Below are 141,520 nucleotides of genomic sequence, written 5' to 3' on the forward strand. Positions count from 1 at the left end.
TTTGCCCGCCAGGCTGCACCCCCGAACAACCCACCCACCGGTTCTGATCAAGACGTGGCGGTTCAATCAACGGTGGGCGTAGATGCAACGGGTGCCGCCGGCGCAGGCACGGTTTTGGATTCTGGGGCGACCCACCACGTGAGCGGATCTCTCCATAATTTTTCTTTCTTGACAGCTCTGCGCCCGCCCATGAGACTGAATCTTGCATCTTCGACGGGATACATGATGGCGACGCATAGTGGACACCTCAGGATAACCAGTGGGGCTGGTACCCTGGCAATTCCCAAGGTCCTGTACAGCCCGGAAATGACAGGCACTCTTCTTAGCCTCGGCCAACTCATTGATTCCGGTTTCACTCCGTCTTTCCTTCCGAATAACGACATCCAGTTGACGTTGTCCTTTTTAACATCCACGGCTTCTTACCAAAACCGATCTTGGCTAGTTTATCCCGACTCTTTCAATCCTTGTTCTGTTCTCGTTAGAAATGTTTCGACTCCTTTCCCTTTTTCACCTTCTTTTGACTGGCATTGTTGTCTCGGACATGTTTCGGATGCGGTCGTTAAGGATTTCCTCAAGCGCTTTGTTCCCACATTCAATCTCAAGACGTGGACACCGTTTATATGCGAATCTTGCAAACAATGCAAAAGCGAGAGGCGGCGGCATCACTTGCCAGAAGTCATTCCCATGGAGTCCAAGTTAGATCTTATGGTCACTGATGTCCTCGGCCCACTCGATGCTGACATACACAGTAATCGATTTCTACTGACGGTCAGGGATCACGCAACAACCTTTTCTTTTGTATTTGCCATGAAATCTCGAGCCGAGGTTCCAACTATCATCATCTCTCTTATAAAAAAGATCATCTCTCATTTTGATTTGGCCCCGAAATACATCCGATGCGATAATGCAAAGGAATACACGACTCAATCTTTCCACAACTATCTTTTGTCGGTCGGAACATCGATTGTCTTCACTTCGCCGTACACACCCGAGCAGAATGGCGAAGCAGAGCGCCTGAACCGTACACTAGGCAACATTGCTCAAACAACTCTCCGGCATTCACATATGCCTGAATCACTCTGGTCTTACGCGTACAGATGTGCGTGCTATCTAATCAACCGGTTACCCAACACTCAATGCAAAACAAGCCCTCTCGAGCTATGGTCAAACAGAAAACCATTGGCAGAATGTTTTTACCCCTTCGGCACCAAGGCATGTGTACATATACCCAAGGAACGCCGCCGGAAAATGGACATCCGTGGTTGGACTGGTTACTTGGTGGGATACCAAGACAATGAGAGGGGCTGGTTCTTTTGGAACCCGATGACAAAGAAGATTGTCAACTCAGAGTGTGCTGAGTTTCTCGACTATCAGGGAAAACCACTGATTAATGCGCCTGAGCAACCTTCTGACATCTCTTCCGTTTGTAGAACTCTTGTCCTTGGTCAAGAAAAGACAAAGGAAGTGTATGATGCTCAAGATGATCAACTCGACAAAATTCAGGCGATTTCCGATGCAGAGATCCCCGTCAACTTGCGGCAGGCACTGTGTGGTCCTGCAAGCAATCGCTGGCGATCTGCTTGCATATCTGAGTGGGATCAACTGGTGGAGATAGATACATTCAACATTGAAGACAAGGAGTGGAAGCACTCCATCGGCACACTTTTTGTCTTTGACATCAAACGCCAGTCGGATGGCGCTATTGAGAAATTGAAAGCACAGTTTGTGGTCAGGGGTTTCAAGCAGAAACTTGGTTGGGACGTCAAATCCACATTTGCACCTACGGCGTCACTCACGACACTCAGGATGCTTATCACTCTTGCAATCAGGAAGAAATGGATCATTAACTCATTTGACATCACAGGCGCTTTTGTCCATAGTCCTATTGATGAAACAATATACGTCAATCCACCGGTTGAACTTTTCCCCCATCTTGCCGGCAAGGTCTTGAAGCTCAAGAAGGCGCTCTACGGTACACAACAAGCCAGCAGGTGCTGGTGGAAACATTTCAAGGGGTTGTTACAGGGATGGGGATTTGATTGTGGTGAGGTGGAGGAATGTCTATACAGATATTGGAAAGGCGACTCAATCATCATTATCTGGATTCACGTCGATGACGGGATTGTTTTCAGTAATGATTTGTCAGCTCTGGGCCTATTACGCAGCAACATGGAGAAGAACTTGCGGGTGAAGTGGGACAACAAACCAGAGAAACTGGTTGGGATCAAATTGGATTACAAAGATGATGCTATTTTTCTGAGTCAACCACTTCTGACGGATCAAACGGTTGTGAAATTTCAAGAAATGGTGCAACCAATGATTGTTCCGACTTACACACCACTAGCAAATAAAAATCTGACAACTTCAACCAAGTAACCGGTGAACGCAACGCTGTATCAATCTCTCATTGGTTCTCTGAATTACATTGCACTCGGGTCGCGGCCAGACTTAAGTTATGCTGTGAACTACCTAGCGCGATTCAGCTCAAATCCAGATGAGTCTCATTGGAACGGCCTCAAACACTTGGTGCAATATTTGGCAACGACAAAGGACAAGCGACTCAAATTGGAATACACGGATGATCGATTGATTACTTGGTCAGATGCCAGCTGGGGAGGCAAATATCAACGTTTGACTTCAGGTTTCATAATCACATTTCTAGGCAGTCCAATTGCATGGGGTTCTAGGCGACAGAAGGTTGTGGCGACTTTGACATGTGCTGCGGAATTCATTTCAATCGGATTGTCAATGGATTTTCTTCTCTTTCTCATACCAATTGTTAGATCACTCGACATCAACCCGGAATTAATCTTCAAATGTGACAATCGTGCGGCGGTTTTGGTATCTGACGACAATGCCTCAAAAGGACGAATGAAGAGTTTAGAAAGAAACTTCTTTTTTGTCAACGATGTGGTATGCAAGCACAAGATCAAACTTGAATGGGTATCAACTTCCGACAACATCGCCGATTTTTTCACTAAACCTCTCTGAGCAAATCTCCATTCCATTTCCATGAAAAAGATTTTCAAATGATTTATTATCTCAATGTTATTGTTTTTTTTCTTGATTCTACTCTCATCACACCTATGGTTTCAATTTTTTTTCCTTTACTTTCATTGTCAGTTTGGTTGTATGTAGAGGTGTGGAGTTTGAGGGGGGGTGTTGTAGTGTGGGGTGGACAAACTCCACATTTGGAGTATCTGGAGACAAGAGGAGGTCAGGGAGGAGCAATAGAGAAACAAGGTTTTTAGCCACAACAAATAGCAACATCATTTTATTTACTCATTCCTCTTTATTTGAAGATACATCAACATATCACTGCTTCAGATAGCCAGATCCCTTCATATCAATGAATCACTGTCTAGATCTTCAAGCCTGAACTTCTCAAAACTTATCAATGGTTGGGTGTGAAGTCCTTGGATTCAATCAAAACCGTCTACAACTTGCAAGCCACTTGAAAATCCCAGTCAACTTCCATCAAGCAGATTTTAATCACTCCGGAGTAACCCACGGCTGACAGAAGAGCTAATGCAAAACTAAGCTCAAATTAAAAATCAGGACATCTTGTTGAGCCTGATTCTCCCTCCCCAGGACACAAGGAGACATCTACTCCAACAGAAAGGCCAAGCAACAACCCAGCTGCTACACAACCTGAAAGTGCAGTTGTGAGATATCCATGGCAAAAATGTGATTTCAAATCATTAAATAAAACAATAAATCCATGAACCACAAAAAAATGCAATGTACACCAAAATTTATGGTAAGACAATACATACTCATAATTGTTTTTAAGCAAACTTGGAAAATTTTCTGTTATTTGCTGTATTGTGAATTTTCAAAGATAAAATCATGTCTTACTGAGCAGGGGGAACCACTGGTAAAATTGATATGATTATAAGTGAATTTGGTTGTTGAAAATTATTTGGGGATACAACAACTGAGGGAACTAGGTGGCAGGTGACACAAAGCTAACAAAAGGGAGTAATGTTGGTGCCAATACCGGAATTTCAAGACATGTGACTGAATGTCACCTGAAGCCTATAAGTGCCCTGCAGGCTGCATTTTGCAGAGGCTCTGTTCCCCACTCAGGCACAACATACAGGGTAAGGTAGGGATCTAGTTGGCTTTGGGGAGGCCAAATTAAGCATTCAAGGACAGCAGGAAGGTAGCCTTGAACATAAATCTACACATCATCAACCCTCCTGAGTCCTATTACAAAAGTAACACATTCCAATTTCCATGCTCCAGAGATGGCCAATTTTTCCTTCTTCTTATCAAAAAATTGGACTATTAATTAACATTATGCCCTGTTTGGATGGCCATTTTCATACATTAGGGGGGTTCACAATTGAAATTTACTATCTTTAGGACCAATTTTAAGGTGTTTATGAACATTTTTTGAAAACTTTGATGAATTGCACTGATTGATCAGCATCACCTGCTGCTGTGTGTCTTACTAAAATTTCATAATACTGTTCATAAAGGTCTTACATTTAACTCATTAAGTTTTGTAAACTCCAATGGTGGACCCCCCTATTATATCCCTACTAATCAATGGTAGATTGTCAACACATCTTGCTGAGCCCACATTCACATTGGTTCTCACAGACATAATATACACACTGCAAGAAAAGCTCTAGAAACTGCTTGCAGTTGAGATGCAAGAGCTCAAGGCAAGCTGTGCCTCATGCAAGAATCAAGCACTGGTCGATTCCATGCACATTGTCTAATTTATGCAAGAGTGAGTCTAAGGCACAAAAAACTAAGTGCAGGAGTTGATACCTGTGCGAATTCCCCTTTCATGTGCACATACCCCTTTCATGTGCATTCATGTGCATATATCCCTTTTCTATGCATTCACCCCTTTCATAATGTGTACATAGCCCTTTATGTGCACATACCCCTTTCATGCATGTATATCCCTTTCATGTGCATGTATCCCTTTCACAATTTGTACATGCCCCTTTCATCATGTGTTCATGACCCTTTCATGCTTACATGTCCCCTTTGAGTTTTTTAGATCCCTTTTAATACCCCTTTTATCATTCAGGTTTACATACCCCTTTGATGTTTACATATCCCTTTCATGTGCAAATACCCCTTCTGCACAAACCCCTTTCATGCATAAATACCCCTTTCATGCATAAATACCCCTTTCATGCATAAATACCCCTTTCATGCATAAATACCCTTTTCATGCATAAATACCCCTTTCATGCATACATACCCCTTTCATCATGTGTACATATCCCTCTTATGTGTTAATACACCTCCTCACATTCCCCTTTCATGCATACATATTTCTTTTTTCTGTACATATCCCTTTCATGTGTACATACCCTTTTTATGTTATTCTGGCTGGATTCAATGGTGCATGGATTGTTTAATAAAAGAAAATGAAAGGGTGCTCAGGGGGATGCTCATTTGCCTCAGCCCACTGCATGAGCACTAGTAGCCAACGCTGAAACAAATACAATACATGGAGCATATCTGGTAAACGTTTTTCATTGAAGATACAGACCTGCAAGTCCTATTTTTTGTTTTTAGCCCTGATTATGTATAGGATGGCTGAAAACAAAAAACAGGACATGTAGGTCTCCATCTTCAATGAAAAATGTTTACCAGATGCGCTCCATGTATTGTGGTTGTTTCAGCGTTGGCACTACAGCATGTTCAACATTGAGATGCTGAACAAGGTACACACTCAAGTTGCACCAGCACGGAATTTGGGTGCTTGACCCCAGCTTGAGCTGAAGCTTGGTTGAAGCTTGCTGCATCTCAACTGCAAGCAGTTTCTAGAGTTTTTCTTGCAGTGTACAGCTTGCTGGCCATCCAAACAAGCACATCATCTATGTTTTTTTTTTTTTTTCTCTTTTCTATTTTTTTCCAAGGCAAAAGCAGGAGGAGCAGGCAAACAAAATTTGTACAAGACAAGTTGGTAACAAAACTGAGCTGATTTTTTATAGTTTATTTGAATTTTATATTGGAGATTATGTAATAATAAAACAAAAACAATCAATCAATAAGAATTAAACAAAATAGAAAGGCGAGGGAGAGATGAGGGAAGCAAAGGAATTGGGGACAGGGATTAATTATGTGTGGAGTAAGCAATATAAAGGAAGTTTTGGTTGCAAAGGGTGGAAGAGAGAAGAGGAACAAACAGATAATAAAAAAACCAACGCATTAACTAAAACTTACTAAACCAAACAAAGGAACAAAATTTGGAGAGAGGGTTTGGAGATTTTGTTGATTTAGGGGATGAAGGCAGAGAACAAAAGGCAGACTCCGGAACAAAAGACTGAAGACTAAAACCATAACACAACAACAAAAGGGGAGGAGGAGGAAAGAGAAAGAGAGAGTTCAGTTCACAGTTCACAGTTCACAGTTCAGAGCAAAAAAAAAAGCACGGCAAAGGGGAGGGTCGAGGAGGAGGAAGAGGAGGAATGAGCAGGGGAAGGAAGAGGGAAGACGGAAGAAGGAGATTGGATAGGGGAAAGAGAGGAGGCCGAGCAAGAGAAAGAGAATAGACCAGGAAGATTCGGTTGGATTCCTTTTATCGATGTGAAATAATCCCTTATATTTATATGTACGTGTGTGTGCACCTGAGAGAGAATAATAGGTGGGGTGAAGCGCGATGATAAAGTGGCCGGCTGACGGGTCGAGCTATGTGTACATGTTCTACTCTTTTGTGGGGGTGCACGGACCAATAACGACTTTGTTTTTTGTGTTTGTTTATTTTCAGGGTAGAGGAGTGCTGAGAACGCTTTTGTGCTTCTCTCGCTCTGGCTTATTTATATATGTGTGTGTGAGTGTAGATAGTGAGAATGGAGGAGGGAAAAAGACGAGCCACGAAGGGAGAAGAACCTTTACAATCTCGATCAATGTTCGTTGTTTGTGGCGCCATGACTAGCCTCCAGACACAGAACTACTCTCCCCGCGAAAAGAAAAAAAAACCCCGCACCAGTTAATTCGACATTTCTGTTAGATGTTTGGTGCGGACACACACACACCTAGTACGCTTCTTCTTCTGCATCTCTTTCTTCAATGCCGCTCCATCCAACGGCTTCAACAGCTCGAACGCGCAAAGCAAATCTTCAGATACGCTCATCACTGCCCCGAAATTATCAAACTCTGTGTTCCAAAGCAAAAATAGGAACCCTTGGTCAGTTTTTGATTGACAGCGGGAAAGGGGGTGGTTGGGACTTGCCTCCACAATAGTTGGGTGCCGAAAATATCGTCACTAATGTCCGTTCATTCCAAAACTCGTAGCCATCTTCGACGACCATATGAGCTCTACAAATAAGATCGAAGTCGTACCTGAAGAAGACAGACGAGTTCAGTTTTCGGCGAGGAAGAGAGAGAGAGGGGGGGGGGGGGGGTGGGGGTCGAGTGTACCTAGTCAAGAACTCAGCGATGACGCTTTTGCCGAAACAGTAGGACACGCCGCGTTCGTTATCTTCCCAATCGGTGGCGGTGTCCGAGGGATCGGACCAGAGGAGGTCGTTGAGCAGGCCGAAGTCGGGGACATCGGTCGGCCGTTGGATCCGGCGGATGTCGTCCATCGTCGACAGCGAGGGCGACAGCCCCCCATGGACACAGAATATCTTGGAGGCCACCACGGCCGAGATCGGCAGACAGTTGAAGACGTCGATAAACGTCTTCCAGATTTTGATGTTGCATCGTCTCTTGCATTCGTCATAGAATCCATATACTGTGGGACCGATAGAAGATGAGTCAGCTGGTTGAGTTTTTTTTACTCCTTGAAAAAGGTTGTAGAGATCGACAGACCCCTTGTGACGTTGGCACATTCGTGGTTGCCGCGTAAGAGGAAGAAGTTTTCGGGGTACTTGATCTTGTAGCAGAGGAGCAGGAGGATGGTCTCGAGGCTCTGTTTGCCGCGATCGACGTAGTCGCCTAGGAAGAGATAGTTGGCCATGGGCGGGAATCCGCACATCTCGAAGAGTCTGATGAGGTCGGAGTACTGTCCATGTACGTCGCCGACGATCTTGACGGGCGGGCTGAGTTCGATGAGCGTGGGTTGGCTGAGGAGCACTTCCCGTGCGGCGAGACTGATGGCAGTGATCTCGGAGTTTTTGAGACAGACAGACTTGGTGATCTTGGTCGAGTATCCGACGTCGAGCAGGCGGTTGATGATCTCATCGATGTCGAACGGCTGGTTTGAGGGCGTGGATGCTGAGCCGGCGAATCCGTTGGGCTGGTGGTTGCTGTTCCTGGCGACGGATGAGTTAGCGAGGATGGTGGGGGTGTTGTCGGTGTTGGGTTGCTGCTGCTGCTGCTGCTGCTGCTGCTGCTGGGGTTCGTTTGGATTTGGGTGTGGATGGTCGTTTGGAGTGTTTTCGGCTGCTGTTGGTGGCTGGTTTGATGATGAGGATGGGGTTGGCTGGTGGTGGTGGTTGGTGGTTGATTCGCTGACCGAGGTGTTCTTTCGATGCTGATGCTGATGCTGGTGGTGGTGGGGTGCTGGGTATTGCTCGTTGTTTTCCTGCTCGCTCTGCGGCTGCTGGTCGTCAGTTGTCGATGGTTCGCGTTCTCTGAGCTTCGTCCGGAGTTTCTTCGAAGGGTTGTTCCCCATCCTGAGCGAGTATGTGGGTGTGCGTGGGTGTTCTGCTGGGCCAGGGGAGGGAGGAGGGAGGTGGCGGCGAGGGAGAGGGAGGGGGAGGGAGTGCTGGGCGTGGGCGAACGTGGCCAGTGCAAGTTGGAATTGAAATGTTCATGGCCATTACATAATACAAACTACAGACTGGCGCATGATACATAAAAAAAAAAACCATCCCATCCCATCCCATGATAATAACAAACACTCATCAGCCAGAAACCATGTCTCTGTCGCAGTGATCGCTGATCAGGAGCCAGCATTTTTATAGACAGTCGCCTGGGGAGATTGCATCGTCCAATCATTCTAAGCTCAAAAAGACAGACATGAACTGCCATCAAATCCTGCTTCAACCCATGAATTGCTAATCCAACTAGAAAAGAAAATCCAATCCTATAATACTACTAACTGCACTCCCCAGACCTGACATTTTTTTACTTGGTGGTGATTTTTATCCGACATGAAAATTGGCAATTGGACAAGATAAGTTTCCTTTGAGCACCAATTCACATAAACATATACCAAAAGAGAAATCCAGGCTGTGAATAATAGAAAAGAAAATGTATGAATAGGGCTGGAAATGGTTGGATAAAGCATGCCATTTTTATAAACCACATGGAGAGATAATCAAGACAAGGGAACACACATCAGATAAGATTGAGGGCTAGAGGGTTGACCTAATACAGAGATTTGAAGAGACTTACAAAAAATGTAGAGCATGTGCTCCTAGCAAGTCATCCCAGCACCAAGCTTTAATACACAGCACCTGGTTGAGCATATGCTGGCTGTCCGGGTGCAGGTCCAGGATGATTGATCACAATGGTGGTTTGTCCTGGTCCGGGTGGCGGTGGCGGCGGTGGCGGCGGTGGCGGCGGTGGCGGCGGTGGCGGCGGTGGCGGCGGTGGCGGCGGTGGCGGCGGTGGCGGCGGTGGCGGCGGTGGTGGCGGCGGCGGAGCCTGTTGTACGACTACGATGGTATGGGTGGGTGGGGGCGGCGGCGGCGGGGTGTATCTCGGAGCGCATTGACAAGCAGGGCCCCAGTCTCCAGGAGCTCTAAAGTTGTAATACCTGGACAAGAATAACCATCAAGACCCAGATCTGTTGAGCGCCAAGAAGGAATTTTAATGCCCACTCACTCTGTGCAGCAATCTCGACAGCATGATTTCGATCCCCAAATAACACAGCCCTTGTATTTGTTAGGAACAATACAAACTGGATAGACAAACGAGGTGTTGGAGTACCCGGTGAGTATCAATGGGTGCCCCTCAGTTCCCTTGAGAATAGGGGAATAAGCCGAAGAAGAGCCTACCGCCAAATCGCTTCTCGAGCGTGTGCCGACGAACTGGACTGGTGCCTTGGTCTCCAAGCACCTGGAGTGCGGGCAGGCTCAAAGCTAGAAAGAGCAGCCAGATGCTTCGAGAAGACGGCATTTTGCTATCGAAACAGTGATGAACTCCTCAAGTGCAAGAAAGAAAAAAATCTATTGCTAAAAACCTATCGGGAATGAGAAAGCGAGCTGTATAAGTGTAGGAGTTGAAGAGATAAATATAAGCGGTGGCAATAAACCAACTGGAGGCCCATGAAGACGGCTATTTATGCGGATCCAAAGACCCATTTGCTTGAGCTTGACGGTGTCCACCAATCACGTCCCATGAGCTGTCCGCTTTGCGCACGACGTCGTCTGCACAGCAAGCGGCAAGAGGTCAAGCAAAGTCAATCAGATGTATTCAAACGTAACATGCCAGGCCACGATTGCTCACCCATGCCGTCGGCGAAACCGTGCCGTGGAAGCAGCTGCTCACATCGATGAAGCGAGGTCTCTCTCTCTTGGAAATAGGCGCCAATAGAGGACGCTCCCGGCGATACTAGTGAGAAGTGTGCTTATCTGGCCCTCGCACCGGTCCCGACAAGTAGACGAAGATGTATACAGGCATCATGTTGAACGGTCGGCCCGGTCCGCCATGTCCAAGACGGCTATGTATGCTGCTGTGTTCCTACAATCAGACGTGGACGAAACGGATTCGTATGGGGCTTGGCACTCTTTGCACACTTCAGCAGTCAGAAATAATGTAAAGTCTTGACTCCGTCGGAGTCTCATGGACCAGCTGAATCTCATGGAAGGGGGCGGATGGGACGCTGGAAACCCGGTGAAAACGTGGGTAGCATGATAGAATCGGTGACTTTGATTCCAAGTCGTGAGCGTTAAAGCAGCATTATTGATCGCAAGGTTCGTAGTTAGGTCCTTAAACTTATAAGCGCAAGAGTAGACCTATAACGTCGCACATGCCTTAAGCTTAATCCCAAGCAAGATGAATCCATAAAATCACGATGAGCTGTAGAGGTCTGCGGCCCCACTCATAGTTATAGGATTGGGAGCCCAAACTTGTCAATGCCGCGCACTCTTATCCTATGTACAAGCTAATCCGCCAGACTGTTTCAAATGATCTACGTCAGCTCTAAGCCGAAATCTCAAGATCAACTTCAAAACATTTATTTTCTAGTCATCAACTGCCACTCAATAGAGATGTCTGTTGAAGTAATTGCACAGGATCTGACAATTTTGACCAATTGTGCACAAGATAGACAGCGGACTGGTGAGATTGGTGATCAATGCCTTCTCCACCTTACTTCTAATTTCCAGTTCTAAAAACTCATGAGACCCACAGGGAATTGACTGCCCTGAAATCCTGTTTTAATTCAAAGAGCTGATGTATGCATTGCCACTAGAAGCAAAAACCAATCCTATCTTAATGAGTAAAGTATGTAAAAATAACATTTGCACTCCCCAGGCCTGTATACTTTTTACTCGGTTATGCTTTTTACCAAAAAAATGCGTAAAATGTTTACTTGGTTATGCTTTTTACCAAAAAAAATGTGTAAGATAAGGTATATAAAATCCAGGCTGCAAATAATAGATGGGATTGAGAAAAGGAGGTGTATTCATAAGGCCAGAAACAGTTGGCCAAAGCATGACAGTATTTTGTTTTGTTTTTGCAAATCAAATGTACTTAGATCATCAAGGAAGACGACAGCCATTATATAAGGTTAAGGGTTGGAAAATTGAAATGTCAGATTGAAATAACTTGCAAAAATTATATTGCGTGTGCTCCTAGCAAGTCATCCCAGCACCAAGCCTAAGGGTTCTATGGCTGCGGCTGGTACACATACACAGCACCTGGTTGAGAGCCATATGCAACAGCTGGCTGTCCGGGTGCAGGTCCAGGATGATTGACCACAATTGTGGTTTGTCCTTGGGCGGGTGGTGGTGGCGGGGGAGGAGGTGGTGGTGGAGGTGGTGGAGGTGGTGGAGGTGGTGGAGGTGGTGGAGGTGGTGGAGGTGGTGGAGGTGGTGGAGGTGGTGGAGGTGGTGGAGGTGGTGGAGGTGGTGGAGGTGGTGGAGGTGGTGGAGGTGGTGGAGGTGGTGGTGGAGATGCTGGTGGTGGAGGAGCCTGTTGTTGTACGACTACGACCGCAGGTGGGGACGGGGGCGGTGGGATGTATTTCGGAGTACAATCACAATCAGCGCCCCAGCTTGCAGGAGCTCTATCGTTATAATATCTGGACAAGGATAATCAAGACTCAGGTCTTTTGATCAAGATTACTCGGAAGAGTTTTTTGATGGCGACTCACTCTATGCAACAATCCCGACAGCATGCTTCCGATCCCCAAATCACACAGCCCTTGCGTTGGTTAGGGACCCTACAAACTAGAAGATAGATAAATGATTGTTTGGAATGTTTATCAATTAGTTTCCTTATCATCTCCACAGGTTGACGGAAAAAAGTCGAAGAACCTACCACCGAATCGCTTCTCGAGCGTGTACCGGCGAACTGGACTGATGCCTTGGTCTCTAAGCACCTGGAGTACAGGCAGGCCCAAAGCCAGAAAGAGCAGCCAGGCGCTTCGAGAAGACGGCATTGTGCTATCGAAACGGTGATCAACTTCTCACAGGCAAGAGAAAACTATTGCTAAAATGTATACAGTGAATGAGCAAGCAAGTGTTAGAGTATTGAAAGTTGAAGAGTTAAATATAAGCGGTGGTAAGAAAGCATCTGGAGGCCCATCAAGACGCCTATTTATGCGGATCCAAAGACCTATTTGCTTGAGCTTTACGGTGTCCACCGATCACATCCCACTTGAGCCGCCTTGTTTACCCACGACGTCGTCTGCACACAAAGCAGCGAAAGGCCAAGCGAGGTCAATCAGGTGTATTCAAGCACAGGTTTGATGTCTGTGATACATGCCAGGCCAAGACTGCTCAGCCATGTCGCCGGTGCCGTGGCTCGATGAACCGAGATTTATGATCTCGGTCACACCTGTGAGCCGCGTTCCATCCGGTTCTCGCCCGTTCCCGACAAGAACACAGATGAAGATGTATCAGCAAATTTGACCTCTCGGCCCGGGCCGCCAGTCCAAGAGGGCTATGCTGCTGTGTTCTTGAAATCGGACGTGGATAAAACTGATTCCTATGGGGCTTGGCACTCTATGCCAATAGCAACGGTCAGAAATAATGTAAAGTCTGCACTCCGTCGGAGTTTCAAGGACCCGCTGAACCTCAAGCAAGGCAAATCTGGCTACTTGGATTCCAAGTTTTAAGCCTTGAAGCGGGATTGTTGATGGCATGCTGGGTAGGGAGGTCTTTAGATAACCGGATTGGGCCGATTGCAACAGGTCGGCGTTGGGGTTGGGTGCCGCCCACGCCTTAAGCTTAATGTCAAGCAGGACAAATCCACATACTCACGACGGGCTCGAGCCTTGCTCCGAGCCATACGCTCCGAAAATTGGCAATGCCACGCACTCTCATCCTACAAGCTAGCTCTGGTCAGCTGTGGATGTATGTATCTTGACCGCTTACAGCCAGGCCACTTTTGATAGATGAGGGTAATTGGGAAAGTAGCGCAGCCGTTGGAATCTATGAAGTGATACACTATTCATGTGAGAAGTACAACGCGTTGAATAATTGAGGGTTGGCTGACATCGGATTTAATGGTGTCGATTTTCAGATTCCCTTTGTTTTTGGACAAGGACCGACCAGACCGAAGCTTTGAATAAAGTCAACACCAATCCCATCTTCCGCTCTAGTGGCAACAGGCCTTCCAACAAATACGGCGGCAGAGTCGAAAGCTCGTGTGCCGAATTAGACATCTGGCAGTGCAACAACATCGTTCAAGTTTGTCAGCATCAGGTCTTCTTTTGCAGAGTATGTACAGGGTCATCGCTCAGCCACATCATGGATAACGGGGACATACGCGATCTAGGAGCTCCACCATTCGAGCATATTCATCGAGAACCTCGGCCTCCACTTTGCTGGTCGTCTGTCGGATCTTGGTCGAACTGGCCATGATTCCTATTCAGTTGTCGGTTGGACGAGGCTAATCTGTGAGGAACTTCCGGGGATGTGGTTCGGATTTTACCGAGAACGGTTCGGGGGCTGAACATTATAAGTGAGGACACTTCGAGGTCTTGGAACTTCCGCTGGCTTGAACAATACCAACCACCGTCTTCTCGTCTCACCTTCGACCCACCCAGCCTCCCATGGAACATCGCAATCGCAGTAACACTCCCCAGGAGATACATCCCAAGTCGCAGGAATGGATTCTTGATTCTAATAGTGGACTTTACTGGAACAGCTCGGCCTCCCTTTCACTCCTCGTTTCCCCTCACCCCTTCTCCCGTCCTCCTACTCCCTTCTGCCGATGACCTTTATAGCGTTTACTTACAATACTCTCCATCCCTCTTCTATCTCTCATCCTCCCCCTCTCCCGTCTTGAAAATTCCGCCTCATAGGCTTTCATCGCGTCTGGGCCAAGTATGAGGACGAAAAATGGACGTACGCTGATCAAGACGGAAACCTGGTCGATAATCCTGACGGCGGGGATTCGAAACCCTCATCGTCTTCTCAAAGAACTTTCGCAAAATGCAGGACTGACATAAAACCATCCAACGGTCAAAGAGGAACGGTAGCCTACCAGGATATATACGAAGAAGAGGAAGGCGAACTGGCCAGCGAGCATCTCGATCGCCGTCCAAGGCGTGATGGGGTATCGAAAGTGGCTACCCAGCAAGAAGAACGAGATGATCAAGAAGAAGGTGAACTCGATAGCATCGAAGAGGCCCTACTTGATTTCCACGATTCTATACCGGCCCCTGAGCCACCTCGACCATTCCCGATCCGGCTCGTCGCCCTCCCTAAGGCGCGTACATCGGCAGTCGACCCAGCTCGCAACCTCTTAATCCTTCAACCCGGCGTGGACGAGCCAATGATTATTGGAAGAGATCGAACGTTCGAGCCTTCGCTCCGACTCAAAGAAATGGAAGTCTCAAAAACACATGCAACGCTCTTCTGGCGAGCCGACGGTGACCATGCCTCTCATGGCTGGCATATTGTCGATAATGCGAGTACCCACGGTACTTTCATATCCCCCTCGCACGCTCCTCCTCGTGTTACCCCGAATCGGTTATCAAAAGCCAGGAAAGCTAGTCTACCCCAGAAGCTCAATCACCTCGAGTAAGACCGGTGTCATTATCTTTTACTGGGTTGTCACATGCTCATTTTCTTTCCGGTGTGTGTTGATTCGATAGTACCATAATGGTCGCGTCAGCCGAGGATCCTGTGCTTTCATTTCAGGTTCATTTGCATCCAAGATTCCCTTCTTCCTGTCAAGCATGTGCCCTCTCTCCCGATGAATCCAACCGAATGAGTCTCGATTCACAACAGCTGGCTGCACAAGAGGTATCAAAGGTAGCTCAGCCACGCGAAGAGGAGCGATATGCGATGAACCCGGCCGAAGTAAAGGTCGAACGAGAACGAAAACGGAAGATCGAGATGGCCAAGCTGAGGAACCAATTCTTCGGCGGCGACGCCGAGTCAGCCCCGAAGAAATTGAAGAAGCCCGACTGTTCGGGCGCATTCGTGAATCAGGAAGCGGGTGACGAAGAGAGTCCTCCTCCCCAGGCGGAGCCGAAGCAGTATCTGGACAGGGCCAAGTTACGTCGACAGACTCACGGTCGATGTCAGCCAGCTCCGAAACAGAAGTCAAGCCAGTCACACGTGACAGCAGGACCCAGTCGAGTGTCCCATGAGACCCAGGAACCAGAGTCAATGAGACGCGGAGAAGCCATGCTGGCCAAACTCGGCGGAACCTCGGAGTCGCTTAAAACGATGGGCACACTCATCGAGGCCCGGACGCTCGGATCCTCTCAGGCTGGTTTGGGAAGCAGAGAACTCGTCATAGGGGTCGAGAATATCGCTCGTCCTAAGGACTGGAGACAGGAGGCTAAAGAAGCTAACTGGAAACGCTATGGAACTTCCAAATAATCACCCTCCTCTTCTTCTTATGTCTCCCTCTCCTTCTTTTCCTGTCAACTCCATTCATTTCTCTGCTGTACTTCTATACTCAGCCCTGCTCATATTCAAGCAGCCAATCATAGTCATCATCATAAATTCTTCCACACTAAAGAGATATGCTCCATGAGACCACGCGGCGGAAAATGGCGAAAACTGAGACGGTATCAACTCCCTATCAAAACCTCCCTGATCCTCAGCCTCATGACAAAATGCCAAAATGCCAAAATCCAACAATAGCATACAAGCCCCTCATTTGGAGACTTGCTTTTCAAGAGGCCCTTCGGTAATAGCAGGCCCAATAGATTGACAGGCTTATGTTTAGCTAGATGCAAAGTGGGGAAGAAACTCATGTATTGAGGGATTTTTCATGAACTTGTGTACATATGCAGTGTGATCACAACACGTTTATGTTAGCCCCTGCAATACTCAAACTACCAGAGGCATTGGTTAGAGATCCATACTGAGCTTGATAATCAGCACCAGCTGGTGGATCTCTTGTCCGGCCGAACATCACACCGGATCACTCTGAAGCTTTCCATCAAAAACTGATTACAAGCAAGAGGGCGGCTGCTGCATAGCCTTGGGTTGTTGGCTGTGGATGTTTGATCTAGTGTCAGCCAAGGAATTTTTTGAAGTACTTGTTCTGTCCAGGAGTGTACATGCGGTATTCCCCTCGGCCTCCAGTGTATTGCTTCTCGTTTATCCGAGGATGAACCCCGCTGGATGTGAGGCTGTTGCTGTGAAGATATCCGTGTCTGGGCTTGGCCGGATGGTTGGATGACTGCTTATTAAACAGTGTCCTGTTGACCGACCTTCAATTCCAATAACCTTGTTAACCACAAAATTACCCTTTGCCTTTCGCACAGTTGAGGATTCCACTTTCCCATCCAGCTTTCACATCCTCATCGTTCCATTCCAGTCTCTATTCCCACCAATTGGGCGAGCACCGCTGTGTATCCGTGCTCTAAAATCAAAAGTCGTGTTTCTTGTCCAAGTTTGAGCCATTGCATAAGATTTGACCGAAGTTGGATCGTTCAGGTTTCGAGATATACGTACCACCACGAGATGGACAAATTCTTGGATCGTTTTCACTCCCACACCCCGGTTTCCGGTAGGCTGAGACTCGTTTTACTTTGGGCTTGCCGATCGATCCGATGTGATGTTGTTGCTGACGTCGATTGTTACTCAAAAGATAAAATCGAAAGGCTTGGAGAAGGGATCAAAAAACTCTTCAATCCGAATTGTCAGTCGTGTCGCTATCGCTTGTATTGATCCCTCCCGCGATCTACAACTGAAGCCCGAGATTCATCCACCCACTCATCCGTTTTAGCTCGACATGATGATCCAGAGGAGAAAATCCACGATGAGAAACTTGAAGCGATTAGAGCCCGGCATCGCTTTCAGAGCTTCGCAAAAGAGAGAGATGGTAATCACGTCAAATGGTCAGTCATCCTTCATTTTGTCTCGATCGCACTCTCAGAGCCCAAGATCTTTTATGAATTACGTTTCCCGCACAGGTACGTCGACGCCCACGATTACTTCTATGCGGCATCTGAGCTGTTGGAATCAGCGCGATCTTGCATCTTTATCCAAGATTGGTGGTCAGTCCAGACCTAGTCATCCAACACATGGAATCGACCTGATGTCCTGAATGTATTCCATTTATCAGGTTGAGTCCGGAGCTTTACTTACGTCGTCCACCTAGCCAGAATGAGCTATGGAGATTAGATCGCATTTTGAAGCGCAAAGCCGAGGCCGGTGTCAAGATTTTCATTATTGTCTACAAAGGTAATAAATATCCCTCTACATCCAAGAGCTATATGTTGGTTATGAAATATCACTAGCTAACTGCCGTTCTGATCGTCATTTTCCCGTTTTTCCAATAGAGGTGAACGTCAGTAATACAATGAATTCTGAGCATACTAAGCATGCATTGGAAGCTTTGCATCCAAATATAGCCTGTATGAGGCACCCTGATGTGAGCTTCACTATTTTGGATTCGATTTTCCTAGAACTTTGAGATCAAATCTGCTACTTTTTACAGCATTTTGATGGGGAAGAGACCGTATTATTTTGGGTAAGCATTGGCTGGCTTGAGAGTAATCGTGGCTTGTAATGTGCACAACTGAAATTGACATGGAAACATTGTTCGATTTTTTTTTTCTTCCTGCAGTCCCATCATCAAAAAGTCATAGTCGTGGATGGTATGTCCCTTTGCTAGCCCGAACCAGTTCATTTTGGCAAACGCTCATACATGCTCTTTACTGCTTTTCAAGACAATACGGCATGCATAGGGGGTCTGGACTTGTGCTTTGGTCGTTGGGATACCCCTTCGCACTCTTTGGCCGATTGCCATGCTTCGGATTTGACCCAGACAGTTTGGCCGGGTAACAAGACCGTTATCTTAGTCTCTGCGATAACTGTCATGTCACCTGAAGCTCACTATGTCTTCTATTGTTCATCTGTATAGGCCAAGACTACAATAACGCGCGAGTTCAAGACTTCCAAGAGGTGGAGAATTGGGCTAGTAATCAGCAAAGTAGACTTGAAGTCCCGAGGATGCCTTGGCACGATGTATGTCGCATTCAAAATCAAAAAGTTTGGTTTTAAATTGATTTCAACGAGCGGTGGTTTCGTATTTACTTTCGTAGGTGCATATGATGATTCAAGGTCCCACTGTTTTCGATATCTGTCAGCACTTTGTGGAACGATGGAACTTCATCTACAACTTGAAATACGTGAAAAAGCGTGGCACCAATGGTCGATACGAGCTACTCGCTTTTCCCCAGATTCCTGGTCAGGGTATGCCTGATGATCCGTCACATCCAGATCATGAACCCGCGACTCAACACCCTCATTACGAGCAATGGGCCCAAGCTGGCCGCAGGTTTTTTGGCATGGAGGAAAATGTCAGGACGAGTACGAATTTACCAACAGTCGATTTGGGCCCCAAGGGAAACATGAAGGTTCAAGTCGTGAGAAGTTGTGGAGATTGGAGTAACGGAACGATTACTGAGGTAAGTAAAACGATTGCTTGGCTGACCGTGTTGACTTAATTAATGGTTGAATTTTTTGGGAGCCAGCATTCCATTCAAAATGCTTACATCCAGCTTATTGAACAAGCCCAAAGGTTTATATACATGTTAGTAGCTATTTCGGATAGCAACAATATCAACGTGTTTCCGTGTGCTGAATTAATGAGGTTTCTCGCTTTCGATCCTTCATCAGCGAAAATCAATTGTGAGTTCTTTGCAAGCAAGTATTTCACGATGAAACCTAGCAGTCCGGAGCATCCCAAAGTCACGAAGGCTGACTTGAATCTCCAACATTTTTATGACACAGCTTTATTACAACTTGTGGGACTGCCAAAGACAGTCAAATTCGCAATACCATTGGTTTGGCTTTGGCTAACCGTATCATTCAAGCCGCTCAAGCAAATCAACCCTTCAAAGTAGTCGTCGCAATCCCATGTATCCCTGGGTTCTCGGGCAATTTGGACAACCCAGAAGAATCTGGCGGGACGATGGCAATAATGGATTGGACTTACAAGTCGATTTGTCGTGGCCCAGATTCGATCTTTAGTCATGTCCAATCGAAGGGAGTAGATCCTCGAAAATACATCTCGTTTTACAATCTCAGGAGCTTCGATCGGATAGACTACGATCCCGCAACTTTGAAGGAGATCGAAAAATCGGCCGGTATTAGCTACTACGAAGCCGAGGCTGCGTTAGCCAGGGTTTACCTTGGTGAATCCGCTAGCTCTCAAGAGTTGGAGAAGAACAAAGAGGTCAAGTTTAAGCTCGCACAAAAAGGAGAAAGCATGGAAGCTGGCACACGTGATATGATGGCCCGGGACGGTGAAACGATCACAGTTCAATTGCCCAAGAACGTAGAGGAAGCACGCCAGAGTTTGAAGAGCTGGTCGGAGGCTGCATCTCGCTTCAACGGAGGAGCTCCCGCGTCAATCGCCACGCGAGATAATTCGAATGGATTAGAAAATCTACCATGGCTAGGTTGCGAGCAATCTGAGCGGGACGCATTCGTGACTGAAGAGTTATATATTCACACGAAGTGCATGATTGTCGATGACCAAAAGGTCATCATGGGGTCTGCTAACATCAATGATCGAAGCATGGTGGGCGATCGGGACAGTGAAATCGCGTTGGTGGTCGAAGATCAGGATATGATTGATAGTACTATGGCCGGCGAGAACGTGAGTCACTTGTATTCATGCCCACTCCCCCTCCGACATTGGAAAGCCACTCATCTTCGAGAACGACACTGATGCTTGTTTGACTTAATACATGCCTCAAAGTGGCAAGCAGGTCGTTTCGCAGCCACGTTACGAAGAAGATTATACAAGGAGCATCTTGGTTTGCTCCCACCCCAATCGAATTCACACCAGCCTAACGAGCCGACGAGGTCTATGCTGCCTGTCAACGTGCCGCAAGAAGATGAAATGGGTAGTCGCGAAGATCAACTAGTGACCGACCCGATGGGAAGTGAACTGGAAGAGATGTGGAACGGAAGAGCCAGTGTGAATACTCAGGCGTTCAACAAAGTGTTCCGTTGTGTTCCTGCGGCCGGTATCTTGAACTGGAAAGATTATGCGGGTAAGAAAAGTTTTCAATAACAAGACGTAAAACAATGTGCACAGACTGAAAGGGTTTTCCTGATGGATTATTACTTCCAGAATACGTACCAAGTGGTCCCAATGCGCCCAAGGTATGCCATGTCGCACCAACTGCTGGGGATGTGCATGAAGTCAAGGTAAGAGTCAAGTCGCTGAGATGCTAAATTATGGTAGGTATACACCGAGCTGACTGTTACCCACGGCTCATTCTAGCGTGAATTGAGTCGAATTCAGGGTCATTTGGTTGAAATGCCATTAGACTTCTTGGAGCAAGACAAGATGTACCGAGAGGGAAAAGCAGTAAGCACTCTCTCTTCCATACGCCATGATTTTTATCGATTATCGCTCAATATTCAATCCCATTGTTTCTCAACTATGTCTTATCTTTTTCGTTTGTAGGTCAACCTTGTGACAATGAGCATTTACACTTGAAGGCGGCGCGCAACTCTGCTTCCGGTAGAGCGAACGTTGCGATTGATATCATTTACTCTACGTTCCAGTCTGATCACTCCTATATAGGCACACGCATGCCCCTCGTCTGCGACTTTCCTTCCTTTTGTTTCAGGAAAAAAAATGTGTACAAATTGTATGCACTCGGTTACAGCCCAATTTCATTGCTTCGGTCGTGACTACGGAGGCTGTTCCTGTATATTGACAATCAAAATCTTATCATCTGTTATCCTCATCGTGCATTGTACGTGGTTTAGGGGTAGTACGAGTGTTTTTTCCATTGCGAAGCAGTAAAAGTACAGTTTTGGCATGGCCATGCGAAAAAAGACAAGCGCCCAACGTGGGGCTCGAACCCACGACAATTCGATAGCGTGAAAAATCGCGCGCAACCCATTATTATGTAAGAGTCGAATGCTCTACCGACTGAGCTAGCCGGGCTGCTATACGACCTCCTTCGCGCCCAACTGTATTTGATCAGATTTTCTACTGTTAGAGGAAAAGTAACCCTAAGCCTGAATTGTTAGAAGGTTCTCTTACAGAAAAATTGACAATTTCCCAGGATTTCCTAAGATTTTCTGTCATATAATGCTTCATCAACACCAGGGAGAGCAGGGCTAAGTCACTTATTTCTAGCTTGACCATCTCAATCAATAGCAGAGCTTATGATCATGGAGCCTCAAAAGAATTTTCAGGCCCTCACAGCCAAGCTTACTCAGTTTCTCCTGGATGCATAGCACCTGCTTCCAAAGGAGGCACTTATCAACTTGTGCTGCTTTAAAGGCCAAGAAGTATTCATGAAGTGTCATTTTTTACATATTTTATTGAAATAACTTTGGCTCATACCAATTGGCTCAAACCAATGCTGAAACTGTTCCAATACTGGGAACAGTATTGGACCAAAATCTGGGTACAATCCAAGGTTTTGATTTCTGGTGGATTGGCTGCGCTAGTCTGACACATTTTTTTGGGTTCAGGTGGAGTAGGATTTTGTTCTGATCCACATAAATTCAGGGGGCTATTCAATAATCCCCCTGTTATTGTATAATTGTTTTAGTTTTTATGCATTAGATTGTGCTGGTCCCTAAATCCAATCCACATTTGAAGATCAGAATGCATTGGTCTGACCAATCCAATCCCGTAGCCCAGACAGAATAGAATTTCACAGATTTGTTGCCAAGAGATTGACAGAGCCCTGCTAAATTGGCAACAGATCTGTGAAATTTTAGTCTGTCCGGGGTCCATAGATCCTGCAGGAAGTCATCCAGTATTGGACTAGTAGACTGTTCAGTTACCCAATTCTGAAAAATCTGGGAATCAAAAATAAATCAAATCCCCGGTATTGGTGGTAAAATCCATGTGTTGGAATGTTTGCAGTGTTGTGAGTCATGCCATCAGAATTTCTTGATTAAAAGAAGAAATTCACTAGCCAAACCCAAAAAACATGTCAAGCCTAAGTGTAAGAGCTGGAATCTCTTCACTGGGCTAGGCGCTGGCACTCAGGAGAGACAACGGTCTCAAGGGTTCTGATGCCAACGTGGGGTCTTTATTTCATCTAGCTCAGGGAGACATATCAGTAAGGAGTCGGTCTCTGCTGAATACAATAGAAGGAGAGAGAGAAAGGGAATAGGGGAGATGGTGTACCTAGCTCAGGGAGACATATCAGTAAGGAGTTGGTCTCTGCTGAGCTAGGAATGGAAGGAACAGTGGCTATATGGGTCTGAGTTGGGCTTGTGAAAGGCTTGTGAAGTGCGCCGTGAGGGCGGGCTTTACACTAAGTTCCAGCTTCACCTAAGTCCCTCCTTTGAGTTGGCTGCTTCATGCCAAGGAGGGAGGACTTGGCTAATTTTGGGGCAACCCTTGATTTTATCTCAAAATATGTACAACATGGGCGCACTTGTATATGGCCATGAGTGTATCAGTGTCAAAGGGAAGTACTCCACTGTGGAGGACTTCCTGTTGGCTAAAATGCTAAATCTAGAGGGACTGGCTGAACTTTACTTGCTGGTGAAAGTTGATTGAGTCAAGTTTTCACCAGCAAACAGGATTTAGCGGACCTCTCTAAAGCAAGACAATTAGGCAACAGGAAGTTGTCCAGTTGGTATGTATCAATGTGTATTCCTTCTTGGTGTGGCCCAGAGGGGATGGAAGTAGTCTCCTCCGGCTGGCTAAACCACACCAGAGTACAGACATGTGACCTAGGACAAACTTGTGGAAGTCCCTCTTCTGTGGGCGGGCAGGCAGCCCTGGTTGCGGAGAAACCCCTCTGAAGGAGGGACTTCTGTCTAAGACCGACTTATAACTGCGTCATGGTGGGCCAGTTTTGGTGTAGGCAACTTTCAGTACCAACCCATGGGCAAAAGTTGACATCCAGACGTGGGGCAAACCTGAGAGTGTAACATAGGCCCAAAACTCACATTGTCCACATTTTTGGGGTTTTTGGAGGTTGTACAGTGCCCCGCATCTCTTCCCAACTACCCCGCGCCCGCAAATTCTTTTGACCCCCCATAACTTTTTGACCATCAACCCTATAACTCCATACACCACATTTTTGAGCTCTATGGAGCTTGTAGAAAAGGATTTTATATAGCACATATGTCCCTCTGGGATGTCTCCTTCAAAAGTTATCATTTTCTGGGTGGTCAAATTTGGAACACTTGCCTTTAACCCCATATTATGGGTTTAAATGTATGTACTATGGGTTTATAAAGTTTTTTTTATGTACTTAACGGACTTATTATGTATATAAAACACTGTAAACCACATGATTATGCATATAAATTATGCTAGTTATTAATTACTGACAAATCCATCAACGCAGCCTTTGGAATGTGACAATGCAAAGAGTATTTCTTCATTGCTCTCTGTGCAGCAGGTTCAGTGAGGCCAAGAAGGTAGGCAGAGTGTTGCCGTTACCTAATTCACTGACTTGAGGATTGCTTTTGTCATCCTCTGCTTGAGCGGCAAGCTGATCCTTTCCTTGTTTGAGGAAGTTGGACATAATAGGGGGGTTCACAATAGGATAAAAATAAAACTTTAGAGTCAATTTTAAGGCCTTTATCAACAAATTTTCAAAATTCTGGCAAGATGTGCAGGACTGGGTGTCCCCTGAGAATCAGAGCAACTTCTTCACTTTTCAAAAACTTGTTCATAAAGGCCTTAAAATTAGCTTTAAAGTTTTATTTTGATCTTATTGTGAACCCCCCTAATATTGTTGTTCTTTCCCACTGCAGAAATAGCTTTCATCTTATTATATAATTGTGTTTTGTAGTTCTTGGAAGCTTGCGTGGCATAAGTTTGTTTGATTCAGGATTTGGATTACTTGCTGGTAAAAGATATCCTGATTTGCCCAATTTGAATTTTTGTTCTGGAGGCTCGCAGTGATTAGAGAAAGAGATTGGCCACAAGAACTGGACAACTTCCTCGGAATCTTTGTCCTTGTCATCAGAAAAATCAGAACCGTCGCACCACACCATGATTGCGTGTGCTTTGTCAACCAGAGCCACATCATTGTTGTAGATTTGGAATATCTCAAGAGGGATGGGGTCATCATTACGGCCTTTGGCGAGTGCAATTGGCTGAGTTCTTTCCGGTGGAAATTGATCTTTGTCGGGATTGCAAAAAAATTGTTCATCAGCGTGTTCACCCTCATCGGAAATCTCAATACATAGGACAGCTTTGATTGGAATTCAATTTTTGTTTTTTGATTGTGCAGCCAACCTTCTTCCTCAGCATTGATTCACATTCGCGGCAGGCTCTTTGTGCTTTAGAAGCTTTGCTAGCAGGCGCCATTGTGAGTTGTTTTTTTGAAAGTCTCTTGATTTGCCGAAGCCAGGATGCCAGGAGACCTCACAACGACCATAATTTGTACACTTCTGTAATACAAGGGGAAGCCCCCAATTTTGGGGTTCCAGGGGGTGTTCAAGTCATAGGGGTTTGTAAATCACAGCAAGGGCATAGCACCCAAATTTGGGATTACATGGGGTGTGAAAGTCGCAGGATGTGAAAGTCCCAAAAGGGAATGGGACAGAGCAAAGGAAATTACATAAAATCTTCAAACCTTTGATGATGCAATTTCAGGGTGACTGTGCATTCAGTCAAAGGAGAAACCAAATTTCAACTGAAAAATAGGTTGAAAAACAACATTTCAAGTGACAACTGGGTGAAATAAGGGCATTTTATTTTGGGAAAAGACACAAAATTTGTTACTGAAAAAGTAAATATTTGGAAAAACGGTGATGAGAGATACTCAAAAACTCTGAAAATGTGAGAGAAATTCCTTTTAAACAATTTTTGAAGTTTATTATGAAGGCTGGCCACTTTCAGGCTGTGGAATCCCTACCTTAGTAGTTTGGCTTGACTTGCTTCTTGACAATGCAAAACACAGGTTCATGAAGTACAATGCCAAAATTACCAATTTTTTGACCTTGAGATTTATTGATTGTGAGGGAGGAGGCCAGATTGACAGGGAAATTCTTGTGTATGAGCTTGAAAGGCATTCCAGACAGCTCCAGATTTATCTGGTTCAGATTGAAAGGAATGTGACTCTGAGGGATGGGCACAGAATCATTAAATCTGTTACCTGATACAACTCTTGCGTAAATCACATTTGGGCCCAACCTGGTTCCATTACAAAGTCCCATTGTCCAATCAAGGTTCCTGAGCATTATTATTAAGCAATTTGGTAACCTGTTGGGAGTTTGCAAACTCTTTGATCCACATTTGTAGCATTATCAGTAAGCCTTATTGAGTGATTTGGATTTATTTCAGATGGAACAAATCCAAACTGTTTCATGAGAGGATATTAATGGTGAAGGATTTTTTAGATTCTTGGCATAAGTCCTGGAAGTAGATCTTGACCATGAACTCTGTGGTTTTCAAACTCATTTTCTGTGTCATATATGTCCAGCTATAAGAATTTGGGGAATTCCTGTGAAAGTGGAAGCAAACTTCCAATGTTATGGTGAATTTTACCCTTCACCTTGAATGTATGGATACCTTCACCTTGATTGTTGAGTGTATCTCTGGTTGAGGCATTGACTCCAAGAGATGTAAATGTGAAGTTGCTATTTATCAAGCGGATGGATAGAATCAACCAAGGGTAGTTACGCTACACGTAATGCGTAGATAACGGTAACGTAACAGATTTTTTGTTGTTATCTACGCGTTACACGTAACGGCGGTGCAATTACGTTATTGTACCACATTAAGCCGTTTTTTTTTATGCTTGTTGCGTTATCCAGGCGCGCGGAGCCCCTGTCACTGAGAACGGGCAAAAAATGAGGCTAAAAAAGCCTTCAATGGTCCATTATTGCGTTATCCGGGGGATAACGCAATAACGGGCCTCTAAAATGAGGCCTGTTACGCTACGCGCGGGGCCTGAAATGACCCCGTTACTAGTAAAGTAACGGGGGGGGGCCGGATAACAGGGGTAGTTATGTTACCAAAATTGCGCGGATAACGCAACATAATGTAACTACCCTTTGTTGATATAATGAGTTGATTTCCCTCAGGTATATTGGGTTGATATGTAATTTTGAAGATCTGAAGCAATTCAGGGGGTGGGGGTGGTTTTTATAAAGTGATCCTGCCTTGGCGGCAGCAAAGTTAGGTTGTTTATCCTGTGAAGATTATGGCTTGACACTTCACACAACATCTCACTGCCCTCAAAGTTTCTGGCCTGAACCCAGGAGGCACAGTCCAACACCATGCATTTGGTCTGTTTACATGATTCTTGGAATATTTCCAAAGGAATGGTTACCTGTGAAATCATGTTCAACCTAATTTCCAGCGGGAGGATCATTTAAAAATCCTGCTCTTGAGATAAACTTGAATCAATTTGTTCCTGAATAAGGCCCAAATCAATTTCAGGTGGGTCATTCCAGTTTGCGGGTATTTGCACAGGAGATAGATTTGAAGAATATTCATAAGTTTGAAATGGACTCTGCATATTTCTTGGTGAAGCACTCTGGGAGTTGAGCAAGTTAAAAATAGACAACCTGGAGGTGTGGTTGCCATGATTGTTATTTCCATGCTGGGATGGAGATTTGTGTGATCTGTGTTCAGATTGGTTTTGTGGTTGAGGTTTGAAATTGTAAGAAGATTCATGATTTAGATGATACTGTGTTTAGATTGGTTTTGTGTTTGACAATTGAAATTGTCAGGAGATTCATGATTTTGATGATACTGTGTATGTGGGGGTCTGTTGTCAATGTTGATGGAAATTCGGGGATGAAGACCACTCTTGATTTGGATTATTTGATTGTTGAGTATGAGGAAAATCTTGAGGCTGATAATTAATAGAATGTTGGTGCTCCTGCCACAGAGAAAAAGAACATGGGAATGTGAATATTGCTGGTAATGATGGGAGGGCAAGAATTGATGATAATGGGATTGTTGAGAATGAAGAGAGTGTGAAAGTTGATGATGATGGGATTTTCAAGCATATATGATGAGGGGAATTATGTAGGTGTTATGATTGCTGAATTCATGCAGATCAATTATCAGTTTAACATTGCTTGAATGGAAATGGTGTCTTCATGAGTCTGTTCGAGCAATCTGCTTGAACAGGCTTGATTATTGATGTGTGATAAGAGTCCATTCAAGCAATATGGTTGAGCGGACTCGGTGAAATTTGATCACCAAGTCCGCTTGATGAGTCTGCTTGAACAGACTTGAGAACATGACTCTGGAGTCTGCTTTGAGTCGCTGGTCTGTTCAAGCAGAGGAGCAAACTCTCTTACCAAATCCTTTCAGAGAGTCGCACCAGGAGTCCATTCAAGCAGAGTCAATTCAGAGGGAACGGACTCTGCATTGAACGGACGCGGTTAATGCAAAAAAATATTGACGCCGGCGTTACTTGCATACCAACGCCAGTGTTACTTGCATGACAGGTATTTATACTGGTTTGTTTGGCCCCCAGAGGCCATTTCTTTAGTTATATGTAGATATTCAAATATGTATTACAATGTATGTATAACACTCATTTCTCAGGCTAAAATTTCTGACAGCTGTTGTACAGCATCATTTTCCCCCTAACTTAACACAAGTCCCCCACTTTGGAGGGCCCTGGTACAGCCTGGGCTGGCGCAAAGCGCCCTCGCGCAAAGCGCAACCTCTGAAGGAGGGACTTGAGACTAATGTCCACTTTTTGGCCTGAGGGTTTGAGGCCTTTTGGTGGGTGTTTTGTGCCATTAAAATTTTGACCCTGTTCCCAAAGGGCCCCAGGCATGCCCTTTGGATCATGAAACTTGTCTCACTCTTCCCTATCTTTTGCCGCTACACACGTCTCTGGAAGTCCAAGCGTTCTCCTCCCATGACCCTCCAAACTTATGGTTTTTGGGGTATTCTGGGCTGTTTAACATGTGTGGATTGAACTGACCTGAGAAAACAGTATGCTCATTCAATTCAATTCCACAGGATCCAAGCTCTCCAAGCTCTGCTCAATATGCCTCGGCCAATCCAGCTCATGCATCCAATCCTCATTATGAGGACATGGATATGAAGCCAAGATGGTCAGCTATATTGACCCTTCAGGGCTTCAGCAGGGGCTTGTCAGTTCATGCTGTGTGGAGAACGAAAGGAAAAAAGGGCATAAAAAGCCACAAAAGCCCCAAACTCTCAGGCAAAAAGTATGACACAAGTCATAATATTAAGCCTCTCCTACGGAGAGTCCCTTCGGGACGTGGGGGTCCCCCCCCCCCCCCCCTCCGTTTGAGAGGCTTAGTTAGGCTAGATTTTCCCCTACACCACGAGAGCAATTTCGGCTCCCTCGGACCGACAACCCAACGCCAAAGGGGCCCACGTCGGGCTACCGTGTGAAAACGGGGCAGCCCGTAGTTGGGGTGTCGAGACGGTCAGTCCGCCGTACCTCTTGACGTCAAGAGGTCCGGCGTGAAGAGCAAGGATATCAGGATTAGGCAAGATGAGATGGAAAAACTCCCCCAAGGGAAGAATAAGATTGCACCACGAATAGAGTATATATACAAGGTTGATTATGTAATTGGGTTGATGAGAAGAAACGTGTAAAACCATAATGAAACTATGTGGTAAAGTATGCGATGAAGTAATGAAAATATGTAAAAAAATGATAATAGTGTGATACCTAAAATGACGTGTCATAACACGGCGGACTGACTTCGGTCAATCCGCCGCCTGTCTGCCCGTGTGTTGCCGGCAGGACACTCGGTGACTTGACCTGGGTTGATCCCTCGTCCGTCTGCCGGTCTGATGCCAGGCGCACTGTTGCTGGCTTGACCCACGCTGGGCTGACTGTCAGCCTGACTGTTAGCCGCCCACTCCCGCACCCGTCAGACTGCCGACAGGTAGTTCCCTGGTGTTTGACGGTTACCCGCCGGGGCACCGACGCCCCAGATTGTCGGCAGCCCGACATCCTCACGCCCAGCATGTGATGTGAAGTGGGAGCCCGGCAGTAAGATTTCTGAGTTCTGACGGCGAACACTGGGGCTGAGTCTTTGTTGGTCACCTCTGAGGAACACTGAACCATGCAGAATTCCAGTCCCCCAGCTTACCAATCTCTGTTCCCAATTCGACATCATGAACAGTCACGAGCCGCTTTCTCAAGATAACCAAGATAGATCTTCTCAATCGGAGCCCCTCACCCTTGGCACCATGCCTGTTGGCGAGAGGTACCCGATTGTTCACATAGAGTACTACCTCTGGATTCAGCATCACCTTCTATGCCCCAAAGGCTCATCCACGACGGTGTTTTCCGACGATTATGAGGCTATTGATTTGGAAGACACCGAAGCCTTGCCCATTCCACCTTGCGAAGTGCCCTTCCAGTACATCTCGCTGCAATACTTCAAGCACCACATCATGGATGCTACTTTGCAGTTCCGCAAAGGCCATAAAATCTTGTGTAACGTCCATGTTTCGAGGTGGTGGTCCTCCCGGCCACACGCAGTATCCGCGCCACTGGAGCTCCCCAGCAGCTTCGGCCGACTTTAATACGCGCAAGAGAGGTATATCCGGACGGGTCGCGGAAATAGCATCCATGATGTGGTGCTTGAAGTATTGCAGCGGGATGTACTGGAAGGGCACTTCGCAAGGTGGAATGGGCAAGGCTTCAGTGTCTTCCAAACCGATAGGCTCATAATCGTCGGAAAACACCGTCGTGGATGAGCCTTTGGGGCATAGAAGGTGATGCTGAATCCAGAGGTAGTACTCTATGTGAACAATCGGGTACCTCTCGCCAACAGGCATGGTGCCAAGGGTGAGGGGCTCCGATTGAGAAGATCTATCTTGGTTATCTTGAGAAAGCGGCTCGTGACTGTTCATGATGTCGAATTGGGAACAGAGATTGGTAAGCTGGGGGACTGGAATTCTGCATGGTTCAGTGTTCCTCAGAGGTGACCAACAAAGACTCAGCCCCAGTGTTTGCCGTAAAAAAGCCCCCGCCCCCAATTTTTTTTTTGGATTTCCCCCCCCCCCCCCCCCCAAAAAAAAAAATTTGGAACACCCCTGTAGGGGTAGTCAAGAAGAGGTGTGGGGCACTGTAGATTCTAAATCAATGTGGGCTTGCTGATTGCGCCAGCCAAAAAAAAGTTTCATTTTTTTTGATCTCTGCAATTGGGACCTGGGAATATATACATACCATATATATGGACTTATATCTATTTTAAGGGCTTATGGAGCTTTCTAAAGCCATAATCTCATTTTTAATTCACACATCCGTGAACATAACATAGCTTCAAGCCTTAAAGCTGCTTAATGGGTCTTGATAAAAATGAAAAGATAAGATAGTTTTTGCTTTGAAAACATCAACCAGGCAATAGGGCCAAGCTGATCTAGTTGACTTTCTCACATTTTTCTCACCCATGGCGGACGTCCAGCCAACCCCACCCCCCAACCACCGGTTTCCCGCGGGGCCACTATGTTTTTTTGAAAAATTCTGAAGTCAACTGTAACTTGATCAGAACACAGTTGAAATCACTAGGACACAATGAACACAATTTAATCATAATTCAATTTGAACTGTTTGTTGAATGTGATGATTTCTTGGGGTTAAATTCATATTATTCACATGCTCATGAAGGTGTTCATTGTTTTCACTTTGCTCATTTTTCCCTCATGTGCATGCATAAAAGGTTTTTAAAAATTGCAGGCTGGGCCTCTTTCAGATCAACAACATGTACACCCCGGTTAGAATGATGTGAAAGACCCATCTGAATTGGCATGTTTCCCTAAGAAAGGCAGGTATCATCTAGAATTGAGCCAAAAAAGGATGAAGACAGGGTGAAAGTATGAGTCAAGTCAAGCTTGGAGGTTTGTGGTACCATATTTCAGCTAGACAGCCTGGCTTTTCAACACATGTAAGCTTGTGAGTTTTTTTTTTGTTTTCCAATGTCTCCATGCACAATGGCACATGCATGTGAGCTGTTTTCTATTTTTCCAATTTCACCTTTGTGTACGCGCGTACATTGGGGTGACAGATTGCCAGAGGGGCCTTTGACAGTCCACGACAAGTAAGAACTGGTCAGAAAGCCATTAAAGCCCCAGCTATTCACATTGATGGTGTGAGAAACCCCTTACATGTAGAGAAATTGATCAACATATAAAATTCACCATAAATGATTAATATTTGGACATTGAGTAAATATCATTTCATTATATTTTGTAATTGAGTTATACTTAAAGAATGAAATGGTTCTATAAAACATTGCATGAGGTCCTGTGATAATTCCTCATAAATTATAACAGACTTCCCATTGACTTCTGAATAATGTATCAATCATTTCCTAATACACATCTGACTGACATCAGACCCAGAACAACATAGAATTACAGTCAGGTACTCTCTGGAGAGTGTGTCAAAGTCTCCCCTGGTGATTGTTAAATCTATTTAGCCCACTAAATATACAGTTCACAAAATGAAAAATACACTAAGAGCACTTAAGCTTCTGGTTCATCAAGTGCTTGTTGATCTTGAAATCCAAGAAGAATAATTGAGAAATTGTTGCAAGAAACATACCATGAATCTTGCCATTCAGAAGACCAAGTCTTGAAGTGACTTTCCAGTGACAAGTAATCAATTCCGGGAGGAAGAGGTATGTGATGAAGGGCTAGGAAGTCCAAAAAGGATTCAATAATATTGGTGATGCCAACAATTTTGCTGCACCTATATAGGTGATTGGGACTGCTTGACCATTGGGATGGCCTCAGAGCTTGGTGAGTGTTTCTAGCTGGTATCCATGGTATCCACTATCCACCTCAATTACTGCTGGCACTCACCAGGTGGTTCCGGGTGCAGTACTACGTACAAATTTTGGCCAAAAATTGCAGGTACATGCGTCCACTTTGACATTCTCAACCCCCATTGCACCAATCAGGCTTTGAAAATATGAACCAGCTAAAAAATTCCTGGGTGGCAAGACCATTTTCCCAGCTTAGGGGGCAAATCCCTTGTCAGGGTGTGGCTGGCCCACCCAATAGCCATCCTTACTTCATACCATGTCTTCATGAGAGGGTTTCACATTATAATTTTGAAAAAACTTTAGAGCCCATTGCCCTTAATTTATGAACAATTTTTCAAAAAAGGTTTACCGCATTTGGGTGTTCCTTGTCAATCAGAACAACTTCTACATTTTTTAGTTTTTCATAATGGCCTTGAAAAGGGCTCTAAAGTTTAAAAAAAAAAAACTATTGTGAACCCCCCTATTGTGCTGTTGGAAGTATTTTTCATTGAAGTTGGTTTACACCAAAACCCCAAGATCCTCAAGTCACAAGCAAGGTACAACTGCTTAGCCTTTGGCATAAGGCCCTCTCACTTTGGTCAAGGGTTGGTTCTCCAGCCTTGACAAGGTTTTCTTGCTCACACATTTGCCTGCCAAGAACAATGTCTCCAATGCTTAAATCATGGGCAGATCTGACAATTGTGTCCTTGAGGAAGCTACTGATCATGATATGTTTTTTTTAAAAAAATGTTGGTTGTCTGAAAGAATATTGAAAATACAAAGCCACAGGATGAATATTAGAACGGAAGGCTTTACCCTTCACCAAGTCTTGAGGCATGTGAAGTATCCATCCTCTCTAATAGAAGTACGGGGACGAGTTTTGTTGAAGCAATGTCACTGAACTGATGCATTTAAACCAGGATCAGCGCTGGGCAAATACATCTTCATTCGAGACCGTTACCGTTGAATTTATGACGCTGTTTACTTCCGTACTGTGTCATGCCTTTACCAGATCCGACCACGCCAACTAAAATTGGGTGAAACCAAAGAAACGGAAGTGGCGTCAGTTCGCAATAAATAAGACGGTCGATAGTCAACGTGAAAAAGGAAGAGATTGTCAAATCTGCAATGCAAAATGAGCGAAAGGACGGCACAACAGTGTTTAAAAAATCGGTAACCGATGAGCTTTGACCCTTGGTCAAAAGAAGTGGAGAGAATATGTGACTCAGCGAAATTAGTACATTGGAGGAACGATATATAACAAGAAACATCCCACGAGTATGTGTGTCATCTTTCCAGAGCTCAGCCACCAGACCCGTCAACTTCTTGGTGACCATTAACATGCTCGCCATGTCATGTGCACTTTCAAGCAAGAATCTTAAGAATGAAGACCAGACAAAATCGAGATGGATGATTGATTGAAAGAGTGAAGAGGCGCATAAACCGAAAAAACGGCAGTGGAACTGACCTTTTCCAAAAGGATTATCCGGCGATGCAAACATAGAGTCGCCAACCTAAGACAACAGATAATCAGATGATCCATTGCGCTTGCGAAGGGGATATGCACTGAAATACTCACAATGCCGGGGATATGGACGCCCTTCTTGACACTTTTCTTGGCGAACGACTGCCATGATTTTTGTTTCTCGAGTTGCTCGGCCGCCTTGGCAGCCTTATTCTCGGTCTTCTTTTCGTTTTTCTTTCGTTTGCGATCCTTGTCGGATTCTTGTTCGGTGGCGTCCAACGTTCGTTTCTTCTGGTCGGCTAACGGTCTGATCTCGGATGCCGAGACTAGCTCAGTAGTATCGTATCCCTTGAAAACCACCGTGTAAATCCTTGTTTCTGACGACCCACCAATCCTACAACAAAGAAGACAGATAGGCCTCAGCAACATGAACAGTCCAACCGACATGAGAATTAAATCTGAGGGAACTCACGTTGTGATTTTTGCTGGATAGTACTTACCATCTCCAGCGTATTTGGCCATGCATAGATCGCCGGCATTCAGCGACTTGAGATTTTCGGCGTGGTTTGAAGATACTTGAGATTTGGTAGATCTGTCTTGTTCGTTTGGAGTTTTCGATCCATTGCGAGAGTTTTTGTTGGTGTTATTGGTGGAAGGATCTAGTGACGATTCTTTGTGATCACCGGACGAGTTAGTTTGTTTGCTACTACCAGTCTGAGCTAAGAAATCTTTGGTAAGAGTAATGAGATTAACAAGTTCTCCCTTCAGACTTAAACATTCGGCATTCGTTGGGTCTTTTTCCAGGACGAGGTTGACCTGTGACGAAGGGACGCAGTTCAAAGAGATCAGGATGATGTGCGATGAAAATGATTTGGTGGCAGTGCAACTTACCTGGCTGAGTTGGTATTCATAGGTTTCTAGTTCTTTAGCATCCATGTTGCCTTGATTTGCCTCTAGATAAATAAGTATTCAATCGATTCGAATTCGATGTGTCCTTGGGCAGCAGTGGTGGTTTTCGCAGGCGAGGGTGTGGTGGTTGCAGGTCAAGTTGAGTGGCTGGGCGGTCGGTCGCCGCCTTGAGCCGCCAAACTGGAAACCGGAGCCCCCTGTCGCAATGTGGCCACCTTCAGAGGCCCCTCTCGCGCAGCGAGTCTCTGAAAGAGGTTCAGAGGCTTGCTTCTGGTCCCCCAGCCCCCTGAAGCGAGCCGGGGATTGTGTTAGCTAGCGGTTGTGTCAGTTCACATTACTCCTCAAGTAGTTTGGAAGCTTTGAAAAAACACAGAAGAATAACTTGAATGACAGTACATCATCACTTTTTGTGTTACTTGGTTGCAGATACATGACACTATTTTGTCATGAATCTCATCAAATCAAGTGGTTGACTGGTGCCTTTTCCCTTTGTTGTAATTGGCTATTCACTTCACAGGGGTCAAAATGGATATATCTGTCAGTTGGGAGCAGAAAGATGCTTTATCCATGTATCCACTTCAACCACTACCAGATATCTTGTAAGAAATCTGTGTATCACAAAGGACACTCCGTTCCTGGGAGTGTAGGGATAGCAATTGTGTGGGCTGGCCCAAGTTGGGCCACAATATTATTGGGTGGGTTGAGCTGGGTCAGTTTTACTGAGTTTTTTTCCCAGCCCAAACCTTTTCTTGGGTTTCCCATATGCCCACAAGAGGCCAGAGCCAAAAATGAGATAATAGAATATGACTCTGGAGTAGTTCCTGCACCATATCCATCAAGGCAGCATACACCAGAATAGATATAAAGTGGGAAAGAAATGAAGGATTAATTTGAGGCCACTTGCTTGGTAGATGGCTTCCTGGCCTTGATCCAGTCTTGAGTACATATTAGTGCCTCCATCAATTATTTCTTCAGGTGCATTTGATAGTTGTCAAGAAGCCATCCACATTATAGAAAGCTGATTCACAAGCCACTGAGGTTTTTGGGATCATTAGCATTGCCCTGGTGACCTCATATAGTGACATGAACCACGCAGCGTGTGATTTCCACCAGCCAATTAGGTTGAGATGTTTGCATCCTGCCAGCCATGTACAGAAACAAAACAGATATTTCTTGATTGATTGTCTTCTTCTTCTGTGAGATAGAATATCTTTGAATGTTGGTGGGTGGGGTTGGTGGCTGGTGATTGTGCTGAGACACAGAGGCTCCACAACACCAAGAATAGAGACTTGACTGGGCCAATGAATTTGTGGAAATTGTTTTCATCTGCTGTGGTGGTCATACTTGTAGAGGCCCACAAGAGCATCAAAATCATCAAGTCAGCAAGATCAGCAATCTCACCAGCAAGAACCTTCAGCCTCAAGATTCTCAAGATACCTTCTCCCACAATCCCTCCCAGATTCTCTTTTCCCTTGTTGGTCCTAACACATGAGTCATGTGGTTTTTGTTTTGTTTTGTTTCTTTTATCTTTTTTTTTTCTGTTTAGATTCTTTATCATTTGATTGTGTGTTACCTTCCTTCCTATTCTTATTGGTGTTGCTTTATCTTTGATTGTTGTGGTGTTTTCTTCTTTTCCCTCTTTTCCTGTTTGATGGTTGTAGTTGGGGATGTGACAACCTGTCCTGTGACATGTCACTACCCAGATTCCAAGCTTGAGTTTGAACTTGGAGGATGGGATGGTGTAAAGCTCAAAAGTGTTCCTGAGAACCTTTTGCTGAGTGCGGAAAGGGATGAATGAGGTTACCTCTGCCTTTCCTGGGTCACTAGACACTAAAAAAAGCCCCCCAATCTACGATTGGAAGGTTTAATGTAGTGATAGTGGAGGTGTATCAAAAGATAGCCTACTTTGAGCAGGTGGCTTAAGGGTTAGGGTGATGTATCTGATGTGTAAGTGTTGTAATGAAGTTGTCATTTGTATGTAAGGGTGTAAAACCACAATATAGAGTGGGGCTAATACTGTAGAGTGAGCAAGTATTGTACTGTTATGGGGTAAGCTGAGTGCAAGTAGTTTGCTGAGAGAAATTACAACTGGGGGGAGGAGAGCCTCCTTAAATAGAAAAGAGTGAGACATTTTAGCTCCAGGGGAACAAGAGAATGAGGGGTTTTAGCTGAGGTCACATGAGGTCATGATGTCATATGAGAGAATTTAGCTAGTGAGAGACAGGGGGTGAGGTGTTTTAGCTGGCCTGGCCTGTCAAATGATGTCATCTGCAAGCTGCATGAGGGGTTTTTCTATCTTGACACCTGCATGATGTCATCTGTCAACTGTCAGACTGCAGCCCCTATTACACTAGTCTGCATGCACCTGCATAAGACTGCATAAGCCTGCATCAAGTGTGCATAACACTGCATGACACTGCATGACATGTGCATAGCACAATGAAATGAGTGCAGCTGATGAGGTAAAGTATATGTAAAGGTTTAGACAAGCTGTCAGTGTGGTCCATGTGACGGATTACATGTCCTGGGTAAGTGTGGTTCATGTAACGGATTACATGACCTGAGTTAGGGAATGTCATTTGGTGCCCGTTTGGCAGTACCCAGCACCGCTTGGCGGGTACCGCCTGCGCCTGCGTGGTGCCGGGTGTGGTGCTGGGTGCCTTCTTTTTGGGGGAAAGGCGGTGTGGTACCCGGGTATCCCTGCAAGTACCGCTCAGCACATATCATGGTCCCGCAGCCGTGGGTCAGGGGAGTCACGGGCACTACCCCCAAAATCACGGGCACCCACTGCTTCTTGCTCCTCAACCCGGGATCACCGTCTTGCTCCTCAACCCACCAGACCCCTGCACCAGCAATACCAATGGCTCCCAACCGCAAAAGACAAAAATCACAATTATCTGGTACATCTCCAACCCCAGATACGACAGACCAAGAAGAAACCCCGGGTCAAACTACTAGACAACCAGAAAACATCATCTCTCCAACCAGTACCCAGGTACTGCCTACAGCAAGTCAAATACCCACCGATGAGGAAGAGCTACGTGAGTTAAGGAATCTCTTTGATTGCATCTTACCAGCTCACACCTAATATTATATTAATATAGGACAAGCTCAGAAGATTGCGAGAAACAGCGCGAGCTCAAGCTATGAATCGTACGACGTACCCCAGCTTTCCAATCAATTCAACAAGCACGGCAGGCGCATGATCGCCTATCCATGCAAATTGTAAGTGAAATGTTATGTGTATTTTTATCGGTTCCTTTGGTTTGGACTGACATTCACCATCAGATGTGGCATTAAGATCAATCCACCGACCGGGGACTCCTCTTGCAGCAATCTCAACAAACATGCCTCGATCTGCCTTCGCAAACACAAGGATGCTAAATCCACCCAATCTTTGGCTTCTCTAGGCATTACAGGCACGGGGGACATCCAACCAAAGGAGGTAAGTGGGACTTTTCATGTCTTGAGATCAGGAAATTCACATTTTATCTTCTTCTAGGTCCCCCAACTCTGCGCAATATGGTGCGCTGAATCCGCTCGGCCATTTTCAGCCCTTGTAGATGCTAGTCACAAGGCAATTCTCCACCCAACTGTTGTCAAGTATTTACCACGACCGCGCAATATATCAAACAATATCCACTTGCTCTACTCAGCGATCCAAGACAATTACTGCAGTGTTTTGAAAGTGAGTCCAGCCAAAAATTCGGATTTATTTTTACAGTTTCTAATATTTTATATCTGTAGGAGCACCAAGGAGTGTTATATATTGGAGTTGACGCCTGGCAGTCACCGAACGGCTTCGATATCTTGGGCATGGTAATCTATTGATTAGTACAAGATGAGAAGTATGATTTGAAACTAGAGGCTATGCGACTAGATTTTGTTTGGCTTTCTCATAGCCACACCGGTGAGTATTTGGCCAATACTGTTTGTGTAATCATGGAGAAATTTGGGGTTCAGGACAAGGTGACATCTTATTATTCATAATCCGATTGCTGGGGCTTTTTTTGTTCCCTGTCTTTATAACTGACAAATGTTTTTGATATTTAGATCTGTGGTCTTTTCAGCAATAATGCAAAAAATAAGGAAGTCATGGTGAGGGAGATCAAGAAGTTCAAGTGGCCACGTTTCCGGGGCAAGCCACAATGGATTTGCTGTTTCGCCCATATTCTCAACCTTATAGCCCAGGCTATTCTCCGGCCGTTTGGAAATAAGGATAAGGAACAAAATTCTAATAAAAGAACCTCAAATAATGCCAATCATGACTCAGATGAGTCAGAATTTGAAGACGATGATGCCGAGGAGCAAATCAGACAGTATGTGCCACTCTCATTCCGCCCGCCTGCAGTTGATTTATTTATTAATTCATATTTTTGATTCTGCTCTAGTCTCCCCCGGGGTGACAGTGATATTTCTACCCACCTCACAGATGAAGAGAGCAAGGACGAATTGTTTCATGACCAAGAAGATGACAACAGTAACTCTCTCAGCGAAGCTGACATTGAACAAGCGAGTGAAGAAGATGAAGGAGATACCTATACAACCAATAGATGCAAACTCACACTGGCTAAGGTAAATTTCTCTACAGTCTGAAAGCTCCCTCATTTACACTTACCATTCATTTTTTTTCTACAGTTTCGAGCCATTGCTAAGAAGTTACGGTTCTCTCCGAATTCAAGGGCTGAATTTTTTGTGATTTGTCAAAAGCACGAGTTTCAGACTCCTCACAGCGTGGAAAGAGATGTGCGTACTCAGTGGAACTCATTGTTTGCTCAAATCAAAAGCATCATTCACTGCAATGCTGCGATGTAAGTCATTCTTATTCCATTGACTTTGGTATCAGCTTCAGATTGCTGACTGTGCAATCTCGCATCCTCACAGCCTTGAGTGGCAGCGACATAAGCAACACGGAATCGATTGCAAGTATCTCTTGGATAAGTCAGATATTGACTTAGCATGCGATTTAGCCCACGTCCTCAGCATTTTCCAGGAGTTAACGCTTCAAGTCTCCACCGCCGGATTGTCTTGCCTATTGAACATTGTAGTCTACATTGACCAAATTACCAAGCACTTATCAACCGTTATTAGTGATTTAAAATACCCTCCAGCACTGAGGAATGCCTGCAGATATGGATTAAAGTTAACTAACAAATACTATAGCTTAACTGATACTTCTCCTCTCTACAGGATTGCTATTTGTACATATGATTCTCTTTATTCCGACTTTTTTTTTGCGTACTGACCAATTTTTTTTTACAGTATTGCACCCGTCGTTTAAGGACGAGTATTTCAAGTTGGCTAATTGGGAGCCCAACTGGATTGCTGAAGCTATCTGCCTAGCCCGGGAGATGTGGATAAGCTTTTATAAGCCCCAACCACCGTTGATTCCCCTGATTCCCTCAGCTTCCTCCTCCAAGGCGAGTCAGCTGTTTTTAGTTAAATAAACCGCTGTATAAATCTGACTCCAATATTTCTATTTATATATCAAAAGCCCAAGACTAGTATGCTTGCAGGACTGGGAAACACCGCGGCTGCACGAGGGGGAAATGGCTCTACCGACGCATTTGATATCTGGCTTGCCGGAGGTCTCATCCTGGATGGCAGCAAGCCAGTCAACCCTCTCAACTGGTGGATGAAACAGAAGCGTGCCGGTAACATGCATGGTGGCCTTGTAGATATGGCACTGGATGTTCTAAGCTGTCCAGGTAAGTCAAACATGATGGAAATCTTGTTCATTGTAAATCTAATACATCATGGACTTGATTTTTTAGCAACATCCGTTGATGTCAAGCGAGCATTCAGCTTCAGTTGAGATTATGTTTTGTCAAGGCGTCACCGACTTGCACCCCTCTCGATTAGTCGCGGCATGACCATGGCATTCTACTCAAAAAATAACATGATAAAACCAGGTGTTTTGGCCTCATGGAAAGCCGGGATCAACAATGCAAAGAAGACTGGGAAGAAAAACAAAAGAAGAGTGATTGAGTTGGAAAACAAATGATCTATGCCCAACACAAAACCTGGGTATTGGTATTTGCTTTTTTTTTGATATGTATGCCTGCCGCGTTATTATAAATTGTGTGACGATGATAAATAAATAGCTAGAAATTAGAAAAACTTTAAGTGTGCGGAGCCAGATTGAAAAAAGGCACTGGTGGTACCCGTGGTACCCGCCTTAAGTACCGCTGGTACCCGCCAGGCGGTGCCGGGTGCGGTGCCGGGTGCCAGTCTTTGGGAAAAAACACGCGGTTACTGGCGGTCCAACCGGTACCCGGGTCCAATTCAACATTCCCTACTATTTCCCTTCCAAGCTCAGATCACGCCTTGTGTAGAAGTTCCACACCGGGCCACGTCAGGATCAAGGGCAACGAGCTGGCCAACAGAAAAGCAGCAGAGGCCAGAGGAGCTTCCCTCCTTGACGAGTCAATCAGGGGCAGCGTGTCAGCCAAGAAGACCAATTTGCTCTGGAAGGAGAAACTATGGAAAGGGTCCCCGCGAATGACCTTTCCTGTCCAGGCGGCATTCCATCAACTTTGCTCAGGGCACATCCATTTGAATGCTTTCCAATTCAAGTGCAGTTGAGCTCCATACCCAATTTGCTTGCAGTGTGGGGTCCCTGAAACAGTGGATCACTACCTTGTCTCTTGTTCCAGGTACCCTGGGGCTAGGGCAGTAGCCAGGACAATCCTTTGCGACAAGAGGATCACCACGGTCATGACCAGAACTCTCCTCCACAACCCCTTGGCCTTCCTGGCCACAAAAATCCTTCATCAAACTCTTGGCCAGACTCCCTCAATTCCAACGGGAAAGCAAATTTGGGGATACCCTTTGAGATCCCCCTTCCAGCTCTTTGGACCCAACTTCTCCCCACGGGTTCTTCCCTTTTTCACCCATCTTTTTCCTCCTTTTTCTTTCTTCTCTTCTAAATAAATAAATAGCAAAAAAAAACTCTCAAAAGCAAACTCCCAGAAAGCCCGTGAAAGTTCTCCCCTCTATTTTCAATTGTAAGGCTGTGTGGTTCTGCTACGTAGTTAAATTTGTAAGCTAGTTGAATATGCATAGTACACAATGTTAAGTCAAATCTGCACTTAAAAAAAAAAAAAAAAAGAAGAAGCCCCTTAACCTGTTCATGGCCTGTTGTTATTTCATTTATTTTCATTGTCTGGGTGCAATTTGCACGTACAACTGGGGGTTTTATGGTAGTTTCACAATCTGAGATGCGGGCAAGACAGGGCCCGATGGATGCAAGAGAGTTGGCAGCTTTGCATCCATGATCCATTTAGCATTCACTGCTGTTTATTTCTAGTACTCTTGTTGAGGATAGTGCAAAAACATACGCCTGTGTTTACTGCGCCGCTGTTGAAGCCATGCGCCTTAAAGGTGTAAATTTTCCATCCTCTAGGGCTAGTAGGGATGTTGAGTCCTCAGCTAGCCCAAGTGTGGGAAAAGATTGAGAGTAGAAAAACCCTTGATTTCCTAGCCATCCGGCGTATCAAAGGGTTAGTACTCAATCAGACTAGAAAAGATATTTTTGTTGATTGTAGAATTTTTCAAGAGAGAGTTTGAGGGCAAAAACCCTGCCTGCCCTCAAAATGGGGTGGGTGGGTGGTTAAAAAAAATTGAGTTTGAAACCTTTTTCCCCTAGATACGTTGTTGTGAAAAAAGGGTCTAAAACAAAATAGCTAGGATGGACAGTCGGGGAGCGGTGAGCAAGGGGAAGAGGTCTCTGAGGAGGATACTCTTTATCGGCTCAAGACTATCTTCTTGACCAACGCTCAGGCCTGTCTATTCTATTCTGGGCGAATCATTGGAGGACTTCCCGTCGAGTCTGAGAGCCTCCCAGATCTCAATTTACAAACCCAAATTCTTAATTTTTGACAAAAAGGAAAATGTTTTCCTAACCCTACAGTTCATTAATTTCATGTGCACTGGTTTAGTTTTTGATAGGTGTCTTAATTTAGGATTTAGAGGGGCATCTAGCGCTCTCTAAACAACGACGGGAAGTCATCCATTGGTCTACAAAACACGCCCGTCCAATCCTGCGCATGGACTTTGGCACCCTCCTGCGTTCCTTGCTCGCGTGCCATCAATCTGAGATGTGTGCGAGACAGGGCCCGATGGGCGTGAGAGTGGCCAATCCGAGAATCCGACCAGATACATATTCCGGGTATTTACTGGATATCACGTGACCGCTACCGGATATTCCGCGCGGGAAATCCAACCATGTTTGAAGTGTTTCGCAACATCCTTCACGATAACTCTCGTCGCATGCAGCTCAAGCTCAGCCCAACTGGATCAGTTACCATCAGGACACGCCCAAATCAATTTAATCTTCAAGCATTTCAATCCTACTATCCTTGCACAAAGAGAAACAACGCATCCTTCGTAATCAACACAATGGGTGGCCAGCCCGCAACCTCATCCTCTTCGAGCTCGAATGGACCCACCAAACAGGTCACCTTGAATAAATTCTTCACCAAACCTGTCGGCCATAAACCCGCTCTAGTACAGACGACTGTCAATAGCCTCTTCAATAAACAGAACAGGAAAAAGTCTCCGGAAGACATCAGCGAGGAACGCGTCAATCAAGATCTCAAACGAGCACCACCTGTTGATGTAGAGGAGGACGAGAATGCAACCAGGAGTTCGAAACGCGTCAAATCGAGTCAGAGCAAGAAAGATGATAGTGAACCAAATAGTCAGCCAACTGAAGAGTCTAACGAGGAGCCAGTCCAAACAAATAAAAAAATCTCAAAAAAGCAATCAAAGACGAAAGTTGAAGAGGAAGAATCAAGCGAGCTCAAACTCTCTGATGCACCTATTAAGAAACAAGAAGACCCGGTGATCCAACAAGAAGAAAATTCTGAGGATGAAGAGGACGCAGAAGATGTAGCCAACTTAGCCTGTGGCGATGATTTAACTGAGCTGGAGGGTGGGGTGAGTTGGGAGAAGGGCAAGCCGGTTCCTTACGCAAGTCTAGCGCATACATTCAATTTGATCGATGGCACGACGAAACGACTGGAGATCACGAAATATTTAACCCAGTACTTGATTCAAGTAATCGATCGGACACCCAACGAGCTGCTCAAAGTGATCTACCTATGTATCAATCGATTGTGTCCTGATTACGAAGGCATCGAGCTAGGCATTGGCGAGTCTCTCCTGATCAAGGCTATCGGATCGTCAATGGGTCGAACCATCGCCCAGGTCAAGGCCGATTTCAAGAAGGTCGGCGATCTCGGTAGCGTCGCTCAAAACAGCCGAACCACACAAAAGACGATGTTCAAACCTAAACTCTTAACGGTCAACAGTGTCTATCAAGATTTGAAGACAATTGCTACTACTTCAGGCCATTCAGTGGGTATCCAATCCCCCTTCATTTTCCGCAGATTTGATGGTCACTAACTTGGTGCATCACAACATGATAGTCTCAAGCGAAGAAAGTGGGTATCATTACCAAGTTGCTCGCGTCCTGTCAAGGTGAAGAAGCCAAATTTGTGATCAGGTCACTGGAGGGTAAACTACGAATCGGATTAGCTGAAAGGACGGTCTTAGTGGCTCTTGCAAACGCCGCCGTCAGAACTGGTGTTGGTGCGCATCTTCAGCTAGACCAGAGTAGCACTGCATCACAAAGTCCAAGCGGCTGGATCCGCGGAGGTTGATCATGATTTCTGTTGGCTTGATCGCTTTTTTACTAGGTCATAAGTCCAACTCGAAGCGTAAGAGCTCGTCGGAGGAGTTGGCAAAGGAGATTGTGGAAGGGACCGAGATCGTCAAAGCCGTCTTTTCCGAGATTCCGTCGTACGATCTCGTCATCCCCGCGTTGCTCCAAGGAGGTATTAGAGGACTCCGGGAGAACTGCAAATTGACGCCCGGCGTCCCATTGAAACCAATGCTGGCCAAACCCACCAAGGCCATTTCGGAGGTCCTGGACAGATTCGAGGGGCAAAAGTTCACCTGTGAATACAAATATGATGGCGAAAGAGCGCAGGTAACATAATCTCTTCTGTTTTTTTTCTTCAGAGGACAGCTGGAAGGGCAAACTTAGCTTGACTTGGTTTTTTGTGGGGGGAATAAATAGATACATTTCCTAAGCGATGGATCGATTAGTATCTTTAGTAGGAATTCTGAAAACATGAGCGTGAAATATCCGGATATGGTGGATCAATTACCGCGAGCGATCAAGAAGGAAGTAACGCGAAATTTCGTGTTGGATGCCGAAGCGGTCGCATGGGATCGGACGACGAAGAAGATCCTGCCGTTCCAAGAACTGAGCAAACGGAAGCGGAAAGACGTCAAGGCAGAGGACATCACGATCCAAGTGCATATCTTTGCATTCGATCTGCTTTACCTCAACGACGAACCGCTGATCAATACGGATTTCAATCATCGGAGAGGGTTGCTGAAGGAGCATTTCAATGAGATCGAGGGGGAATTCAGCTTTGCTACGTCCGTTGATGTCGACAATGTAGACGAGATCCAGTCGTTCCTTGATGAGAGTGTCAAGGCGGGATGTGAAGGATTGATGGTGAAGATGTTGGATGGGACAAGTGCCCATTATGAGCCGAGCAGACGAAGTATGAACTGGCTCAAAGTGCGTGATCTTGCCCTCTGCCGTCCCACATCTCACCAGTTGAAGATTACCACTTGTTTATATTTTCGAATCTGTTGAATCGGAAAAAAAAAGGTCAAGAAAGACTATCTGGCAGGCATAGGAGATTCCCTGGACCTAGTAGTCGTTGGGGCGTACCATGGGAAAGGGAAGCGAACGAACGTGTACGGGGCGTTCCTGCTAGCGTGTTACGAGCCGGAGTCGGAGACGTACCAGACGATCTGCAAGCTGGGCACGGGCTTTTCGGAGGAGGACCTCGAGTCTCATCACAAGAAACTCGAGCCACTGGAGCTGACCGTCCAGAAGAAGTACTTCGATGTCGGCGAGGCCAAGCCGGATGTCTGGTTCGAGCCGAAGATCGTCTGGGAGGTCTTGGCCGCCGATCTCAGTCTCAGTCCCGTGTACAGTGCCGCCAAAGGTCTAGTAAGCCCTCCTCTCCTCTCGAACACGCTTCTTCTTTTTTTCTGTGTCACCAACTTATCTCCGTCCATCCACAGTGTGGTGATGGGACTCGGGGCGTCTCGCTCCGGTTTCCGCGGTACATCAAGGAGCGGGACGACAAGACGGCCGACGACGCGACGGTCTCCGAACAGGTACAGCCCGATGCCCTTTTTTCTCGGCTGGATGGCTGCTGACCCTGTCCGTGCGCTTTCAGGTCGCGGAGATGTATAAGAAGCAGGCCTCGGCGCAGGATGGCACCCATGGGGGAGGCCCTCGGAAGAAGGGCAAGAAAGGAAAAGAGGACGCAGATGATGATTTCTGGTGACCGAGCACTACATCTTGTATCTCTTTCCCCCCCAGGTAGTCCAATGCGCGCTTCTTTTTCCCCCCATGATTTCGATTCTATGTGATCTTGTCCCTCGTTTTCCCGCTATGTAAAGATACTCAGCCGGCAACTTGGGAAGCTGTTGCGGGTTGGACAGCCGATCGGCCGGCGTGCCCGCTGGTGGAAACACGGTCGGGCGATGGCACGATTCCAATTTCCCGGAGCTGGATGATTGCCCGGAGCATGATGGCTGATAAGCTTATGCGAGACACGCAATTATAGTTTACGTCGAGATCTCCACGTATGTATAAGACGTTGAGGGAACCAGATCAGATGCGCAGAACAATACATGATGATTATCTGGCTGGAGTCTGCAATGAGGGCAAGCATCATGAAAACCACAGTCCGGGGTTGCCACAAGGCTTTTGATGTGTGTGTGTGTGTAGCTGGATGTTTCGGAGCGCTTCTCATGGATGCAGTCCAGCACTTCTTTAGGAATTCTTGCAGTTGGGGACTGGATGAGGTATATGCAAGCTTGATGCAAGATTGTATATCCATATTTGAGTTGTATTTTCAGGTGAAGCATACAATTGTTTTTTCGGTTGCTGTTCTCGGTTCTTCTTGCTTGCTTGCTTGCTTTCTTTCTTTTTTCTTTTTTCTTTTTTCTTTTTTTTTGTTTTCTCCATCATCAGCCTACTTTGCGATGCCCCTGCTCGACCGGACCGAGGTTTCCCCCCTGCCGCTGCCCAGCCAGCTCGGCCAGCTCCCGCCGGACACCGAGCTCTGGCTGATCGCGCAGACGGGCGAGATCTTCACGGACTACGAGTTGAGCCAACAAAAAAAAAAAAAAAAAAAAAAAAGGCATACAGACACTGACAGACTGCTTCCAGGTCGTACGCCAACCGACACCTCTTCTACTCCCAGCCCATCTTCACCCCCACCGCACCCGCAAGCCACCACCACCAGCCAGTCTCATTCTTCCAGGCACTCAACCACGAACACGCAGCCCAGGACGAGCTCATCCAGAAGCACTTCCCAGAAACACTCAAGCAGCGCATCACAGCCGCAGTCAGCCTCCAGCCAGCCCGTAAGCACATCAAACACCCCCAGACAAGCTCAGAACCATACCCTGACCACACACATCCAGAACGACAGCCAAACATCGACCATCTCGTCGACTATCTCTACGAACTGTTCCACAACCGATTCAATGTCGCCGACAAAGTCACCGTCGACCTGGCATCCAGCCACAGCGCATCCCCCTCCGTCTACCCGGCCAAGGTAGTCAAGGTCTTCCCCCCCAAGCCGATCAGAGACCTCGACAAGCACGCATACGCAGACCTCATCCACCTCCAGGCCATCGACCGCTTCTCGCTCGACCTCAACAAAACACTTCAGATCGACAGCCCCGCCGGATACCTATACACCATCCAGCTCATCGATGACCAGCAATCCAACTCCGACAACTTCGGCGCGAGCTACATGGAAGTCGAAACGAGGAAACTCAGGTACATCACATCCACATCCCACTCTCCATGTCACACAAGATCTATGTATCTAACACACATCACCTCTCAAGCCGGCCTGCAGACACATTCTCCAAACCACTCCTCAAACGATTCCTACAGTCCGTCCTAGTACCCTCCTCACACAGCAGCAACCCACCATCCCTTCCCAGATGGACCATCCATCCAGACCTCTCACTGCCCAAGACCATCACACCCAAACCGATACCAGTACCCAGCTACAAATCATTGGTCAAAAACTACGACCAAATCAACCGACTAGCAACTCAAGCAGACCATCATCATCTAACCGAGCCGCACCCCAAAAAACGCAAGAAGAACACCTGCCAGCCCCTCACCCCCTCACAAACATCCCTCCAAACACTGCCCCCATCCTATCAAGACTACCCAGACCACCTCAAGGAGACACTCAGCAGCTGTGCACAGCTCATCGAAAAACAGCTCGAGCCCAACAGCCTCAACTACTCCATCGTCGAGCCTTGCCCCCAGAAGAAGGTGGTCAAGAAGAAGAGGAAGAAAACGCTGGATTCCACCGATCCATCGGCCCTTATACCCATCAATGCCCACCTAGATCACCCCCTCACCGTCAACACTCAGCTAGCTAATCCAGCCGACCCTGCCCTCCCTCTCATCAGTGCTACCACCCCAAGCACCGCCACAAAAGAATCCAAGAAAACAATCAAATACCCAAGTAGGCCCTGCATCTAAAGCATACCAGAAAGTTTGTTGGCTGATCGGTCTTTCTTCTCTCCCCTCCCCTTCCCTCCCCTCCGTGCTTGTTTGGAAACAAGTTGAAGATCTTGATCTCGATCCATTCACAATTATTGATGGCCGCTACCTACGACGAGCCAACCCAACCCCGCTCAAGCTACCCAGAAAACCACAGCCCAGTCAGCAAAAGCTCGGAAAGAAATTTGCCCAACGGCTCAAGATCTGGTCGTTTGTGAACATCTTCAAGTTGAACGAGCGACGCTGTAAATTTGAAGAGTTCGACGAGAGTCTAGATGATCTGACGGCCAGCTTGGTCAAGCTCATCCTGAGTCAGAGTGGATTAAGATACCCGACGACCAGGCCCCAAAGGTTTACCTCCATCTCCGTCTTGCCCTTCTTCGCCACCCGTCCCGCTCAAGAGTGTCGAGTGATGAGCATCGATGAGCGAGAGTACTGGGTGCGCAAGGGCCTTCGTTTTGTCAACATCACGCGCAGGCTACACGAGTTTGCATTGGCGAGTGCCGCGGGTAAGCGCAAGACCAATCGAGCCGCGCTCGAGGAGGACTGGGTGATGGGACTGGTCGAGATCATGTGCCATCGAGGTGGGATCGAACGCTTGGGCTGCATGGCCCGAATGCTCAAATACTTCTTTTCGACCGAGGGGACCCTGCTGGCGATCGACCACACGATCGATCAAGACGACGAGCTACCCGACCCGGGGGTCACTAAGAAGCCCCAAGACTCGCATCCCAAGACGAAGTACGACCAGGCTAATGCCCCGCAGGATGGAGACAGTCCTCTATCGAACACCACCGACGACAGTCTGACGGTTCAAGACAGCGAAGGATCCGTAGACGGCCTCGATAAAGAGGAAGACGTCGAGCCCGAAGCCGGGGCGGAAACGGCGGACGAAGATGGCCGTCGATACGGCAGATCGATTCGCAACCAACGGAGCAACCCGCGCATGCTGAAGAAAACTCTGGCCGCCCGGTTCGCACTCCTACCCATTGACGACAAACTTGTCCTGCTCGAGTTCTTGTGCGATCTGGCGACCGAAAGCGACCAGGTCCGCAATTATATGGACGAGTGCGACGAGAAGCTGACCGTCGTTCGGCGAGAAAAAGCGGACGTGAATAAGGAGAAACGCAAAGTGTCAGTCTCGCCTCTTCTTCTCGATCTTGATACCTGGTCCCGCAAACTGACTCGCAGCACACACATATATATACAATAGACTCGAAGAGCTGGCACGTCTCGAGGCTCGTAAGGCCGAAGCAGCACTCAACACCCAGCCGGCCTCGACCACAGAGCCTAGCAGTTCTACGATAACGGAACCATCGCCGACAACGGAGCCGGATGCGGCGCAGCCTCCTCCCAAGCAGGAGCCATCGACGGAGGCCGCGCCGGCGCAGGGCTCTCCAGAAGTGATGTTGGGGAGGGGAGGGGACGTGAGTGCAGAGCCGGAAGAGGCGCGCTCGAGCGGTGCGGGCAAGCCGTCGACGCACGCCTCGGCCGGCAGTCGGTCGTTGTCTGTGGCTGTGGACGGGCCCACGAAGTCGCCGGACACGGAGACGGACAAGAAGCCGGCTGGACGCCGACGGCTGGACACAGCCGTCCGGACGGCCACCCTGCTTGCGCGCCAGATCAAGCCGCCCGCAGCGTCCGCGTCCCCGGCCTATCCCCCGTCAGACCCGCAGGGGAAACTGGCGGCGGAGAAGGCGGCGCTCGACGGCCAGCTGTTCGACGTCGGCCTGCGCGAACTCTTCTTCCAGGAACGCTTCCGCCAGCTGATCGGAGTCAGTAAGCTCAAGCCGCTGGGCTCGGACCGGTTCCTGTGCAAGTATTGGTGGTTCGACGGGGTAGGCGGGATGCAGATACACAGCAATGCGGACACGCCGCAAGCTTCGGTCGAGGCGGAGGATGATGAGGAGGGGGAGGAGGGGGAGGAAGAGACGAGGTGGTATGCGGGATGCCTCTTCGTCTCCGGGCCTTCCATCGACGAGTGGCAGAAGATCGCCGCCGCACATGGCGGCCACGCGGCCCTCTTCAAGCGCCGCTTCCACGAAGAACTCGGCGTCGAGACGGGCCCCGTCGACCCTCGCGAGCAGCAGCCACTGGGGGCGGAGGACGAGCTCAAGGAGCAGATCGTGGGCGTGGATGAGTGGGCGGTGTACGACACCGAGCAGCAGGTCTGTCTCCGTCCTCCGCTCCTTCCCCACACACGCTGATTCTTGGACACTCGGCTGATGGATGGATGTGTGTGTGTTTGGTTTGGGGCGGCGCCGGCAGGTGGACGAGTTGGTGGGCTGGCTGAACGGCAAAGGCGTCCGCGAGAACGCGCTCAAGGCCAACCTCAAGGAGTGGAAGGAGTACATCGTCGACGGCTTCGTCCAGCGCCGACGCGCCCGCGCCCGGCGCCACCAGCAGCAGCCAGTCCCGCCGGTCGAGATCGACTGTGCGGAGGGGCGGGAGGACGCGCGGAGCGGGTCGTCTTGTCCGCCTGTGGATCGGCGGGACCTCGGCAGCCCTGCCTCTTGACTCTTTGCGCTTATGTCATCCCCATACTTATATCTATGCCCTCGTCCCTTTTCCTCTTTCTTTCCTCTCTTCCCTCGTCCTCTCTCCCCGGTTTTCATCTTCTTCTGGCGGACGGCGACCGGGGCTCGTTCCGTGGGCTTTCGGGCCACAGTGGCCTGGATCGCCTCGCCACGGGCTTGCCGACACGGGCTCGCCGCGCTCTTGTTTCTTTCGTCTTCTTTCTGAGCCTTGTACCGGTCCATTGATGGCTCCATGGACTTGAATCCATCTTGATGTAGCTGCTGTCCATCATCATAGTCGAAATCACCTTATCTTTAATACTTCAAATCATCAGACTCTCACGTGATCAATACGTGAAATCATCAACCTTTCAAGTGATCCCTTTTATAAGAAATATTGCTCTACTTGGAGTGTTTGGGTGGGACTTTTTTTTGGGCAGGCTAAATCCACACCAAAAAATTACTAAACCCACTCCAAAAATGGAGTGAACAATATTCCACTCCAACTTTCATTGGAGTGAACCATAGTCTACTCCAAATTTTGTTGGAGTGAACAAAATTACACTCCAAAAAAGCCTGTTTTTTGGAGTGTACCCATGAAAATTTTGGAGTAAACCCAATTCCACTCCAAAAATATTTTTTCCAAGGGAGATTTTTTCATTTTTTTTTTTTTGGAGTGCACAGATGTTCACTCCAAATTTATTGGAGTGGATTAAGGCTTCTCAAATTTAAAAAAAAAAAAATTTTGAATCTGTATAATTGAAACTTGTAACTTTGAAAAATGTATATTCCAAGTTCTTGGGATGGAGTACCAGGAAAACTTTATAGCAGTAGTATGCAGTTTACATAAATCAACCTAATTGAATCCCCCCAAATTTATTTCTGGTGAAGGTTTTAGTCATTGTAGAAACTGAAAGAATTGTACATACATCATTTTCAATGTATTTTAAATACACATATGATGCTGACATAAGGTTTTGTTCCTCTTTGAGAACCCTGAATTCTTTCACTAGAATATTGTGAAAAACCACTTCAATAAATTTGGAGTGAACGTCTGTGCACTCCAAAAAAATGAATCATTTTACTTTGGAAAAAATATTTTTGGAGTGGAATTGGGTTTACTCCAAAATTTTTGGAGTGCATCATGGGTACACTCCAAAAAACAGGCTTTTTTGGAGTGCAATTTTGTTCACTCCAACAAAATTTGGAGTAGACTATGTTTCACTCCAATGAAAGTTGGAGTGGACTATTGTTCACTCCATTTTTGGAGTGGATTTAGTAATTTTTGGAGTGGATTTAGCCTGCCCCTTTTTTTTTTGGCTTGGAAGTTGATGAGTTTATGCAAGTCAACTTTGACCACCCAAAGTGGTTGTTGATATCTGTATAGCGCCCACATCTGTGCTATTAGCCTGGTTGGCAGAGCCAAAGGGAAGTCATCCACAGCCTGTTGCCTAGAGAAATGGCTGGATTTAGAGTGAAAACTTGGTTGCTGGTCATAACTTGGTCTCAATTGGTTTTCACCAGCCAGTATGATTCCGCCTTTCCCTCTGCAGTTGGGATTAAGAATTTTGGCCAATGGGAAGTATGGTTGCTCTTTGTTTGGCGGCGGGATGGCTGGATTCATCAGACTTCATGGATGCCAAACAAAGAAACCAAACCGGTCCACTTTCTTTTGTATTAAGCAACAGATAGTGTGCAGTAGTAACGAAAACCACGAGAGGCTCTATGTCAACCCAAGAGTCACAGAGAGATTTTTAAATCTCGTGAGTTTGAGAAAATGTGAAAGATCACCCCAGAAAAATTGGATTGGAACAGTGATTATGAGGGTCAGTTTGGTGGACAACTTGTTGCGGGTAGCTGGGTGACACAGAACTAAGAGAGTTTTGACGGAGAGTCAAGGACAGAGTCCGAGCACGGAGAGTCAAAGCATTAGTGTAGAAGGATAACAGTAAGAAGAACAACTAGACTATATACATGTATAATATAGGCTAAGTTGTGGGTGGATAGGTTAGAAGCATACTACAAAGGGAAATGCTAATGCACTATCTCAACACAACTATGGGATGAAAGCTAAGATTGCAGGCTACAAGTCTGTCTACTTGGTTTTTTTAAACAAAATAACACATTTTTAAAAACAGTTTGAAAAGGAAATGTGTTTTTTTACTACAAAATCTGAATTCTGTAGGGCCAATGATGTGACATTCAATGTAAGCCTCTCCTTTGGAGACACTTTGTGCCACTATGTAAGACTCTCCAAGGAGGCACAAACTTGAGGCTTAGGTAAGCTTGGTGCAGGCTGGTCATCAGTAGAGTTGTGTACTCCCCTCAATGGCTGACACAAACTAGCTGTAGAGGAACTAGTCTGTCCTTGGGCGTGATGTGCAGATTTGCGCCCGGAGGACATCATTTGAAGACTTCAAATGGAACCCTTGTGTAAATTAAGACTGGGGGAAATTACAACCTTTCATTCTAAATGGACATCTGGGAGGTCCCCAGAACCACTGGGAATTCACCCATCAAGTCTTGAGAGGAGCCAATTTAACCAATCCCCTTCCTGCTATTGGCAGATGATGGCCTGGCAAAGGGACTGGCACCCTAAACAAGTTCTGGGCCTGAGCCTCAAGCACTTGATTCTTCAGGAGGTTTTTCCACATTTATTTTGTTGAGCTCCAACAGGTCACATATTTACCAAGTTTTGATCCAAGCACCACTGCACCTGCATCCAGTGAGACAAAACCACAAATCCCGCTGGCAAGACTTGGCAACTCTTTCATGTCATTCTCCACCCTTGGTTTCCACAGTGTATGATGGATTGGCAGTTGGTACATATGTATACCAAAGAGGTTTTCAGTGATAATCTTCCAATCCTGGTCTCTTGTAAGACAAATTCACTTGAGTCATAATTGTATGCTCACAAATCCAGCTGGTTTAAATGTTTCATACAGGGTGTTCACAGTTGGCTTGCATGAAATTTTCAAGCTGAAAACAAAAAAGACTTGAAGAAGAGCAACATTTCTAAAATGGTAAATAAAACATTATCACAAAGTTTTATGATTTGATGTATTGAAATTTTGTAAATTCAGCTTTGAACACTCTATAGTGATCTTCAAAATTGAAATCATAAATGCATAGACATCACATCATGAGTCTTGAACCTGCTTACATAATCCCAGCCAAAAGTCATTCATGAATTTATTTTTCCGCAGTTACATGAAATCATTGTACTCTTGTAATGGAAAAATCAAATGTCTGTACAAGTGGAATTCTATCACTAAGAGCATTCACATTTGTTGGGTTAATTTGATGATTTTGGGCCACTTAACCCAACTGGCAATCACATTGGGCTGGGCTAACCCCTGGTCAACAAACCTCAGGTTTGATTTCAGGCTAAGGCCAGCTAAATATAGCTAGCCTTAACCTGAAATCTAGCCTCAGGCTAGGGTGGTCCTGACTTAACTAAGCCTCCTGGGACTGGGGGTGCGGAGCACCCCGATGTAAAGCATCTCCCATTCCCAATGGGAGGCTTATGAGTTATCGGCTTTTTTCCGCGTGGGAGCTTCAGGAAATTTGTGGCTTTTGGCCAACTTTTTGAATCAAATTTACATTACACAGCGCGCACTCATTGTGAGTCAGTGAGCTGAAGTACACGGGATAGCTGAGCATCTCAGCTTCAATGTAGTGTCACTTTTGTGATATCTACACGTGAAGGAGTGTTGCCCTTGCTCAGCAGTCAAGGTGGATGGATGATGGAGCTCTGTATTTAAATTGAGTCCAAATGGATCTTCTCAGAATTTGCATACACACTTCTGGCCAAACACAAAAAAATCACAAACTTCAAAGGGGGATGGAAGGAGTTTGTGAAGGGGGAAAAAGTGGTGATTGACACCAAAAGAAAGAGAAAAATCAGGCCTTTAATCTGGCACCACAGGCAATAGGAATACACAAGGAGAAGACCCCTGAAAGGGGAGCGGGAAAAAACTCCCACCAAAACACTGAAAGCTCTCAAGCCAAATTCTTGGCTTTACCTGAAAGTCCCTCCTTTGGAGTTTGCGCTTTGCGCAAGGGCACTTTGCGCCAGCTCAGGCTGTACCAGGGCCCTCTGAAGCAAGGGACTTGTGATAAGTCAGGGGTGGTCTGTGGCTCATTTCAGGTCACTTTAGCATGAAACTGACCTAAGGCTGTAACCCAAACTGGCCTCCCTGGGGCATTTCACGGGGTGTGACCCCGGGGTTCAGATATTGGGATTTGATTTCAGTGCCCTGGGTGTACCCGGGGCATTGAGAGGCTCAGGGGGGAGGGAGAACGTATAAATTTAATTGGTTCAATTGGCCATTTTAGAGACAAATCATCATTTTTTACGTTACTTGGCATGATCTACATGTGGCTACATCACAGTTGGACAGAGGAGCAGACAACAAAATCAAAAGCAAGAAAAACTCGGGGTAAAACAAGGAAAACAAAAGTGAGGAGGAGGAGAAACAGTAAGACAGTCAATGAAATGATGATTGTGGAGCTTAATTTCATTCTTCCAGGAATTGATACCATTCCTGGAAGGACAAGATCTTCTCAACAGTATCAGGCTTGAGGGCATAGCGCTGCCAAGAGAGTATGCAGCGGCCTTTGGAGAAAACTTGTTTGGATGCAGCACTGGTAGCTGGAATAGCTAAAAACCAACGGGCCATCTTGGATAAGATGGGGAAGCTGTTGTGACAACCAGCCCAGTAAGTTAGAATATCAACGCTGTTGGTTTCAACATCTTCTTTCAAATATTTCTTTATCTCCGATTCAACATCATCAATCTCCGTGCTGGTTTGGTACAATGAAGCCGCAAAAAAACCAACAGAGGCTGATTTTCTTTGGTTTGTTTTGCTCCCTTCCTCCGCGCTTTCTCCTTTGCTGGTCTTGATACTATTGGCAAAGTCTTGAGCAACTTGAGTAAACTGAGTTACTATTTGATCGACCGACATTGCGATGTAGTTCTCCATGATGAAGGAGATGTTATTATTCCAGAAACTAGCTTTGAACTGAGGATCAAGTATCATTGCACTGATGTGGACAGGTTTTTGAAGTGCTTCATGGAGATACTGATTGATTTTTCCAATCATTTGGGTAGCAGGAACAACACCTTGAGCATGATCAGAGAGACCTCGTCGGACGGTGTGAAGGTGTTTCATTAAAGCAATGTAAACTGGGAGAGCAGTATTAAAGGTGGGGCACTTGGATGCACAGAGCATCTCGGTGGCCTTGGAGAGTGGCTCAAGCAAATCCATGATCTTGTTTGCTTGGTCCCATTTGGCAGGCGATAAGACATATGGCTGAGTTTCAGAATTCTCTCGGCAAAAGTGGTCACATGATGGCTGAAGGAGGATTGCACGCCTGAAAATATGGAAGGTGGAATTCCATCGAGTTGCAACATCAATTTCTAAGCACTTGATGTTCGTATCTTGAAGCTTGGGTTGAACAAAGTTTAAGACTTTTTCAAATCACTCACGTTGTTGAGGCAAAAATCGTACAAAGGTACTCAAGCCATGTACCCGCTTGAGTACTGAGTTCGCATCAACTTTGGCTCAATTGTTTGCGGAGCTATCAGCTGATGGTTTTGGGGTGGTTGGACCACCCACGTCAGTCGTTGATAGTGGCTTTCCATCGCTGTTGACTTCAAGGCATCCAAGGACAGAGAGTCCTGCCTTTGCTGCAAGATTCATGACATGGGCAATACACCCAAGAAGGTGCTGATGCTGGTTGAAGCCGGGAAGTTGAAGCTGAAGTTCCCAAGCCATTTTGTTGTTCATTGTTGCATTATTGGCCGTGATAGTGTGGATTTTTCCCAAGGCAGCCAAAATTATGAAGTACATCATAGAACAGGTTGGCAAAATTCTTGCCAGTGTGACTCCCTGAAAACAAAAGTGTTAATTTAATCAGTTTTCCGTATAACTGAAACCAAATCAAAAAAAAATAAAAAACCAACACGACAGACCTTGAACATGGGGCATGGCAAGCATCAAGTCTTTCATCTTGAAATCCTCGGTAATGAAGTGCACCGTCACTGACATGAAAGCTGTGCAGTTTGGTGCAGTCCACGCATCTTGAGTGAAGCTTATTGAATCTTGTTTTGCAAGATATTCAAGCTTCATCGCCTCTTGCTGTTGAAAGTATACCCTGGAGAGGTGTCTAGTAATACCCCAGCGGCAAGTATTATTGATGAGAGGCATAGCCCTTTCGTTGATAAGACAAAATAGATCCCAAAACAACTTTCACTCAACAATGGCAAACGGTAGATCACACTGCACAACAAATCTCAGAAGGGCATTGTTCAATGATTCAGTGTTGAGCTCAACCTGGAAAGCAAATCAATGCTTCATTAGCTTAGAAATACGCAAAATGAATATGAGGATAGAAAAAGTACTTACTTTTGGGTTCACAGCACCTTTCTTGGCCCATTTTCTCATGTTGACCTGGGTCTTCATCTTTTCACTAATCTTTGGATCAACAAGCTGATGGATTTGAAGTAAGTGGCAGTGGAAGGTTTTAGTACTTCCACTTTTTTCCTTCTTCAACGTAGCGCCACAAGCTTTACCACCCTTTTTAACAACCTTACAAACAGCCTGAGTACCGTCCTTGGATACTTCAAAGTGATTCCACACCCAACTTTGCCTAAGCCCAACATTTTTAGAAGAATCCTCCCAGTTGCTATTGTCATTGTCAATTTTGATTAGGATTGATGGTATGGATGGTATGGACACAGAGGATGAAGGAGCCTTGTTTCTTGGATGTTTGGGCTGAGTTTTACCCAAATCAGTGGATGGTTGCTTCATTTTAAGGTGATGTTGAGAACTAAGACTAGATCAAGTATTAAATATTAACTATAGTGGGACTCGGAGGAATAGGGAAGGCAAGTCGAGGACTCGAGACAGATGACACTTTTGTCTTGTCAAAGCAGACAAGTTAAATACATTTGACCAATGCCCATGGGAAAAACCTCAGTCGGGTGAAACATGAGGAATAGAAAATCTATTTAAGACTAGATTTTGCTTGACGTTCAAATCATAGAAAATGCACGATACTACCTAACATTGCAATGTGAAATTCCATGCCATGAAGGCCAGCAACGAGCCGGTGCAACACGACCTATGTAACCTCCGAACAGCCAGTGTTAGACTGGGCTCGCGCGTGCACGCGAACCCAGTCGTGGGCTGAGTATCCCCGCAAAATGTCTTGAATCCTGCTCGCTCTGAAACCCGCTTCACCATCGTCCACCTGTCACCCCACACCGCGCCTACACTCCAAACCTGGCGCCTGAGCTCCAAACCTCTGTCCGCAAAAAAAACGAAGTCATCACGTAAAGTTGCATGCAACGGCAAGGATCACCCACCGGTGTCCAATTATACGACTCATCTATCAGGGTCATCGCACTCCAATCACCCCGTTCCACACCGCACCAAAAATATATACTTGTTCCTCCTTTTGTATTGCCAAACTCTAGGTCTAGGCTTTATATCCTGAATCAAACAGATTATTACCATTTTCGTTTTGTGATGCGCACATGTATTTGAATTATAAAATTTGTGATGATCACAAGCGGAAAAAAAACAGGGATAACGAAAAGAACAAAACTAATAAGCTGGATTTATTATTAAATTTCGCCAGGCTGGCCATTGTCTTCATCAGGCAATCTGTGTTCCGAGGGATTTGCGGTGTTGTTTGCTTCTTCATCCAGAGATTCTCCATCTGAGTCTTGATCATTGAGGACAGTTTCTTCTAATAGCAGATCCACACTATCTTCAATGAAGTCTTTCACAGTGCTTTGTTGGAGGAATTGAACCAGTGCAAACCACTCATCGGGTAAGATGCTGCGATTCACAAAGCCTAGCAATAGGATTTCGTTAACTGATTGGTGCCACGATAGGAGCAAATTTTCGTGCTCCTTCTGGACGGATTCCAACTCATCGCCGACAATTTTCCTGCTTTGATAGGTCACCTCGCCAAACAAATTTTCCAAATTAGATTTGAGCTTCTCGTTAACGGTATCTGAGTGCAAGAAAGCTGTCATGTCAGACCAATCAACTGCCACATTTTAAGGGCCAAAAGCGACAGATCAAAGGCTTACTAAAAACACACTGATCGATGCAAAGTTTCAGCTGATTGCGATGATGGATCCCCCAAGACAAACATCGTCGCAGCTCATTTGTCAGTTGTACCAGCTCCTCCTTTGCACGATCCAATCGCAAAACAGCGTGAATTCCAGATCGCACGGTAGGATTCACGGCCCAAGGTTCTTTGCACATGCACATCGATCCATCGTTCCAAAAGGGGTCGTCAAGTGGAAGCTTGATGAAATCATCGTATCCAATAGCTTTGTTTTCGGGCCGACTCAGCTCATCAGGAGCGTGGTTTTTGAGATAATCTATTCGACGATCGCAAAATATCTTCAGGAACCTGGTTGCAGTCTTCTTGCGACGCGCAAGTGCGTCAAAAATCTTTTCTTTCAAGACTGTACCCAGCCGCTGACCACGAGACTTTGAATCGCGCAGCGGTTGCGTCTCCCCTTGAATCTGTACGGCACATTTGTAGAGAGCAGTTTTCGCGCTCCAAAGCAAGGCCAGCCTCCTTTCTTTTTCAGCTAAGATGAGAAAAAGGATAAATCATTAAAATAACATAATTTTGAGGAATGTGGTCACTAACGATTCCGATCAATTCCTGGCTCGGCTGAGAAAAACGACCCCAGGTTTTCCGATTCTTTGTCTTGCTGTTTCCTCAATTCTCGTATTTGCTCCAAAGTTTTCAGTGCGTGCTCTGCTTCCGCGTTGGGTGGAGGATTTTCCAAGTGAGCAACAAGTGATTCGCTTGAAAAAGTTCTTTCAGTCAGTGACTCAATACATAACAAGACCGAGTCAAAACAATGTACGCTAAGCTTTTGAGGGCTTCTCCTCTTTCAACAAACTGTGCTTGTTCCTCTAATTGAGCTCGTTCGTTCTGGCTTCTATTGAGTTCAAAGAGTCTCTGGTTTTGCCATTGAGCCCGAAAAAAATCTACAGTAAAGTATTCTACGGAGTCATGGGGATTTTTTTCACACAACAGCTTTTGGATAACGCCCTCGGATTCCATCTTAGTAGCAATTGCATGAGTAAATTTCCTTTTCAACACCAGTACTGGTGAAAAAATAACACAAAATAAGTAGATAATACATAGAACGATAGGATGAGATTTCAAATCAGAACCCACAAAGATTTTCTATTCCCCGCATATTGCGGAAAAAAGTCCGGTGGCTGAGAGAACCAAAACGACGATTCCTTGTTACGTGACGGAGGGGACCTACAAGAGGGGAGTAGTCGGACCAAAGACGCTCCAAGCCCTCGCCATCAGTCAAACCCCACCCTTCATTATACCGTGGGTTAAATTCTAGCTGACATGGCCAATCATGAACGTATGAGTGAAAAACTGCTGTTGCAAAGGACATTCGCGGCAGTTGATTGCTGAGGAGACCACGGGCTTTAAAAAATTTCTCAAGTGTGCACCCAATATCGTATAGTACACCGAGTTGAACGTTTGGATTGATATCATCGAAAAGCTGTTTTAATATAGACATCGGTAGACCACGTCCTTCCCCTGTTTTGTGAATATTGCAGAATAAGATGACTGAGTCGTGACGGCAGCAGCATCCAAAAAGCCCAGTATCGTCACAACCTTTCCAAGAGCTCGCGTTTCGACGGTCATCGGCGGCTTTGTGCTGTTGTGTGCAGTTGTCTTTCTAAATAGATGAAGATCGTGGCAAATGTGTTAGTTACAACCAGTGGACTACACAAGCTGGATGGAAAAGCATACCGCTTTTTGAGATACTCGCTTAGCAATCTCAGCTTCACGTATCTCAACATTAGAAGTTTCAATATCTTCAGGAGGAATAAAAAAAGTTTGATTTTTGATTTCAACATAGTTCTTGGAGGCACGTTCGTGGTGACGGTGCTGGAAATTGCCATCGAGGCATATGAAAACTTTGTTTGTATCAGATGACTGAGTCGAAACATTATTGTTATTGTTCGGCCGGGCTGAATCATCCTCTGAGGTTACCGCATCATTGACAGGAAGCGTAACACCAAAACAAGCCGGACAAGATCGCTGCGCCAATATATCTTGCTTGTTGGTTGATGTGACGGTGTGAACTAGATTGCGCTGCATGCTCTTCAGATTACGGTACACATCAATTGATGCTGCTAAGTTTCGTCGGAGCTCTCGGGGCTATAAAGTGCCAGACAGGATGAAACTTAGAGGAACAAACCATGAAAAGAGTAATTTGCTTACCTTGGATGATGTCTTGACAGAAAGTCTCATTGAAATGGATTCATTCCATCGTTGTAAAGCCTTACAAAAGGAAGTTGTCTGTACATTACAGAAGTTCCAGAGCAAGTCGTAAAAATTGAGTAGCCGAAGGGAGAAAGCTGTCTGAGGGAAAATGGGAGTCGATGATAAATATCCATTTGCAAGTAAACGGACTGGATCTGGGGTGCAAGAGCAGAACACAAATTTTGCCCGCTTTTGGCCTAAAAACACAACCACACAATCAGCTGAGAGGCAATAGGAAATTTCTCCAGATAATAATTCCCTACCCATAAAGTCAATCAGGTCCACATCGCGAGGCTTGTACTGATCTGGCGTGCAGTTACAAACAAGCGATGAAAAATCGTCAAACGCACATGGAAGCGTCCAATTCAAGGTCTGTTTCTTCAAGTAGAGATACACAGGGAACAAAGCTCCCATTAAATCAATCCAATTACGATTTTTTTGCTGCTGAATGAGCTGTTGGTGAAGGGATCGAATGCGAGCGAGGGAAGCGGCTTCTTCTTCATTCATGATCACATCATTATCTTCCCAGGGTGAGTTCTTGCTGAATCCTAGTGGGTTTTGGTCATCTGTTTCTTGTTCAACTTCGGGGCGAGATGCTGATTCCTCTACGTTTTGATCTTGATTGGTTGCGCCATTAATGTTTCGACTGGGACGGTTGCTGACCTCTGCCTTGACTCTTTTCAGACAATCAAGTCGAGCTTTTCTTTGCGTGCGTGTTTCGGTTACTGAGAGTTGAGAGCGGTAATGAAACTTGTAAAAATCAGTTCGGGTCTTTCTGGGCGGCATTCGGAGATTGTTCAGATCAGGAGTTGATTGAAGTTTTGGATGGATAAGCGATGAAGATGAGGTTTCAAGAAAAGCAGGTCGAGACGTATGTTCCGGGACAATTACATGAAAGCACCAAGAAGCACTAAATTTTCAACGGTGCATACCCTACCGCTGCAAACTTGATAGGACAAGACCTTAGATTCTACACAGCTGGTTTTCACGTACACACTATGGAAAATAACTTCATTTCTTATGTTATAATGTTGTACCTTCAAATTGATTCACTTTCTTGTGACTTGACCTCTCCAAAACACACATTTATGAGTATTAGTGGTAGTTTATCCCAGTCCAACCCCAATAAAATAACTCTGTGAATCTACACATGGGCTTCATGAAGTAGTTTTGAAACACTATTTGGAGATAATTTATATCAGGATGTATGTTTAAACTGGTTTGTCTGATGGATGTGTACATGTGTTTTTGGAAAACTTTACACACATCCAGTATTCAGGAAATCTTTATTTCAGTTATAATCAATGCTTTTTCTTGGTTCCAAAGCATGGGAATTGATTGCATAAGGATTATAGACAAATTATAGCTGCTTTGGAACAATTACTCCAGCTTGGTAACCCATACCAATATATATGTGCCCATGGAAATATCTGTGCTTTTCCAATGTTCACAATTTCCAGTAGCCAATTGTTATTTCACTTATGCTCAACAATTTTTCTTTATTCCAAACATTCCAAAACAAAATATCTTTGTGCAAAAAGTTTATGGAAAATCATATACAATTTGGAGACATCAATCTAGCTATGGTAGGCCGACAACAACATGGGCCAACTGATGTATGTATGTGTGTTTTGGAAAACTCAAATTCCAGGAGTCAATCATTATTCCAGTTATACTCAATGATTCTTCTGAATTCAAAAGCATAGCAAATTTTCTCGCCGTTTTTATGGGGAGATGATAAATTACGTACCGTCAAGCTAGCTGGGGTATACAAGAACCAACCCCAAGATGTGGCCTAGCAAGCACTGGAACCCTTGCTTGACACAGATTAACAATGATCATAGCTAATTTGGTTTCTGGTAGAGTAATCTCACAAAAATTGTATCAGATTGAATACATATTGGCATACAAATTATACAAAAATAAAATTTCAAATAATGACTCCAATTAATTCCTTTTTTAACATAAAAGCTTGTATTATATTGAGCTGGGAGAAATTGCTACTAATACTCATAAATCTTTATTAATGTGGAGGAGGGAGTCAAGTTAAAAAAATACCATCAACATGAAGATACAAAATTTTACAATATGAACCTATTTTAAGTAGTGTCTATTCAACAAAGAAGCAATGTAGCATTGGATACCTGTCATATATATTGTGTCCAGGGCAAATACTATCAAAAATGATAACTCTGGTTTCTGAAGGAGAAATTTGATGAGAATTTTATCAAAACCAAGATATGTCCCTAGTTCTCATTTCTATATGTTTTGAATAGGTTTGACTTGTAAATTCCATGATATAATATTGGATCTTCTGTGGTATGGTGTTTATATTACTAATAATTATAATTCTGGATTCCAACATGAGTCATTGTCACCAGTTTTTGCCATCTGTGTGTGCTAGTGCACATCTGGTAATTCACAGCTAATGAAGAACAGGTTAGCTGTTAGTATAATTACATTTTATGTTAGTATAGCAGGCTTCCAGTTCAATATTGGAAATATATAGTATTTACTATTAAGAATCATAATTTGGGTTTATGAAAGTGTAAATTTGTGAAAGTGCTTTGGAAATTTACATATCTTGAAATAATTGTGCTTCTTTTCAGAGTGTTCAGATTATTAAAGTTGAGGCCTCTGGTGTTCAGGCCATATTTATCATCACTTTGGCAAACATCATTGCTTCCCCTTGTATTCAAATTTATTCTTACATCACTCATAATGCAAATTCATTCCTTTCTGGCTAATAATGTGCAAAAATACATGGCCAGACCATTACATCCCAATATTTATTTTGAGTTGATTGCATTCAAGGGAAACATAAACTAAGTAATGTGGATTTGTGCATAACATTAATCCAATTTGATAGGCAGACAGTTTTACCATAAGGGAAATGGTGACAGAGCAACTTGGATATTTATTTGACTTTGAAGGATGTATATTTGGTAATAATAGTAGGTTGAAGAAATAGAATTGTATTGGAAAGTACTTATTTTGAATAAGGCAGATTGCAAACCTTGGAATGAAGCATCTCCAAGTCAAGCATTTGTCTATGTATCCGCAGTTGTTGGTAGTTCAGCCTTTGATGGAAAAACTGATGTCAATCAATGACTTGCAATTTCAAGTTTGTTATCGGCCTAGTTTAATGTTCATTATATAAGTTTAACATTGTTGACATTGTTTCTCTACACGAGGGAAGGAGAACTACTTTCCACACAGAGAAATCAAAACAAAACTTCTTCTACTCGTTGTCATCTTCGCCATACACTTCTTCATCATCTCCTTTGTCTTCGGTGTTTCCTCCTTGATCCTCACCATCATTTCCATCCTCCTCTTCCTCATTGATTTCAGAGGCCTTGCGCTTCTTTCCGCCAGTTTGTTTGGGAGGTGTGTCGAATCGATGTTTTGCTAAAGTTATCCAGTTGTTTTTTAGGCCACGCAGGACCAACCAGGTCACCTTGATAGGCATATTCTTGATTGGAACGTTGAGAAGATGTTCCGATGTGAGGCCGACAGTGTTTTCTTTCACGACGAGTTTGCGGTTGAAGTTGGCAAGTTGAAAAGCGGTATTGGTTCCTGGCCAACCGCGTGTATCTTTCTTCTTGCTGTTAGTCTGAACCTCCTCTAAAGAAAAGAATGAAACACTTAATCAAACAGACTTTGGAAGTCTTAACAATCTGCACGTAAGAGAACACTTACCGTATATTTCACGGAGCTTGCAACAGATGTATTTGTGGTTGAGCGCTAAGCTACCTAAATCGTGCCAGTAAATGATCAAAATGGGTCCTGAGGCGTTAAACAGAGTTAAAAGAAAATTCAGAGCATAAAACAGACCCTGGCAAACATCCTGATTCTTGAAAGCCAACCGGTTGAGTTTTGTTTTCTTGCTTCGGGGCTGACTGGCAACCTGAAGAGCCGATCCAGAAGCAAGAGGCCTAGCAGGTTTCTTCTGTTTCTTTTTTATATTCGTCTTCTGTCCAGCTGTCCAGATCGCAAACTCACGCATTGGATCACCTTCATCAATAAGACCTTTCAGAAAATCGTCACCGTGTATGCTTCCGCCTTGGAAGAAAAAGGGATTCTGATGATCTTGCCCAGCAAGGACGAGGAATCCCTCCATACCAAACAAGTCGCTGAACTCCTTCAGCTAATCAGAGGAAAAAGCATTAATTTTGAGTTTTTCTCAAGGATAGATGCTGAATTGAGACTCACTTGCTGCTGGACCCCTTTGGCCCAAGACCTAGTCTCCGCTCGCAGTTTCTCACTTGATTTGAATATCTTATTGAAAATCCCTCGCTCGGCGGTGTCTGAAGTGTTGGTCGCATCTGCTTGGCTGTTGGTTTCTTGGATCTCGTTTGGGTTGTTTGTGCTTGTAGCCTGCTTGTACAACTTGGAGACTTCTTTGTTCCGCTGGCCAATATTGTTCTCGGCTGGAAAAGATGCAAAACTGAGTCTATGTGAACTGAAAAACAGAAAATCATGGAAGTATTGGATTGTGCTTACTGTTGTGTAAAGCCTCCTGCGCATCTGGGTTGTTTTTCCGGAAACTATCCCAACAGCTTTCCTGTTGACGGGTGCGGCGCTGACCAAGGTACTTGGTTAATAATGCGAACGGCCGGCTGTACTTGAGCGAAAGCAAATGCTGTTTTTTCTGATATTCGAAGTAGATATTTTCGGCCTCGGTTTTGATTGCTTGGTTGAGTTTTTTGTACTTTATGTGAGTGTGTTGGAGTTCGCGGAGCTCTCGCAAGGTTTTCTTTTTGTATTTTTCCATTTCTTCGTCGGGTGTCAAGGCCTCCTGAGTTTTTGTCACAGCTGGGTTGTTCAACGCGGAGCCAATAGTAGCTGGACTGATTGGGGGGGGACTGAAGCGAAGGGCGAAGAGATGGGTCAACGAAGTCGTCAGAATCATCCGGCAGCGCAGTCGAGAGTGTTTTTCGAGGAGCGTTCATGGTAGGGTTGGGTGGGATTTGAGAGGGCCTGGAGGTTATACGCGCAAGGAAGGGATGATTTGATTCCATTTTTGAGCCTATTTGATGATCCTGAATGACGAGCCGTACGAGAAGTTACAACGTGATCTTGAGTGATGACTTTGTTTTTTTTGCGGACAGAGGTTTGGAGCTCAGGCGCCAGGTTTGGAGTGTAGGCGCGGTGTGGGGTGACAGGTGGACGATGGACTTGTAAAAGTCGCGCGGGATTGAAGCGGGTTTCAGAGCGAGCAGGATTCAAGACATTTTGCGGGGATACTCAGCCCACGACTGGGTTCGCGTGCACGCGCGAGCCCAGTCTAACACTGGCTGTTCGGAGGTTACATAGGTCTGCAACACATCTCCTTTTTTGGGGGGGGGGTATTCACCCGGGGCATGCTCCGAACCCCGCTTTTCACGGGGTCTGTGCTTCGGGATGAGGTCCTCACCCCGTCCCGAACCCCGGGTTACAGCCTTAAACTGACCTATCAAATGTGTTTTCCCCCTTGAAGGCAACCTCAGCCAGCTAACCTGCCCATAAACCTGGGCATATTTATAATTTGACCCAAAAATCTAGCAAACAAATGTGAATGCTCTAACCCAATCAGACATGCATGCAAGCTGACATAGATTTGGCAAACCCAGTCTAGAAAATCTCAGTGACATGTCTCTTCTTCCCAATAAACACCACCACATAAATGTGTGGGTCAGACAAGACATCCTTTGTGTTGGAATGTGATCCAATCGAGATATCAGTGGGTTTTTAACTGAACATTCATTATTCCATTGACAGACTTCATAAAAATGAGAATCAATAATGATAGTATATTATGAGATAAAGGAAAAATAAACTCAATCAATGATAACTAAACAAGAATGTAGGTTGATTCAAGAAGAACAAAGAAATGTTGATATATAACTACATTTAAGCTAGAATTTTCAAAAACCATCCTGAGTGAGTCGGCCAACGAGTCATCAAAAAAAGAGAATTTTTTAACGTTCAAGATGGAAGTGTATACGCGTTCGGTGAGAAAAGATGAACTACCCGGCGGGTTGACAAGAAGAGTGAAGGTTTGTCCATCGAGTTGTCGGGAGAGACGGTTGATTGATTTTTGTGTTTGAGGGGAAGAGGCGAGGTTAATTTCTCCATTTGGATGGATGCCGATCGATGAGAACTACGACGGCCTCTGCGGAAGACCCGTCATCCTCCGGATCACTGCTCGTACTGGGACAGCTTCCCCCACTACTACTTCCGTTACCAATCTGATATAGGCTCTCGGTTTCATCCATGAACACGCTCGGAGTTGTAGGCGATTTGAGGGTATTGTATGCCGGCCGTTTCCGTCCGAAATTCAGAATCGAATGTTTGTGTTCGAGCTCATGGTCGAATTTGGCTTCGACCTCTTCTTCGACCTCAAGGATCGGTGACAGCCTCCGGTCGCCAATCAGAGGAGACTCTAAATCCATCTCGATTCTTTCATATTCTTCTGGTGTCCTCCGGTGTCCCCGTCTGCTTCCAAGACCAAATCTCCATAGTATCAATCGACCGGCGGAGAATCGTCGGACTTCACTACTTTGACATGAATGAGACCAGCTTCGATCAACCCCCGGCTTGGCTATTTGTTTCTTCCATACCATCCAACCAACACTTCCACCGATAAATCCACAGAACAGCATCAAACTGAAGAACGGTTGATAGACCATTACACGAATCTTAAGGAACAACTTGGCATCGCCTTGATGCCATGAAGATGCGCCCAAGTGTCGGAAGAGCGGGGTGGCAACCCTCCCGTTTAGCCGATGCTGCCGTTCAGCAAGGACCCGAAGTTGAGTTGAGCGATGATCGGCAGGAAAATGGAGATGTTCGGTTGATAGAAACATGGGGCCAGTGGACAGCATGATATCGAAATAGGGGACTCCGAACCAGGTGTGATCGTAGTATTTGAGACTCTTGATCAGTTGTTCGAGGAAAGGGTGTTTCGCCTGGGCCATCATGAATCCGTTCGAGACGCCGACGGGGGAGGCATTGATGTTGACGATCGGAAACCGTCGAAGTGGTCCGAGCGAGCGTCGACACTCGAGATCCATATCCAAGAAAATCCCGCCGTAGTGGTGTAAAACAAAATATCTTAGCGCGTCTGCGCGTTGGATTGTGTGCCGGTAATCAAGAAAGTCGCGTAGAAAGAATGAGTAATGTTTCCGCATGAATTCTTCCGCTGATTGATCGTCCCAGAAATGGTGGGTGAAGTTAGCTGATTCGGGATGAAGTCTGTGCAATCACAAGAAGAAAAAAGTGTTCGATTGGATTACAGGGGTTATGTCAGCTTTTGAATGATGTTGTTGCGAGTGACTGGGTAGAAGAAATGTAACCAATGGCAGCAACTGACGCGAGACAGCTATTCCGACTGGCCGTCCAAGTTTTGGGCATCAGACGGCGGTCCATGCCTAGAAGAATGTGATGGAGAATCGGGGGTACTAAGTCGAGTTCATCAGGCTCAGAATAACTGACACCACCGCCGTATCTTTCATCGGGTAATCTTGCCAAGCTTCCATCACTGAGCCGTAACAGACTGGAATCCGGGGCAGGCCAACTGCCGTTAGCGGATCGAGGAGGCCATTTGACACTCCATTGTTCAACTGGATATTTTTCAAACGTCGGATCTAAGCCGTCCTTGCCAATACTGAGTGAGAGACTTGATGAGTATGTTGACCAGAGTGGATAGACCAACAAAATCCTCGCCAGTAAGAAGATATGCTGCCAGAAAATTATAACGAGGATCGAGATGGCAATGATGAGTGCCCAAAACCTCCGGGATGTAGGAAGTTTCCACATTGATCGAATGTCTTGGCAAGGTGTTTTTGATGTGTCGGATAGAGTGGCCGAGTTGGGTTGACGGGAGGGTTGAGAATAGAGGGATATGTTGACCAGGTTACTGGCGATTTGCGCGGTAAATCTGGTGGGTTGGAGCAAAACAGAGATGTCAGCGAATGACCTGACGCCATGTTGAGTCCAGGGGAAGGACAGCGAGCAAGCACGCGTAGAGAGAGTGCTATCGTACAGGCAGAAAGTGAATGGATGTGATGGATGACTAATTATTGGCTCAAGCCATTGGAAACAAGTACTGCATTACAAAACAGTTGTACAGCTGATTGAACGTGAGACGGAGTGCTTGCTACACTGCTCACGCTGTACAGGTAGCCTATAGGCAGTATGATATCGAGGTTGGCAGGAGGCTTGCACGGCTGTCTGGGGGATTGTTTTGGATTGGGAATATGTAAGGGGCGTTCTTGCTGGTTATTTTGTCGATCGGACAGTGTGCACTTGGTTGGGTAAGCACAACGACTGTTGTGATATGACCGGCGTGAAGTGTTGGGAAGATCGCGGCAACGAAGTTGTTGTAATGCGGGAAAGCCGGCACAGAGGGGGGAATGGATACGGAAGAAATCAAAGATTCTTCTTTCAAGTGACCACTTGCTTGAGAGTGGGAGAGGTATGTCAGTTTGACAATTACATACTGAATTGAGCTGAGTTTAGGCTGAGTTCTGGATCTACACAGTATGTAGGACTCAGGGGTGTGGGACTAAAAGAAGTGGACAGAGGGGCGAAGTTAAGTTGAGGTAGGGGGAGGGAGGTTTTTCAGATGTGCATGGGAGGCCTAACGCAAACAGACGCAAACTGTGTTCAATTCAGGCAGAAAGCCTTTCTGCATCGCACAGAGCCAGGCGTCACGATAGCCTGGAATGTTTGGCTGAGCTACCTGGACAGTGCTTGCGGAGAAGTTTAAGAGAAAAAGTGGTACGAAGAAGCGGAGAAACTCGAGAAAAAGTGGCGGGGTAATGTGACGAGGGAAAGTTGGGCCCGGGGCCAAGAGGAGAGAAGCTGCACCTACATGTTAACAGTTGTTGGTTTTAACCAATTCGAAAAGAAAGAAATCTACAAACGGAGCGGAAGGGGTGGCTGGACGGCCAATGCGAAGTTAAAGTGGAGCAAGTTATATTCCTGTGCCGGAGCTCCTGGACCGCAAGTGATTTCCTTCTCACGACTGCCTTGAGTGAATTCGACAGAAGTACAGAAATGTTGAATTATTAAGCTTAAACTAATCGATTCGTTCCCTTTTCGTCAAAGTCAAGGGGGTCTTCCTTCCGACTTTTCAGTTCCGGGTATATGTATGCCGACCTGGATTGGATGGCAGGGTCGCCTTAGTCGGAATGAGGACGAATATTTGATTTGGTGTATGAATGTAAATTTGGGTAATTACAATACTTCCACAGATGGGATCTTGCTTCTACGAATGTGCGATTGTTCTGCTTCGGTATCAGCTTCAAGGTTTCGAGAGTCGAGTGATGTGGAAGGTATTGGGCTGGGTTGGTTTGAACAGATTACTTTTTTTAGTTGGACCGGCCGAAATTTTGGGTATAGAACAACTAGCGACGGGAGGCTAGAGGGCAGTCGAACCCAGTCGACAACAGCTTGAGCGACAGAGAGTAACGTTGCGATGGTGTAACTCAAGTTTAATGCTAATTAAGGCTATTCTGGAGTGCTGTTGACTCGCGTTGCGGCTTTTTTCTTTTTTTGAGCGCCACAAACTGGCCGCGTACAGCCCGACAGAGAGAGCAAGGTACTGCACAATTCAAATTGGCCTGATTTTTGGGCAAAAACGTAAAAAACCCGAATTCTCAGCTTTCGGAATACACACAGCTGTAGTTCACGGTTGGGGTAACCAACCTATATCCACGCTGCTTTATTTCCAGCGGTCGGAGGGGAAGTGACAGGGGGTAGTCTGGCAACAACTCAAGTTGGACCAGATTGATCCCAGAGATAAGTAGTGTCCGTCGGCCTTCGATCGAGTGTGCCGGAGGAGTTAATGAACAGCCGTATTGTAACCCTCCCCGCTGCGACGTTGACAGTCACCAAAGCCGAGTTACCGAGTTCCAGTGAGGTAGCGAAGCAGAAGTCACTCTGTCAGCAATCGATCAGTCTAGAAACAATGAGATCATCACAGGCTGCAGCTGCGACGGCATCTCGATAGCAATAAAAAAGGAAAACTTACGAATTCAAGCGAGCTACTTCTTATGAGGGAAGAAGAAGAGTCGGTCGCTAAGAGTATCAATCAAGCAAGTCTTGTTGCTGATAGAAAATAAGAATGTGCGCTTCGACGGTGCCAAAAAAAGATATGTATATTGCCTCTGGATCTTCAAGGGAAATGTAGGAACGCGTCAGGAGCGGGTATGTTCACCGTCACTTTGTTTTTCAGGATAAAAGCACCTTGACGAGAAGCAGGCTAGAAGGATAACGAGGCGTCAAGCTTTGAGAATTTGCGATTGGGGTGGTCGCTTGGTCGCCGAGGTCAGCCACCCAGAAGTTGCTGAGTGAATTGGAAGAAGCCGTGATTCGAGGGAACGGTGCGATGGCAGGAGCTCTAGAAGAAGAAGAGGCGGATACTGCGTTGGAACACCTTTATGAAAGACAGCGATCTCTTAAAAACCTTTGGACGGTTCGAGGAAGCTCTTGATAGATAGGACGATGGATTACAGACTCCTTAAACAGATCAAGGATGTGATCGAGAGCGTCACCCAAACATGCGGGAGCTCTATGTACCGGTTGCTGGTTGCAGAGTCTCCCCTTGACTGGCAAGTTCAACAAAGGCGCAATCAGAGTTTCCACAAGGGACTCGAGGAAGATCGGTCTGCTTGAGTCCTGGTGTCATCCGGCAGTGTCTCGCTTTCTTTGGTCACCGGCCTCGTCCGCCAAACGAAGCCGAGGTATTATGTATTTATTTACTCAAGTACGTACAAAAGCAATGGACTCAAAGGAATCATCGACGATCCACCGAGGATCAGTGGATAACTGATCCCGTTGATGCACAGCCACACTCCGAGAGTCCGAATAGACGCATACATACAACCCGTCAAGGAACTCCTCCCGCTCCAGTGGAAGGGAAATAAGCAATCAATCCATCCAGGATTATCAACGGAAGTGGTCTCTGGGAATTATCGGCAGCGGAAATCGGACTATCCGGATGTCGGACTTGGGCTGTGACCTGCTGTGACAGGACTGCTGACAGGGCTTGTGAAACTATCCAAGCCTGAAACAAGAAGACCAAAAAGAAGCAGAAGCTGCGAATCTGATACTCAAGGCCGATTGTTTCAAGTTCGAGTCGGAACACCCTCCGACAGTTTTCTTCCGATACATACTTAGGTCTGGACACCCAGCAACGTGTATGCAGGCGCGTATTAGGATCTGATGGATGGACCATACATCCAGCTTCCATCATATGAACCTAGCCCGACCGTCAAGATTTCCTCGCCATCGAAACTCACGATCAGCCGCGTCAGTCCTCTAAGGGCCTGTACCATAGCTTTCCGCGGATTCACACCTCGGATTCCGAGCCGCCAAAAATACCGGTTCGTCAGGATTATTTTCCCTGCACGGTTTCCCCGAGCTCAAAATCCGACCTGCTCCAAAAGGCGTACCATGGGACCACGGATTCATCAACAACTACCGGTCACCGGTACTGACCGGTCAGCCAGAGCGGTACACACCGGCCATCGGGAACGTATTCCCCTCGATGGCAGGTCCGTTCGGTCATTGAGGGCTCCCTTCAATGGGCTGTCTTGGTCATCGAGATGAGTATACATTATACACTCCTCAAGATGACCGGAACGAACCGGTCATCGAGAGGAGTATGTACTCCTTAAGATGACCGGAACAAACCGGTCATCGGGAGGAGTATGTACTCCTCTAGATGGCCGGAATGAACCGGACATCGGGAGGAGTGCATACCCTCTCAATGATCGGAACGAACCGGTCTTCAATCTACTCCTCAAGATGACCGGTTCGTTCCGGTCGTCTTGAGGAGTACATCTTTCTCTCGATGACCGGTTCGTTCCGGATCTTGGGGAGTTACTCCTCTCGATGACCGGAACGAACCGGTCATCTCGAGAAGTACATCTTCTTCTCGATGACCGGAACAAACCGCTCATCGAGAATGTGGCGATTGACTATTGATGGTCGGTACAGACCGGTCATCAACGGAGGTGTGGACTCCTATCAATCACCGGTCTCCACCGGCCATTGAGGGTGTAGAACCTACTGACCAGCCATCGGTGGAGGGTGTATGCACTCCGCTCGATGACTGGCTTCGGCCGGCCATCGAGGGTGTAGTGAGCTGCTCTCGATGGCCGGTACTCACTCCATGGGTAGGGGAGGCGATACGAGGATGTGCTGTGTATCTGATGGTGCGGGTGGCTGGGGAAGGCGTACATAATCCGAGGTGAAAAAAATAGGTCCGACCTATTTTTCCAAACTGAGGAAAACAGACCATTTTCCTCGGATTATGAGGACGCCAATTAGCCGCTATGGTACTCCGGATTCTGGGTCGCTCGGATTTCACAGAAAGTTACGAATCCCGGGTGAGATCCTTGGAATCCGCAGGCTATGGTACAGGCCCTAAGCTTTCTTTACAAGCTTCAAGTTCGGGAGTGCTGATGGGTTGCCAATTTCCTTTCTTTTTTGTTATCGGTTTCCTGTCCATCGCGCGATTCATCTCTTTCGCTATCTGTTCGACTCGACCACCCCCCTGGTTGCAGGTACGGCCAATGATACTTTCTTTCCAGTTTCGTGATCAATCAATCTGACTTTCATCCTTCTTATTCTTGAAATAGTTTCCCAAAAGGTGAATAGTGTGTGCGGGTGGAAACTTCTTGTCGGGTGCGACAACCATCAAATCCTACCAATAGGTGCAATCCCTCTGCAAAATCTATCAAAGAATACAAGACCTTAACACTACTCACACAATCTGAAACCCTGACAGAACTTATCACGCATTTGAAGAATAAAAATCCCTTGAATTATTGCGATGGCTGCGTGGTTATTATGGCTATTAGTTAAGCGCTCTTCATTCCATCATGAAATATTGGGATTATAATATTTGAATTATACCACTCATGATTGAATTTCTAGCTTGTTGGGTACAGCTTACAGATGGAGCATGCAGGAGGATTTACACATAACTCAGACATTGGATCCGCTATACAGCTCTCTAGCCACTCCGACACAGCTGACGACTACCAAGGTCACGTCATCGTGGATATACCTCGAGAACTCCTTGGTAATGTGAGTGCTTTTTGTTGATAAGTTTGAGCCTTAAACTTCCTGATTCTTGCGAGCTGAATTTTATTTTTTATCAAATTGAGGAGGGCAGCAGCCCAAGGTATCTTTGAGCAAGGTATCTTCACAAACTTCCATCCACGCACCCACTGTTTCCACAAGCACTACTGGTGAAGTGGTATGCATTACCATCTGCCCTGATGACAAATGTGGGATTTGCCTTGAACCACTCCTCAAAATAATAGCGGCCCACAAAGCAGAACTCAAGGCCAAAAAACTAGAAGAGGCCAAGGAACCAGAGACAAACAACCTAGAATTAGAGGCCAAAAAAGCAGAGGTCAAAGAACCAGGCGCCAACACCAAAATATCAGATGCCCAAATACTAGAGGCCAAAAACCCAGAGGCCAAAGAACAAGAGACAATAATCACAACACTTCAAGTATGCAGGCATTCATTTTGTACCAAATGTATTAATGAATGGTTCCTAAAACAGTCTAGCTGTCCAGTTTGCCGAGAAATTGATCCTCATGCATCAGCATCCAGACCTCCAGAGTCAGTTGCTCCAGGCTCAGCTGTGCAAATCAGACCACTTCCGCAAACACTGGCAGCTGAGCTAACCAGAGGCAATTGTTGTGAAATGGCTGCCATTCTCATAATTAGTTGGACAGCCATAGTGTTGGGCATTCTTGAACTGTAAGTTGTTTAGTTACATTTTCATGCCTCATGTCATCTTAAATCAACTTTTGACTTGACATGCTTCTTATGCACCTGTTTCAACCCCAGTAACCATTTTTACTAATCATAGCAAGGGAACATGAAACTTCAGTAGCTGTAAGTCTTTCCCACCTCCTACCCAGCCACAATTTTGTGACATTGAAATCTATATTAATTACTACCAGAAAGTTTGCATCCAATTCTTCAGACAGTTCCAGTGTGGAATGGGTATGGGCCAAACCAACCTGTTGCAGGTACCTGCTATCTGCTGGCAGGTACAACACTGCAACAGCTGCGCTTTGCTGACCAAATTGCCAAAATAGCAAAGTGCAGCGGTCATCTGCTTTTCATGGCACCAGAAAAAGCAATAGCTTCAGCAGCCAGGTGCTGTTTTCAGTGTCAGCACAGCAAAAAAACTGCTGTGCAGATTTTGATCCTCAGGCAGCAAAGCATTTTTTTCCTGCTTTTGCTGCAAAATAGCACAGCAAAAGTGGCACAGCGGCTGCAGGTGCTTTTTGTCAGAATTCCGGCCGTCTTCTCGCTCACAGTCTCATTTCTCTTTTCCATCACTGAATAGTGATGCTCAAACCCCCTTCCCCCCATCCAACTCATCTTTTTCCATCACTAGTGTGTGATGTATCTCCAGTCCATCAATAATATTTGATGTTATAATTCCATTACTAGTTGTAATGTCTCCTTCATTCCATTGACAAGTGTCAATGTCTCCTTTCATATGTTAAGTTTACTTTAGCATATGTGTATTGTTTTTCCTTCCATCTCATGTGAGATTTTTTGTCTATTTTAGTCTCCTAGGCCCCCTTTGAATCTGTACTGCTCTGCTCACCGTGCCATGGCCAGCTTGGCGACGTAATGAGACACCACAAACACAAGGCTCGGGTGGCGCCAAGGGCCAAACCCATCTCACAAAGGGTGTTTGATTCTCCCTTGGGATTATTTGGAGACTGATGATCCAACAATGGGACCAGAAGCCCTCCATCCGGGCATGATTGCTCCTCTGTGAGGTCTCTGGGTGCTCTGAGGGCAAGCTGAACTGTTCCTTGGCTATGTTCTACATGTGCGGTGTGAGCCGCGGGGGCAGCGGTGGACTGTTTTCAAATCAACACAGGGGCTCAGCTCGCGCCTTCAAGAGTGACCCCAGAGAGCAACCAGTAGTCGCTCTGGTGGCCCCACCAACCAGTGGTTGCTCTGCCGGCTCCGCCGACCAGTGGTCGTTCTGCTGGCTTTACCGACCAGTATTTGGAGGGCTGTTGGAGCTGTATAAATATGTACATTATGTAGCCGAGACCTGCATCACATTCAATGAATGGTAGCTGAGTTGTACTGTTGGGTTAGTGCAGTACAGTGTCCCATACATGTACTGTATGCCTGTAAATTGTTTGGATAACAAATTTTTGAAAATTTTTGGCCCCAAATGACCTCCTTGAGGTCATTTGGGCTATTTTTGAAAAAGTACATAAGAAAAAGTTAGAAAGAAAAGGTTTTGAATGAATTTGGATTTTTTTTGAATAAAATTTCAATAAGCGTTTATAATTGGCACCTCAGCCTTGGGGGAATCTCCATGAGCAGTAAGAGCAAGCCACAGGGTCTCATGTTCAGCCGCCATTTTGACCGCACCGACTATTTGTCGTCTGTAGTCATGTATTTGACGGGTTGGGTTGCATGTAAGCGGGTGTCTGGGATAATTTTGACCATAGATGGCCAGGCTGGCTCTGCAGGAACCTGTCCCGGAGAGGGTGGAAGCTTGGCAAGGGAGACAGCAGCGGGGCGGAGCAATGAGGTGTGTAATGTAATGTGGAAACCGGTGAGAAGATTTTCTTGGTTGTCTCACCGGGATTTGAGTGAAGGTTGAGAAGGCAACTCCAAGGCGGCAGAGACGGTGCAGGGATGGTTTTATCTGCGCTTTTGAATTGAGCTGGCAATGGCATATCTGTGGCAACAAGTGCCGCTGGATCATACCCAGCGGCAAGATTGAGTGGGCATATAAGGAGGGCACCATGTCAAGCAGAAATGTCCCCCAGGGGTTCCGGTTTTGTCCGCCCCCTCCTTGGAAGCCCCCTAGCTGCTTGAATAGGCCCCTCCTTGACAGCTCTTTCACGGAGTCTTTCACAACCGGCCCTTTTTTGCTTGTTGCTCTGGCACAGCTGGAGGGTCATCCATAGGGCCCTTGGTCTTTGGGGATATTTTCAACAGCTGTGTGTATTGTCTAAATTGTGTGCTCTCCTGTTGTGCAATTTCTTAATCCAATACACCAAAACTTATATCTAGGTTTCCACATTTGTGTGGATTTAAGAAACTTAGATTTTCAGGGAGTGCACAGTGGGCTTAGTAGGAATATTCCTGCTAACTGAATAACTTTTTTGTTACATTTCCAAACAAGCTGAAAATTTCAGGGATATTCAAAATCTATATATATTGCCTGTTTCCTAAAATTTTCAGCAATGGGGTGGCATAAAAACATGAGATATAAGGGGTGTGCGGCAGTCTTAAGGGGAAAAATCCGGCTAATTGAATAGCTTTTTTGTTACGTATCACAGCCGTCTAAAAACTTGAGTGAAATTTCAAATATGAATATCCTCTGTGACCTGACATTTTTAACAATGTTATGGCATCATAACATGAGATGTAAGGGATGCGCGGTAGTCATATTGCCTACCCCATATAACTCATGTTCTGATGCCACAACATTGCCAAAAATTCAAGGTCACGGAGAAGATGCATATTTGAAAGTTCACTCAAGTTTTTAGACTGCTGTGATATGTAACAAAAAAGCTATTCAATTAGCCAGATTTTTCCCCTTCAGACTGCCACACACCCCTTATATCTCATGTTTTTATGCCAAACCATTGCTGAAAATTTCAGGAAATGCAGAATATACAGATTTTGAATATTCCTGAAATTTTTAGCTTGTTTGGGAATGTAACAAAAAGGTTATTCAGTTAGCGGGAATATTCCTACTAAGCCCACCGCGCACTCCCTGAAAATCCTAAAAATTTCAGGGAATGTAGAACATTCACAATTATAAGTGCCCTGCAATTTTTGTGCGGCTGAGGCATGTAACAAAACAGTTATCCCCTCAGTATTCACCCCAGAAAAGCGGGTACGCAAAAAACCAGGTAAAAATTAATTAATCAATTGGAAATTGAGTTCTTTGCAATTCTGATTGCATGATAATTATTTTCATCATTTTAGATGAATTTTGGTATTATTTGCTTGGCGTAGAAATGAGTAGAAAAAAACCGGGTACGCACGCGGAAAAGGGGGTGCGCAAAAACCGGGTACAAACACCCAAATACCCGGGTACGTTTATTAACCCCCCCCCCCCAAAAAAAAAGAAGGATAAAATAGAAAAGGAAGTGCGGGGACTAAAGTGTTTCTCTTTCAGTTCTGGGGTGGTCCAGGCAACAAAGGGTAGTTATGTTACATTGCGTTATCCGCGCAATTTTGGTAACATAACTACCCCCGTTATCCGGGGCCCCCCGTTACTTTACTAGTAACGGGGTCATTTCAGGCCCCGCGAGTAACGTAACGGGCCTCATTTTTGAGGCCCGTTATCGCGTTATCCGGGGGATAACGCGATAACGGACCATTTAAGGCTTTTTAGCCTAATTTTTTTCCCGTTCTCAAGGGCTCCGCGCGCCCGGATAACGCAACAAGCATAAAAAAAACCGGCTCAACATGTTGCAATAACGTAATCGCACTGCCGTTACGCGTAACACGTAGATAACGACAAAATTTTTGTTACGTTACCGTTATCCACGCATTACGCGTAGCGTAACTACCCTTTGTTGGTCCAGGCACTTATAATGTTTCTCTTTCAGTTCTGGGGCGGTCCAGGCACTTGTATTTTTTTTTTTGGTTTGATTACGGTGGATGGGGGACCTTTTGCTCATGTTGTTTTGGTTTCTCAGTCTCTCTCTCTCAAGGCGGCGGTTATTTGTGCACGGAGCTCAGAACGTGTATGGATTACGAGTGTTTTCCGCAGGATAAGACTATATACAAGAGGAGATGACAGAATAGGAAGAAAAACAAGAAAAGGAAAGCTAGGCAAGGGTGGAGTGAGAGGCGCGATGGATGCGCTCCACAGGAGGGGTGATGCAGAGCTGCGGCGTGGACGGCTGTACTGGGTGTGGCTTGTTTTGCAGCTCTTCATCTAGATTGCGTCAAGCCTTTCAAGTGCGTTTTTCAGCAGGAACAACAACGGCTAGCTCAAGTTGTTCAGCGAGTTGGTGGATTCCAACAAGGAAATTCGCGTACCTACAAAGGCATTGTGCGGGTGTTACTGCGGCAAGGTGAAGCAAGTCGTGATACATGTCGCGGAAGGCGCCTACATATTCAAGCACAGCGGTGGCAGGAAATACGGCTTCCTCCCAGAGGGGATTGCACTACCAAGATGGATGAATTTGTGATTTTGAATATTGATCAATTAGAGGCTAAGGCGGCTTTGCCGCTACACTCCCAGGTCTCAGCATCTAAGCTGTATGGAATAATTTTGATCCTCATGAAGTGATCTCTGGATTTACTATTCAATAATGGTGTTCAAATTTGAAATCATAAATTTGTAAGTATAAAATCATAAATTCACAAAGCTTTTGAGTGCTTATTTTTTTATGTACTGTTTGAGAATTAACATGCTCCTTTAAGTGTTTGGGTGATACATCTTTTTTTTGGCTTGAAGGTTTATGAGTTTATTCCAGCCTAAGTCTGCTGATGGAAAGCCTCTTCCTGAGGATATACATACATATGTTCTTGCAAGTGTGTCTGGGCACATTCCCAACCCCTTGGCCAAGTGACACTGGGGGTTTGGTATGTGCCCAGGGGGCTTGATCAGGCAGGATTGATGAGAGGCAGAACTTTGCCCACAGCCAAGTCCTGCTTGGTCAGGATCAATCTCTGGGCCAATGGAATATGTGACTTGGAATGCACACTGCACATGCCAGTGACCAGACTCTGTGTAAACCCCCACCCCTTGTGGGGTTTCACAAGTCCTGTCACCCGCTTACATCAGCCCCAACTTGCCATGAGTACTTAGACTTGCCTTCTCCCCCTCCTTCCTAGTCCGGCAGAGAGCTCTCCCTCTCTCCGGTCTAGGTAAGCCAGTCATGTTTTTCCTTCTCTTTTGTCTTTCCTAGTTGTACTTACAGAGAGATCTCTCCCTCTCTCTGTTCTAGATGAATGCAACAAAGCCCCCCGATGTTGGAACTAGAACGTTTCACGGCCTTTGTGCCACTTCCTGTGCCCCTTCAATGACGTTCAGTGAAGGACTCGACAGAGTCCTTACACTCTGGCCCTTGCCTCTGCCTTGAAAGGCAGCAACAACATACCCTTGAGGAGGGGAAATGTTTCTCATTGATGGCAGGCACAGCTTTTGGCGGTGTGGCACCCTCACTTGAAATTGGCCCAGCAGGGCTTTGTCCCAAACCCGGAAAGCTTTTCCATTTGCCAAGCAGGGGTTGGGAGTGTGTCAGGTGGGCTCTGGGATTGGCTAAGCAGGCTATGGGATTGGCCACACACGCTTGGCCTTTTTTTGGCTGAATTTTGACATGTGCCCAAACTGGCTTACAACACAATACTTCAGGAAGATATTAGTTAATCATAGACATTGATCTGACCAGATCAATGTTTTCAAAGTTCTATTAAATCAACAAGGGGGTAGAATATACTTCTAAGATTGAGATCCCATAGTTCTCTCAGGTTGGTCTTCAGGCTGCAGTACCTTTTAATTGATGTCAAATTAATATTCCCTGAATTCAAAGTAGTTCCAGCCTGAATGCACCCCAAAATTTTACTATTTGCACTCCACATTTTTGGCTTTTCCTCCATTTCTATGTGCAAACCAAGCCTTGCAATTCAATTTACTTTTCTGACAAATTTGCTTGTCTGAGAGATTGGAAATATCCTGAGGGTTAAGTTTGATGAAATTTGGGAAAAATGTAAACCTATACAGAGACAGCTAGCATGCAAGGCTCAAGATTGGGCATTTGAGGTTGTGCATGGATATTACTTCATTGCAAATGGTAAAAATATGTTGGCATCAGTTCAAATCCTGGTCCATCTCTAGAATAAATCATTGTTTGCGCAGACCAATAAGACTGCTAGAGTGTAAGTTCACCATGATTGAAATCAAGTGAGTGTCCAACCTTGTCAAAAATCTTGAAAGATGAAGATTGTGTTGAGAGGTTTGTTGATCTGATGTTTAGATTTGTTGGTCAGATATTGGAGGAATTTACAGAGAAATCAGCGACTTGGCAATCTGAGATGGGTGGGTGTTGTACCACATTTGTAGAGAATTTGAGCCCCTCTCAATGACCGGCACAGATGAGAGGAGGTCTTGATGACTGGTGGTCTGTACCAATAATTGAGGTTCATCAAGGTTACTCCCCTCAATGACCAATACAGACCAGTCATTGAGGAGAGGTGTAATTCCCCTTGATGACCGGATGGCAAGGAGATATGAGTCCACTCAGTGACCAGTAAAGACCAGTCATTGAGAGGAGAATGAGTCCCCTCAATGGCTGGTCTGACTGGTCATCAAGAGTTGCGACTCCCCTCGATGACCAGCACAGACCGGTCACGGGGAGGATATAATCTGAGCTGATCTGAGTCCCCTCAATGACCAGTACAGACTGGTCATCAAGAGGTGTGACTCCCCTCAATGACCGGCACAGACAAGTCATTGGGTGGAGATCTCAGTCCCGTCGATGACCGGTGCAGACCGGTCATTGGGAGGATATCCAAATCCCCTCAATGGCTGGTCAGACCGGTCAACCGGCCATTGAGAGGTGTGAGTTCCCTCAATGGCCAGTCAGACCGGTCATCAAGAGGAGTGAGTCCCCTTGATGACCGGTGCAGACCGGTCATTGGGAGGATATCCAAATCCCCTCGATGGCCGGTCAGACCGGTCAACTGGCCATTGAGAGGTGTGAGTTCCCTCAATGGCTGGTCAGACCGGTCAACTGGCCATTGAGAGGTGTGAGTTCCTTCAATGGCCAGTCAGACCGGTCATTGAGTGGAGTGAGTCCCCTTGATGACTGGTGCAGACCGGTCAGCGGGAGGATATCCGAATCCCCTCGATGGCCGGTCAGACCGGTCAACCGGCCATTGAGAGGTGTGAGTTCCCTCAATTGCCAGTCAGATCGGTCAACAAGAGGAGTGAGTCCCCTCAATGACCGGCACAGACCGGGCAGCGGGAGGAGATCTGATTCCCCTATATGGCTGGTCAGACGGTGATCAAGAGCAACAGTGGGCCAGCTACGCTAACCGTAGCATTAGCATGGCATAGCGTAGCACAATTCCGCTAAATTTTAGCGTAGCGTTAGCGGAATTGCACCATCTCCGTGCTAACGCTACGCGCACAGGGTGCACAGCTAATTTAGCTGCTAGCGTAGCGTTAGCACAGATGCAAGAAATTGCGCTAACACTACACACAGAGGGCGCCAAAGGGCGCGCGCTACGCTGAACTACAGCGCTTCTAGCGGAAAAAAAGGCCTTTTTTCCTGCTAAAAAAGCTGTAGCGCAGCGTAGCGTAGCTTAGCGACTGTAGCGGCGCGCTAAAGCTAACAAATAATTTGCGCATTGTTAGCGCCGCTAAAAATTAGTGCAGCGTAGCGGCGCTAACAGCGCGCTAACGCTATTCAAAATTGGTGGTCGCTTTTTTCCGCTACGCTAACGCGCAGCGCTGAAATAGCGTAGTGTAGCGTAGCAGCCCACCGTTGTCAAGAGATGTCAGTCCCCTCAATGGCGGGCATTGAGAGATCTGCAGACCACCAAGGAGGTTGAAGCCACCCCAGCAAGCGTGGACACATTCTCTGCTCAAAGCCAACTGCCTTGGATTTGGAACACATCTGGATGACCCTGACCATTCACCCTGAGGAAAAAACCTCTCAAGCTGACCTGTAAACACTTGGAAAAGTGTGTACAGGCCAGCGTTCTGTCTGCCCAGGTGGAGGGCCCTTGCAACACGTTGTGGTGTTCAGGTGGTTGCAAAGGATTTCAGCAACCAGGGTTTTTTTCACCTGGTGTCATATGCAAGCTGGGACTGATACTTACCAGTGTGGGATTTCTGCTGCCATATGGTTACCATAATGTTTAAAAGCCCACAAAGTTTCATTATTGTCCTTTACTGACCACAAAACCCCCAAATGTAGCAGCTACAACCTGATCAATTCCCAAATATCACTACTTTGGTAGTTTCTTGGTGTTTCTGCCACTATATCTCATCCCAGCGTGGAAATTCTTCTACCACATGGTTACCAAAATGTTTACAAGCCCCCAAAAGTTTCATTATGTACCTTTACTGACCACAAAACCACCAAATGTAGCAGCTACAGTCTGATCAGTTTCCAAATATCACTAAGTTGGTAGTTTCTTGGTGTTTCTGCCAATATATCTCATCCCAGCATGGGAATTCTTCTGCCATATGGTACCAAGATGTTTAAAAGCCCCCAATGTTTCATTATGTACCTTTACTGACCACAAAACCCCCAAACGCAGCAGCTACAGTCTGATCAGTTTCCAAATATCACTACTTTGGTAGTTTCTTGGTGTTTCTGCCACTATATCTCATCCCAGTGTGGAAATTCTTCTGCCACATGGTTACCAAAATGTTTAAAAGCCCCCAAAAGTTTCATTATGTACCTTTACTGACCACAAAACCACCAAATGTAGCAGCTACAGTCTGATCAGTTCCCAAATATCACTACTTTGGTAGTTTCTTGGTGTTTCTGCCACTATATCTCATCCCAGGGTGGGAATTTGTCTGTCATATGGTTACCAAAATGTGAAAAATCCCCCAAAGTTTTATGATGTACCTTTACTGACAATATAGTGGCAGAAACACCAAGAAACTACCAACTTAGTGATATTTGGAAACTGATCAGACTGTAGCTGCTGCGTTTGGGGGTTTTGTGGTCAGTAAAGGTACATAATGAAACATTGGGGGCTTTTAAATATTTTGGTAACAATATGTTAGAAGAATACCCATGCTGGGATGAGATATAGTGGCAGGAACACCAAGAAACTACCAAAGTAGTGATATATGGAAACTGATCAGACTGTAGCTGCTACATTTGATGGTTTTGTGGTCAGTAAAGGTACATAATGAAACTTTTGGGGGCTTTTAAACATTTTGGTAACCATGTGGCAGAAGAATTTCCACACTGGGATGAGATATAGTGGCAGAAACACCAAGAAACTACCAAAGTAGTGATATTTGGAAATTGATCAGGTTGTATCTGCTACATTTGGGGGTTTTGTGGTCAGTAAAGGACAATAATAAAACTTTTTGGGCTTTTAAACATCATGGTAACCATATGGCAGCAGAAATCGCACGCTGGGATGAGACATAGTGGCAGAAACACCAAGAAACCACCAAAGTAGTGATATTTGGAAACTGATCAGACTGTAGCTGCTACATTTGGGGGTTTTGTGGTCATTAAAGGTGAATAATAAAATTTTGGGGGCTTGTAAACATTTAGGTATTAATATCTTGGAAGAATTCCCATGCTGGGATGAGATATAGCGGCAGAAACACCAAGAAACTACCAAAGTAGTGATATTTGGCAACTGATCAGATTGTAGCTGCTGCATAATGGATGAGACCCCAAATACAATATTTCTGGTTTTTATATGCAGAACAATTTTCCAATGAAATTTTATGTGGAAATATTCCTCATTAATCTGTGGTTGATAACAAAAGTAGATAAAAAAAAGAACCTGACAAAAATATGCTAAACCATGGTAAGCTAATTTAAAAAAGGCCTTCTATGCATGTAGCACTTCAAGTATGATATGCAATATCTTCAGGAATTTCAACCAACCAAATTAACAATGTGTGCAGGATGGTATCATGAGAGCAATGTTTTTCCTTTTTTGAAAAAAAGTAGATTTGGAGACTTCTGATAACATCAATTGTTGAAGTAAAAAAAAGAAGAGAAACAAATTGAGACCCCTCAGCCATCCTGAATTAATCCTAAAACTTGCAATGTCTTTTTTTCAGGAAGGATGGAATGGTGTATGTAGAAATTTATGAATGTTATCAGGCAAAAAAAAAGAAACCTGTGGCTTGAAGCTAACACAGGGGGAAGGAGAGAGATTATAGAAGAGTATTAAGGAGACATGGAACACAGACAAAGGTATCAAGAGGAATAATAAAAAAAAATGATCAATATACGATATCGCAAATTCATCCATCTTTGTAGTGTTGTCCGGGAAGTTGTCGTGCAGGTTGCAGGAAATTTCTGCGACCCAGCAATCCATTGCAGCACTGCGTTTGGCTTGAGGCGGTAGGTGGGTAGGCACGGACATGGCTTGAGGGCGCAGAGGCGGAGAGTTGGGAGATACAGCTTGGGCGGTAGCGCGTGGTGGAGCAAGGAGTTGAGGCGCCTCTTGACCGGTATTGGCCAGCAGAGAAGGCGGTTTTGTGGACTCCAATGTATGTATTGAGGAGGCGCGAGTGGCTTGGACTTGCGGGATCTTGGCATGCTGCGTTGTGTGTGGCAAACCGGAAGGGGTATGGGACGGGTTGTTTGGTGCCATCTTGGTGCCCTTTGTTGGGGTGCCTGGAGCGGAAAAATTGCTCAAATTTAGCAAAGACAGGATCAGTAGAGAGGAAAAGTTGCGTACCTGGAGCCTGGGGATAGTATGATTGGTGTTGGTCACGCAGACGAGCGGAAAGACAATTGGCAAGGCCTAGAGTGTGCGCAGCAGAGGGGCACAGATGCTTTTGAGATCATTTTAGAGGGTTCTGCAAGGGTTGCTTTGAGTGGGTGCCAGACGGTCCAGCAGTGGAAGACAACAAGGGTGCTGGGGGCCGTTTGAGACGTTTGTTGAAGAGGGGCTGGTTGACGCCGTGTTTGGAGGCCCATTCCCTGGCCTTGCGGACAGACTTTTGGCGTTTGGGAACTCGTTTTGGATGGGCGGAGGCGTCATGAGGTCTTCACTGTGTACGGAGGGCAACTTGGTGCGGGAACTGACAGAGATGACGGACGGGGAGCATTCCGCACAAGAACTTCAAGATCCAGAAGGTGGTGGGCAATTTTGCAAGTCTCTGTGTTTGCAAGAGCTGTTGGATTTGGGGGTGAAAGCGGAGCAGCGGTGTTTTGAATCTTGGCAGTTGTTGCAGGCGCGACCAGCGCAGGAGTAGACGCAGGGTAGGCCAAGACCAGTACAGCAATCACAAGCTACCATGGTGAAGGGAAGTGATGGGTGGGAAAAGATGGGTGATGGGCACAAGAGAGGTGTTGAGTGTGGGCAGATCCTGGGGGCAGGACTTCAAAACTGAGGCGGATGTGGTGATTTATATAGGCATGCGTGGTAGAATGTCCACTCGGAGATAGCACGGGCGGGAATGCACAGAGTGGCTCAGTCAGAGTGCATTCCGGTGACATAAGCACTGAGGATGATGTCAGAAAAAGCATGCTAAGAAAGCTTACGGAAATTCACGCGTGGACTGGAATGCACGGATTCAACGGTGTAAGCGCTGCGCTGCAGATAGTGCGGTGCAGCGGGTAGCGCAGTGTGCTTTTGTTCCGCTGCGCTGCGCTAATCTGTAGCGCATTCCCGCTTGCGCTTGCGCTTTTGGGACTTGGGGCAAAACAAACAAAGATTTTAGCGCACTAAAATAGTGGGTTTTTATCGCTAGTGCGCTACATTTCAGCGCATAAAGCGTGCTTTGCGCTAAAGAAAGCGCATAATAGTGCCGCTTTTTATTTTTGTATGAGTAAAAAAAAAAAAAAAATGGGGCATAGAAGGGGGGGGGGTGAAAAAAAGTAGGGGAGTAGAACATTTTTATAATCATTTTTTACCATAGTATTTTATCTTCTTCACCAACTGTTTCTTGTACGTTGCAAATTTCTTGTTCTTCTCACTAGCTTGAATTACCGCTTGACAATCCGAGAAAGTTCCGCTGAGCTTGACCTTGTCATGTAGCCACATGTGGCTGCTTGTGCATTGTTCAATTGTGTGTATGGCTAGACCAGACCTACCGGAAGTGCAGATCCTTGCCGCTGCAGAGAAAGTACGCTCCAAGCTTGCCGAGCTTGCTGGACAAGCCAGATAGTCCCTTGCTAAGGAAGCTAGAACAGGGAAATCCTTAGCATGTACCTGCAATATCAATCATTGATGAGTACACATTGAAATTCAGAGCAAGGAAAAAGATCAGGTGTCACCTTCCACCAGCCCAAAAGGTCGACTTTCTTGTCCAAGGGAAAGTTGCCTTTATTGTAGCGCTCAAGCTTGTTGTTGATCTTGATGGTTGCCGAGTTAGTTGGGTAGTAGTTAAATTTGTCCTCCAATTCAGACTTGCTTGGGCTTCCATTGTTTTCTGACTGTGTAGCCTTTGGTGTGGATGGTTCTGGTTGAAGTCTTTTGATTTTGTCTTCCCAATCGTCAAACTTTCTGTTAACAAGCTTGGTGATGCAAGAAACATGGATGAAGAAAGGTAGCCATGATGACGGTATCACATGCCAGAGCTAGATTGAGATACTTCTTTGCAACCTTGAGCATTGGGTCAAACATTGGTTCTAGAGGAGACGATCTAGCAATGTCCTTCTTCTTTTTGAGTGAATCAATTGTTTGCACATACTCATATAAGACCATGGGCAACTTTGGCCCATCACCCTCCATCTGTTTTGTCATTTCTAAGAAATCCTGTTGTTTTCAGATACATTGTCTGGTCAGAATGTTCTTGAGGGTGTAGTATAATGATGAATAAAAAAATCACCTTTAATACGCCATTCAAGTTGTTGACATCCTCCCATTCTTGTTTTGACAATTGAAATACCTGTGATTGATCCTTTTGTTGAGGTTTTTTCCTAGCTTGGGTAGTAGTCTCTTTGGGTTTGGAGGCTGATTCATCTTCAATGACCACGGCAGCAGATGGTTGCTTTGACTTAGTTTTCTTTGGGGGGGGAACAACAGCCCGGCAAGAGTCAGCTGAGGTAGGTATGAACCCAGGTCGAGACATTGGTGTGCGGAGACAAGTCGATTCACGTCAAACAGATTCAGGTGCGCCGGGATTTGAATTGGGAATATTTGGGGGGGTTGACGGAGTATTGCCATCACTATTGGATGTATCTGCCATGCCTGGTTGAGCCAAGCGGATATGGTCCTGGACAGTTGAGCAGGTTGGGCTCAGGCCCACCGGGGTGACAGACGTGCGCAGTCATAGCGGGTAGCGCTCTTTGGGCATAGGCAGGCGCAGCCGTGTGTCGCTGCGCAGTGATAGCGGGTAGCACTCTTCTAGCGGTACTTAGCGCACTTTACGGCAATTGCGCTATTGCTGCGCAGTTTTTTTAGCAATAGCGCAACAATTTGCGCTGCGCTGGCGCTTTTGGAATTCACGCAAAAATGTTTTGCGCTTTTTTTAGCAATAGCAATAGCAGAACCCGCTACGGATCCACTTTTTTCCCGCGCTGCACTGTGCTGCATCAGCGCTTTTCTTAGCGCTGTGCAGCGCTTACACCGTTGACAGATTGCGGATCACGGATTTTGGATTGGGTATTTGGACCGGAGCGGAAAGACAGGGCTGGACTGCGGCGGACTACACACGTGGACTGGTAGCAGCAGCGCGTCAGCAGGTGAGCCACGACAGCTGAAGCGGGTTCCGCCAGAGGTTGGAACTGGGGTGGTGGCGGTGGTGAGAGACTGACTGGCGGGGGCTAGACAGAGGACAGTGGGAGGTCAAGCGTTAGAGATGAGCGGAGTCTGGGAGAATGATGTGTGGAAAGCGGGCAGAGCTGAAGGACTAGTGTGGGAAAGTGTCAGATTTGCGGGATCGGGTGGGAACGGGGACGTGCGTGGAGGGAAGGATGGGAAAAGGCTCATGGATTTCTCTTCTCTTTCCTCATCCTATTATCCTATCATCTTACGGATTACTCATTATTGTACTTACACAGACAGACGCACTAGAGTATTAGGAGAGTTATACCTGACCTTATCTTTAATTTCAGAGCTACTTGCGGAGTGCGGAGCTTTTATTCACTTGCGGATTATTATGCTATAGATCAGGATCAGAGAGGAGCGCTGAAGGCTAGCGGATAGTAGCAGTGCGGAGCCAAGACACCAATAATCACACAGCCCAGACACAAATATTCTTGAAGAGGGTGGTGTGGAACTCCGTCCGTGCCAGGCGGCGGCAGTTGTTGGAGGGGAAAAGTTTTGGGGGAATGCCCTCCGGGGATGGTCGCAGAATGAGGTGAGGATCTGAGAGCAATGAGGTATGAGGGGTTTTGATTTACAACGGCGTTGAGCGCGCGTCGGCGGGGTTGTATTTATTGAAGAGGGAGAGGAAAGGAACTGAGAAGGATGGGAAAGATTTGCGAAGAGAAGATTGTCGAGGGGCGCCGGAAGGCGGGATCAGAGTGAGGGGGATTGACAGAGAACGCCACGTGCGTGATAAGAAGGTATCCCAGATTGTCGGGACAGATAAGGCTCAAAAGAAGCTCCAGACAGCGATGGATAACAAGGATCAATAATATTTTGATGGAAAATATGGTTCAGAGACTCCCATGCCGTCCCATCATCTAAGTTCAAACAGAACTTAGACTCCGGGCGCAGCACGCAGCGGGACCTTCATCATACACCCATGCGCGCTACAAACTCAACAGAAAGAAGAAACAAACAAAAAGGACAAAACCAACCCACCGCATAGCCAAACCATCCAACACGCGCAGGGAAGAAACAAAACAAAACAAAAAGAACAAGAAGAAAAGAAAAGAAAAGAGAAAGAAGAGGGAGAAAGAATAAGAAGACAGCACTACATAGGAAGAAAGGGTTCCTGCGCACCATAGCGCGCTTGAGAGTTGATCCTCCACGCGCCGCGCCATTTTGAGAACTGACTACGCCTGTACCAAATTGATCACCACAGCGGTTAGCGGACATTTCCACTGACATACCAGCCTTTATTCTCACACCGTCAGCACCCTTGTGTGGCTTTGTGAGGATTTTCCCCTCTCAGGGGACTTTGCTGAGACCAGAAAGGCTTTGGGTGCTCTGATCCCCAAGCCCAATAAATAGATAGATTTTCATCCCTACTAAGTATTGGTACTGGCCACATCTGGCCAGTATAGTATTGAGATTTTTTTTGTTTCTTCCTTCATTTGGATATAGTATTTTCAAAAAAAAAAAAAACTCATGTAATTGGCCGATATCATATTAAAAATCCATTACATAAAATGGAAATAACAGTGCTGTTATTGGACCAAAAAAAATACAATAACAGTACTATACCAATATCTGTATAGTAAAGGCCCATTGTTGCAATGTTGTTATATGAGAATATGGCAGACAGCTCGAGACACCAGGAGACAAGACGAGATAGATGGCACACTAGGACTGAACAAGAACACGCGCTAGTTGGGCATGACTAGAGGAAAAAGACTGAGTCAAGTGCCTCATTGTATTTCTCCCCAAGTTGGATGAGGGACACGAGATGCTAGAGTTTTTGATTAGAGCGGAGGTAAGCCATGTCACTCCGTGCGAGGAGAGAGCATCATTGTCAATGTTGGTTAAAAAGTGCTACTCCAACTGAGATAGTCTATGAGTAGACACAACATGCTCACTGTGCCACTCAAAGTTCTTAACAGTGGTTGGTGCGAAAGTCATGAACTGGACCATTGTGACCATATATTCCAACAGCGTTTCACTGATTCCATTGAGTTTAAGAAGAAAAAGAGATAGATATACACGTATCTGTTTACACTGATGAATGCCGGGATATCGTATATTAACAAGGATAGGGATGATGCGGTTCTTCTGAGGAACTTTGTGACTGAATAACGATGGAAAAGTGGGCAAGCCAATAGACCACAGAGCGAAAAATTCCGGATAGAAGAAAGAGGGAAGTGATGCAGATAAAGTTTTGCTTGAGAGGGTTGGGGGATGGATTCGCGGGCGGATGAATGGATGATCAGACCACCCTTTCGACGGTATTGAAGTACCTTTAAAGCCGGAGAGAATGGAGCAACCGCAACAGCTTTCTGGTGAGCATCACGATGATCCAAAGAGGAGGAGGAGGGGGTGAGGACTGACATGAATTGGGAGAGGATCATGTAGAGATGACGGTCCCAAACCATCTGTGATTGGTGGCTCCAAAAAGCGTTCCTAGCTGCGCGATAGCCACTCAACCCGCTGACCAACAGTCCCTTTTCGAAGCCGGCTGTGAGCGCGACCCGTTGCCGCTCGCTCTCCCGGGTGCTCGTCTCGGTCTTCGGGTCGTAGGTGAGCGCGTTCAGCGCAGCATTGTTCTGCTGCGAAGGGCCCAGAACGAGTGCGGGCACGAACCTGATGAACGACAGCGGCAGGTCGAACAGGCCGAGATACTTCCGGACTACGAACACCGACTTGACGGTGAACAGCTTGGGCGCCTTCGTCGTGCTTCCCGGCGCAAGTGATTTTTTGTATAGTGCGATGGCTAGCTCAGTGACTGATGCGGACACAGCGCGATGGTTGATGTGGCCACTGACGCCATAATCGTCAAATGTGACGATCTGGGCCATCAAGATAAATGCGTAAGATGGGATTTTTTTTTCTTAGGAGGGGATGGTGGGGACTCACGCTGTCAATCATCCAGCGGTCGATGTGTTCATTGACGAGGCCCCTGACCCTATCGACTGGCCACCAGGTCGTTGGGTCGTCTTGTATCTGTCTGAGCATGAAGACCAAGCCTGATGAACAAGAGTCTGACGAGGGCCAAGGCGAGGGGGGAGGCGACTAACGAGACATCCAAAACATCGCAGCGATCCTCGCGGATACCGAGCTGCTTGCAACTGCCCATGAGCTCCTTCTTGCGGGTGCTGCCCTCGCCGTAATGGTTCCCGGAGCTCAGGACGAGCAAGGCGCCGTGGGAGTGGGCCCGCTGGACGACGGCGAGGATCGCGGGGGCAAAGAACAGACACTCGTCGTCCGGATGGGCTACCACAAACAGCGTCGACTTCGCGCTCCGTAGTGAGCCCGGAAACAGCCCCGGATGGTCCGCGAATAGCAGCGTGATTCCTGTCCGTTTTTCCGACCAAGCTACTGTCAATAATTTCGAACTTCCTTTCCTGAGAGGGGGAAGGGCTCACCCGTCCAACAGAGTATTGGCCACAGAATCAGGAATACGACGAGCAGACGAAACTTAGTCCGGTGCTTTCGCAGACCCAGAGATCTATATTTGGATGTTATTCCATGTTATCTTGAGTGCGAAAAACTGTGGCTGGATGTATTTACATACAATGCATTGATGATTGTCCTGGCCGATCTGCGCTGCTGATGGTGGTGGCTATTAGAAGAAGAGCGTTTGGGGGCGGGGGGGTAGTGGGAGAGTTCTTCAGCCTCGGCCAAGACGTCTTCTCGGTCGCCGTAGTCGGACTCTCGGATGTGGTTGTTGCGCCTGTTGTAGTGATCGGAGGGCGCGAGGAGCGGGCTGATCGGCGGGATCTCCTCCTCGTGGCTCGTTCGATGCTTGGGCTCCGGTGAACTCATCCTGGGGGTCGTTGGCGCCGCTGGGTTGGCGATGATAGATTTTTGTAGATTTTTGTATGTGCCACTGCCCGGGTTATCACAGACCATGTCACATGACCATTGCCAAGACTCAACTCTGTCCGAAGGTCTAGACACCACATTTTTCATTGCAGAAGCTCAGTCAACAGACCAGACAGAAGTCATGAGAGGTCATGAGATTAGCACTCTTCACGTAAGCTAAACATCAGCAAGATTGAAATAAAGTTTATCCCATTGTGCCAGCCAATTTGGCTGGGAAAGTATGCTGATGTATATCTCTCACCATGGTCATAGATTTCTTACGTGAACAGTGCTATTGGCTAGAGAGGTGGAAAGTAAGTTCCCCAGAATAATTATGAACTAAAAAAAATGAAAACTGAAAAAATAAAAAATGTGAAAATCATCTAATTTATAGCCAAAGTATTTTCAATGATTTCTAAGGGAGGACTTCCTGCCAATTTAGAAAGCAGGCTATTTTGTATTTTTCTATTTCTATTTTCTATTTCTTAGCATAGGAACTGCTGTTGCTCCCCTTTGAAAATAGAAAATAGCAAATAGCTGGCTTTCTAAACGGACAGGAAGGCCTCCATTGAATCAATTAGATTGTGTCAAGTTGGTGGTGATTTGGCTACACCGTACACTGTGAAAAAAAAACAAGAAACTGCTGCCAGTTGACATGCAATATTACAAAGGCAGCAGTTTCTTGAGCTTTTTTCACAGAGGTACAGTCCCTGGGTGCTATTTGAAACTAGTGGATAACCCGACTGTGTGGAGCATCAGTGCCTGTATTCTTGAATCATTGAGCAAGAATTAAGTGGAGTTCTCTTACACTTCATAGCTGAGCTTTTGGCTTCAGTTCTCTGCAATGCAGGCAGCAGGTTTGCTGTAGTGGCTGGAGTCTGTTTATCAACATTACTTCATCAGTGTATGCTTCTAGCTTAGTGACTCTGCAGAGGATGAACCCACATCCTATTGGAGCTTTGATGGTTCTTCCTTGGAGGTTGGGACCACTCAGTCTTGGGTGGCTCTGTGTCAATTCTGATGTGGCAAGAAGGGGAACAGTGGTCAGCACTTGCATGTCCCAAATTTCTAGACCATGTGCATATGCATAGGCTGAGCAGCAGTCATTTTCCTAGCTTCCTGTTTAGATTAGGGCTATGGCCCTTCACCTGGGAAGCTTGGGGGGCACTCCCCAGGCAGTGCCCTACCTTGAATTTTCTTCATAACTCGGTGCAATGTTTACTACATTATGCATAATCAAAAATGGAATGATATACAACTATATATGAAGTATCCATAACCTTGCTGGAACTTATCTATAACTCAGTAGTAACTAAACTGGACCCCAGAACTAGAGAATGTAAAAAGGTACCCGGCACCGCCCGCACCCACTCAGTGGGGCCGGGTGCCCGTTTTTTGGAAAAAAGCAGTGCGGTGCCCGGGTACCACCCCCAAGTACTGCTCATCCCTGGCTGGGGAGCCGGGTACTCTTTGGCCTGCCATCAAGGGGATCAAGTACTCCTCTCCATGGCCGGCAGGGGAGTGTGTCCTCTTCTTGATGCCATCAAGAGTATTTAACCATTCCCTTGATGGCATCCTGAGGGGGATGGACTCCCATTGGTGCCATTGGGAATACAAACTCCCCTTGATGGGATTGAGGTGAGTACTCCCCTTGATGTCATTGAGAGGAGTACATCCCCCCTTGATGTCATTGAGAGGACACACTCCCCTCAATCAAGGGGAGTGTGTCCTCTCAATGACAAGGGGATTGCATCCTCTCAATGACATTGAGGGGGGTAGGTCTCAGCTTGATGTCATTGGGAGGACACACTCCACTCAGTTCCATCAAGGGGAGTGCACCATCCCCTCAATGACCAAGGGGAATATCTAGAGACTAGAATACCCTTGATGGCATTGAGGGGATTGTATCTTCCTTGCAATGCCATAAAGGGGAGTGTTTCCCCCCTCAATGTCATTGAGGGGGTGCACTCCTCTCAATGAATGGTCTCTGCCGGCCATCAAGAGGGTAGTAAGTCTTCATGCCCTCCCTTTGGGGCTTGTGAGTGAGTTTTGATAAAAAAAAACCCCCGGCTGGTACCCGCCTGGCGGTGCCGGATGCGGTGCCGGGTGCCTGTTTTTCTCAAAAAAAAACACGCGGGTACCAGTGGTGTAACTGGTACCCAGGTCCGTTTCAACATTCTCTACCCAGTACACAAAGTGTCTGTAACAAGTTGAACTAAAGGGTAAAGCACCACTCACACCCTGTTTGTACCAGAGGGTGACATTGATTTGAATGGTGTTGGAACCATTTCACCCTCCTGTACCCATTGCTGTGACCTCAACAGAATGTGATTGGAGTGTGATTTGTCACTCAATTGTATGTGCATACAATAGGGTGACAAATCATAGTCCATCAGGGCAGTTACAGCTAAATTTTTCTTAAATTTAACCCTCATTTACTGTCACCCAAATCAGACACTTTTCACACCAGAGGGGGATTTCTGCCAAGTGGAGGACTTCCTGTTTCTCTGGAAAGTCAGATCTGAGCCAACAGATTTCAGATTTTGCAGGGAAATGGAGGACTTCCTGCCAATCTGGAAACCCAGATTTTCCCAGATTTTGCAGGGAAATCTAGGCAGATCTAGGGTTTGGGACGATTGAGCCCAGATTTCCCCGCAAAATCTGGAAAAATCTGAGTTTCCAGATTGACAGGAAGTCCTCCAATCTGGGTCCCTGAAGATCCCCAAAGTGATCCAAAGTTCAGATTTCTGACGGGAAGTCCTCCAGTCCTGATGGACTATGATTTGTCACCCTATTGTATGCACATACAATTGAGTGACAAATCACACATTTTTCTGAACAGAGGGGTATTTGCAGCTGAGCAATTTATGAACTGTGCCACCCTCATGTACCCAGCCAAAATACAGTTCTCCTGCTCTTGTGCAAATACTAAACATTTTTGCACTTGTGATATTTTCTTTATCCAAATCTAGGCAGCTGTGTTCCAGGCGTAATATATTTTGATGAAGGCAGTTCACCCCAATGTAAAAAAATTGGATATGCCAGAGCTACCTGATTTTGAAATGTAGAACGTTTGGCATGAACTTGGCTTCAAGATGAATTCAACAGAGTTGAATGATAGTTCAGATCCAATTCACTCCAGATTAGATTGGTCTATAGTTCTTAAAGAACCTAAGAGTTGATTGCTAAAGAAACTAAGACCAGATCTAAAGACAAGAGTAATTAGAAAAGAGAAAAAGAGTAACACATGATTTTTGAAGAAGAATTCATACCCGGCAAAGTGCTTTGAAGAGCGGACAGACAACTAGACAGAGATAGAATGTGGACAGGGACAGAGAAGCAGGGACTATAAGACAAGAGATGAGATTAGTAGTGATTAGACAAATGTGAGAGAGGACTAGTTCCGAGATTTGACTGTTCACTTCTCACCAAGTTGAGAAAGGGACGAGACATCCAGAAGAAGAGTTGAGTTGATCAAAGATTGGTGATTTTGATGATCACATTGAGCTGAGAGTTGAGTTGAGTTGAGTTTGAGGTCGGTGATTGAATTGAGAGTTTGAGGTTGGTGATTTGAGGGAAAGGGAAAAGAAAAGGAAGGGCAATAATGTTTGTCAGCGGATCGGAGAAGTGAGGGATGACTTGAGAGCAGAGACAAGCCAAGAAGAGCGATCCCGGTTGACCGGAGTATGTTGAGAGCAATTAGGTTTTGAGTGATGATAATCAGGCTTTTGACAGGCGGTACTTGCTGGTCATGTGCCGCAGTCTCATCTGTTGCTGACCGTTCACAGACAGTGGCCGCGGAAGCAGCAAGATGTTACATCGAGTTTCAACAGTTCTTGCCCAGTAATTGAACAATTGACCATCACATTGTAATTAGGACTTCTGCCCCAGTTCAGACCAAACCCAACCCCAAATTCAGCTGTGGCACCCCCTGGGGAGTGAGTGCCCCCAAAGTTTCCCTGGTGCTTGCAGCTTGCACCCAGCTTCCAAGTTCTGACACCCTCCACACAGCAAAAACCAGCCAAGCTCTGTTGAAGCCCTGAAGGGTCAAGATAGCTGACCATCTTGGCTTCAGATCCCTGTGCTCATGATGAGGATTGGATGGACACGCTGGATTGGCCAAGGCATCCTGACCAGAGCTTGGAGAGCTTGGATCCTGTGGAATTGAATCGAATGAGCATATTACTGTTTTCCAAACAGGTCATACAGCCCAGAATACCCCAAGAACCATAAGTTTGAAGAGCGGCGAAAGATAGGGAAGATCAGGTAGATGAGCAAAGGGCTTGCGCGGGGCTCTTAGGGAATGGGGTCAAAATTAGAAAGGCGCCGAATCCCCAGCAAAAACCTTTGGAAGATTGCAATGTCTCAGTCCAAGTCGGTCCAGCTCAGGCTGTACCAGGGCCCTCCGATGCGGGGGACTTGTGTTAAGTTAAGGGATCGGCAGATCTTGGAGTAGTTCTAGACCAGTCCAACATGCTCTGTGGCTCGTTTGGCTTTGTTGGAGTTGATTAGTTGGATGGGTGCGGAGGATGATGAGCTCCCGTGGATATGATCGTGGGCTTCTCGTCTGTTCGAATGTGATCGATTAGCGGAGGAGGAGGGTGATTTTGGCTGCTGGTGATCTTACTCGGTGTATATTCAAGGCCGATGGAATGCAGAAGTGGTCGGCTGCAGCAGCGCCTGAGTGCCTCCCCGCTGACTGCTGAGTTCCTGGGTGTGATGACGCAGCAGTGACGACCAGCCATGAAGTCACCACCATCCACTGACGAAACCAGTCCTCTGGGCCATCGCAACACCACCAGCGCAGCCAGGAGGAGGAAAGCAGCCTCACTCTGGCCCGGCCTCCGCTGGCTTCCATTTCCGTATCCACTCACACACCCTAACCTTAACTAGCCCCCATTCGGACTCCGCCACACACACACACCCTTTCGCCCTTGGTCTTCGTTCTTCCTTCTCCGCTCTCCCTTCTCCGCTCTCCGTTCTCCGTTCCTGGGCCCAGAGCCCACCCCACCCTAACTATAAACCTCTGCACACCAGCCATCACTCCCCCCACCCACCCACCAAACGATGCATTCATTCTTCAAGTCGAGGAGCTTGAAGAACAAGCTCAGCCCGAATCCGCCCCCCGCCGATCGCATCCCAGCCACCCACCCCGCCCCTGATGAGCTCGGCCGTCCCTCTGCCCCTCCGCTGTTCACAAGCCAGTCCGCCTCCTCCTCCGACCAGCTCTCGCGCTCCGGCTCACAGACCTTCCCCCAACCCGACGCCGAGCTCCAGCTCATCTACGGCTACATCGGCCTGTTCACGGAAATCGAACTCGACCTGCCCACGGCTGCCCGCGCCGCCAATCTGGTCGCTCAGGAACTCAAAGCCAGGGCCCTCGAAACACCCCTGCTCTTCAGCACCCATGCACTCGACATCTCAACCGAAAGCACCCACTCCCTCATCAGAGGCTTCGTGAACAACCAACGCGACTTCAACCATGGTCAGTCTCTCTCTCTCTCTTCCAGTACAATACAAAAAAAACAAACCAATCAATCCTGAACTCTCGCGTCTTTCTGCGCAGATCTCACCATGCACAGCCCTCACAACCTGGCGGCTCTTCTGAAATGGATCCTGTGTCGATACGTGAACGGACGCGGCGGCCATGGCTTCCTCCAATGGGAACAATATGCCAGCTGGCGCGAGTCTGAGAAAGGTGCGCAACCCACCTCAATCCCACACCACCCTCATCCATTCTCTGACCCGGAGACCTCTTGCATCTCCCCAGCCTTCGGCTATCCTCCTAGATTTCTCAGCACCCATCTTGTAGCACACATGTCGGCCCCTGCTGCCAGTCTGCTGACCTGTCTCCTTGATCTTTTCGCCAGCGCATCGGTCCGCGCGGATTTGACCGGTATGACGGTCCACAAATGCGGAGCCCTGTTTGGGTACGCCACACCCATCCTCCTGCACTTTGCTCCGCGGTGAATGTACCTAAGATTCCGGCAATCTTTTCCTTTCCAGTGCCTACATTTTTGGACTCGAGGATGACAAACCGTTCGAACAAACCTACAGCCATTGGTTGCGCCAAGCACATGCCACCGAGCACCTTATCCTTGCACACGCATGTTTCACTTTTTTTTTATTCATACTTCTGGCTCCTTCCTGACCTAAATCCTATGTATATGTTGCAATTGTTTCAACAGATGCGCGATCTGAAGGCTCAAAGTCCCACAGGAAAGCTGCCTCTACGAATGGAAAGCTCAATACAGGGCTACCCATCAATCATCCCCTCCTTGATCAAGACCCATCCCAGCGCTAGACTGGAGAGAGTGGCCCGATTCCAGCGATTGACCTCATTCTACAACAAGAATCTCATATACAGTGCTGGCACTTGGAACGTTGCCCGAAGCAGGACTTGGGACCGCCTCAAGCCTTACCCCGAAATCGGCGCCGCTCAATATCTCAACCATTCCAAAGCTGGCTTTTCCACAGATCCATCCAAACTTCTACTTTCTCCATCCTACAAGCATCTACTCAACATCAAGGGCCAGCTGAATCTCGACAACGAAGAAGACGATTACGGCGCCAACTTTGAAGGCCCCCAGCGCTTCAAGACCCTCGTCGAGAAAGAATGGTCAGGCTTCATGAACCGGGGATTCCAGGAACCAGACGCGAAGAAGCTGCAATTCAACCTGGACGAGTCCTCAAACGCCAAAATGAAGATGAAACGCGAGACGATGGATTGGGACTCATTCACTGGTGCTGGATTTATTGGCAGGGAGACTTATCAACCTGCAGACCTCGATTTCAATACCAACATCTCAAACACCCCTCCTCCTCGCATCACCCCGCCTCTTCCCAAAAAAGGCATTTCAAAGAAACTGATCAAAAACAGCAGAAGTCCTTCCGTCTTCGCTTACGATACTACCCCGATCGAACTACCCTCGTTATTCGTTGACGAGAACTTTTTCGAGGCATGGGCCGACGTCTTAGTTAGTTCGGGCTGGTGCCATGATGAGCTCAAAGAAGTCAGCTGGGTCTTGATTCACTGCAAATGCAAGCCAGCCGACTACCAAGAGTTCGAGTTTCGGCCCACGCCGCTCAATCCTGATGGCCGCAACGACGACATGTGGGCCTTGTTCGAGGAGGTTGTACCAGCAGAGTATCAAGCAGCCCAAACCAGTGCTCAACTCAAGGTCGCCTGCCACAAAAACAACAGGCGCTCTTTCCTTCGTGCGATCACTCGTAAGGATAACAAACGGTCGGCCAATGGATCGAGCTCCGAGAAGGCGGCAACAATCCAAGAATCATCTATTAACTACTATCCGCTTGCACCCCAGTCACAGGCACCCTCCATGTCAGCTTCACTTTCGCAGTCCTCTTCAAACTATCAAGTCGACTCGTCCTCCGAGTATTCATCCTCCCAAGCTGCATCTACAGCCCCTCAGACTGGCCATGCAGGTGTAGGCCTTTTTCGCTCGCTCTCGAAAATGATCCAAGGTGGCCACACCCCCGCTCCGGCTCGAGTCATCCGACATCCAGCTCATCTTCACACGTTCAACACGAACGCGGACACAGTCGATGAGCTCGATCCGTCCCACTTCCAAAAGCCTACAGCCAATCAACCCAAACCCTGGGTGAATGTACCCGGCGAGCACAGTCCTGCTCGGTCGATCAATCGGCCAGTGTTGAGATCAGTGGCCAGCTCCGACACGACTCGCGGCATGGGCACCTCCCACCGTCTTCACGGAAGCAAGTCGCAGCCCTTCGAACGGCCGGCCAACCCGACGCCACCAGCCTCAGACCGACGGGCAAGCTCGTCGACAGTCTCGAGTCGAGACTTCGCGCCCAGCGCCGACCACGAAGGGCTGGTCCATGACGGCAGCCATTCCTCAGCCGTCTCGCGCTCGATCGCTAGCAGCTCCGACTTCACCGTCGAGCTGGTCGAGCGGATCCCCGAGGGAGCGGCCTCCCATCTGCTGCGCCCGCCTTCGCTGATCCCTATCAAGAGCATCAATAACCCGGCCCTGTCGGCCCGCAAACCGCCCCCTATCATCCTCCCTAGTGACCCCATGTACTCCGAATCGCCAGCGTACCATCCGTCTAACGGTCTGCTCACGCCCCGGGTACGTTGAAAAGTCCTCTCCCCAACATGTTTTCCATTCCTCCTTGGTCGTCTATCTACTCTTGTATCCTTCTTCTCTCCGGCGCCGTTTTCTCCCTCTTCGTTCCAATCTCAATTCATCGCTTGGCTATCCTCGTGCATATCTTGCTCAAAGAAGCGTTTTCCTATACCGTTTACCTAATCACGACCCCTTGACTGCCACACACATGTACTACTATTATACCTTCAGGAAGAAAAAAAAAAAAAAAAAAAAACGCACCTTGGGATGCATAATTGAAATTCAAAAAATATCCACTCTCAAACTCACCCCTCAGCTGAGTCACTGATGTCATGTCTTGTTTTCAAAATCTTAGGACGGAGCATTCCAACCCAGTCAGACCCATGCCCCGATGTCTCTGTCACCCACCTCAGCTTACTCGCCCGCTCATCCTGTAACGTCATCCCCTGCCCTTGGCAAACTAAGTTACAACCACATCAGCCCGCAGCAGAAGAATCAGCACAGTGACCGGGTTCCAGAACAGGCACGCCTTGAGCAACAGAAGCTACTCCAACAGCAGCGGCAGCGACTAGAGCAGCTCCGGGATCAGCCACAGGGTATAAAACCGCAGCAGCAGCCGACAGGAGCCGAGAAAGAGCAGCAGCCTCTCATCCAGGAGTCGCGCCCGACGCCGCCACCAGAGCCTTACCACCCGCAAGAACAGCTGCATCTGGCGGATCAGCCCGAGGAGAAAGCGCGCCAGCAGCCGCCACAGAAGCAGAAAGAAGGCCCCCCAAAACCGCCCGAGTCGCGCTTCGCACCCGCCTTCTTCAAGTCGGCCCTGCGCAAGGTCGAGCTGCACTCCTCGGTCTCCTCCGTCGGCTCCTTCGAGTCCCCCGGAAACAGGGACGAGGACTGGCAGCTCTCCCTCCGCAAGTCCGTCTCCCCGCTCAGCCCGATCGTCAATAACCATCACTTCTCTACCGGGCCTATCTTGCCCCCTCAGTTCGACATCAAGGCCAAGAAAGTCTCGAATAGTAAGCCGGATCATCAGCTTGTTGCGTATCTAGACCCCCCGAGTCATCTGGAGCTGATTGAGGGGTTGTTGATGATCACAGTTGTCGATCTGTTCGAGAAAGCCCAGCCTGATTCGCCCCCTAGGGATGCCGACTCCTACTCGATATCCTCCTACTCCACCGGCGACCATCGCGCTACCGCCTCGCCCATCCGCATCCCCGTCCGCTCCCTCAAGCTCTCCCGGGTCGGCGAACAGGAGGAGAAATAGCGCCCGTCCTGCCCCTCTGCTTCACACCCGCGTGCCTCTCATCCATCCCATCCTTCTCTTTTCTCGCCTCGTCGGTCTGTGGCGCACAGGTCCCTCTCCACGTCCAGCGGGCTTCATCTAATGGACCCCCGTCCGCTCTACTTTTATGCACTTTCTGGTCCTCCCGCCCCATCATGTTTCTCTGCTTGTTGCCCGCCGGCGGCTGCTTTATTTATCGCCCTAGATTCTTCGCTTCGTTCTTCTGCCCGCCCCGCCCCGTGCTCGTCGTCCTTCATGTATGTACGTAATCATCCTCCGGCGGGCCCCTCCCCACTCGTGCATGCCTTTTCTGTGGGGCCGACCGCTCCTGTCCGTTTCCGTTGTCCAAGCTATCCGTGTACCTTGCCTGTTTTCGTGTAATTCATTTCAGGAGCGCTTGTAAAACTGGCCTCTTGTCTCCGTGTACTTCAATTGCGCCGGCCTCCAAGATTTTTCGCAGGGCGCCATTCTTGGAGGCTCCGAGGCCCCGAAGGGAATTATGTACATATTGTGTGTGATTATGTACCTACTCAAATTAAGCAATCGATATTCCAGACTGTCTGCTCCACTGTCAACATGAATTGCTGTTTGACGGACAACTGTCAAGGGCCGGAAATGCCGCATGGACACGAAGTTGTCACCCAAGAGGCTGAGAGCTCTCGAGCGTTTCCCAGGGAAGCCGTGCCGCTCGTCAAGTCAGAGGTCAGTTCTCCAGGTGGTGCCGTGCACTGCAAGAAACGACCACCCATCACTCCTTTCTTCCCTGACCAAGGCTCACAAGCAGCACCCTCTCTCCGAAAACGCTTCCGTCTCTCATTCACCACCTTACCGACCTCTTCCACCGGAAACATCGACGCGATGAAGACCCCTCTTATGATCCTTGTCGCACTCCACTGCTCCCTTCTGTGCCTCGGCGGGAAAAGCAGCAGCAAAGCTAGCGGGAAATACGTCACCTGCGCGTCTTACGATTTCTCCCAGAGCCCTAATGGTCAGCATCCGCCCCGCCAGCAAGCTACCTCCCCTCCAGTCACTGACATCCCTCGCCTGATCCGCTCCACCCAGTGTGCACAGATCAGACCAGCACCGCGTGGAGATGCGAGACCTGCACCGGCTCCATCAGTAAGCGTTCCGCGCTCTCCCCATCCGTCCATCCGTCCTCGGGGTGCTGACCTCGACTGGCTGGCGGCCAGCTGCCCATGGCTGCCGCTTGAACGACAGCAAACAGGAGGACCCGGATACGGTCGACTGTGCATTTTCCTTCGGCCCTGATCCTCAAAGCAACGACAGGAAACAATCCAGTGCGCTGAGTCCTTCTCTGTCCCCCCGCAAGAGCGCCGCTGCCTGACTCCTCTGCCCTCCCCAATACCCCCGCCAACCGACAGGCTGTCTTGACGAATTCAGACACTCGCACACGTGCGCTGAGGCCGAGGGCCAATCACCCTTGGGATCCGCCTGTAAGTCTTCTCTCTAGCCTCGTTCACTCCAGACTTGCATCGGGGTTATATCGCCAAGCTCACACATGCCCGTTCTCTGATCGTATCAGCTTGCAGCGGGTGTCAGCGTGCGGCATCGTCTTGAGAGTCGTGTGCCACCATCCCCTCAGAGGCTCACACAATCTCGTCTCGCCCAAATATCAACCACCTCGTGTCTGATCGTCTCGGCTGCTGTGTTCGACGTCTTCAAACCTGATCTTTTTAAATTGTCAAGTAATCAAAATCATCATTTATCAGCATCAGAGCTCCTGTTGGAGCCGGGTGAGACCGGAGGCTGCATTTCCTGCGCAGGAGGCCTGCGCACAGGACGCGGAAGCCGATTGTTTCCTGGACGTGAGGAGGTGATCTGCTGGACGATAAGGCGAGTCTTTTCGGATGCTTGGTGCACTCGGCGCGTGGCCAGAAGAGTACACCAGCGCCTTTCATGGATCCTTTGAATTTAGAAGAACCCTAAGCTCGCGTCCAAATGGGCAATGCAAGTTAATATGATGCCTCAACTGCGAAAGCTGCTGCTTAATGGCTGTAATTACATTTGGCACTGATCAATCATGTTGCGTGAAAATCCACCCCCTGGAGTCTTTCAGTGCCCGTGCAGATCTCGAGCTCATGTTGGAAATCCTTCCGTCTAAAAAATATTACATTCATCAAACTTGATCAAGGCCCTCCTTGCCTGGGACTTTGCCGGAGGCACTCCGTAATTCTTGCGTGAGGGTTTTGGGGGGTTGGAGGGACACTGTGACGTCACATTTGCTGGCAGCCAAGGGAGGCCTGGCATGAAACCCCTCTCGGCCCCGTAGGCGGCCAGGGCCCCCCGAGTCGTCTATTAGGACGTGTCTCGTGTCTGATCGGGATCCCCTCAAGATTCAATACTTCGCGCATGGAAGTTCTCAAGTACTGTGATGCCGTTTGTTAGCAAGAACAACCAACCCACGAAGGCACCAGCGGTCCAAGCCCAGCCGTCAACATCTGCAGCGTCCACCTCAATCGGCCCCTCCAAGACATCCAATCACGCTGCTCCTGCCAATGACAGTCACAATCGCCCCGCAGCCCTCAACCGGACTGCAAACTTGAACAACATCATCGTCAACAAATGTCAAGTCGGTCCCCAGTCGTCTTTTCATACTCCAACTGTGGTATCAAGCCTCCAAAACAAATTGCGCGTGGTTGAATGTAAATTTTCTTATTTGGCCTTTCGACCTCGTAACTGTGAAACGCATCGATGGATATACGCATATAGCAAGGAAACCCAGTGTTGACGTTGATCAAATCGGTCCCATGGGAGTTCGGAGATACCATCTCAGACTATCAGCTCAATCAGACCACCGGCTCGCTGTTCTTATCTCTGAAATATCACAGGCTACATCCGGATTACTTGGATACGAGGCTCAAAAAATTGAACAAAGCGTACGATCTTAAGATCTTATTGTGCCTGTGTGATTCTAATGATCATGAAGCGGTTTTGAAAGATATAACCAAAGTAAGCCGAAGCCTTCCTTGTCTTGTTGTCGAAAGAGAGTTGCGATTTCACTAATAATTTATTTCGCTTTGCTCTTGGTTTTTACACAGACTTGTATGATTAATGAGTTCACGTTGATAGTTGGATGGTCCAATTCAGAAATTGCCAGATACATCCAGCTGTTCAAATCCTTTGAAAAGAGACCGCCGGATCTAATCAAAGAGAAGATAGATGACGATTATATGTCGAGATTGACGAACGTACTGACGACTGTCAGAGGGTTAAATAAAACTGATGTTTTAACACTGGCCACAAATTTTCGGGTAAGTATTATGATTTAGAATACATGCCTGACCGTTACATTTTGAATATCAAGGTTGATAGATCTGGGAAAATTGGGCACCCCCTTCTTTAGTCGTTTCGCCAAATCGTTGAGGCGTCACCAAGTGAACTTTCGCTATGCCCTGGCTTGGGCGAGAAGAAAGTGAAAAGGTTGTTGGAGGCATTCAACTCGGATTTTAGGACTTTCCCCAAACACAATGACACCGTCGAAAACTAATTCACAATCCTGATGGGATTTCATAATCAGCATCATCAATATAGCCATAAGATCGTAGAACCCTTTAACAATCGCCTCATTTGCCTAATCAAGATTCATCTAGATCAAATATGAAACCAAAACAAGAGATGTTGGAACAGTTAGTTTTTTGCCACATGCACTTGTATACTTTAAGTTGAACAGAGAATCCATCCATCATCATGTCATCTACATCTGTTTGTATTCATTTGTGGAAGTGTAACGTCCTCCTGCCAAGGTTCATCACCATCCCAAGGTAACTAGGCTCCAAATAGCTATGTGTGAGTGACTAGCCAAAGGGTCAAGAAGGGACTACACCCGTGTTTGCTTAATCATATGCTGAGAACAAGCCTCATGAGATAATACGAAACAAAGTGGAACTAATAGCCAAAAACGGAAGACAGTCTGTAAAACTAAGCACGAGTATCTTTTTCAGATGCCACCCAGCCAAGGACACCCGAATCGCACATATGTCGCAGGATACGAAAAGGAAAGCAGGTTGCATAAAATAACGATTTGATATGGGATACAGTAGGTTTATGCGGCTTAGGTACACTAACTAGATGAGTTGCTCTATACTCATTGAAATCAGAGACTTCGATTCGACAATGATTGGTTGTGGTTCTAATCAATGAGAGCACCAGGATGATTATGTAACAATAATCTAGAAAAAAATTTATGGCAACATGAACAAGACAAGAAGAGAAAGACAGTAGTTCTTTACATGCCTCGACTGACGCTGTGTATCAGTTGTGTTACAAATTAAGGCGAGGGTTTGCAAATCATCTCAGCCATGGCCCGAAGCGCGGTGCCCGAATACCCCACCCGATTATGCCCACCCCGCTGAGCGTCGAGAAAGATAGCTTGACTTCTGCTGTGGAGACGACTAAACTGGTGGAGTGTTCCGTAATGAGCTATTTCGTGGGTTCTAATCACAGGCTTGAAGCGGTCATCAGATGATGGCAGGATCGGCGTTGGAGAGAGATGAGATTGTTTGTGGGCCGAAGGAAGTAGAATTGGAATATCCTTGCTATCCCCCACAGTTACGTTGGCTGAGTGATGCTCATGAATGTACTCGAACAGGGATTTTGAGTGGGATGGATGCACATCAATGTCATCCTATTGATCCGATTAGAATTGAGCCACAGTCAGGATAATACTGACCACTTTCTCTGCGAGTTTGGTGGGATACAGATCTCAATAACTTACCTGTGCGTGGATCAACATGATATTTGTGGTTATTGCTGGGATTAGGGACTTAGTATTGAAGTGGGTGGTTAGAAACGTATCCAAAAGCCAAGCTGGTTTGAAAAATGCGCAAATGGTGTCAACAATACTTCAGACACGCGGAACAACAATGGAGTAAAAGCCAAGACTCCGAGACTGACATTGTGCTTTTGGGAAGATAGAGAGTGGTTGCAAAATTGGTATGACCTTGAACAGAGAATAAGTCTCTTCAGAAGTGCCAAGTAAAGGTGTCAGTTCTCGTGCAAGGATTTCGAGATATGATCGAGACAACTTAGGTGCTGACTCAATAGTTCCGGGATGCTTGTGAACGGTGCAATCAAACATAATGAGTTCGGTGTAACCTTCTCCTCGGTAATTAAGCGATGGGCAAGCGCGGCAGAGACCCCAGTACCAAGACTCTGACCAATGATACTGATATTTCTAGGATTTGCCCCCGACCCCACGATATAATCCCATACGGTCCGCGCATCCTTGATCAAACCCTCCTCAGACGGTGGGAACAAATTCGGGGGAGATGAATCGGCAAAGCCACTGTTTTCATGAATAATAGCAGGCGAACTGGTGAGCGTTTTGCCTTACTTTGCCCAGCCGAATCTTTTTTGAAGAAAAAAAAACGATATGAACCGATAATCATAGATAACAAAATTGAGACCTTCATCACAAGCCCCATAGGTTGATCCCGAAAGTGAACGTAATAGTGAGGCTCGGGAGCTTTGGGCTCGCGAGGCAGCGTTGCCGTGCGAATAGAGAACTGTTTTATGGGTTCTGATAAGAGATACAGGTAAGAAGCCTGCAGTCTTTAAATTTAGCAAGTTGGGTTTTCTCTACCTTAGGGCGTTTTCGAACACCGACAACGGGATTGCACCGGTGTGGGATTGTAACAATGAGCCGGAAAAGTCCTCGGATTGCTGAAAATGCCGCACGTAGACAGCCTCAGGCAGGGCATGCCATACACCTTGAATTTTAGCAGCACAAAAATAAAGACATTGCATTGAAGTAAGACGATTTGAGCTAATTGGGAGCAATGAAAGCTGATAGAGATTTCTACAGTACCAATCTTCGCTCCATCGGGTGTGGTAAGTTGAAAGTTTCGAACCTGACCAGGTGCTATGCCATAAAATTCTGGAGCATCGAAATTCGCCTGTGTCAAAACATGATGACATCAGAAAAATGCGAAAAAAAAATGCCAGATAAGGGGCGGAAATGACCTTACGTGGACCGGTACATGGACCCAGTGAAGGTATATTGCGCTATCGAGGATTTACAAACAGGGATGGATTGTTGCACGAGTTGGTTATTCCAGTCTATTGGTATCACTGGTGTCTTCCGATTGAATGCTCAATGTGCGAATTGACGAACCCTCTTTGGATGTACGGTATCCCGAGACACAGAATAAAGATCACGTATGCGGCTATGACCAACGGCCAACAATGGTCCGATATTGATTAACGAGAGTGCTCAAAGTTGAACAGACAGTTGTATCCATCTTGTAATCGACTTACCTGGCAAGCAAAGCAACCAACGATGACAATTGTAGAGGAAGCCCATCTGATTGGTTTCGATTTCGATTGTGCACCACTATTCCTACAAAGCTTTGGTGGGCACTGGAAGGTACATGTGTAGAAAGGACAAGCGCTAAGTTTACTTACCCTCGAGTTTCCCGAGAACGCTATGTGGACGATCCTGGCTTCGTGCTGGTGTAGCCGTGCAAACCGATGGGATGGGGAATGAGGAGATCCGGAGACGAGGAGGTTGAAAACACAACACTTGTACATAATTTCACGACTCCGACTCAACCGCCAGAGCCTGAAAGTCATTGTATACCCCTCTTCTACTCCTTTTTCCCCCTTTCCTCACTTTTCACTCCAATATGAGACTTCCTGCATTGTTTTCCTCTGGCAAGTATATATGTATCATCTTTCCACTGGACAAACATCACAATATAGCTGCTCTAGGTAGGTTTACTATGTCATTACTTTTTTCTGAGAGAGCCTACCGCCCTCCACAAGGAAGGATTAAATTCAAGTGACTCATGAAGGAGGGTGTAAATACATACTAGAATATGACATTGACACTGGGATACCGGCTAGACCGTAAATAAAATCCCACCAGGATATCCAGAGAAATGGATTCCTCTCAACCGCAATATTCAACCTGAAGGAGTCTCCAAAAGGAAAATCAAATTACCGACAGGTTGAAGTAGACTGATTGCAACCTTACCTGGCTATTCATAGTCATCCCAATCAGTCGGATTCTCACAGGGCTCAGCAATCTTGTGATCGGGAATTTCTCTTGATCTTATCTTTTGATTGGTTGATGATGGTTGATTATGATCCCGACTGCGGTTCCATTTCTTGATATGTTCAAATGGGCGTGGCCAGTTAGTGTTGTTCAGAAACACCAGTGTAACTCAAGCTCAATTGAGGATAAGATAACTGCAAGAAACTGGAATACGGAGGAAACCTAAATGACTACAGATCTCCAACAGCTACCCGAGAGAAAAAATTGCCAATTGGACAGCAGATCAAGCCAAGAAGAGTACATAAAGAATGCAACATGATAAGACAACAAATAATATTTAAAGAATACTGCAGGCAACCGAAGTGAATTGTGAGATGATAAGCAGATAAAAGTACAAAGAGAAATCCCCAAAAAATTAAAAATTCATGAATGACGCTTGAGAAAAGAAAAGAAAAAAAAAACTGGAAAGTGGAGCCAAGAATAGATTGAGCTCCGTATTCGATAGCATAAAATTGTTATAAATGATTTGGGGAACCGCTGGATGAGTTGCCGTCTGCCCAAGACTTTAAGATTGAGTCTGCGGCGTCAAGCTTTTCCAATGTCTGAGTGATATCGATATCTTCGCATATATCGTATTATCTGTTTGCTATTCGGATTCTCGTTCTGATTGAGAGGAGGTGGGTTAGTAAAATCGAATATTCGAATGATCGAAGGATATCAAAGCTAACCTCTGCCCTCTTTTTGTCAAGCTCTTGTCAGGCACGATCGACCAGCACTGGGCGAGACCCAACAGACAAGGTTACACCAGCGGATCGGGATCTGATCTGAGTGGGTCCAAGTGGCGAAGATTCGAGTTGGTCAGCCCAGTCTGAGAGAGTACATGGCCAGGCGAACTGATAGAATATTGTAAGGCAAGATCAGCAGGAGGTCTTTGTGGTATGAGTGACGGGGCTTAGAGGGGGAGGTGCATACCTCGGAGGCGAGCGAAAGATCAGATCTAAGTGAGCCCAAGTGGCGAAGATTTGAGTTGGTCTGCACAGTGTGAGAGAGTAAACGGCCAGGTGAACTGATCGAATGTTGTAGGGCAAGATCAACAGGAGGTCTTTGTGGGGCTTAGAGGGGGGGGAGTGCATACCTCGTAGGCGAGCGAAAGATCGGTTATGGTAGCCACGCCGTCAACGGTCGGAGGGGATCAAATTGGGTATCGACTCGGTTGCTTCTTCCGATACCGGAATCCATGCTGAGATTGATAATCTATAATCGACAGGTCTTATGGCTAGTCAGTGACGGGGATGATAAATGTAAAGGTGAGAAAGATAGACTCGCTTTGATGGCGGAGAATCAGGTACGATGTGCGCTCCGGCGTCCTCCTCTTGCTTTGGTTTCGCCTGTCTGAAGTTTGCCTTTTGTCGATCGCTGCTTGGTCGAGAGTAAAGATTGGTTGATGATAGGTATTCGGAATCCAGCTCCTTCGGCGTCTCGACCACGAAAACCTGGAGAAATGGACCTGATGACATCATCATCGGGCCCGAATCAGACTTCCGCATCTTCAAGCCGATGCAGCTTCCGCAGCAATATCTAGCCGGGCTCTGAAGGTGGAAGCTCGGCGCAATCAAAAAGTACCACCCGCTCCCGAATATACGATGGTCTTGAAGTTGATATCTTCGTTCACACATCCATCGATCTCTCTGTTTTGAGATGTCAACGCAAAGCAGACCGCTCATCGCCATCACCCGTTGTGGCATTCGTAGGGACCCGCGACCAGAGGAAGGGATATTGAATGCCCCGTCTAATTGGTTCTACCTTCACAGATCATGAAATGTTTCAAGATACTTCTTGTTCACTGTGAATCGGCTATACAACCTCGGATATATCCCATCAGTCAAATGAAAACCATGCGTTATATTCAGCATGTACCAGTCATGTCGCGATGACCGCTTCAGCTTAATCTCCTAGTCGGATATGATAACCGAAAGAGTGTATCTGAAAAGCAGTTGGCTGCTGGCATACATGGATGCAATCACCACAACGACTGCTGTACCGAATCACACAACACTTTGGTGCTGAGCCGCGATCATGAACTCGAGTATAAAAAACATCTGCTACGGATACTCCCGCAATGAAAAGTGAGCTGGTGATCTTGCAGCACATGAAAATCAGACCGCGTCTTGATCGGATCAGTGGCCAAGGGTATGTAGGCTGGCATGTTGATGCATTGTGAGCGCTCGTCAAATACAGGATATGCCCTGTGACGATAAGGTCTTAGAATGTACATTTCTAGTCGACCTGTCAACATTTCGTGACTAGCTGCACATGATGAAGGAGATGGATGATCAGCGAAAGCTCGAGTAATCATGAATAGAAAAACATTAGCGGCGAACCTTCATGCATCCCCGGCTGAGGTGTGTTCAACGTTACGAGTGGGTTTTGCTAACGCATTGGAGGATACGGCCTCGGTTTTTAGGATTGGGTACACGTTGATGCATTGTGAGCACTTTTGTCGAATAAAGGATATGCCCTGTGATGTGAAGGCCTTAGAATATAAATCTGTCAGCATTTAGCAACTAGCTGCACACAATAAAGGAGAGGGTTGTTCAGCAAAAGCTTGGGTACCTGTGTCAGTGAATAGGGAAAACAATAGTGACTAACCCAAACACATCTCTCACCGGGGTATGTGCAACGTGTGCGTTTTGCTAATTCATTGTCTTACATGACTCGTCGGATGCAGGATATGCCCTGTGACGCCAAGGTCTTAGAGTATAGAATTTTACTCATTTTGCGAACATTTCGCGACTAACTGCACATGCACAAGAGGAAGTTAATCAGCGAAAGCCTAGTAACAATGAATAAAAAAAACATTAGCGACTAACCAAGATACATCTCTGATCGAGGTATGGGCAACGATTGGGTTTTGCTAAAGCATCGAAGGATACAACCTTATTCTTTAGGACATGGATGATGCGGATTGATCTGAAAGGAAGACAGTTGGGAAGCAAATGAGACCTGAATGATTGTTGGGAAGCAAACATGTCAATCAATAACAAAAACAGTTGACGACGTGGACCGCCTGACACTGCAGTTGAGGAACTACGTACCCCATGGTCCAGCTGACCCGTTCGGGTAATGATAGGGATGCATCAAAGACGGGACATAAACCCTATCGCGCTCTTTGAAGATAGGTGCAGCTCTTTGAAGTGGCTCGGCGGATGTGATCGCGCGCCTTTTGAGAGAGGAGTGCTTCGCGTTTGAAGCTTGGCCCTGATGCTAAAGAAATTGAAATTGTTTCAGTGCGTTCTTCTTAAGGATTACGATGTGAGAAAAAAAGGAAAGAATCGGCTCACATATGTCATCCTATGGGTCGAATGTCGGGGTAGAGCAGAAGACCGTGTTGAGGATATCGGCGTGTTACTCAAGGTGAATGAATTTGAATATGTATAATGTAAATTATAGAGCTGAGCGTTGCTGCACACTCTGTCGGACACGCCCGAAAATGAAAACAAATTCAGTCGAAGGGGATATCTACCCCACAATCTCATTCAGGAGATTAGAAACGAAGCAACTGGCTTATACAAGACAAGAGACACCAGAGAAAGCCAGTTGGATGAATGTCGTGTCTTTCAATCCAATCTCAAAAGTTTGATCCTTCTCCTGTTGGCAAAAAATCACCGGCAAAATAAAGGAGGAATGAGGGAATGATGACCGATTGAAATAAAATCAGTGGCAGCCCAACTATATTGTTGGTCGAGAATCGAGAATTGTTAATGCCTTTGTCGTTGACAAGGTAGCCTTGAAGGACATCACTATTAACATGACGGATTCGCCCGCGGGTGATATGTGACACCAGTGCTAGGACATTAGATGATGCAAGGAATCTTAATGTTTGAAGGCATTCGTGATCAGATGAATCGCGATGCTAATGCTTGAGTACATGGTCATAGTAATGATGATCCGTCAAGAGCCACTTCAATCGGATACATGTAATTTCATGCAAACGTAGCCTTGATTCTGAAGAATATCAAACATTCAGCCGAGTTAAACGTGGTTGATCGATGATCAGAGAGAATGGGATTCATAAAAAATATACGTTCGGAGAAGTCTCAATGCTTGAAGACAGAGATGATCATAGGAGTAGCAAGCCTTGTTGAGCCATTAAATATACACAGAAACGACAACCGGATTTTTGCAGTCGTTGCCGCTGCAACGGGATGGCGATGATGATCAAGACTGCAGAAATAAAATCACGAGAATATGACCAGTCCTTCAAGAGAGATTCGTTCGGATAGGGGATAATGAAGAGCAGGTCGACGAAGAGCAGTGAAGGTCAAGTGGAATTGAGTGAGAGCATTCAAGACGGCCTGAAGAACGCCTCGGCCGGGCAAAGAAAAGAGTACATGGACTTGGAATATGGCTTGTCGAAATAATCAAGCCCGAGTAGCCCAAGGCTGAGATGGATGGAGGGGAAATCATGTAGACCGTCAAGAGAGTCTGATCAAGGGGAGGAAGAAATGTGTGTATAGCAGTCTGCTGGAATGAGAAATTGGGAAGGAAATTATCTGGGGAGGAGGAAATTGAGGCGGATGGGGGACAAGTCTGACCTGGGTGGTGGCCCTTTTTATGTCAGACCGGGGGCGAAAAAAAATCACAATCCTTTGGGGCATCACTACTGCGACCAATCACGATGCGCCGTTCACTGTGGAAGGCTCAAAGAACAAAGGCGATGTTGTTTGTTTGTCCATTTTATGTGAGTCTATTTGGTTTACGGATACTATAAGCTTCCCCTGAGCCATTCATTTTTTTTCCCTCTGTCTTTGGGCTATTTTCTACTGGGCGCAGGGTTGTTGAAGTTGATCGAAGCGGATTGCAACTACTTTGATCTGAGGGTACCACTATTTACACCGGTGTTATGGGTTAATTCGACGTGGTTTGTTGAGTAAAGTGATACACATTTCAGGGCATAAAGCAGTGCACGATGAAGCAATCAGCTGGCTCTAACAAATAATTGAGGAGATTATAGCTTACTCCCCTGTCCCTCCCAGGTGAATGCTCCCAACCAATCTGCACAATCGAGACACGCAATGCCGTGGTATTTCTCTCTTCACCAGCCGATGTCGTACGTATCCTTTTGGAGTAGTGTGTAGTTTGGCAGAACCTAGCGAACTAACTTATACTCTGGTGCAAGTTCAATTCTTCACGCCTTTAAATATGGCGCACAGCATCATCTACAGTCTACACTCTAGTATCCAAGAATTACGCAGCCTATGGAGATATCTGGTTCTAACCGCCCTCCTCTTTCGCAAGCTTCCAAGAAGCTCAAGCACGCTTTCCATCTACTAGCCAAGGAAACAATTTTATCTACATGTTGGCTCTATACATTTCAGTGCGAGTGTAAAGTTGCGAGGATTAGTGGACTGAATCTTCTTTTGGAGGTTGAACTCCTGATTTGCTCAGCACTACGGTGATTGTATGTACAAAACAGTACAAAATAGGAAGCTGGGATGATTAGAGACTGTAGGTGAGTGTATTTTCAACCGGGCTCAGCTATTCCTCCCTGTTTCTCATAGCCTCGTGAGGATATGCTGAGTGTACATATCCAGACGAAGAAAAATATACCTGCTACATCAACAACATCGTGTCCAACAGATCCTGTCCAACGAGGCACAACATGAGAATGAAGCGAGAAAGTAAGTTTTCTGACTGGGTTTAAACGTTTCATACCAAACATTTGCTGTAAGTATCTGCTTTAACTTGCCTCCCCCAAACTATGTATCTAGCGCGCTTATTAGGACCATTGTCCCTGTCACACTCAAATCCACTGCACACATCATCAGCGAAGAAATTTACCCAACGGAGTAAAGGCCATCAAACACCATTCATAAATTGTTTAATAGTTTCAGAACAAAATCCGATGCTTTGCGTCCTCGTGAACTCGAGAATTCAAGGCGGAAAACACCGGATAAAGCTAACTCAGGGGGCCGATTTGACAACGTCCAGAATCTCTCTTTCTGTTTCTCATCTTTCCGAGTAGCACGCCGGGTCACTATGACTTGGTCAAACTGTATTACTGCGCAAATGGGGACGTTCTGTCTTTTCATCAATTTATGACGTTGATATTACCATTCAGAAATCTGTTTACGCTGGAATGTCAATCTGGTCTGGTTTCAGTTAGACATAACTCTTACACAGACTTCCAAAAAGTGAATTGGAACGTGAAGAAAAAATCCACCCAGATTGAAGTAATTGTGGCTAAAGACCAGGGATAGAATTAATTTGGGAGGTCCCAAGCTTCTTTACTTGCCTTCAATTAACCTCTTTGCAGAATTCAGAATCCTTGAATACGATAGGGTTAAGAACTATTTTTTGCTTCATAATTGCTGGTGGATTCGAAAAGGTTCCCAATTTCTGAGTTTTGGTCTGCAGCGCTGTTTTTCTTCCGTGGCAGTTACACCTGTTTTGTGTCAGGCACATACATACAAGTGCTTGATCGCGTAAGAGCCATTGTGCGTGTGCTTGAAGCAAACGAGATGAAGCGATGTAGCTGATATGGAGCAAAGCTTGACGCGGACAAATTCTCGCCAATCATGAGATATTATGTTTTCTCCTGAGTCGATTTTGCACCAGATCAGATTCTCGGGATTTCCCTACATAGAACAACACCTCGGCAGGGTTTGGCGACGGTAGCGTGTCACTGTCAAGCAACGGAACACTTGGGTCACTCACCCCGAGTCACCGAGTCGACTTGCAAAGTTTCGAGTTCAATGGCGACAAAAAGTGGATGGATAAACAGCATCGATAATCCGCCTTAGTCACATGTGAGAAGACCGTCGTCGGGTTGATGATAATCAGATTTCTAGGCGGGAGCTCCATATTTTCGAGACAACACGCGGAGCTTTTCCCGGCGCGTATCCATCGTTTGTGTCAGATTAGCTTTTCGCTTCAAGGTGACGCGTTCTAACTTTGAAGAGACCGCAAAGGTAAAGCCAGCAATCAGTCTCGAAGCCGAATCTTGATGATTGGAGCGATGGAGGTGCCAACTGGTTTCGATACCCTGACTGAAGAACTCGCCTGGGTACCTTTCCACTTGTGCTTACTGTTTTTCCAGCCCATTTCAAAATCCTCAAGACAAAAAGGTATCTCAAACTTGCCCTTCGAGTCCTGTGACTGGCCATCAGACTTCCCAAAAAGCATTTATCGTCTTCCCAAAGGCACATTAACTGCGCTCCAGCTTAGGCGCCGGCTTCACCAACTATTCCATCGATCGGCTTGGACTGAAAACCGGAAAAACATTATCTATTCCACACTCGCGCAGAGGCTGAAGCTTTTTGACACCTCAAAGTATGTGGGAACAAGATGATTGGAACTCTTGCGAAGACCTGACCCTTTGCCAGTGAGTATCTCAGCCAACCCCGCGCTATGTGTGCATGTTCCAGCGCTACAATCAAACGCTCATGTGTTGTTGCCATCTTTAATGAAAGCACGGATTTACCAGCATCTGGCCACCACCTTGATGGCGAAACGACTCCAAGACAGCCTTACAGATATTCTTCGTATCCTGGTCAGTGAGCGATGCCTTGATATGATATACAATCTCCTTGGTCCTGAAGGTTAACTGATTTCAAATCATCCTAAAAATCTCTGGAAAGTTGGTTGTGCGCCGGGAAAGATTACGAAAGAGAATGAAGCGTCGGATAAGAGGAAGTCTGATGTCAGAGGACAACGTCAATATCCTAAACGCCTTTTGGTAGACTGTATTAAACACAAAAAGCGGGCCTGGATGAAAGCCGTCGGCCGGTTCCTTGGATCTGTCAGGCAAACAAACGCAAGAGAACCAGCACCGAAGCGGAACTCGAAGCGACCCGGAGAGCACCATACCGGTAAATCCAACTTGCCAAACCAATCCCCTCACCGAGGTGCCAAAGCTTCTCGGAGAGGAAAACCTTCCCAGGCCTCACCTTCGGCTAGCCAGGAACAACACCAGTCATTTACTAAATCTATCCGAAAAAGATTCTCGCGTCCCGTATCCTCCTCGCATCTCAAGTGCCCCAGAGTGGATGACGAAGAGCGTAGCAGAAAGCCAAGTTCTTTGGAGACCTCTTCAATTTCAACAAAATGTAAGCAGCAGCTAGAGTATATATAACCAATCTTGCCATCATGTTTTACAACGAGAAAAAAACGGAGACTTATTCCTGTCGTTTTCTTGGAAACTGGCTGAATCTTTTCAGCATCTACCAGTTTGCCTTTCAATCGGCCTGAAGATTTCGACAATGACAATACGAAAGGAAATCAGGATTTCAGATATCCCTTCTCGTTACCCAGACTTGATACTTTGTTTGAACCATTTTCATTTGAGCCAAGCGAGTTCATCGAGGAGCTGAAGTAGTCCAATAAATTCAGTTTTTCTTTCATTTATGCTTTTGCAACATTGAAGCCATTATGCCCCTTTGAATATACATTTTTAAAAAGTGTTCATGATTATACTTACAATACTTGTCTTAATTTCAATATCAATTTCATGCTTGCAAATTGCAATGCAAAGCATTTTTAGGTGGAGTGGATTCAGTCAACCTCCCTTTTTGCCTTCCCACAAAAAACACAATTGTTCACCACATATGATATGATCTCATCAGATACATTTATGGTATTCAAAATTGCATATGTCACTACTTACATAAAATCATAAAACCAATTTTGGCTGGGAGATGTCAGTGTGCATAAAACTTGAAGTGACATCTCCCAGCCAAAATTGCAGTTTATGATTTTATGTAAAAAAATCTTATGCAATTTTGAATACCATAATTCTCACCAGATTCATACGTTTTGACAAAACTGGAATATTCCTGCCCAAAATCAGATCATATATGAATTGATTATGCAAGGAATATCCTCTTCCAGACTATTCTGTCACCAATTGAAAATCACACTGCCGGAAAAGTTTGTGTAGCTGCAACCAATTGACTGTTTAGGTAACTGTTAAGTTACAGCAACATTTCACAAGAGATGTACCTCAGCTTAGGTTGAGTAACAAGGAATAAATGTGGCTCAACTTTGTTTATCATCTAATTAGGTTTCACTTCTTGTGCATATCAGATGACTAGTTGTCCCTGTATTTCCTTTTCCTATTTCCTCACTCAACTGTGTTGTTTCTCATCTTTGCCACCATTAGGAGCTGATCTCTCAAGTTTGCTCATTCCCACTGTTCAAGCATTTGGACTGTACATAGCTCAGCCAACATTTTGGCATTTCACAGGTGCTCATCTTCACTGTCCCAGTATTTGGACCATAGCTCACAGCCAACATTCTGGTATTTCACAGTTACTCTTTTGTTGTCTAGTCTACTCATTTGCTGTCTCCTTCAATCCTCTTCATTTACCTTTCACAGTATGTGACATCTTGTTCTCCATCTCAGCTCTGTTTAACCTGAGGTAACAGCAGCTGGAAGGTCTTATCCCCATCATCTCAACATTGATAAACTCCAACAAAGCTTGTGCTGTTGCACAATGCTTTGTCAAGGCTTGCTGTTGACCATGTCCGGAGTGACTGTGCAAAAGAATGCTGTTGGATGTTTGGGAGGAGTCAGGAGCTAGAACAGCAGTTCCACAGCACTATCTTGTGTGTCACCTGGTGGCAGTTGAGCAAGTTTTTCTTGTAATGAATTGAGACCTGAGAATAGATTATGTGATAAGCTAGCATGAAGGAGCAAGACAGGAATAAAACAAAGAGACATAGAACTAGAATATATGTAGAAAAAGAAAGAACCTAAATTAATGGACTAAGTAATGCCAAATGGGGTAAAAAATCACACAGCAAAGAACCGTGAACTCAACAAAGTCTGCTGCTGCTGGGGAGCGTAGAAGCAGCATCAGGGACCAAAATGAAGTGGTAGATTCTAAATTGTGGTAAGAATAAACAACAGATATTCCGTGCCACCACATATTAGGGGGGTTCACGTTGCAAAAAAAGCAATGCTGATTTTGTCTGCTCATGCACCTGTGAGTAAGGTTTATGCCTTGCAGATTGCTTCCAAAGGGGAGCTGCCCAGCCAAACCTTTTTGCTTTCTCACGATTTTCAAAAGCTGCATCTGCTGGTTTTGGTTGCTGATTTGCAAAATCAGCCTTACGTGAACCCCCCTATTACTGGGATTAAATTATTTGCTGGAGTTGAAGACTAGCTCATGCCTGCCCCCGTTGTTTCATGCATGCATCACAAGAAACATCGCTAATACCATCAAATCTTGGATTTTGCAGTGAGCAGGTCTGTGCTCAGCAGCTCAATTTTTGTATATTTCTTTAAACTTACGCACAAGCAACATTGTGGGTGATAGAAAATACTACTGCTGCCTGATAAATGAGCTGAGAAGATGTGGTAGACATGATCTGCACAAATCACGTCCAAAATCCATTCTGGTCGCGTGCCCTTGCTTTCGGCTGTCTGCGAGAAATCAAACAAGCCCTATTCATAGATGGGAAATAGGGACTGGGTTAGATCTTGGTATATATACCACAGGACGCTAATGGGGGTGAGACGACAGGCGGTTCTGATTTCGATGGTCAACTTATAACAGGGTATCATACCAAGGCTGGGATGCTTGGCTCTCTAGCATCGAACTTCAGAAACTCCCTTCAGGTCCCTTCAGGCAGGGACTTTGTTAGGTTCACTCTAGCATGGGGGTACTGATTGAGAATGAGAGAACTCCGCCACTGCGATCAATGCTTCCCGAGTAAATCCGCGAGTGAGCATGGATAACGATCATCCTGACCGGCTTTGGCTCATGTCCCATGATGGCCACTGGTTCTTGCAGGCTTCCGCTCAGTGCTCTATTCTCGTATATATAGATATCCCAGTCCGTAGGGCCGGTATCTTCCCTATTTATCTTCCAGCCATCCAAAGCCTCCAGCTCTTGCCAGTTTTTCATAATAACCTTAGTCATTCCTTCTCGATTCCACGTCTCTCGAATTCCAACTCCCGACTTTCCTCCTAGCTACTTCACCCGATAATCAGCAGCCATGACGCGTATTACCTGTTTTTTTGTTGCTGCCGCTATCAGCATACTTAGTAGGCTCATCTCGCACTCTAGATAGATTTTTGTCAGCTCACATGGCCAAGAAAAACTGATTGAATTCTTGTGTTTGTATTGCCAGCCGGACAATCGTCTTGTTCCCCACTTGATACGAGTAACCTGGTCCCTGGCGTCGTCGCTACCTTGGAGCCAGTCCCACTAGTTGGAGGCTTGTTTGTTGGCTTGCTAGGAAGCTCAGGACCGGACCACAGGCATGCCGGCTCGAACTCGATGGTCACCCCCGGCCAGCCGGTAGCCTTGAAGCACAGGCGAGCCCTGAACAGAATCAACAGCTCCCTTCAACGCCGACAAAGGGAGATGGTACTTGGCATTTTGGGCGAGCTTGGTGGATCAAGCGATTCAACCCCCACGGATTTGGACTATGTTTCTTCCAAGCCTGTCCACCGCAAGCAGGGGATACCCGGTGTTGCTACGGCTTCCGCGGTGCTCTCGCACCTTCACTCGCCGAAAACAGCTAATGTGCATTCATCGGCTGCTGTCGCCAGCTCTGTGCCTGCTACTCCCCGCCTTGAATCCTCAGTTGTGGTACAGAAGCCGCTGCCGTCGACCCCTGCCGTGGACGAGCAGCCGATGGTCCAATATCCGGTTGAGGAGCCGGTGGCTCAAGATCAGCCCGACGATAGCACTGTCGAAGATGACCTGAGTTCTGTCGAATCTACTGCAGTCGCCGAGGATGCTTCGACCCCCGTCCACGTCCTCCCGTCATTTTTGTCTGGCAACAATCCTGGTGTCAGCACCATCCCAGTGAACAAAACATCATCCGCAGCCGCGAAAGCATCGCGCGCCAAACGCCACGTTCCCGACGATAATACCACAGTCATCTCAGCCTTACCATCAATCACAGCCATTCCATCCATCCCATCAATCCCCGCTATCCCAGCTATTCCAGCCATACCCTCTATTCCCTCGATCCCATCGATCCCATCAACTACATCCATTCCAGCGATCCCATCCATTCCAGCGATCCCATCCATTCCAGCGATTCCATCCATTCCAGCGATCCCATCCATTCCAGCGATCCCATCCATTCCAGCGATCCCATCCATTCCATCCATTCCGGCAATCCCATTGCCATCATCCGCCGGATCAACTCCACAAACCAACCTAACCAGCGCTGCTCAGCTTTACAATCTGATACAGTCAGAATCCGGAGACAAGGATGGATTAACTGCCGCCCAATTTTCTAAGTTGTTGTCCACAGTTCACTCCGCAGCGGAGTCCGAGGACAAGGATGGATTAACTGCGGCCAAAGTTTCCAAATTGTTGACGACAGTTCACTCCGCAGCGGAGCAAATCAACTCCCACCCGAGTTCTCCTCCCGTTGTTGAGGGACCACGACCGGTACTACCTCCGGCACCCCTTGCGCACAGCCCGCTACCTGACGCTTCCCAACTTTCCGAGCTGATCCAATCAGAACTCGAGCAAAAGGATCCATCGACTGCAGCCGCAGTTTCCCAATGGATGTCCACAGCTCACGCCGTGGCAGAGGAAAATGACTCTCGCCCGGCTCCTCATCCCGCTGTTGTTGAGCCCCGTCCGGCATCACCCCCGGCGGCCCTACCGCCCAGTCCGCCGCCTTCTGCTTCCCGACTTAGCCAGCTCATCCAATCCGAACTCGAGCAAAAGGATCCATCGACTGCGGCTGCAGTTTCTCAATGGATGTCTGCAGCTCACCTCGCAGCGGAAAAAATGAATTCTCAGCCGGTCCCTCGTCCCGCTCATGCAGAGCCGCTTCCCGGCCTACCTCTGGCGCCCAGTCCGTTAGCCGACGCTGGAGAAGAAGCGCGTCCAGCTCCACCTGTTCCCACTCTCCCGTCATTCATGGGTGGAACGCCAGGGCTCAGCACCCTTCCACTCCAACAAGCTCCAGCTGGTCCCCCGCCTGCTCCAGACGCCAAGCACTCGCCAAACACCCATGATAAACGCACCGTGCCTCTAGGTCACTTGACCGGCTCTGACCCGCTCAGCTTAATTCGTCATGGCAGCCATTTCTCATCTCTCCACCCATCTGTACCCTCGGTCCCATCTGTGCCTTCGGTCTCATCTGTCCCCTCGGTCCCATCCACTCCATCGAACTCCTCGATCTCATCTTATTCGTCGGTCCGGTCTACGCCATCGATCCCCTCGAGCCACTCCATTCCCTCCATTCCAGAAATCCCTTCGATCCCCTCCATTCCTTCGATCCCCTCCATTCCCTCCATTCCCTCCATTCCTTCGATCCCCTCCATTCCCTCGATCCCCCCCATTCCAGCGATCCCAGCGATCCCTTCGATCCCCTCAATCCCTTCAGTCCCTTTCTTGGGCAACTGGTTCTGATCTACATGGTACGCGTGGACTTTTTTCAACGCTTTATTGACTTACAGCGATCGCTGATAATCTACCTCTCTACTCAATATATCAACTTTTTCTCAGCCGTCTTATCTGGAATGGTACCATCCTGACAACCAACCCCCCATCTTGAATTCCCCTTGCTCTTTCCTTTTCACTCGGTCATGACCGACTAATTAGTTTCCCATCTGCTGTAGCGTTATTTTATCAGCAGTGTTGAGTTTGCGCCTCGAAATTATTAAAAACCCTGGGGTTTCTTTGTAGCATGATCATGTTTCATCTAAGGCCGCCGAGTGCGTGTTAAGGTTGAAGCCCCACAGTGCCCAATAAATTTGTAACGCTCCCCGCGCAGCCCGCAGCCTTGTGAGAGGGGTAATTTCTTCCCATTTTGTACACCGGAGGGCTGTCATCCTTCTGTCACACATGCACAGAGCAAAAGTAAGACAACTGCCCTATGTCAAAGTGGCTTAAGAACTGAGAGATTTTGCACAAAAACCCATTGAGCAGGAGTTCTCAATTAGGGTGTTCAAAATTGATTTTTGAATATCATTTTACATAAAATCATGAGATTTATCAAAGTTTTCAGAGGTGTTAGAAATAAAGAGAGCCCTCAACTTTCACCCCATCAAAACTTTGGACATGTAGCTCTTATGATTTTATGTAGAAAGTAGTTTGAAAATTAATTTTGAACACCATAAATGTAAATTGCCTGCCATTTGGTGAAGGGAACAAAGACTGTGCTCTGGTTTGCAACCCCAGCTAAATACCATGATGGATTGCTGCTGTTACCAATGTAATCCAATGAGCTGGTGGGCCAGCAGATAACTGTACTCGCAATGTGAGGGTGATGTAGGATTACTGGGCTTGTGGAAATGAGCACAGTCTCTATGAAATCTCCTTTTGGAAAACAAGTCTCAGAGTCCAGACAAACAAGAACAAGATTTGTGGGAGTGATATTTTGTATGCACATGCTTTGAAGATATTTCTGATCATTGTTGACACAAAGAGAATCACCATCCATAGACATCACCACCTTTATTGCTTCACCCATAATCATGATGTTCAGGATGAAGACGTGCTCCAAATTCCCAGGAGAAATGTTCCCAAGCAAAGACCTCTGAAGGGCAAATTTAACAAAGTCCCTTTGCTGCGGGTGCGTGTCTTGCAAAGCAAGTCTCCAACAGCCCTGGGCAGGAGGGACTTGCACGCTATTGCCCTCTTTTGTGGAGCCAAGATTCTGAGTTTGGCTGGGAGGATATTTTGAAGCACTACAATTCCTTGCCCTCAATACTTTATTTAGAATAAAATAGCTCAGGCTGTAGGCCTGATTTTTTCCATTGTGGCAGACAATCTACTTCCAATAGTGTGCACAATTGGCGGCTGTTTTTTGTAGCTTTCTCTCAGAGGATGTTACAAGCCCCAAAACACCACACTTTTTCACCAGCTGTGAACATAACCAGATGAAAAATAATCAAAGTGGCATTCTTGCTGTGCCAATTTGGGGAGGTACGGTGTAAGACTCAAAAGCAGTTGTGAAACCCTTTTGCTGAATGGAGAAGGGGATGATGGAGGTGCAAACTCTGCCCTTCTATACTATCAGATAACAAGACCCACCAAGCTAAGCTTGGCAAGTTTCAATCAAGTGATAGGTCTGGTCTAGTTCCAGATGAAGTTGTTCGATGACAGGTATGTGAGATTTGAGAGTGAGTTCAGTAGTTATTTGCAAATATGAGGGTTGTGGTGAGGTATAGATGTGATGGTAAGTGTGAAGGTGGTATGTAAATAACTGGGGAGTACTGAGCTGAGGAGCTGACAACTGGGGAGGAGAAAGCTCCTTATATAGACAAAAGTGGAGCCCCAGAGGGCTTGTGGGTTAGGGTTTCAACTAATCTAGACAACAATGTGAGGGATTTTAGCTGGTGGGAGTAGTTACAAATGATGTCATAATATGTCAAGGGTACATAAATGATGTCAGAAGAATGCAGTAGGGCCGCATGAAGGCTGCGTAAAGTGACAGTAGACTGCATGAGTTGACAGGTGGATGCAGGGGGTGCATAAATGAAGTCTGAGGCTGCAGAGTCAGTGTGTGATGACATCATAATATGGAAATAGAAGAGTACTTGATAATATGTAATGACTGTAGTCTGATGGGGAGATGTATGTTTGTATCCTGTGATGTGTATAAGCATAATGCTGTGATCCTTGACTTGAGGCTTGTGACAGGCTGGTGACTGGGTATGTTGAACGTGTGATGGGTGTCCAGTGTCCAAAGAAGTGTAGGTTCCAATCCAGTGGGGTTCAGGTGATGCTTCCAGTGGTGACTAGGGGTAAAATTGGCCGTAGAATCCATTTCTGAGGTCTGTTTGATGGTATCTTGAGGAATATTGTGAGTAAATATGTCTGTCTACCACAATGGTGTAAGTCTCTCCTGACAAAGGCTTGTTTTATAAGTTCAGCCTGCCACCCAGGGGCCCAAAGTCTTGAAGGACTTTGCTAAATTTGGACTTGCGCACTATCAACCCGTTTTTGGGGGCCAAGATCATGAGTTTTTGTGGGAGGAATGTTGGAAGCTCTACAGTTCCTTGCCCTCTTATCATGGGTTTGAATAAAATAGCCTAGCTTTTAGGCATGAATTTTCTCTTCTGAACTATAGAATTTGAGGTGGTTCATACAGATCCTGCCACCCACAGAAATTCCACAAAAATCCCTAAACCACTGGATTTCCAATAATTGGTTAACTTGACAGTGGCACTGAGTAATTTTTTTGGTTCTTTGTTTGCATAGCCTTCCTTCAGAGTATGGTGCAAGCCCTACAAGATAAAACTTTCTCACCAGATGTGGGCATTGATCATTGAAAAAATAATGAAAGTCAGATTCTTGCTGTGCCAGTCTCACATCTCCAACTCTTGGCCTGCCATGTCATTCTTTCCACACTTTTGATCCACTGTATTCCTGTTCCGACCTGTAACTCCAACCATGCTTGTTGATCCCCTAACCTCAGAAGTAGAAGGAGATCTGGGCCTTCTGTCCATCCAAACATGAGAGGGTTTGGTGTTGTCAAGGTTGACTTCTGGTGGTTCAAAGAAAGGCACCACCAAAACCCAAATTTCTCTCACGCAAGCATCAGGACGGTTCACATTTGAAGTCAAGCGCTGATGGTTTGCTTACACCACTCTGCTTGCTGGTTTCAGAAATTACTTAACTCACAGCCAAATCAGCCTAACTTAGCTAATTCCCTCCTTGGGGGAGCAAAGTGACCCCTGAAGGACAAACTTAAATGCTATTTTGACCCTGTGGCCTGAGAGCATTTCAACTTTTGGTGGGCAGTTTTACCTCACACACTTGTCTCGGGACACTTTTCATTCTACATAGTTTTCATTTCTGGGAATACCCAAGCTGTCCTCATCTACAGCTAACGCAGAAAAGCTTGCAGCTAGCTTTTGGACCGCTGATTTCAGCCTCAACGCCTGCATGGCTCCCGTACGTCAGGAATGCCATCAGAAGAAAAAAAAACTAGTTTCTTTGTTTCCCACTTTGGGGCCTCGAGGGCCCCACCATTGGATTCCTGGAGCAATTTTACCTTGACCCGGCCCTTTGCCACTCCTGCCTCCCTTGCCCCTCGCCCGGCCCGGCACCCATGTCAAGCAAAACCAGCCGGCCAAACGGGTTTTGCAGCTGTATTTACTATCCTCATCTCCACCCCTCCTTGATCTTCAATATCCTTTGTAATATCGTCAGCTGGGATTGAGTTGAGTGTAAGATGTGTAATACAGGATGAAGCACACCCAATGGTGTCATAACAAAGGAAGTTAAGTGCCACTCAATGCCCCCCAAAAATTAAATAATATGTAGCAAGATTATCCATGATCCTGTGCATCCTTGTCTCCCTGTTACCTAATCACCCAATGAGAAATGGTGCTGCTACAACAAGTCGAAAATTGCCATTTTGAAATTCTCTCAGGCTGCAGGGTTGACTTTGTGCACAAGTCCCTTCTTTGGAGGGTCCCTGCTATCGTCCTTTGCAATTCTTCAGTCCCTTAAGGCAGATATCGTCTGCGCCCGCACAGCGTCGGATCCGTCAGTCGGACCAGGTGGAGCGGGCGGCGCCGAAGTGGCGTCAGTCCGCGGTCCTGCAAATACTCGGAGCCTTCACGAGTGAGCGGCTCTGGATCGTACGAGGGGCGGGATCATCGAGCTTCGTATGATAACGCAAGCTTGGAAAGGAAGACGTGGTGGTATCGAAGATGCATGATGTGCACTTATTCCAACAAAAAAACGGTCTTTACTGATGGTACAACTTTGATTGCTACTGCTGATGATGATGATGATGGTGGTGGGGGTGGTGGCGGAGCAAGAGAATGCAGCCTCTATACAAGGTAAAAGTACACACACAAGATGCTCCCCAGGAAGACGGGAAAGATGAAGAACAGAGGGAGGGGGGAGTAGTTCTAAAAGTTGAGGATCGAGAACCCGAGGAGGATGGAGAGGCAGCCGAGGGCGCTGAGGAAGCCGAAGGGGGGCAAGTTGCGCTCGGAGTCGTGTGAGTTGATCGCGCCGATGATGGTGTGGTCGACGATGGCGATGAGGACGAGTGTGCACAGGTTTCCTACGGACTGCAAGAGGGATGGCCAAGCGTCAGCTTTGGGGCATCCGTCTCGGCGCGGGTTTTCTTGGGCGTCATGGGGATGGGCGGGAAGCGGAGACTCAACTGCTACGACGGGGCCCCAAAGGCCTATCAGGATCATGAAGCCGGCATTACTAAGTGCCAGAGACAAGGTTTGTCAACAGATATCCTCCCGGAAAGGGGCCTCGCAGAGAGCAGGGAGGGTTCTTACAAGAGCACGCCCATGAGGATGATGCCCAAGATCATCCACGCGATCGCAGGGTCCTGGACGACTTCGAAGGGCTCGATGCCCGTCCAGTGCAGCAGGGGGATAGGGATCCAGAGCAGACAGAGAGTGGCGAGGCCGACCATGGTCGTCATGAGGTTTGCATGGAGCAGACTGTCCTGGCTGTAGAGGCTGGACCGGGCCTCGCGGATGGGCAACGAGTCCGGATCCACTCTGCCCTTGGGCCCGCCCTCTGATCCGCGCGAGGAGGATGGCCGGAACTCCGGGTCGGCGATGTCGGTGTCAGAGCCGCTGCTCGCGTGGTGCTCGGGCTCCAGGTCGGACAGTCCGGACTTGGCGGGGGGAGGACTCGAGTAGGCTTCGGACCACGCGATGGCGCGCTTGTACCAGACCTCGTAGAGGGCGTATCCGATGCTTCCGAGGAGGGCGAGGGAGATGCCGAGCAGGCGGAGCCGGCCCTTGTTGTGTTGGTCGTCGGGGAGCGGAGCGGAGTCGGACGGTGGGGCGGCGCGTTCGGCATAGCTGATGAGGAAGGCGCCGAGGAGCGAGCTGAGGACGCCGAGGGACTTGCGGGCCTCGACGCGCTCGGAGTCGAGGAAGCAGACGGCGAAGAGGTAGGTGAAGGCGGCGTTGGTGTTGAAGATGGAGGTGATCGAGGTCATGTCTGCGAACGGCACCGCGCCGTACCAGCACATCGCGGGCAGGGCGAGGAAGAGGGTCAGCTGGACGGAGCGCTTCACGAACCAGGCCAGCGGGAAGGCCTGGCTGGGCAGGCTTGCCGCTCTTGGTGGGATGTTGGGCAGGAGCAGCGGCTGGAGATCGGAGGCTGGCGAGCGCGCAGACTCATGCTGGCGGCGCTGGTGGTTGTATTGGAGCACGACGAGTCGCCTGAGTTGGCGCAGTCGCGTCGAGAGTCTGATGCTCGGCTGGAGGAGCTTGAGGAGGAGCAGGTGGAGGGGCAGGATGGCGATGTATCCGGAGTGGGTGAGGAAGAGCAACAAGTACGGCTTCTGGTAGGTGCGTTGGACGGCCTGGGTGAGCTCGGTCTGGATCACATAGGCTATACCATGCAAGTTACATAGTCAGAACGTCGCCTTAAAGCCGGCTCGACTGCAGTCGGCACACGTGTGGGTGTGCACACTGACAGCTGTGGCTGGGCCGGGGTTAAGCCGGGATGGAGAGAGTTCGAGAGGGAGATGTTGACGAACCAAAGGTGATGAGGATGAAGATGACCAGACAACCCAGTCGATTAGCCGAGGCCGGCGCTGCAGCAGTCGTCCTCTTCAGCATGATTTATGCAGCTCGTCTCTCTCTCTCTGCGCACTCTGCCGTGTATCTTGTATCATCCACCCGGAGCGTCCTACGAGTCAAAGACGATGATGCTGGGCAACTGCTAAACAACAGCGGGCTGGTGTCAGGCTTCAATTCTGTAAGGTAGAGGTAAATATGTATAGGATGCACTCACCTCTCGGGAAATGTGTGGTTGTTGGGTGAGTGGGTTTTTAATTTAAGCTCTCGCTGAGCCTGGGCCCGAGGCCGACGACAGCCCCCGAGCTGATCTTATATCCTCTTTACGCCTCCACCGCCCACACCAGCCTCAGCTCATCAATACACACAAGTACAAAAACTGCTGTGTCTGGATCCGAAACAGCAGCAATCCATGTATGTACATACATACTCCGCAGGAGAGGGTGCAGTACAGAGGGACATGCCCCAAAGCATCACCACGCTGTGATTTGTTTGCAAGCCAGCATCCATGGCTGAACTACTTCATGAGCAAATCCATGCACCTTGAAATCGGGGGGTGTAAGACTTGGCATGTGATCCAATCCACTGAGTAGCGTCTTGTTCAGAACGCTGGTCCAGGTGGCCCATTCTTCAACCATCTTCTTCCTGGATAAATGAACAGGAAGGGGGAACCGCCCGGATGTGGCCGCTGCCGCTGGGCAATGAGATGAAATACATAAAGCTATGTCCATTGGATTTGTTCTACATACAAACTGAAACAACACGGCCACTGTGCCCAATAACACACCAAGTTCTACCTCTGCAAGTCCTAGAGCTTGCTCGCCTTCTTCTTTTCTGTGATCTTCACCGGATCGCTCCACCTGGGTTTCCGTTTCTGCCGATCCCAGCGCAGGTCGTGCTCAGCAAGCCCATCCCACCAAGGTCTACATATCTGGGTGAGAGAGAGACTGACTTCAGCAAATGCCCGGAGCCCCTCGCGCATGTCGGGGCCGCGTGCCCACTCGTCGAACTCGTCCCGGAGGACGGCTGCAGCGGTGGCGAGCTCGATGCCGTCGCCGAGCTCCTCCTCCCGCAGCGTGCCGAGCGCGGCGTCGTCCAGGAAGCCGCGATGGCCCCGGCGGAGGGTGTCGACCATGGCCAGCTTGGTGAGCTGGACGGCCGCGGGCGAGTTAGCGATGATCTGCTGGGCCATCCTGAGCACCGCCGGGAGCAGTGCCTCCGTCGTGGGCACCACTTCCATAATATGAGAGAACTTTTAAGTTGTGTGCAGGCAGGGTGAGGAGGCGACAGCTTCGCGCGCTCACCCTCGTTCACGATCCGGAACTTGTCCCGCGCCGTCTGCGCATCCACCGGCCGGCCCAGGAAGAGCAGCTCCGAGGCCAGCGTCCTGCCGCAGAGAAGCAGCAGTCTGGGGATGCCGCCCTGGGCGACGAAGACGCCCTTGGAGACTTCCGGAAACCCGAACGTCTGAAAAAGAAAAAAACCCAGCTAGTCAGACAGATTTTTTTGCGTGGGGGAGGATGGCTGACTGACGCTGTGTTGGGTGGCGATGACGAGGTCACAGTTGAGGACGAGCTCCAGCCCACCGCCGAGACAGAGGCCGTCGACGGCAGCGATGAGCGGCTTGCGGGAGAGGCGGCGGGAGATGGATCCGAAGCCGTTGGGCGTGTCGAGCAGACGTCTGCGCTGGTCGTGCTCCTTCTTGGCGAGCCACTCTGTGCGGGAGCCCCATGTCCAGATACATGAGAGAGAGGCCCAGATTGGAGAGAGGAGACACACCTTTGAGGTCCTGGCCGGCGCAGAAGGCCTTCGTGGATGCAGGCGCAAGCGTGCCGGTGACGACGATCGCCCAGACCGAGGGCTCCTCCTCGGCCCAGTCCAGCACGCGCTCCAGGTCGGCCTGCATCTGCAACACAAAAAGCGATCGGTTGGATGGTGTGATGTGTCTGAGTGAGTGGATGTGGACGTGCCTGGTCGGTCATCGTGTTGAGCTCTTTCGGCCGGTTGAGTGCGACCATGAGCACCCGGCCGCCCTCGAGGAAGGTGCTCTTGACCGTCGGCCCGTGGGATGGCTGTTTCATCGTCGTTCGTGGTTTTCTAACTTGACCCCAGTCCCCGGCCAGGGCTGGAGGAAAAACACTTCATCACCCAACTCAGCTCCTGTGGACCTGCCCCACAGCTCACACTTCTCAATTAGGGTGTTCAAAGTTGACTTGCATAAAATCATAACACCATAAAGTCATAAAATTCTGAGCTGAAAAAAATATGTACCACCCAAACACTCAAATTACAGCAGCATTGCTAGAATGGTACATATGAAATCATCACTTGAAAGTTTTATGATTTTATGATTTTATGTATTGAAAATTTTAAGGCTCCGTTTGGAGCCGATATAATTGTGTGATATAATCTGGAATTTTGTGACATCTGATCAAGTTTTGGCGGACCTGATCAGATGTCACATAGGATGTCAGGCAAAAAAACTCATATATCGCCCGGATTATATTGGCTCCAAACAGGGCCTAAGATTTCAACTTTGAACCCCTTAAATGTCAGCTTTCAAATGGTGCTGGTCTCATCTCCCCAATCCTTATCATTTTCACTTAAGGTGTTCAAAGTTGAAATCATAAAATTTTCAACAGAAAATCATAAAATCATAAAACTTTCAAGTGATGATTTCATATGTACCATTCTAGCAATGCTGCTGTAATTTGAGTGTTTGGGTGGTATGTACATATTTTTTTCAGCTCAGAATTTTATGATTTTATGCAAGTCAACTTTTATGGTGTTCAAAATTGCATAAGATTTTTTTACATAAAATCATAAACTGCAATTTTGGCTGGGAGATGTGACTTTAAGTTTTATGCATGCTGACATCTCCCAGCCAAAATTGGCTTTATGATTTTATGTAAACCGTGACATATGCAATTTTGAACACCATATCTGAACACCCTAACTGTACTATGTTTCTTTTTTTTTAAAGAAAAAAAAAGAAATGTAAACCAAGGAATTACAACCATCATGCCTTAATGTGGATATTGGATTCACAAGCCTGCAGATATCTGCGGATCCTACACCTGTAGCTACTCAATTGTTGCAGATAGGATATTCAATTGTACTTATTATCAGAAAATCCCAAATTGGATCTTCAGAGCAATGAAATATCCTCCAGGATTCCTTTAATCAGTTTTGAAGTTTACGCCTCAAAAACTTGGGTGAGAGTACTCATCAGTACTGCCAAAACAAATGTCTATTCAGTTTTTCTTGTACATATGTTGGTGAATTTTAAAATTTGTCTTAGTTTTTTTAGGATTGAAAATCCTTCCTTTGTCTGCCAGCCTGCAGACATTATTCATAAGCCTCTTGTACGGAGACCTCACCAGTTGGGGTCCCCCGGACCCTCCATTTGCAAGGCTTAGTTACACCACGGGTGAAACACATCAAAATGATTTCAATTAGCAACCAACAGTGTCTTGGTTTGCCTGCCTGCAAGGGCAGACTGTCCCTTGACGGTTGGTGATTCACCAGAAAGCATCCAGGAATGCTACTGGAAGGCAATCCAAATGCAATTCAGATTGCCAACCTGTTTCCAAAATTCTTTCAATTGCAATCAACACTGCAACAGCTGCGCTGTGCACAGCAGGAAGCACAGCATTTTTTGCCCTGCTTTGTTAAGCTTTTAGCAGCACGTGAGCCACTGCACTTTTTGCCAATTTATCTCAGGGGACAAAAAAAAATCAGCAAGCTTTTTTCAGCGGCCTGCAGCGGAAAATCACTGTGTGCTGACAAGCGGTAAACCTTGCTGACCAGGGTGCTGAGCGTTGAAAAGCAATGGTTCTTGTTGACAAGAGCAATGAGTGCTGAAAAGTGGTCAATTCTTCCACTGCTGCGCATCTTGTGCTTGCTCCAAGTTAAAATTTGGACTCTGCAGCACACAAAACCACTGTGTTTCTTGCACTATCATTGCTATTCTTAGCAAAAAGAGGCTTAGTGGGCCCAAGCGCCGCAGTGCTTTGCGCTAGAAACACTTTTTGCAGCAAAAAGCGGCTAAAAGCAAAGAAAAGCGCCTCCAGCCACTGCGCTATTTTGCAGCAAAAGCGGGAAAAAAACAATTTGCTACCTGAGGATCAAAATCTGTGCAGCGGTTTTTTTTGCTGGGCTGACACTGAAAACAGCGCCTGGCTGCTGATCTATTGCTTTTTCTCGCCAGGAAAAGCAGATGGCTGCTGTGCTTTGCTATTTTGGCACTTTGGTCAGCAAAGCGCAGCTGTTGCGGTGTTGATAAAGGACAAACAACCGCCACCAGATGTAGCCCACAAATCTTTCATTATAAATGACTTTATCCATTCTGTAAAAAGCACCCTTGATATAAAAGTTCACAGGATCCTAGGTGAAGGTAGCAGCCAATTCTGGTCTGTTTTCAGGAATGGATTCAAATGAATTTTGGCTTTGTTCCAATTCAGACCCATCTTTTTGACTTTGGGTTTAGCCCCAAATTTTGATTGGAATGATTCCGGTCCTTTGAGCATACCGGAAGCTTTCCGCACCATCCAGTAGATTTTCTGGATTGAAACTTTAAATCTTCACCCGTGGTGTACCACCACCAGCTACCACCAAACACACTACGTCTAGCCAAGTTTGAGCGGGAGGAAATCTGAGAACAGCAGGTTTGAGTGTTGTGGAGGGATCATGAAAGAGTGCTTCCACGCCTGCTGCCTCAGGTAGCCTACATACAACAAGTGACAGGAGTGTGATATGTAGATGGCATGGGTGTAGCAGGTAAAACTGAGAAAAAACCTGAGTATCATACTCAACAGAAAGGACATCAAAATCGCATCAGTCATCCATTTCTCAATGAAATTTCTGACACCAAAATGCCAACACAGGCTCCTACAAAACACAAGAGAAAATCTGAAGGAAATACCCCCAAGAAATCCAAGTATGTACCATGGGCCATTGACTCCCGCTCAAACTCGGCTAAAATGGATGACTGATGCGATTTTGATGTCCTTTCTGTTGAGTATGATACTCAGGTTTTTTCTCAGTTTTACCTGCTACACCCATGCCATCTACATATCACACTCCTGTCACTTGTTGTATGTAGGCTACCTGAGGCAGCAGGTGTGGAAGCACTCTTTCATCATCCCTCCACAACACTCAAACACCACCACTCACTGTGCCTGCTGTTCTCAGATTTCTGGGAAAATTAAAAAAACCTGTCAGAGGATCAATTAGTCTAGTTTCCCAAGTTGATGCACTCAGTCAACCAGTGGGTCAATACATGACAACAATAACAGATAGATGGAATAACACATAAAGTAGGGATTGTTGATTGGTACCCCCGGCGGCTACACTACACCACAGGCGAAGTTTTAAAGTTTGAATCCAGTAAAAATACTGGAGGGCAAGAAAAACCAAAAAGCGATCGGAATGCTTCCGGTGTGGTCGAAGGACCGGAATCATTCCAATCGCAATTTGGGTTAAACCCAAACCTGAAAAGATGGGTCCGCGCCGGAATGAAGTCGGAATTCATTTGACTTCGTTCCAGGAAACAGACCGGAATCTCATTCTGGTTTCTTTCCTGGATTTTCCCCGGAATAGTTCTGTATACGACCGGGCAAGCCCCACAAATACAGCCTTATATCCACTAATCACACACCTGACTGCATAGTGTGTCTAGCATATTGGTCAAGCAGCTCCTGTGAGATGGATCAGCCAAATGGTGCTGGTTCGATCCCCCCTTTTGCTTGACCAGTTGCCCACTCGCATTTTTGAGCCTTCAGCAGCCCGCGCCAACCCGTCACCATTCCGAATACTCATCGAAAGCAATTCGGAATGGGGTTGGCAATCCAAAATAAATTCGGAATCCCATCCAGTAAACCGCTGGATTGCTTTCTGGAGAATCGCCAACCGTCAATGGACGGTCCGCCCTTGCAGGCGGGCCAACCGAAAGCATTTCGGTGGGCGATTGAAATAATTTTGACGCGCTTCACCCCTGGTGTACCTAGTACCGCTTGCCATGTCACGTGAGGGGGACTATAGTCCAATCCATCCCCCTTGCCCCACCTAGTCCGGCAGAGATCCGACCCCCAACCTCCATCCCTGCCCGGCTAGGTAAGCCGTTTCTTTTCCCTCTCCTCTCTTGGTTCCACCCCTTGTCCCCCTCCTCCTGGGAGGATTCTTGTACATAGACTAACAAGAGATCCGACCCCCGACCTCCATCTCTGCCCGGCTAGACGTAATACAGCCTGCACGTTGGTTCTAGAGCTTTCCAAGCCTTGAGCTCTGTGCCAACTGCGCCTCCGCCCAACAGTGTCTTGATTCCTTCAGGTTCAGGATCTTCTTTCAAATAGCGAGATATATCGGGTTGAATTCCATTTCACGGTGCCGTGCTGTTGTATAGTGGCACCAAAAAAACTTTTCTTCTTTGTTGTGGTCGACGGGATAGGTTCCGGACCCGCAGGAGTTGAGGACGGAAGGCTCTTCTCGAAATCAGCGGTGATTCTGCGGAAAATGGCTTGGATTTGATCAACCGAGATATTGTAATGCTCCACGATGAAGGTGGCATGTAATTGCCAAAAGCCAAGTAGCAAATCCTTCTGAAGGCCAGCCAGGCCCGGGGCCCATCGGACATCCAATAAAAATGGTTGGTATGCCTCGGGGCTCGGGGCATACCTCGGGAAATTCGGGGTTCAGGCTGCGGCCTCGGGAAATACGGGGTTCAGGGTGCGGGCTGAGCCTCATCATGCCCCGACCCGAACCCCGGGTTACAGAGGGGTATGGGTTATAACAGGTTCTGCTGTACAACTGTTCCCCATCCTCGCACACATCGTTGGAAATCGCGGAGTCCATCATACCCGCAAAGATGTTGGTCCCGCCTTTCCCCTAGACTTGCTTTTGCAACTCATCCCTTCGGTCTTTGGGGGTTTTGTTTCGTACCCCTCGCCACCTTGATTACCAGCTGACTTTCATTTTCCGACGTTATCGGATGATAGGACCACCTCTCTTGATCACCTCAAACAACACACCACCGTTGTCTGTGACACCGGGGACTTTGAAAGTCAGTTTTACATTTCTGCATAGCACCACCCTCCGTTCCTGATCCGATTACCTCTTTTTTGATTTTTGTCTGCTGCAGGTATTGCCCAGTACAAGCCCCAGGTGTGTATGATGTACTTGAATATCTTCATTCTTGCCAGCATTGGATTGATGAGTGTACTCTGACCATCGTTTTGATCAACTCGAAACCCAGGATGCTACTACGAATCCCTCATTAATCCTTGCAGCCGTCAAGAAACCGGCCTACGCCAAGTTGGTTGATGTCGCCGTTCAATATGGAAAGGCTCAGGGAGGGTCAGTGATTAGCCTCAGCTCTTTATCAACGTTGGTGGTGTTTATCTTGGATTCTACACGGCTGAATCCATGCATTTTTCTATAGTTCATTAGATAACCAAGTCGATGCGACAGTTGACAGACTTTTAGTCGAATTTGGAAAAGAGATTCTCGCTTTGATTCCTGGCCGAGTGTCGACCGAAGTCGATGCGCGATTCTCATTCGACAAGGAAGCCACCAAGCGCAAGGCACTCCACCTAATTGAACTCTACAAGACGGTAGGAATCGACAAGGATCGTGTCTTGATCAAGATTGCCTCATCCTGGGAGGGCATCCAGGCTGCTAGAGAGCTCGAAAAGGATCACAACATCCACTGCAACTTGACCCTTCTTTTTGGTTTCGGTCAGGCAGTTGCCTGTGCTGAAGCTGGAGTCACCCTCATTTCCCCTTTTGTGGGCCGAATCTTGGACTGTAGGTCACTCTTAAATCTTACAGCTAATGAATGACTGGTAATTTACACGGCCGGCACGCATGATTTGCCATATAGGGTACAAGGCCAAGAAGCCGGACGCTTCTTACGATGGTGCTGCCGATCCGGGCGTTCAATCGGTGCAAAAGATATACCGATACTACAAACAAGAAGGTTACAAAACCATTGTAATGGGTGCCTCCTTCCGCAACGTCAGTATCACACCGATCAAATCGTTTTGTGATGCTTTGCTTATTCGATTGTACGACGCACAACCTAGATTGGCGAAATTGAGCAACTCGTCGGATGCGACTTTTTGACCATTTCACCTGCGCTATTGGATCAACTCCACAAGTCGGACAAGAAGATTGAGCAAAAGCTCAGCGCCGCTCAAGGTGTGACTCAACGCTTCTTTCTGCCCTATTACCCCGAAGCCTCTTGGCTCACCTTTTCCATTCATCCGCCTGAATTTTTTAGCTACCACTGGTGAAAAGTTGCCAAAGGTATCTTACGTAAATGACGAGGCCGCGTTCAGATGGGCCTTATTCAGTGAGGAAATGGCATGGGACAAGCTCCACGAGGGAATTCGAAAGTTTGCTGAAGATGCCGAAACCTTGAAGGCCATGCTGAAAGAAAAACTTCAAAAGTAAAAAATGAATAAGGTTGTTTCTTGTTGATCGCCAATGCATCATATCTTCTGTAGACTGTCCCTAGAGGGGCTAGCACATGTGGTCCTCTCTAATCATTTGTAACTCTAGTCACCTCAAGTCATTATCCATACATGGTACAATGATACAATTTCCTCCTCACGATGGTGCAACCTGCCCTTCATTTGATTCATCACAAGTCCGCAGATCTGGCTAAGTTCAATTGAGCTCTTTTCCCTTTGTAACAAAGCTGCAACTAAGATGTACACTCGCAGGGCTGATCACATGTGGTTGTTATTGAGGAAGCATAAATTACAGTTGTGGGCTTTGATGAAGTCTTAGTGTTTTCAAGGGTTACACTGTGTGGGCGCAGGAAACAATCCTCTATCTTATTGCATGTTGGATGATATTTTGAAAGGTTCTTTGCCAGAGGGCAGTGGTTTTAACTCCTCACTTAAAAGGCCTGAGAGAATGTGAATTCAAACAAAACACAATTACCAATGACCATGCAGGGTGGCTTTATCTAGTGATGCATTTATAATTTACTAAGGCCAATGTTTTTGAGTGGTCTCAATACAGCAGGTCCACAGTCCGGAATTCATAATTAAAAGCCAGTGCTACGTAATCACCTGTATGTGATAAGAGCAATCAGTACTACTTTTTTGAACCATGCACATGGAAATAAAGGTACATGTGATAAAATAATGCTTCAAATAGGAGAAAATTTGTGGAAAACATTTGCAGAGAAGATGTGAATGTGGTCAATCTACAAGACAAAAGGTGTTACCCACACTGGGATGTGCGTGAAAATTTAAGAATTGACTGCTCACTGTGGAGTTCTCAGACCAGCTGTTGAAGTATTTCTCCAGCTGGTTCCAGGAGCAAGGGAATATTGGTGCGCCTGTCAATATCCACAAGTATACCCCCCTTTCCCTTTAGAAGCTTTATTTTGGCCTCTAGGCCGTGCATTTTCCAGTCAGTTGTAGGTAAAGTTTCAGAAATTGTACCAAGTGTATTCATGTACTAGGCAAGATGTAGATTCACAAATGAACAGCTATTCACACTTTCAACTTGAAAATTATTTTAAGGCTCATACCTTGGTAAAAATGGTAAGGAAAACCAACTATGGTATTTTCACATTTCATATTGCTTGGAGTACAAGCCCACATTACGCAGGTCTTCATAGGTCTGATACTTTTTGATACTTGAAGAATGCAAATTGATCTCAAACTACTTTCTGCCCAATTCAATATGGGAATTGGCATTACATAAATATGCTCAAAGGATTCATCTTGCAGCTGGCTGATCCTCTGAAGTTGCTATATTTTAGAAGAACTTTTCATAATTTGATGTTATGTTTGTTTTGAATGAAAAATTCCACAATGCAAAATATTCCCTGTCACTTGGCTGAGGATATATTTGAGCATAAGGATAGGGGAATTATTGGATAAAATTGTGTGCATTGAAGCTCAATTCCACAATTGTGATAATGATGAACTCAGCACAAAACTTCAGCAGAGATATATTCATGTGTTGGAATTGTGTGAAATATTATTCCAAAAGAACTTGAACTAAAGTTATGCCAGTGTTTGAAATAAAGTGAACAAAGATTCAAAGTTAACATTGAACTCACATCAGACCTAATTCAGTATAAAGTTACGTCTTGGCACTCTCTAGAGAGTGCAACACATCCCCCCCTGGTGATATCAAGTCAAAGGGTGTGAACATTGAGGTATATGAGAAAATTGGGTCACTACCTATTGAGCAATGCCACACTCCGGTCAACAATTAGAAATTTGGAATGAAATGTATTGAGCAAAAACTCTGTGGAAATTCTGGAAAATGACAAAATAGGCCGTGCTTGAGCATGTGATGGGGAAAGAGTAAAAACCAGATGATTGAAGAAAATGACAAACAATAACCTCCAGTTCCAAGTCTGGGATATCCTCCAACTTTTGCAGGCTGACTTCATTCCATTCAAAAATATTGGCTTTGATGGATAAAAGGTTTTTGAACACTTGTTTCTAACTCCCACAATCGTTGTAAGACTCAAAATTGGTTGTGAAACCCTTTTTCTGAATGGAGAAGGGGATGATGGAGGTGCAAACTCTGCCCTTCTATACTATCAGATAACAAGACCCACCAAGCTAAGCTTGGCAAGTTTTAATCAAGTGATAGGTCTGGTCTAGTTCCAGATGAAGCTGTTCAATGACAGGTATGTGAGATTTGAGAGGGTTTATGATGATGGAAAGGGTGAAGGTTGACTTGATGTTTCCGGTGGGGGTTGAACACAGGTCCTCGAGGGGGTGATATAAGAAGTTGAGAAGAGTGTCTGGACTGAGAAGGGTATATGTCTCAGTCGGGAGTTGAACCAGGAACCGGGTAACTTGTGACAGGTGTGTGATATGCAACCAGGAGATATGAGAGTATGAGAATATGAGAGTGAGCTCAGTGGTTCTTGCAGATAAGAGGGATGATATGGTATGTTATAAGAGTGTAAGGGTGATGATAATGGCTAATGGGTGATATCTGTATAACTGGTGGGTACTGAACTGAGGGAAAAACAGCTGGGGGAGAGAGCTCCTTATAAAGACAAATGTGAGGGATTTTAACTACAAGGGGGACCTTGGATGAGGGATTTGAGCTGGTGGGCTGCGTACAAATGGTGTCAGAAGATACTAAATACAGGCAAAAAGTGGGGTGAGAAATGAAAGATGATGTCATACTATGCAAGGAGTGCATAAACAAAGCAGGGAAATGTCAAATACAGGAGTACCTCATGCAAGGGGTGCATGAGTGGCGTCAGACTGATGCAAGGAGTGCAGAAATGGGGTCAGAAGACTGCATGCAGCTGCAAGGGGTGCATAAATGAAGCGGGGCCATGTCAAATACAGAAGAAATGGGGTTGGTCCCCTGCATATGCAGTGGAGATAAGAGGGATAGAAAAGAGTATCTGTTTGGCTGGGGCTGAGTATGTGTATACCTGGGAAAGGTGACTTGAGGGGTGTGACAGGTTGATGACTGGGGGCTGGCCGTGTCCATGAGGGTCCAAGAGGGTGTAACTTCCAATCCAGCGGGGTTCCAGTGACGCTTCCAGTGGTGAATAGGGGTAAAATAAGCCGTAGAATCCATTTATGAGGTCCCTTTGGTGGTATCTTGAGGCCTAGGGTGAGTAAATATATGTATGAGGAAAAACTTTTGATTTTTCACTTTTCCATCTACCACATTGTAGATGACTATGTTGGCAAGTTGGAAGATACAAAGAGAATGAAAAATATATGAACAAATCATAGAGAGTCAGATTTCCAACTTGATGATCCTTAGCTTATCAGAGGATGTGACAGTGATGAATATATTTTCAGTCTTGAGATAGCCTGCTTTCTTTTGTCTGCTGGATTGATTTGATTGGGAATAGACTGACATTTGACAACAACTTTATCTTTCTGCTGTTGAGCTTCAACACAATTTGAAATCTTGATGAGGGCCTGACAAATGGCAGATTTTCTGAGTGGGATAACATGAGAACAATAGATCAATACCTGGATTACATTCAAGTCAAAAGTTAATAAAAGAACTACCAAACTCACTGGAGATAATTTGTGCTGAGCCAGTACGATGCAGTCATAGTAATGCTGCATGATATCACTACAAAGTTAAAGTGAAATTTAAATGAGTCTGTGGGCAACATGTTTCAGTTCTTTTGAATCTAGGACACTGACGGTATAACACTCAAGATGGTGAGGGGGATGAGGCCACAGGTGGCAATGAGGGAGGAAGAGACAACACCAGCGAGTTGGTTTTGTTTGAGACAGAGCAGGGCGTCGGAGAACATCTTGAGGAACAGGTATGATGGGCGTGTGGTGGTTTGGTGCTGGGTTGACCATCTTCTGGATTGGTAGGCCAGTTTTATCTGTTGGGCTGATGGTTTGACTCGATGGTACAAGTCTTCTTTGATTTTGAATCTTAGCCAGATTTGTTTTGGTACACCAGGGGAGATATGTTCCCACTCTCCAGAGAGTGCCAGAGCTGAATTTTATGTCAGTTTTGGTTGGATGTCAGTCAGATGTACATTAGAAAATGATTCTGAATTTGTGTCAGAAACAAATCACAAGCTTTTGGTAATTTTGTTGAAAGTGATTCAGGAGTGAATGCAATGTTTTCTAAAGACTTCTCATGATTTAAGGGGAACTATATTCCAAAATTTCAATGAAATCAGATTTTGTTAAATGCAAACTCATCAATAAATCATGTTGAACTTATGTTGAAATGTAGCAAAACAGGCTAATAATTTCCAAATTCGCTTTTTCTGTACAAAATATATTTCCCCAATTTGCTAATATTTTCCCTCAGGCTCAAACATACCAGCAAAAAATACATAGAAACAAGCTTTATTTCTTTTGCAGAGCTTTTGACATAAAATGCAGAAAATTCTGCATCCCAATATTATCAAGTAGTATATATCAATGCAGGCTTGAGCTAATTGATTGATAGGTAGCCAGCAAGAGGTGTTGGGTACTGGAGCTGGCCACTTTCCACCCGCATACCTGCGCGGGTGCAGCTACCCGCCACCTCTTTTGGATGAAGTTCTTGTTGGAATCCTTTGAATTCTGTTATTTCTCAGAAGAGAGAAAGCCTAGGTGAGTTGTACGATGTGTACATGCTCACAAGGATGAATTGCTGAAACACATTTTTGTTTCATGCGTAGACACAGCAGGTTCCAATTTGGAACAGCTGAACAAGCGAGTTGCTTGCAA

General features: G+C 46.6%; 19 protein-coding genes across 19 annotated transcripts; 10 read left to right on the plus strand and 9 right to left on the minus strand.

Annotated features, from left to right (window-relative positions):
* Positions 1-6,906: 6,906 nt before the first annotated feature.
* On the minus strand, positions 6,907-12,532 carry PtA15_4A336 (uncharacterized protein; the record flags this gene model as incomplete). The annotated part of the gene is made up of 8 exons (XM_053168210.1): positions 6,907-6,925; positions 7,011-7,131; positions 7,208-7,317; positions 7,396-7,711; positions 7,789-8,628; positions 12,132-12,172; positions 12,245-12,320; positions 12,412-12,532. The coding sequence occupies 8 exons, from the start codon at positions 12,530-12,532 to the stop codon at positions 6,907-6,909; spliced, it is 1,644 nt and encodes a 547-aa protein (XP_053019442.1).
* A 1,065-nt stretch (positions 12,533-13,597) lies between these two features.
* On the minus strand, positions 13,598-13,956 carry PtA15_4A337 (uncharacterized protein; the record flags this gene model as incomplete). The annotated part of the gene is made up of 2 exons (XM_053168211.1): positions 13,598-13,759; positions 13,864-13,956. The coding sequence occupies 2 exons, from the start codon at positions 13,954-13,956 to the stop codon at positions 13,598-13,600; spliced, it is 255 nt and encodes an 84-aa protein (XP_053019443.1).
* A 193-nt stretch (positions 13,957-14,149) lies between these two features.
* On the plus strand, positions 14,150-15,932 carry PtA15_4A338 (uncharacterized protein; the record flags this gene model as incomplete). Its single annotated transcript, XM_053168212.1, has 3 exons — positions 14,150-14,243; positions 14,402-15,122; positions 15,197-15,932. The coding sequence occupies 3 exons, from the start codon at positions 14,150-14,152 to the stop codon at positions 15,930-15,932; spliced, it is 1,551 nt and encodes a 516-aa protein (XP_053019444.1).
* Positions 15,933-17,027: 1,095 nt separating this feature from the next.
* On the plus strand, positions 17,028-21,027 carry PtA15_4A339 (uncharacterized protein; the record flags this gene model as incomplete). Its single annotated transcript, XM_053168213.1, has 18 exons — positions 17,028-17,073; positions 17,155-17,205; positions 17,293-17,404; positions 17,480-17,563; positions 17,632-17,750; positions 17,849-17,940; positions 18,007-18,039; positions 18,136-18,166; positions 18,239-18,349; positions 18,433-18,536; positions 18,614-18,979; positions 19,046-19,104; positions 19,191-19,202; positions 19,305-20,175; positions 20,278-20,575; positions 20,656-20,732; positions 20,809-20,895; positions 20,995-21,027. The coding sequence occupies 18 exons, from the start codon at positions 17,028-17,030 to the stop codon at positions 21,025-21,027; spliced, it is 2,586 nt and encodes an 861-aa protein (XP_053019445.1).
* Positions 21,028-29,598: 8,571 nt separating this feature from the next.
* Positions 29,599-30,012, plus strand: PtA15_4A340 (uncharacterized protein; the record flags this gene model as incomplete). The annotated part of the gene is made up of 1 exon (XM_053168215.1): positions 29,599-30,012. The coding sequence occupies one exon, from the start codon at positions 29,599-29,601 to the stop codon at positions 30,010-30,012; it is 414 nt and encodes a 137-aa protein (XP_053019446.1).
* Positions 30,013-33,181: 3,169 nt separating this feature from the next.
* Positions 33,182-34,638, minus strand: PtA15_4A341 (uncharacterized protein; the record flags this gene model as incomplete). Its single annotated transcript, XM_053168216.1, has 5 exons — positions 33,182-33,264; positions 33,706-33,751; positions 33,817-34,096; positions 34,175-34,518; positions 34,594-34,638. 5 exons carry the CDS (start codon positions 34,636-34,638, stop codon positions 33,182-33,184), a joined length of 798 nt encoding a protein of 265 aa, XP_053019447.1.
* An 8,373-nt stretch (positions 34,639-43,011) lies between these two features.
* On the plus strand, positions 43,012-45,992 carry PtA15_4A342 (uncharacterized protein; the record flags this gene model as incomplete). Its single annotated transcript, XM_053168217.1, has 7 exons — positions 43,012-43,971; positions 44,043-44,205; positions 44,313-44,605; positions 44,696-45,208; positions 45,302-45,649; positions 45,724-45,819; positions 45,882-45,992. 7 exons carry the CDS (start codon positions 43,012-43,014, stop codon positions 45,990-45,992), a joined length of 2,484 nt encoding a protein of 827 aa, XP_053019448.1.
* A 703-nt stretch (positions 45,993-46,695) lies between these two features.
* Positions 46,696-50,764, plus strand: PtA15_4A343 (uncharacterized protein; the record flags this gene model as incomplete). The annotated part of the gene is made up of 7 exons (XM_053168218.1): positions 46,696-46,817; positions 46,883-47,079; positions 47,140-47,500; positions 47,572-48,209; positions 48,310-49,381; positions 49,461-50,415; positions 50,516-50,764. 7 exons carry the CDS (start codon positions 46,696-46,698, stop codon positions 50,762-50,764), a joined length of 3,594 nt encoding a protein of 1,197 aa, XP_053019449.1.
* A 16,441-nt stretch (positions 50,765-67,205) lies between these two features.
* PtA15_4A344 (uncharacterized protein) lies at positions 67,206-68,901 on the minus strand (the record flags this gene model as incomplete). Its single annotated transcript, XM_053168219.1, has 2 exons — positions 67,206-68,337; positions 68,456-68,901. The coding sequence occupies 2 exons, from the start codon at positions 68,899-68,901 to the stop codon at positions 67,206-67,208; spliced, it is 1,578 nt and encodes a 525-aa protein (XP_053019450.1).
* A 21,916-nt stretch (positions 68,902-90,817) lies between these two features.
* Positions 90,818-92,373, minus strand: PtA15_4A345 (uncharacterized protein; the record flags this gene model as incomplete). Its single annotated transcript, XM_053168220.1, has 6 exons — positions 90,818-90,848; positions 90,940-91,397; positions 91,465-91,555; positions 91,626-91,902; positions 91,974-92,056; positions 92,123-92,373. 6 exons carry the CDS (start codon positions 92,371-92,373, stop codon positions 90,818-90,820), a joined length of 1,191 nt encoding a protein of 396 aa, XP_053019451.1.
* Positions 92,374-97,479: 5,106 nt separating this feature from the next.
* On the plus strand, positions 97,480-101,784 carry PtA15_4A346 (uncharacterized protein; the record flags this gene model as incomplete). Its single annotated transcript, XM_053168221.1, has 7 exons — positions 97,480-97,897; positions 97,979-98,110; positions 98,183-98,342; positions 98,419-98,518; positions 98,601-100,523; positions 100,876-101,536; positions 101,618-101,784. The coding sequence occupies 7 exons, from the start codon at positions 97,480-97,482 to the stop codon at positions 101,782-101,784; spliced, it is 3,561 nt and encodes a 1,186-aa protein (XP_053019452.1).
* A 633-nt stretch (positions 101,785-102,417) lies between these two features.
* PtA15_4A347 (uncharacterized protein) lies at positions 102,418-105,310 on the plus strand (the record flags this gene model as incomplete). The annotated part of the gene is made up of 9 exons (XM_053168222.1): positions 102,418-102,790; positions 102,865-102,921; positions 102,993-103,100; positions 103,185-103,256; positions 103,353-103,503; positions 104,209-104,392; positions 104,533-104,772; positions 104,862-105,074; positions 105,167-105,310. 9 exons carry the CDS (start codon positions 102,418-102,420, stop codon positions 105,308-105,310), a joined length of 1,542 nt encoding a protein of 513 aa, XP_053019453.1.
* Positions 105,311-106,090: 780 nt separating this feature from the next.
* Positions 106,091-108,124, minus strand: PtA15_4A348 (uncharacterized protein; the record flags this gene model as incomplete). The annotated part of the gene is made up of 10 exons (XM_053168223.1): positions 106,091-106,447; positions 106,538-106,629; positions 106,717-106,782; positions 106,860-107,107; positions 107,201-107,341; positions 107,405-107,531; positions 107,630-107,717; positions 107,790-107,826; positions 107,936-107,987; positions 108,079-108,124. 10 exons carry the CDS (start codon positions 108,122-108,124, stop codon positions 106,091-106,093), a joined length of 1,254 nt encoding a protein of 417 aa, XP_053019454.1.
* An 8,027-nt stretch (positions 108,125-116,151) lies between these two features.
* Positions 116,152-117,194, plus strand: PtA15_4A349 (uncharacterized protein; the record flags this gene model as incomplete). The annotated part of the gene is made up of 4 exons (XM_053168224.1): positions 116,152-116,201; positions 116,290-116,369; positions 116,458-116,925; positions 117,037-117,194. The coding sequence occupies 4 exons, from the start codon at positions 116,152-116,154 to the stop codon at positions 117,192-117,194; spliced, it is 756 nt and encodes a 251-aa protein (XP_053019455.1).
* A 2,624-nt stretch (positions 117,195-119,818) lies between these two features.
* PtA15_4A350 (uncharacterized protein) lies at positions 119,819-122,208 on the plus strand (the record flags this gene model as incomplete). The annotated part of the gene is made up of 2 exons (XM_053168226.1): positions 119,819-119,867; positions 119,954-122,208. 2 exons carry the CDS (start codon positions 119,819-119,821, stop codon positions 122,206-122,208), a joined length of 2,304 nt encoding a protein of 767 aa, XP_053019456.1.
* A 4,460-nt stretch (positions 122,209-126,668) lies between these two features.
* PtA15_4A351 (uncharacterized protein) lies at positions 126,669-128,360 on the minus strand (the record flags this gene model as incomplete). Its single annotated transcript, XM_053168227.1, has 4 exons — positions 126,669-126,833; positions 126,930-126,978; positions 127,056-128,130; positions 128,279-128,360. 4 exons carry the CDS (start codon positions 128,358-128,360, stop codon positions 126,669-126,671), a joined length of 1,371 nt encoding a protein of 456 aa, XP_053019457.1.
* A 766-nt stretch (positions 128,361-129,126) lies between these two features.
* PtA15_4A352 (uncharacterized protein) lies at positions 129,127-130,399 on the minus strand (the record flags this gene model as incomplete). The annotated part of the gene is made up of 6 exons (XM_053168228.1): positions 129,127-129,192; positions 129,271-129,551; positions 129,623-129,785; positions 129,852-130,033; positions 130,098-130,224; positions 130,289-130,399. The coding sequence occupies 6 exons, from the start codon at positions 130,397-130,399 to the stop codon at positions 129,127-129,129; spliced, it is 930 nt and encodes a 309-aa protein (XP_053019458.1).
* A 4,698-nt stretch (positions 130,400-135,097) lies between these two features.
* PtA15_4A353 (uncharacterized protein) lies at positions 135,098-136,769 on the plus strand (the record flags this gene model as incomplete). Its single annotated transcript, XM_053168229.1, has 8 exons — positions 135,098-135,243; positions 135,314-135,378; positions 135,457-135,479; positions 135,571-135,671; positions 135,757-136,121; positions 136,198-136,331; positions 136,400-136,514; positions 136,597-136,769. 8 exons carry the CDS (start codon positions 135,098-135,100, stop codon positions 136,767-136,769), a joined length of 1,122 nt encoding a protein of 373 aa, XP_053019459.1.
* A 3,453-nt stretch (positions 136,770-140,222) lies between these two features.
* PtA15_4A354 (uncharacterized protein) lies at positions 140,223-140,598 on the minus strand (the record flags this gene model as incomplete). Its single annotated transcript, XM_053168230.1, has 3 exons — positions 140,223-140,270; positions 140,354-140,411; positions 140,486-140,598. 3 exons carry the CDS (start codon positions 140,596-140,598, stop codon positions 140,223-140,225), a joined length of 219 nt encoding a protein of 72 aa, XP_053019460.1.
* Between the last annotated feature and the right edge of the window lie 922 nt (positions 140,599-141,520).

The sequence above is a fragment of the Puccinia triticina genome, chromosome 4A, assembly GCF_026914185.1.
Source record: "Puccinia triticina chromosome 4A, complete sequence".
Lineage (NCBI taxonomy): Eukaryota > Fungi > Basidiomycota > Pucciniomycetes > Pucciniales > Pucciniaceae > Puccinia > Puccinia triticina.